Source organism: Quercus lobata, chromosome 5, assembly GCF_001633185.2.
Source record: "Quercus lobata isolate SW786 chromosome 5, ValleyOak3.0 Primary Assembly, whole genome shotgun sequence".
In the NCBI taxonomy this organism is placed as follows: domain Eukaryota; kingdom Viridiplantae; phylum Streptophyta; class Magnoliopsida; order Fagales; family Fagaceae; genus Quercus; species Quercus lobata.
The window spans coordinates 19,020,136-19,150,146 of NC_044908.1; the positions used below are offsets into that span (position 1 = coordinate 19,020,136).

The 130,011-nt window shown below is 33.6% G+C and overlaps 8 protein-coding genes across 38 annotated transcripts; 4 read left to right on the forward strand and 4 right to left on the reverse strand.

The window, feature by feature from the left end:
• Positions 1 to 2,954: 2,954 nt before the first annotated feature.
• Positions 2,955 to 19,528, reverse strand: LOC115989552 (putative disease resistance protein RGA3). 27 transcript variants are annotated; one of them, XM_031113288.1, is made up of 20 exons: positions 16,474 to 19,528; positions 15,924 to 16,063; positions 15,521 to 15,819; positions 14,801 to 15,057; positions 13,991 to 14,145; positions 13,830 to 13,886; positions 13,464 to 13,561; positions 13,274 to 13,372; positions 12,787 to 12,940; positions 11,996 to 12,273; positions 11,836 to 11,909; positions 11,711 to 11,748; positions 11,496 to 11,586; positions 5,384 to 5,448; positions 5,078 to 5,177; positions 4,878 to 4,946; positions 4,662 to 4,769; positions 4,403 to 4,492; positions 4,196 to 4,300; positions 2,955 to 3,470 (listed from the first exon to the last, which is right to left on the reverse strand). In XM_031113288.1, the coding sequence occupies exon 1, from the start codon at positions 19,235 to 19,237 to the stop codon at positions 16,547 to 16,549; it is 2,691 nt and encodes an 896-aa protein (XP_030969148.1). In that variant the 5' UTR covers positions 19,238 to 19,528; the 3' UTR covers positions 2,955 to 3,470; positions 4,196 to 4,300; positions 4,403 to 4,492; positions 4,662 to 4,769; positions 4,878 to 4,946; positions 5,078 to 5,177; positions 5,384 to 5,448; positions 11,496 to 11,586; positions 11,711 to 11,748; positions 11,836 to 11,909; positions 11,996 to 12,273; positions 12,787 to 12,940; positions 13,274 to 13,372; positions 13,464 to 13,561; positions 13,830 to 13,886; positions 13,991 to 14,145; positions 14,801 to 15,057; positions 15,521 to 15,819; positions 15,924 to 16,063; positions 16,474 to 16,546. The 27 variants fall into 27 exon arrangements, with proteins under 27 accessions (XP_030969148.1, XP_030969147.1, XP_030969168.1 ...); XM_031113287.1 differs by having other exon boundaries at positions 5,078 to 5,205; XM_031113308.1 differs by lacking the exons at positions 4,403 to 4,492; positions 4,662 to 4,769; positions 4,878 to 4,946; positions 5,078 to 5,177; positions 5,384 to 5,448 and adding exons at positions 9,251 to 9,340; positions 9,510 to 9,617; positions 9,725 to 9,793; positions 9,925 to 10,024; positions 10,232 to 10,296 and having other exon boundaries at positions 4,196 to 4,276.
• On the reverse strand, positions 19,244 to 20,428 carry LOC115990116 (putative disease resistance protein RGA4). Its single transcript, XM_031113976.1, has 2 exons — positions 20,344 to 20,428; positions 19,244 to 19,834 (listed from the first exon to the last, which is right to left on the reverse strand). Exons 1-2 carry the CDS (start codon positions 20,380 to 20,382, stop codon positions 19,244 to 19,246), a joined length of 630 nt encoding a protein of 209 aa, XP_030969836.1. The 5' UTR covers positions 20,383 to 20,428.
• A 568-nt stretch (positions 20,429 to 20,996) lies between these two features.
• On the reverse strand, positions 20,997 to 23,795 carry LOC115989027. 2 transcript variants are annotated; one of them, XR_004091759.1, is made up of 2 exons: positions 23,618 to 23,795; positions 20,997 to 21,484 (listed from the first exon to the last, which is right to left on the reverse strand). XR_004091759.1 is itself a non-coding variant. In XM_031112674.1 (2 exons), exons 1-2 carry the CDS (start codon positions 23,658 to 23,660, stop codon positions 20,998 to 21,000), a joined length of 573 nt encoding a protein of 190 aa, XP_030968534.1. In that variant the 5' UTR covers positions 23,661 to 23,795; the 3' UTR covers position 20,997. The 2 variants fall into 2 exon arrangements, 1 of the variants encoding a protein (XP_030968534.1); XM_031112674.1 differs by having other exon boundaries at positions 20,997 to 21,527.
• Positions 23,796 to 29,972: 6,177 nt separating this feature from the next.
• Positions 29,973 to 43,230, forward strand: LOC115989473 (DNA repair protein RadA). 2 transcript variants are annotated; one of them, XM_031113158.1, is made up of 15 exons: positions 29,974 to 30,539; positions 30,862 to 30,917; positions 31,694 to 31,752; positions 31,936 to 32,007; positions 32,450 to 32,533; positions 33,025 to 33,132; positions 33,582 to 33,644; positions 37,341 to 37,421; positions 37,984 to 38,049; positions 39,160 to 39,315; positions 39,764 to 39,841; positions 40,666 to 40,704; positions 41,854 to 41,936; positions 42,236 to 42,308; positions 42,862 to 43,230. In XM_031113158.1, the coding sequence occupies exons 1-15, from the start codon at positions 30,037 to 30,039 to the stop codon at positions 43,030 to 43,032; spliced, it is 1,692 nt and encodes a 563-aa protein (XP_030969018.1). In that variant the 5' UTR covers positions 29,974 to 30,036; the 3' UTR covers positions 43,033 to 43,230. The 2 variants fall into 2 exon arrangements, with proteins under 2 accessions (XP_030969019.1, XP_030969018.1); XM_031113159.1 differs by lacking the exons at positions 40,666 to 40,704; positions 41,854 to 41,936; positions 42,236 to 42,308; positions 42,862 to 43,230 and adding an exon at positions 40,592 to 40,632 and having other exon boundaries at positions 29,973 to 30,539; positions 39,764 to 39,851.
• A 1,983-nt stretch (positions 43,231 to 45,213) lies between these two features.
• LOC115989474 (ATP-dependent 6-phosphofructokinase 7-like) lies at positions 45,214 to 53,505 on the reverse strand. Of its 2 annotated transcripts, none has more exons than XM_031113161.1 (13): positions 53,221 to 53,505; positions 51,721 to 51,767; positions 51,569 to 51,608; positions 51,398 to 51,460; positions 51,172 to 51,309; positions 50,720 to 50,878; positions 50,549 to 50,602; positions 50,321 to 50,389; positions 50,078 to 50,207; positions 48,966 to 49,231; positions 48,479 to 48,524; positions 48,300 to 48,383; positions 45,214 to 45,454 (listed from the first exon to the last, which is right to left on the reverse strand). In XM_031113161.1, exons 1-13 carry the CDS (start codon positions 53,434 to 53,436, stop codon positions 45,330 to 45,332), a joined length of 1,437 nt encoding a protein of 478 aa, XP_030969021.1. In that variant the 5' UTR covers positions 53,437 to 53,505; the 3' UTR covers positions 45,214 to 45,329. The 2 variants fall into 2 exon arrangements, with proteins under 2 accessions (XP_030969021.1, XP_030969020.1); XM_031113160.1 differs by lacking the exon at positions 45,214 to 45,454 and adding an exon at positions 47,221 to 47,781 and having other exon boundaries at positions 48,229 to 48,383; positions 53,221 to 53,504.
• Positions 53,506 to 82,144: 28,639 nt separating this feature from the next.
• LOC115991811 (mitochondrial-processing peptidase subunit alpha-like) lies at positions 82,145 to 89,038 on the forward strand. Its single transcript, XM_031115745.1, has 13 exons — positions 82,145 to 82,322; positions 83,229 to 83,468; positions 83,585 to 83,881; positions 84,955 to 85,122; positions 85,295 to 85,462; positions 85,573 to 85,653; positions 85,790 to 85,856; positions 86,224 to 86,321; positions 87,674 to 87,746; positions 87,861 to 87,931; positions 88,018 to 88,067; positions 88,412 to 88,524; positions 88,609 to 89,038. Exons 1-13 carry the CDS (start codon positions 82,284 to 82,286, stop codon positions 88,659 to 88,661), a joined length of 1,518 nt encoding a protein of 505 aa, XP_030971605.1. The 5' UTR covers positions 82,145 to 82,283; the 3' UTR covers positions 88,662 to 89,038.
• A 625-nt stretch (positions 89,039 to 89,663) lies between these two features.
• LOC115992363 (pentatricopeptide repeat-containing protein At1g51965, mitochondrial) lies at positions 89,664 to 93,857 on the forward strand. 2 transcript variants are annotated; one of them, XR_004092490.1, is made up of 3 exons: positions 89,664 to 90,509; positions 91,256 to 93,449; positions 93,576 to 93,856. XR_004092490.1 is itself a non-coding variant. In XM_031116543.1 (2 exons), exons 1-2 carry the CDS (start codon positions 89,724 to 89,726, stop codon positions 92,459 to 92,461), a joined length of 1,992 nt encoding a protein of 663 aa, XP_030972403.1. In that variant the 5' UTR covers positions 89,664 to 89,723; the 3' UTR covers positions 92,462 to 93,857. The 2 variants fall into 2 exon arrangements, 1 of the variants encoding a protein (XP_030972403.1); XM_031116543.1 differs by having other exon boundaries at positions 91,256 to 93,857.
• Positions 93,858 to 108,828: 14,971 nt separating this feature from the next.
• On the forward strand, positions 108,829 to 116,537 carry LOC115988468 (acid phosphatase 1-like). The gene is made up of 5 exons (XM_031112042.1): positions 108,829 to 109,235; positions 109,628 to 109,837; positions 111,005 to 111,414; positions 113,628 to 113,630; positions 116,473 to 116,537. The coding sequence occupies exons 1-3, from the start codon at positions 108,886 to 108,888 to the stop codon at positions 111,183 to 111,185; spliced, it is 741 nt and encodes a 246-aa protein (XP_030967902.1). The 5' UTR covers positions 108,829 to 108,885; the 3' UTR covers positions 111,186 to 111,414; positions 113,628 to 113,630; positions 116,473 to 116,537.
• Positions 116,538 to 130,011: the final 13,474 nt, after the last annotated feature.

Below are 130,011 nucleotides of genomic sequence, written 5' to 3' on the forward strand. Positions count from 1 at the left end.
TTCCTCCTCGGCCGAGAAAGAAGGAGTTGGAATTTTGAGGGGCTATTGTAGGGGTGAAATTCACAAACCAATAGTGGGCTTTGGGCCCTGCGCGGAGTCCAGCCATGACAAGAAGGGAAAACGGGGCCAGAAGATTTCCAGCCTAATCCTGTTGGGCCGGACTTATTTAAGGGGGCGTCTGAGGAGGAGCGCCTCCTCGGACACGCCAGATGGGAGTCCAACGTACACCCTACACACAGTGAGGAACCATCTCGAACAAGAGGAGAATGTTAGGCGTCCAGGAGGCAACCACAGCTGCCGCATTAAATGCAAGGGAGCTACCTTTTCAGCGGCATTAATGTGGAGAAGACAGGCGAATAATGTTACATTGGCCAGTGCAACTCACAAAAGGATAAGGGAGATGTCCGATGGGACAGGCACTCAAGTGAAGGTCCAAATGGCTAACAAGTGTAAGGTCCTTATCAATTCAAGGAGGCTATATAAGAGAAGGAAATCCCCAAGAAGAGGGGATCGGAGAATTAAGAAAAAAGGAGAGAGAGAAAGGTTAAAGAACTCTATAGTCTGTAAACAGAGCAAGAGGTGCACTTATACGTCTCCTCGGACCGATATCTTATTAAACGTAAATGGAATATTCTCACGTTCAACGTATTGCATGGCGTACATCTAACTGACATTCACTTCGTCTAGTCCTAGCTCCATAACCCACTCTCTACAAATTCATTGTCTGGGGACTTTTGGGTCAAAACCACTTACTTGCTGGGCCTGGGCCCCAAAAACCGTCCCTACACTTAATATTTTAAATTACACTTTAATTTAAAATTTAAAAATAAGGGTTTTTAATTTTGAAATTGAAGATAATTTTGGAAACCTACCCTTAAGCACTAGGTTAGTACACAATATTTTAATATTAATTTAATAAAATTTGATCAAACAAATGTAAAGGGAAAAATGTTTTTTCCCTTCAAGTTTGGGGTGAAATGTCATTTCTCCAAACTTCAAGAAAGGAGAATGTAATCACCCCTAAAAAAAACGTGTATATTTGTTAATTTATTAAAGACGTTAAGCTAAAGTTCGACTATTAAATAATTCAAATTCAAATATAATAGTATATTCATGAACAAGTTATTAAATATCAAAATATGAGACTCAATCTAAGTTATATAATATTATATGTTTATATGCGTATATAATAGATTTGAAATTTTAGACTTCTGGCTAATGCCATTACCTTCACATCTATTAAATTATGCCATAAAAGTCATAACATAACGTAGTCCTTTTAAAATAAAAAATAAAAAATCATAAAATAGTCCAGTTAAGTAATCAACATGGTCCAGCAAGCTTACAGTTTGTGGGATCAAAAAAATAAATAGGACTATAATATAATATCGTGTTGACATTTTAACACTATACTATGGTTGTGGCTTTATCTTGGCCATAATTGCCAACTGCCTAATAAGTGAACAAATGAATGGTATAGAGCCTAACACGCTCAAAAGTTAGCCTTCATAAATCTTTATGTACAAATCTATAATTGCATTTGTAGAAACTAAAATGAAGTAATAAAGACATCCTGAAAGTAGGTTCGCTCACTCAATAATACTGGCAAGACAAATCTATAATTGCAAGACTATTTTGTGTTAGTAAGACAGATAGCAAACGTGGAGGATTCTGGCATTTTACCCCTAATTTTGAAAAAAATTAGCAACATGCCCCTGTTTGCAAACTATATAGGAGCGTGCCCCTGTTTCGATACTCGATTATCCTAAAATCGAGTTCAATTAAATACTCGATTTGTAGAAAATCGAGTTATGCCCGATCAAACTTAAAAAAAAATATAAAAAAAAAAAATTTCCATGGAACTCGAGTTTCAGGAAATCGAGTTCCATGCAAAAAAAAATTTTTTAAGTGTGATTGCTCTATATTCAGGGAGCCCTATAGTGGCGTTTTTAAGCCCTATAGTGACGTTTTAAAGCCCAATAGCGGCGTTTTCCTGCAAATATTTTTAAAAGTGTGATGGGTCCATATTCACGGTGCCCTATAGTGGCGTTTTTAAGCCCTATAGTGACGTTTTAAGGCCCTATAGCGGCGTTTTTCTGCAAAATTTTTTATAAGTGTAATCGCTTTGTTCTGGTGCCCTATAGTGATTTTTTTTAGGCCCTATAGTGACGTTTTTAAGCCCTATAGTGACGTTTTGGAGCCCTATAGCGGCGTTTTCCTGCAAAAAAATTTTATAAGTCCCCATACCAAGTTCAAGGCGCCCTATAGTGGCGTTTTTAAGCCCTATAGTGACGTTTTAAAGCCCTATGGCGGCGTTTTGGAACTCGACTTCCTTAAAATCGAGTTCTATGCTTTTTTTTTTTTTTTTTTTTTAGTTTTATTTGAAATAACTCGATTTTCTACGAATCGAGTATTTTAATGAAACTCGATTTTAAAGTAATCGAGTATCGAAACAGGGGCATATCCCTATATAGTTTCGAAAAAGGGGCATATTGCTAATTTTTTTCAAAATTAAGGGCAAAAGGCTAGAATCTCCAGCAAACGTGATTGTTGTGCTCACTCAATAATACTGGCAAGTCACCGCACCTTAAATATCCTACATTGTTCAATGACTTTTTAAGGAAAAAAAAATGACTTATTATTGTAGAAGAAAATGTTACACAGCTTTATTACTTTGAGAAGATAGTTACAGATAGAAGTATATAGCAATCTCACTTCTATAATCTGAAGTATAAGGCACCTAAAACATGCATTGTAGTTGATGGCATCTAAAACATACATTGTAGCTGATAGCATCTAAGGTTTGTGATGTTCCAGTTTTACTTGGAATTGATCGCACACCAAATACCAAAGCTAATTTCATTTGATCTCCTACTTGAATTCCAATCATAGCACGAGGGGCTGAACATCAAATAGTTCACCGCAGTAAAACCACAACCATATCGGACACCATCAACAATCCAGATGAAAGCAAGTTTACAAAAAAATTTCCATGAGTAGCATCACATGCATGTCAAAGGAGGATGATGGAAAATAAATGCATACTCCCGAAAGCTTCATGGCTATACACAAGTCACAGCACACAAAAGGTTCAAAAATCTGGAATTACATGTAAATGTTGGATGCAAATTCTAGGCTCGAAATTGAAAAACTGAGTTCACTGGTCATAAATTTCTTGGTGTGCGCTGTGCCACTGCTTCACGATATTGTTTCTTGAACTCCATGACATGCTACATTAATGCGCCTATGATATGTTAATGGAGCATTGGAGCTTCATCAATCAACACTGTTGTGTCTACAAATCAAGCATAGAGATTTTCCATTTTGCCCGTTGGAGCTCTGTCATTTGACTGTGTAGAGCTTTATCAATCAACTGTACTTGTACCAGAATGTAAGAAGTGGCTTTCTGAGGTACGTCGTTGCTTATTAATTCCCACCAATTTAAAATATGCTTCACCAAATGTTCAAGACTGCACAGCCAAAGATGGAAGGGGAAAAAATTGTTAAAAATACTCATCAGCAAAGCCCATAAACAAAAATCTCCAAACTAAAGGGGTATTTAGACAACTCCATGGAAACCTCACCTTTAATACTAAGATCATTTTATTAATTCACAATAATGGTAAATCCTCTCAATCACCCTTTGATTTGTAGGTTATGGTATTGGTGGATTAACTGACTATAAAATCATTCTTGTGAAAGTGTGAACCAGAAGTGAATTTTGATGAAATTCTCCACTCCAAATTTTGTGAAAGTGTAGAATATGAGAATAATTCCAACGTTTAAGCACTTGTAAACTCAATTGAAGAATCAATCAGGTGCTTTCACAATTAAATGTTTTGAAAACCATATTGAACATCATGATAAATTTTCCCAACATTGGATGTAAGACCATCATTGCTATGAAAATTTTAGTGGATTTGACACCAAAAGAAAATCACAATTATTTAGTGTAAGTATACAAAACGTGCAAGATTCAGAAAATTATGCCATTCCCAATGGCAGAAAAGGAAGAGTTTTAATTTGGCTGGAGTAGAGCATAACCATTGCCTACAATAACATAGTATAATGATATTGAGCAATGTGTTGGTTATAATAAGAAAAATGGAAATTATAATTACAGATTTAATTGTTTAAGTTCTTAGATAATATGAAAAAGGTAAGATGATAAAGAAGAATAAGGATAAGTAGTTACCTACATGTTGAATGAGATACACAATACCATAGCCTGTACTTTATGGCCTTCAATTTCACGTATATGCAAATAAGTGGCTAACTGTAAAATTTGTGGACACTCGGACTGTAAGAGCAAATTAAAAATTTTAAATTTAGTGTATGGTTGTAAAAGATTACAAAAATGACATTGATCAATGAAAAAAGCTTTCAATATATCCCTCACTACCTTGAATTCTCCAGCCGCAAATACACAGGATAACATTGCTTGCAAATTTATATGACAAAATGCCCCATCAAGTCCCTTTCTCAAAATATGCTGAGTTCAAGGTAACAAAAATCAAATTATCAAGGTAAGCCTATTGAATGAGAGAAATCAGACTATGTTAAGGCTACAAAGCACAAGACTGGAAGCCAATCTTTTGGACCATCAATACAAACAGTCATGAACTAGGAACTTCTAGTTATAAGATAAGGGTAAAGCTCACCACTGCAGCGTGCAAATCCTTCTCAATGCTTACAACTTCAAACATGGGCATCAATACAGCATGTTAGGCCTCATCCATGTGAGTGTCAGAACCAAAAGACTTTGTAACCTGAATCAGGATTAATAACCAGCTTGAGACAATTTTGAGATTAAATTATATGCATCAGGAGATAAGATCAGACTCACAATGCACAGGTTAAACAAAGCATATGATTACCGGAGTTCCACTATCAATGTTTTATGGGGGTCCAGCCACAATATCTTTGAATGCACACCTTCTAGTTTCCTACAGAGAAGGATACTCTTTTATGCAAGTTACACATTTGTAGATTATCATTTTCACAGCAACTTATTAATGTTCCATTGCATAGCCCACACCTCTCAAAATAAGGGATCATAAAATGAACCCAATTTTACCTCTGCAACAAGAAAACCAATATTCACGCCAACCCGAATTTCATTACCACGTAGATCATAGAGTACCTCTTCAAGTTCCATTTAATCCAAGTAAGTGCAACTGGTTGGAATGCATAGATCAATAACCACTGAACATATAAACTGGAGTTGTCAAGTTAATGACAAATATGAAAATTAAATTATAAAGTTATTTGTGGCAAACAATATATATTTAGTATATTCCCTGGGCCTGAATGGTTAAACTACTTTGGAGGCATCACTAACCCATGTGATGTCCAGATTATGGTGCTACAAAAAAAATTTAACCTTTTGCATGACATTTCCCTCTTGCACAAGATTTTCTTCCATGAGGAACATTGTTTCAAGTTCACCTTGCATAATAAATAAGACAAAATGAATTATAAATAAAAGAAAAAGAATAACATCATCTTTAAAGATTGCCACATAAATTATTTTGTGTTTATAATTGTGCATTCTAAGCCTTTGAATTGTTCTTGTTAAAAAGATATAAAACCGCTAAAAGCAATAATTAGCTCCTCCTAGGTCATTAAACACCTCCGTCATTAATGAGTCACGTGAGAAGCATACCGCCGCACGGGTGAAGCAAGAATCCACAGTAAATAGTCTAATGTATGTCAAAATCCCACCTTTCCTCCTCGGCCGAGAAAGAAGGAGTCGGAATTTTGAGGGGCTATTGTAGGGGTGAAATTTACAAACCAATAGTGGGCTTTGGGCCCTGCGCGGAGTCCAGCCATGACAAGAAGGGAAAACGGGGCCAGAAGATTTCCAGCCCAATCCTGTTGGGCCGGACTTATTTAAGGTGGCGTTCGAGGAGGAGCGCCTCCTCGGACACGCCAGATGGGAGTCCAACGTATACCCTACACATAGTGAGGAACCATCCCGAACAAGAGGATAATGTTAGGCGTCCAGGAGGCAACCACAGCTGCCGCATTAAATGCAAGGAAGCTACCTTTTCAGTCGCATTAATGTAGAGAAGACAGGCGAACAGTGTTACATTGGCCAGTGCAACTCACAGAAGGATAAGGGAGATGTCCGATAGGACAGACACTCAAGTGAAGGTCCAGATGACTAACAAGTGTAAGGTCCTTATCAATTCAAGGAAGCTATATAAGAGAAGAAAATCCCCAAGAAGAGGGGATCGGAGAATTAAGAAAAGAGAGAGAGAGAAAGGTTAAAGAACTCTATAGTCTGTAAACAGAGCAAGAGGTGCACTTATACGTCTCCTCGGACCGATATCTTATTAAACGTAAATGGAATATTCTCACGTTCAACGTATTGCATGGCGTACATCTAACTGACGTTCACTTCGTCTAGTCTTAGCTCTGTAACCCACTCTCTACAAATTCATTGTCTGGGGACTTTTGAGTCAGAACCACTTACTTGCTGGGCCTGGGCCCCAAAAACCGCCCTTACACTTAATATTTTAAATTACACTTTAATTTAAAATTTAAAAATAAGGTTTTTTAATTTTGAAATTGAGGATAATTTTGGAAACCTACCCTTAAGCACCATATTAGTACACAATTTTTTAATATTAATTTAATAAAATTTGGACAAACAAATGTAAAAGAAAAAATATTTTTTCCCTTCAAGTTTTGGAGTGAAGTGTCATTTTTCCAAACTTCAAAAAATGATAATGTAATTACCCAAAAAAAAGATGTGTATATTTGTTAATTTATTAAAGACGTTAAGCTCAAGTTTAAGTTAATGTTCAACAATTAAATAATTCAAATTCAAACATAATAGTATATTTATGAACAAGTTATTGAATATCAAAATATGAGACTCAATCTAAGTTATATAATATTATATGTTTGTATGCGTGTATAATAGAATTTAAAATTTTAGACTTTGGCTAATGCCATTACCTTCACATCTATTAAATTATGCCATAAAAGTCATAACATTAACATAGTCCTTTTAAAATAAAAAATAAAAAAATCATAAAATAGTCCGGTAAAGTAATCAACATGGTCCAGCAAGCTTACGGTTTGTGGGATAAAAAAAAATGAATAGGACTATAATATAATATCACGTTGACCTTTTAACAAAATAATGTGGTTATGGCTTTTTTCTCAAAAAAAAAAAGAAAAAAAAAAGGTTGTGGCTTTATCATGGCCATAATTGCTAACTGCCTAATAAGTGAACAAATAGATGGTATAGAGCCTAACACGCTCAAAAGTTAGCCTTCATAAATCTTTATGTACAAATTTGTAGGAACTTAAATGAAGTAATAGAGACATTCTTATTATGAAAGTAGGTTCGATGCAAGACTTTTTTGTGTTAGCAAGACAGATATCAAATGTAACTGTTATGCTCACTAATACTAGCAAGTCACCCCACCTTGAATATACAGCATTATTCAATGACTTTTCAAGGAAAAATGACTTATTATTGTAGAAGAAAATGTCACACAGATTTATTACTTTGAGAAGATAGTTACAGATAGAAGTATATAGCAATCTCACTTCTATAATCTCAAGTATAAGGCACCTAAAACATGCATTGTAGTTGATGGCATCTAAGGTTTGTGATGTTCCAGTTTTACTTGGAATTGATCGCCCACCAAATACCAATGCTAATTTCATTTGATCTCCTACTTGATTTCCAATCATAGCACTGGGGACTGAACATCAAATAGTTCACCGCAGTAAAACCACAACCATATTGGACATCAACAATCCAGATGAAAGCAAGTTTACAAAAAAATTTCCATGAGTAGCATCACATGCATGTCAAAGGAGGATGATGGAAAAAAAAATGCATACTCCCGAAAGCTTCATGGCTATACACAAGTCACAGCACAAAAATGGTTCAAAAATCTGGAATTACATGTAAATGTTGGATGCAAATTCTAGGCTCGAAATTGAAAAACTGAGTTCACTGGTCATAAATTTCTTGGTGTGCTGTGTGCCACTGCTTCACAATATTGTTTCTTGAACTCCATGACATGCTACATTGATGCGCCTATGATATGTTAATGGAGTTTCATCAACCAACACAGTTGTGTCTACAAATCAAGCATAGAGATTTTCCATTTTGCCCTTTGGAGCTCTGTCATTTGACTGTGTAGAGATTTATCAATCAACTGTACTTGTACCAGAATGTAAGAAATGGCTTTCTGAGGTACATCGTTGCTTATTAATTCCCACCAATTTAAAATGTGCTTCACCAAATGTTCAAGACTGCACAGCCAAAGATGTAAGGGGAAAAAATTGTTAAAAATACTCATAAGCAAAGCCCATAAACAAAAATCTCCAAACTAAAGGGGTATTTAGACAACTCCATGGAAACCTTAGCTTTAATACCAAGATCATTTTATTAATTCACAATAATGGTAAATCCTCTTATTCACCCTTTGATTTGTAGGTTATGGTATTGGTAGATTAACTGACTATAAAATCATTCTTGTGAAAGTGTGAACCAGAAGTGAATTTTGATGAAATTCTCCGCTCCAAATTTTGTGGAAGTGTAAAGAATATGAGAATAATTCCAACATTTAAGCACTTGTAAACTCAATTGAACAATCAATCAGGTGCTTTCACAATTAAATGTTTTGAAAACGATATTGAACATCATGATAAATTTTCCCAGCATTGGATGTAAGACCATCGTTGCTATGAAAATTTTAGTGGATTTGACACCAAAAGAAAATCACAAGTATTTAGTGTAAGTATACAAAACGTGCAAGATTCAGAAAATTATGCCATTCCCAATGGCAGAAAAGGAAGAGTTTTAATTTGGCTGGAGTTGAGCATAACCATTGGAAAATAAGATATCAACTAGTCCTCTTAATCCCCTACAATAACATAGTATAATGATATTGAGCAATGTGTTGGTTATAATAAGAAAAATGGAAATTATAATTACAGATTTTATTGTTTAAGTTCTTAGATAATATGAAAAAGGTAAGATGATAAAAAAGAACAAGGATAAGTAGTTACCTATATGTTGAATGAGATACACAATACCATAGCCTGTACTATATGGCCTTCAATTTCACGTACATGCAAATAAGTGGCGAACTGTAAAATTTGTGGACACTCGGACTGTAAGAGCAAATTAAAAATTTTAAATTTAGTGTATGGTTGCAAAAGGATTACAAAAATGACATTGATCAATGAAAAAAGCTTTCAATATATCCCTCACTACCTTGAATTCTCTAGCCACAAATACACAGGATAACATTGCTTGCAAATTTATATGACAAAACACCCCATCAAGTCCCTTTCTCAAAATATGCTGAATTCAAGGGAACAAAAATCAAATTATCAAGGTAAGCCTATTGAATGAGAGAAATCAGACAATGTTAAGGCCACAAAGCACAAGACTGGAAGCCAATCTTTTGGACCATCAATACAAACAGTCATGAACTAGGAACTTCTAGTTAAAAGATAAGGGTAAAGCTCACCACTGCAGCGTGCAAATCCTTCTCAATGCTTACAACTTCAAACATGGGCATCAATACAGCATGTTAGGCCTCATCCATGTGAGTGTCAGAACCAAAAGACTTTGTAACCTGAATAAGGATTAATAACCAGCTTGAGACAATTTTGAGATTAAATTATATGCATCGGAGATAAGATCAGACTCACAATGCACAGGTTAAACAAAGCATATGATTACCGGAGTTCCACTATCAATGTTTTATGGGGGTCCAGCCACAATATCTTTGAATGCACACCTTCTAGTTTCCTACAGAGAAGGATACTATTTTATGCAAGTTACACATTTGTAAATTATCATTTTCACAGCAACTTATTAATGTTCCATAGCATAGCCCACGCATCTCAAAATAAGGGATCATAAAATGAATCCAATTTTACCTCTGCAACAAGAAAACCAATATTCACGCCAACCCGAATATCATTACCACGTAGATCATAGAGTCCCTCTTCAAGTTCCATTTACTCCAAGCAAGTGCAACTGGTTGGAATGCATAGATCAACAACCACTGAACATATAAACTGGAGTTGCCAAGTTAATGACGACTATGAAAATGAAATTATAAAGTTATCGGTGGCAAACAATATATATATTTAGTATATTCCCCGGGCCTGAATGGTTAAACTACTTTGGAGGCATCACTAAGCCATGTGATGTCAAGATTATGGTGCTACAAAAAAATTTAACATTTTGCATGACGTTTCCCTCTTGCACAAGATTTTCTTCCATGAGGAACATTGTTTCAAGTTCACCTTGCATAATAAATAAGACAAAATGAATTATAAATAAAAGAAAAATAATAACATCTAGTGATTCTCTCTTGTTGTTCCTTATTAGCTCTCTTTTTCTCTGTAATTAGTTTTTCCTTTATGTTTCTGCTTTTCTTTCCTTTTTTGTAATCTTTCTTTTGCATTGTGCTACTTTGCATAAAGCAGTTTTTTTTTAATAAACATCTTTCTTACTTATCAAAAAAAAAAATCATCTTTAAAGATTGCCACATAAATTATTTTGTATTTATAATTGTGCATTCTAAGCCTTTGAATTGTTTTTGTTTCTGTTGTTGCCATTGTAGTACTAACCGTGCATTCAAGTGCAAATTCTAAAACCATAGCCACCAAAATGGTGTCTAACAAACTATGTATTGTTTTGGTATCTTTATCTTTCCTCATTGCCCCCTTTCTTCTTTAAATTTTATAATACAAAATATTGATGTCCAATTGGCTTTTCAACTAATTTTAATTTTATGTTTAGAAACTAAACAATCTTCCAACTCATTATAATTTATTGAGAAAGGAATCAATATAGGATGGCAGACCAATTTTAAAGAAATTTCTTTTCATTAGTAAAAGATATCAAGGTGAACTAAGTGCTTCAGAATGCTAATCAGATAAAAGCTAAGCAACTAATAGTAGTGAAGCAGACACTGGCCCAAAAGAAAGGTAGCCTTGAACTCTTGTTACGGTGTGGTTTCAGTGTTATTTACAATTACTTTAGTCTTGTACATAAAAAATTCCGATTGTGATAAGATGTTGAAATTTAGTTCTAATCAATGGTGAGAAGATGCAGCAATTATTCAATGCAATGATTTGGGGCAGTCTAATAGGAATAATTGACAACTAGTTAAGAAAAAAAAGTGAATTGAATTTATGAAACATGAGTATCTAGTTCTTGATTGTATTAGAAACCTGAAAACCCTCATAAATGAATGGGATACATCAACACTAGAACAGTATGACAGAGAGGAGCAGAAAGGCACGAAGAGTCATAAGCAATTTTACTTTGCCTCAGCCAAAAGAGGAGGGAGAAAAAGATCATAAAGATTTCCTCTGTGATTTCCATTCAAAAAAGGAAAGTAAAAATCTCCTTCAGCAAAGAAATCGTAATAAGCAACAAGAAACTCTTATTCACTTCCATTAATGTTGGTTTCATAAAAGCAGTATCCGATAGTTACCTCCCATGCCCACACTCTTCCAGTTGGGATGTTTGTAATATCTTCTTCTACCCGGAGGTTGGTTCCCAAGCATGCCACAGAACACTCTAGCCTTGAGACAAGAAACAAGCATATGACATTGATTAAAAAGCCAATATATATATTTTTAATGTAATAGTTACGAGCATTCAAAAATATGGATAAGAGATTCCATAAAGATTTTGCTGGCCAATTACCTCGGTTGCTTTTTCTGTGTCACCAAATAGACTGGCCCCTACAGAACACCAGCATTTGAAGTCAAGATTGTTTTTGCTGCATCTTTGAAATGATAACGGAGCTTTGTAGTTAGAAATTTACTCACAATGTCTGAGGCCCAAGGGAACGCAACATTTTGCATGATGTCTAGCCAGAATGAGGGCTAAGTATTCCTCAACCCTTAATAGGTTGGAAATTATTGTTACTAACTATGGAGCAAAAAGAAAATGCAGCAACATCATGGAAAGAGAAGAATAAAAAGTTACCTGAAGGAAAATTAGAATTGAGGTACCCTTATCAAAGGCAAGAGTTATATGGCTTCAATACCTATATTTTTTGCTCATTCTGATGACAAATTTGGATTTTTTTTTCTTTAATTGGTCCAATCTTCTCGTCCACCTTTTATTAAGCCATTCCAGAATTAGGAAATTATGGATGGTAACAAAAGGTAAGAATTTTTTTTTTTTTTTTTTAAAAAGGAGCATTTACTAGTCTCTCTTGCATGGGATGTCTTATCCAAACACATCACAGTTCCCAACTCACCCTGCATAATGAACAAGAAGAAAGAATGAGAGAATTAAAGGAGAAGATTTTTTTTTTATTGGGTGTTACTAAAGGGGCATTCTAGTTTCACTTCTAGGATAACAGATACCATAATTATGTCGAGCAATATTTTTGACCTAAAAAATCATTGTCATTATCCTTTCTCAACTATACAATTTTTATAACAAAAAAAATAGAAGGGCTAGTTGCTTCTTTACGACTAAAATTCTTCTCTTGCTAGAAACTATAAAATGCTCCAACTCATAATTGCTTAAAAGGAACGGACATAAGAACATGTCCTATTTTTCAAGAAATTTGTTGGAAAGCGAAAGCGAAAACAAAGAACATAAAAACTATTCATTTCACGTGTACCTATTTCTTAACTATAAACAATCATGTAATGTAGTTATATGGCTTTCTGCTAAGAAAATCAATTAACTAACGCATACAAGAAATAAACAAAAATTTATGGAGCATTTTTAACTATTTTGATTGTTTGAAAAGCTATAAGTACCTAGTAAATAAATGTGTGATCAAACAAGAGAGCTATGGCTCCAAAAAGAGGTGAAAAGAGAAAGAGGGAAGAGAAATCACACTTTGCCTCAACCAGAAATGGAGGGAGAGGGAGTAGTTACAAAGTACATTTATCTTCAGCATTCTGTAATCATCTGTATAATTAAGGAAATAAACCAAAATTAATTAGGAAACTCCAGGAGTGAAAGACATGATGGGATTGAGGCAGTAAAGACCAAAAAGTCATAAGAATCTAGTAGAAAACACTGTTCATTCAAGAATCTAGTTGGTCCTCATATGGGAAAATTCATCTACTTTACTAAAGAAACAAAATACAGACCTTCAAAGTAAGGCTGATAAGACGAAGAAATCAGACAATGCTAAGACTACAATGAAGCATTTGGAAAAAGCCAATCTTTTAGATCATTATCACTTTGGAACATTCAAAAACTAGGAACTTCTAGTAAAAAGATGTGTACAAAGCCTACCTGTAATGCACAACACCATTCTCTATGTGTAGAACTTCAAACACAGGCTTAATGAGTCTAGTTTACGGTATGTAAACAGCAAGGACCTTTTTCTGTGGCCTGCATTATGAGTGGCAACCAGATTTCAATTATATGAGATTAAAACATATGATTTCATTAGGAGATAAGGTAGATGTGATCTAAAACTCACCACAAATTATTCAAAGCATCCCAGACTTCCAATATGTCTTTATCAATGGTTTTAGGAAGTCCATCTATAACAACTTTGAGAGCACACCTTCTAGTTTCCTGCAAAGTAGAGTGCTCTTTTACACAAGTTCAAATTTTTACTTATCATTTTGCAGAAGCTTCTTAGTGTTACTTTATATATATATATATATATATATATATATAGTTACAACCTGGATGTTTCCATTGGAAACACTATGAGATGTTGAGCTAAAAGGCTCTTAATATTACACAACCCAGTCCTAACAAAATCAGGGATCCTAAAATAATCCAATTTCACCTCCACAGTACAACAAACCAATATTTGTGTTGAATCAAATTGCATTACCACATATTAATATCACAGAAGTTCTTTCCAAGTCCCATCTACTCCACGAAAGTACAACTGCTAAGATGCAAGAGTTAACAATTACTAAACATATAAATTGGAGCTGTTTACCAAGGCAAAGACTACTACGTAAATTCAAATCTTAAAGTTTAATGTCAAACATTTTGCAACATGCTCTGCTCCTGAATTCTGCAGACAGCTTTGGAGATGCAACTGACCCCTCGAGATGTTCCAATCATGGTGCCAAAGTTTTTTGCATGACCATTCCCTCTTGTGCAAGATGTGCTTTCCCAAATGACACAGTTTGGAGTTCACCCTGCACAATAAAACAAGAAGACGGAATGATAGAATGAAACACAAAGCATGAGCTGAGAAAATTTTTGTCAAGCTTTGCAACTGAGATTATTTTGTGGTACCAAACATGAATTCTAGTGAAACTTCTAGAATTACTACCCCTCAAAAAATGAAAATAAAAGATAAAAACTAAAAAGCATATCTAGCAATGGATTTTTCTTTTTCTTTTTCTTTTTTTATTAGTCATATCTAAGCAATGGATTTTGGACACATACTTTCTTATTGCACTTTTCCTCACAAAATTTGTAATCAGAAAAAAAAATGACAGCCAACTGTCTTTTTACAAAACTAAATTCTCTGCTTTGAAACTACTCAATATTTAAAGTAAAGGCTAATTGCTTATAAGAAAGAATTGACATAAGACCACAACCCATTTGAAAAAAAATGTAACAGTTGGGAAAAATACAAACTTAGAAAAGAAAAAAGGGGGGGGGGGTTGTGAAGCATGATTAAACAGTTCTTGATTTTATTAGAAAGTTGAAAGCCCCCATGTATGAATGTGTGATAAAAGACATAATGACAAGTGAAAGAATAGAGGCAAGAAGTTATAATTTGCCACAGCCGAAAGCAGAGAGAGAGAGAGAGAGTACATCTATGTGTAGTGTTTCTATAATTACCTATATCATGAAGGAAATAAACCATAACCATAGAGGAAACTTGTTGAGTGAGGATAAGATTGAGGCAGCAAAGAAGTTGTAATAGGCTATTAAGAAAATGTTATTCACTTCCACCGTTCCACGAATGTTGCTCCAGAAAAGAGTATCCAACTCTTTCCATCCAACTAACAAAGCCAAGGTATTTGTAATTTTTTCTTCTTGACTGGTGGTCACCTCTTATACTTCACACTCTTCAATGTAAAGAATCACTTCAGCCTCTGAGACAAGAAACAAAACATACGATATTGACATAAAACTTGCAAGCATCTAACCCTTTATCTATAAAACTTGATCATAAGCAAAATCATTTTGGAGCCTAAAGAGCCCTTCTCTTTCATCTTAAGATTAGCATATAGATAAAAGATGCGAATTATCTAATTATCTTTGAATTGATAATGGAGATTTTTACCCAAAAAAAAAAAACCTGTGCTATGTGCTAGGATTTTAAAACTTTTAAAATAATATACTCAATGATATCCATTAAAAAAGTACATGTATCACCAAATCAAATCAGATTGAATGAGGCCCGAGGAGCATGAAACACTTTTGCATTATTTCTGGACTAAATGAGAGTGAAACATACCTAGACCCTTGATAGGTTGGACATTATAGTTGTTAAAAATGTACAAAGAAGCAAATGCAACAATAGCAAAAAGGGGCTGAAAAAATACAAGAAGTTACCTGTAGGAGAACTATAATCAAAGTGCCCATATTAAACAAAAAGTTGAATGGCCTTGATTCCAGAATTTGGGGAATTTTTGAACTGGTCCAGTCTACTACTCTTCACCTTCTACATTGTCATTCCAAAATTATTCAACCATGGATGGCATAAACAGACAAACAAACAACAGACTTCTATCTAGTTATTCCCTCTTATCCCAGTGCTAACATCCAACTCTCTCCCTCTTTATTTGCACGAAACACTTCAATCGAAAGGACAAGAAAACCACATGCACTCCTCTGGATTCAAACTCTTTAAACTGCAATGTTAAAGCTGATGATTATGAGCTAAATGCTCATGCTAAATATTTATTCTAGAAATTTAATAGATAGAAGATTGCATAAGTTGCAAATGATCACATACCTTAATGACCTTTCATTTGTCAGTATGCAATACAAAATGCAAGCCTTTCTTTTGTGGGTGTTTTACAAACATGCATCCATACATGCAAATTTTCTCCAGCACAAAATATGCTTCTCATTTGATTTCTGGTTTAATAAGGCCTACAAAATAAATATTTAGCATGAGGATTTTACCACAGAGAAAACACTTTAACAAAGAAGAGTCTTCTTGTCATTGGTATGAAGAAGAAAAACCATATAAAATAAAAATACAATAAACAAAGGTAACTTTTTTTTTTTTTTTTTTTGATAATCATAAAACAAGACAGCATAATGAAGAACAAGGGATTATGAAAATAATTAAGACGCAGTAGTAAAATCTCCAACACATTTTTGTAATTTTGTGAATAGTATTAGTGGGCAAATGAAATTGAACTATTTGGTCACAAATCTGATGAATTTATCTACGAACATTGTTAATTTAATTTTTTTTTTCCTAGACAAATAGAATATATAATAGATATAAAAACAAAGAAAGTAAAAAATGAAGAAGACAAAGTGAAAGAAGTTACCTTATCTGAATGGATGCGACTTGTAGAGCCCTAATCGAACTGAGATTCAAGTTTGCATTGGACGACCATCTCTTCACACAGTTCCTCCATAAATGCTGATGTTGGGTATGTGAGAAATCTTGGGCCATTGATCTCCTATCTCTGTTTTGCAACATTCACTGAGAATTGGACTATATTCGATATCCAGATTCTTTAAGGGAGTTGTAGGAAGGAAGTCTGGCAGCGATTTCAGCTTGGGGCAATTATGAATTCGCAATTCCTGAAGACGTGGCATAATAGTGATAGTAACACCACTATCTTGTGCTTCTTCTTCTCTCATTGTTCCTCCAATCCCATCCCATTCTTCCCACTCTTTCAACCTCCAAAATGAGAGGGACTTTAAATTAGGGAATAAGACAAGTGAAGATAATGATGATGATGTTGATCCCTTCTCTTCGTCTATCTTGGATTCTTCTATTCCCAAAAATTCAAAGCCCACCTTTTTCACACTTTCCGCATCACATATCGTTAATGATTCGAGGAACAGCGGCTTCCCCAAAGTGGGAAAATGCTCTCCGCTATTCAGATTGTCACATCTAAGTGATTTCAATCCGGGTAAATGGCATGCCAACGTCATCCAATTGGAAATTCGACAATCGATAGTCAATTCCTCTAACGAAGTTTTCTCGAGGAAGTTGGGCAGTGACTTTAGCTTTGGGCACTGGCAAATTGTCAAAACCCGAAGACGTGGCATAATTAGAATTAGAACTGATTCTGAAACACCACTTTCTCCCATCCCATCCCATTCTTCCCACTCAAACATAGACTCAAAAAAGAGAGATTTCAAATTAGGGAATAAGATAAGTGATGATGTTGATGTTGATGCCATCTCCTCATCCTTCTTCCTATTGGATTCTATTCCCAAAAATTCAACATCCACCTTTTTCATACTATCCGAACCCCATATTTCTAATGATTCGAGGAAACGCAGCTTCCCCAGAGGAGGCAATTGCTCTAACTTATTGCAGTAATCAAGCACAAGCTTTTTCAAATTGGTCAAAGACATCACCCAATTAGGATACCCTGTACCCCCGTAGTAATGAATCGATAAACTCTCCAAGTCTGGATGTGGCTCCAACGCATTAAGAACTAATTCATCAGTCTCCCCTCTTCTATTCTCAGCTTCCCCACCAAACACTAATCTCAACTTACGGAGGTGTATCTTATTTTTTAGTTGTGCATTTTCAGCCTCTTGTACATCTGTTACGTTTTCCAGGCCTTCTATCCCAAGAGACCCTTTAAGGTGGACTAGATTCTTCAAATCTCCAAGTTTACATTCTCCAAAATTGTTCAGACCACCTATTATGAATCTGTTTAATGTTCTGAGAGAACTCAATCTTCCAATCCCTTTTGGAAAGGGTTCGGTCAATTCATCACACCAATCAATAAGAAGATGTCTCAATTTAATTAGTTTACCCATTCCTTGGGGTAATTTCATAATTTGACCACAACCACTAATATCCAATGTTTGTAAATTACATAAATTACACATCATTTCAGGTAATTCTGTAATGTTAGAACATGATAAATTGAGCAATCTTAAATGTTTTAATTTTTCCACTTCATTTGGAAGTTTCTCAAAGGAACTATCTTTCAAATTCAATGACCGGAGGCATGTCAAATGCTGGAATAAATCAGATGAGAAGACCATTCTTCCAAAATAAGGAGTTCGTAGAAAAAGAGTCCGTAGATTTTTTGCACTATAGATAGATACAGGAAATTGTGTTTCCTCCTTTAATTCTAATGTCAAATGACGAGCACTTTTACAATCTGTCCCCAACTCTTTGTCACCATCAATTGTGACGCATTCATTTGTTGACATAAATTGGGCGAAGTCATGAACCATATCATGCATGTTGCATCTTATTATCTCATCATCATCATTGTCATCTTTCTTAAAATCTTGGAAGAAGGAGTGCATAACTAATTTTTCAAAGTAACTTTCTCCCATATCCTCCATATTAGATTCCAAGCCCAAATATCCATGTGCCATCCATTGGTAGACCAACTCATTTCTAGAAAAGCGATAATCCTTTGGAAAGTTAGCACAATACAAGAAGCATTGTTTTATTGCTGATGGCAACTCATTATAACTAAATAATAATGGTCCTAAAAAAATGCCCTTTTTAACTTCTTTTAATTCCCATAAATTACTGTCCAAAATGTTCTTCCATTTTTGCCTACTTCTTTGGCTGCCCATGACACTCCCTAGAATCTTTGCAGCTAGTGGCAAGCCCTTACACTTATTTGCTAGTTCTCGACCAAGTTTTCCTAGTTGCTCATCATCTCTGTCAACAGATGCCATTTGACTGCATATCAACCAGCTGTCTTCATTAGACAGTACCTCCAAATTGATGGTATAAGCACTATTTACCATCTTTGCAACTCCCTCCTTACGTGTGGTGATCAAAATTCTACTACCTTGAGCACCAAATTTGAGTGCAAGTTCGAATGGCTCCCAATCATTGGGTTTTTCAGACCACACGTCATCTAAAACAAGAAAAAACTTCTTTCCTCTTATCAAATCACAAATTCTATTTACTAGATTTTGCAATTCAGTAATGTCAGGGGATTTACGATCAATAGATTCAATGATTGCTTTGGCAACCCTAATCTGATCAAAACGATCAGAAACACATACCCATATTAGTGTTTCAAAATGGGCCTGCACATCAACATCATTGTAGGCTAGTTGGGCAAGAGTTGTTTTTCCCATACCTCCCATGCCTATTCAGGAGATGACATGGGGGCTCTTTTCTTCTTGGCTACCCTTGCCCAAGAGGTTGCTCACTAGCTCACTCCATTCCTCATCACGACCACATATTTTAGACACATCAATAAGGGAGGTAGTTTTTGGTCGAGCAACTACTTCAGTATCCCTATTCAAGAAAATCCTAAACCCGAACCTGGCACTCTCTTTGTGAAGCTCATCTAAGTTTTCACTCAGTTCTTTTATTTTGTGAGCAATATCGTGACGCAAACCAAGTTTTTTAAATTGACGAAAAAAACACAAAGAGGAAGGGATGAAAGAGCATACCTTCTTCTTTAGAATAGGGGAGCTTTCAGCTTTTTCTTGTTTTTCAATTTCTGATTTGATCATTGCAGTGTTCCACTCGTCCAGTACATTGTCCATCTCGTAGGATACGTCTTTGAGCCTTTTTAACCAAAGCTTGACAGCTCCATCCATCAGCTGTCTTTTCTCAGCATCGTCAAGCACCGCCTGGATAGTTCGGAGATTGCCTTCAAGCTTTCGAACTTCTTCATCAACACCAATGACCAACCTTATCTCTTGTTTAGCCTCCTGAACAGTGATTGAAGCAAACTGCTCCAAGAGAGAAGAAACTAGAGATTCAGCCATACTTGAAAATGGAAGTTTGATAGATATCAGAAGAAAATGAAAGAAACTTAGATAATGAATTTGCGAAAGTGATTAGAGGTGCTACAGATGTTCTCCTTTCCTGCTTTTATAATTAACAGGAAGAACCAAGGAATCTATCACGGGCACTCAACATTGATAAAAGGCAATTATGTAGGGACAACTTCTTGTTGTATGCTGGCATATAATTGTTACAAGATCTTTGCCACCAAACAAAGAAAAGCATAACCCTTTAGAGAAAAAGCAAAAGAAGGAAGAAAAGAATCAAAGGAAAAGCTAAAGGACCATCTGATGTTTATTACGCTCGCTCAAGCTTTGTTGGATGCTGTTAAAAGATGAACATTTACGCAACGCAAGGGATCCATATATATGCATTGCTTCTTGTCTAGGTGAAATATTTATTCTTCTAGTTTTCTTTTTGTGAACTTGAAACAGAGACTATCTGAACACATTACCTTTTTGCAGTTTGAAAGATTGATGCTTGCTTTATCCATTGAGATGGGTGGTGACCTTAATTAAAACTCTCCTTGTGGGAAATTAAACGTTGCAAAAAATATCAAACTAATTAAACTATTTAATGTTTCTCAAAAAAAAAAAATTGAAGTAATTAATTTGTAGAATCATTTAAGTCGTCATAGAACGAAGGAAATGCTAGCCCTTTTCAATCTATGGTGCTCTGCACCAACAACTTTACCCCAATAAAACAAAGCTACAGTCGTTTTATTAACTAAACAAAGCTACCTGTCGTATTTCCACTGTTATGTGAGATGAGTTGTAAAACACGTGATATGCACGTGGTTAGTTAGTTAATCAAGAATCTTTTAGTTAGTCGTGGAACTGATTGAGCAGTAAGTTAGTTTTTCTCTTGGATTCCATTATCTCCGTTTATTCACATATATAAGCAGAGGACCATATGTAATTATTCAATTTTATTCATTCAATGAAATCTGAGTTTTCCTCTCAGTCTTGATAGATAGGTTTTTTTTTTTTTTTTTGAGTAAGAAAACCATGCCATTACTTTGTATTAAGAGAAACCAAGGTCGTGCAAAAAGAAAGAAACAATGTCCTGTGGAACATGCTCCACCCAGACAGATAAAGGAAAAGAATGTCTAGCTCTCTGGGCTAAAGGCATTTGCAACTGCATTACCTTGCCGTACAATATGAGAGAAAGAAATACTCTGAAAAGAGTTTTTTAACGTAGAGATGTCGTGGATGAGGTGACCCCCCTGCGCGAATTCCCAGCCACCGAGCTGAATTGCTTTGATCACTAAGGCAGAATCTCCTTCAAGCATAGCTCTATAAGTTCTTGTTTCAAGGGAAAAAGTCATCGCTCTCTTTGCAGCCATCAGTTCCAGTACATCCACGGTAGGAGGCTTTTTTATCTTTTCGGAAAGAGCAGCCTTGACTTCACCCCTACAATCTCGAATAATCACACCAATTCCAGCTTCATCGGACTCACCAAACATTGCGCCATCAAAGTTTATCTTCCAAACATCATTTGCAAGTGGACGCCATCCTCGAGGAGCAGTGCGAACTGGTGCAGAAGGCATACTAGTCAGATTTTTAAAATCACGGATGTAGTCACGAGCGAATCTCCTGATATGTCCCAAAAACAAAAAAGAGGAGGTTTTATTTCCTCCTGTCACCCTTTTGACATTAGAATTTAATAACAAAATACAATTTCCAGTATCTATCTATAATGCAAAAAATCTACGGACTCTTTTTCTACGAACTTCTTATTTTGGAAGAAACGTCTTCTCATCTGATTTATTCCAGCATTTGACATGCCTTCGGTCATTGAATTTGAAAGATACTTACTCTGAGAAAGTTCCAAATGAAGTGGAAAAATTAAAACATTTAAGATTGCTCAATTTATCAAATAATTATCAAATTACAGAATTACCTAAAACATTGTGTAATTTATGTAATTTACAAACTTTGGATATTAGTGATTGCGGTCAAATTAAGAAACTACCCCAAGGAATGGGTAAACTAATTAAATTAAGACATCTTCTTATTGATGGGTGTGATGAATTGACCGAACCCTTTCCAAAAGGGATTGGGAGATTGAGACCTCTTAGAACATTTCAAAAAACTATAGAGAAAGAGTTTCGAAGAAAGGGTTAGCCCTGACATGACTGAAGGGATGATAGCTACCACCACATTTAATGCATCCCACCAAACCACCTGGCTGTATTTATGTGTAGAAGACCCCTAAACAATATTGCCTTGACTGCCGCAACTCACAAGGGGTTTACGAAGGTGTCTGATGGGACAAGCACTCAAGTAGTGGCCTGAACAATCAACAAATAGAGGGCCAAGATCATCTAAAGGGAGCTATATAATGTGAGAGACCTTCCAGGGAGAGGGGATCGGGAAATCTATAGAGAAAATACTATAGTAACAAGAGCAAAAATTGTATCAAAGTTTAAAAGAAGTATAATTAAAGACCACTCTCCTTGGATTTTGCCGAGGAAGGTTTTCTTTGCATAAAGTTTGTTTTTCTTTACTCTCTCACTATCTTTAATCCACTATGTGTGTTGTTCGACACATTGAAGCCTAGTTTTTAAGCCTACTCTCAACAAATTCATTGTATTAGGCTCTTTGAGCCTGAATCCTTCTACCTTTTGGGCTCAAATCCAAACCCCACCCCTACACAAACATAGCAAAAATGTAATTTTTGTGGGAGGCTTTTTACTTTTGTTTCTGTTTTGTGATTAAAATGCCAATTTGAAATCATGCTTTTTTACTTTTTAGACAAGTCTCACTTGTAGTTAATTTACGTAGTTTTTGTTACGTTAGTTAATTAAAACTCAATGAAAGTCCATATTACAATATCGTCAAAACTATGGTTTATATATTAATGAACCTTCAAGATTTTAGTTAAACCTAGATTAACTACATTGTAATATGGACTATATTAATCCATTTATAAAAGGATTATGCACATGATCAATGATGCTAGTTTTCACGGTAGTGGCTTAGCATGACCCACAAAATACTGAATTAATACTCAAATTCTATCACATGTTCTTAGTTTTTACAGTATTAATCAAACAAATAACTTTGGAAAAAGTAATGGAGCAGGGAATTGTTCAAAGATGGGGTAATAATTTGTAACAAATACCAACTCAATTCGCTTTATCTTCTTTACTTGCTTTGTTGTGCTCCTTTTTCTTTCTTTCTTTTGTATGGTGGCTTAGTCAGTAGACCATATGGTTGGAATCATTAAACCGAGACACTTAAGGTGGGGAAGCTAAACCTCATGGAGTCCTAAGATTTAAAAAAAAAAACTAACCAAAAGCCATAACTTTAACCCTTGCTCTGCTTTCTTATATTTCTTAGATATCTCTCTCAGGCATTTAATCAAATAGTTGTATAGCATACTCAAAAGTAACAATGCAAAACGCATTCACTAGAGCACTAGCCACATAAACATCAATTGCAAAACAATATAAAGAATATACTCCATTCATCTGATATGTATACTATAATTTCAACCCCAAATTTTAATATTTTTTACATTTGTAAATTCTATTAACTTCTATGAAACAAACAAGCTCACAAAAACCCAACCCCAAAAAATTAAGCCAAACCAAGAAATTCCTCTAGAAATTCACTCATGAAAAAAAAAAAAAAACAGAGGGTTCTTTGTGGATTTAAATACTAATGCCAAAAAAAAAAAAAAAAGAACGAAAGAAAGAAAAAGAAAAAGAAAAAAAAAAGTACCAGGTGGTGGCTGTCGAACAGCGGTGGAAGCACAAGCCGCCATCAAGACACTGGCGGTGATACGACGGGGCTACCTATCACGGTGGCTCTGGTTTTGCTGTGTCTCTCCTCTCTCGGGTGCCACAAACCTAGCTTTCTCTTCTTTCCATCGATTTCATGTTAATAAAGTTGAGTTTGATAATTTTTAAATCTCATGTGTATCTCATATGCTCTAATTCTGTTAGCTTTTTAACACCAAACTAAAGAGCATCCCCATCAGCTTGTGCATAAATGTGCAAAATGAAAAAAGTAACTAATTTTACACAATTTGAGCAAAAAATCACCCACATCAGTGGGTGTAAACTTGTGTATAAATACACAATTGCTACAGTAACCGTGCATATATGCATGGTTACTGTAGCGTGTGTATTTAATATTTTAATAATTTTTTCTCTCTCCTGGTCTCTACTCTCACTCTCTCCTTGTCTCTGCTCTCACCTCACCTCACCTCACCTCACCTCACTCACCCTTTTCCTCATTTGCTTTCACTCTCACCTCTCTCCCTTTTCCTCATGCCTCCATTGCCGCCGATCAAACCATGCCTCCACTGCCGCCAATCATCTAACCCTCACTCTTAACTCTCTCCCTTTTCCTCATGCCTCCGCTACCGCAGATCAAACCATGCCTCCACTGCCCCCGATTAGCAAACCCTCACTCTCCCTTTTCCTCATTTGATCAATTCATTTGATGAAATAGAGAATAAAAGCCATTCAAAAAGAGAACTAAACAAAAAAAGAGAAAGCAAAAATTCATTCTCTTCTCATCTCAGATCTGATTGGGAAAAAAAAAAAGTCTTCTTCATCAAGTTTCAGCGGCGACTTTGTCCCTTTTTTTTTTTTCAAGTATGGAAGCGGCGTACGGAATGGTGAAGAGTGGAGTTGGGGTGCGGCGATGGGTGTGATGAGTCCAGAGCTGGTGATGAAGTCGATCGTGCCGGTTTCGGATTAAGCTAGTGATGAGACCAGAGCGTCGATGGCGTCGATTGACTGGGTTTCAGATTGAGTGAGTTTCGGAGTGTTTGTTTCTCGGATTAAGTAGGTTGATTTTCCTTGATGATGCTGGTTGGGTGGGTGATGATGGTGGCTGGGTGTGGAAAGATCGTTGGTATTGTTGGGTCTGTAAGAGAGAGGGGCAATGAGGGAGAGAATGATAAAAAATTGTAAAAAAATGAATATTTTATTGAATAAATGTGTAGAATAGATAAACTGATGTGGATGTTTTGTAAAATTAGATGTGTAAAATAGAAAAAGTAGGTTTTTTTGTGCAAAATAGAAGGAAAATTTGCACCCACTGATGTGGATGCTCTAAGAGGTATTAATTTGGCAGATGTGTATAGTTTATCGAGCAAATTGGCCAATATAAAAGTTCATGGAGTGTTTTGGCCAGTGGTTGAAAGTTCAGGGGGTGTATGAGCATTTTTCCCTACAATATAACCAAATTTGAAATATTTTGAATGTACAGGGTTTAGTACAGGGATGGAACCATGATTTCAAGTTAGGGGATCAAAGTATAAATAAAAAAATATGGGCTAATGGTTTGCTGTCATTTTTTTTTTGGGAGATAAATTTTACTTTAAACCCTCCAGTTTAGAGGTAATTTAAATTAAACCCTATAATTTCAAAAGTATCAAATTAAACTTTATATATGAAATTTTTTGTCTATATACTTTCTCCAAATTTTAACTCCAGAAAGAAATTTGTTACCTTTCACTAGAATTAAATTGTTTATGCAAAAACAATTAAACTAAGAAAACAATCTTCCCTTTCTCCGATTTTCTTAATATATTTTATTTTTATTTTTTTGGGAGGTGAGTTGGGGGCCAGCATTAATTCAAACAATATATTAAAGCATTTTCTTGCCATAAAACCTTTTATGCCTAATAATGGTGAGACTTATACAAAAGCTCACCAAAAATAAATCCTTCATAAAAACCATAACAACCCTCTAACACCCAATTATTATTAAGTTTCAAAACCCAAACTTTCTCTCATTCCCCACCATACCCATATCACTAAAACAAAACAAGAAGACTATGTAAACAACCCAATTCCTCCTTTGGGTCCCACAAGTGTAGTAGAAGTTTTCGATTTGGGAAAATTCTTACATGCTTCGGGAGCAATGTTCCCTCCTCTCACATGAGAGATAGGACCCATGTGTGGGGCCCTCCCCTCATGTGAGAGGAGGGAGCATTTTTCTTAGAGCACCTAGTATTTCCCTCGATTTAGGTATTGCATAAACCCTATTTACTCAATTGGGTTTATGCAATTTTTTGAGAGCAAGGCTAGTGAGGTTGACTTTGACGATGTGAGGATGGTTTGGGTTGACACTATATTGTGAAGAAGGAAGACGAACAAGCATTCTTTTGTTAAATTTTTTGGGCCGAAGAAGATGAACAAGCCTTTTCTCTTTTTATCTTTATCAAGTTTTTGTTAAAAAATTTTGGGCTAATAATTTTTGGACTGTGGTGATTTGGGCTGATATATTGTTTTTTGGGTTAATTTGTGGAGTTATTTTGGCTAATCTACGTAAAGAGGCCAAGATTTTGGTGGGAGTTGGGAACCGAGTTTTATTTTCCTTGGACCAATTCAAATTAAACCTTAATATATGTACAAAAAATTTTCTTTCATGAAACTCAAGGGGGCAGGCCCTCTTTGGGCCCTGGTGTGGTTCCATCCCTGGTTTAATATCACACAAATAACATCCTAAAAATCAAGATCTTGAAAAGAAAAGAAAAAAGTGTTTATGTAAAGTCTTATTTTAAATAAATAAACAAATAAAAGACGATGCAATAAGATTTATACATTTCAATTAAGAATGAAACAAGATACAAGACTCCAACAATGGAAAGTTTAGGGGCTTTGATGTTTGAGGGAGAAGGAAAGTTATATAACACAAATAAAAGAATGTTTAGAAACAAAATAAATAAATAAATAAAAAGACTTGTTTTCGACATCATTTAACAGATTAGTATTTGCATTCTAGTGACAAGTATGGATTCCACCATTCAATGCAATAAAGTAAAGCTTTCTATCTCCTGAAAGGTTTTATCTATACTATTTAGAAGAGGATCCCCACTTTGGATTGGATTTTTATATGATTCAGAAATACTCCTAAACCTTAAGTTTAACAAGGAAAAAACTTGAGGATAACTAGGTAAAAATATATCTCCAGCACCACTTAAAATGCCTACAAAATAGGATACTCTCTCTATGTCTTCAAAACAAACTTATCCTTTTTTTTTTTTTTAAGGAAAATTATGACACAAGACCAAAAAAAAAAAAAAAAAAAACCTCATCACACGTACGAAACGCATGTGATGAGGCTAGTTTTGATTCTAATTGTTTAGATTTACTTTTAGAAATTAGATTCTTCTTCTAATGCATGTATTTTTTATAAAATATTAACTAACAATACATGCATCTATAGCAAGAAGTTACCAAAATTTAAATTGATAAAATCATATTTAAGATTGACTATGTCACAAAAAAAATTAAGTGGATTAGTGATATTACCAATTGAAATGAAAATTTAGGGAAACTTGAACACAAAAGCATATTATTAGCAATCTTGCATCTCATAAGGTAAGATTTAAAAAAAAATGGAAAATATCAAAACATAAATATTATTTAATTAATATTTAAAAATAAGAGAAGACTCCACTATAAATTGCCACCTTATGTCCAAAACTATGTTGAGGTGGCCATAATTGAGCCCTATTATTGTGGACTGCAAATTTGAGCAAGGTTTGAACGAATCTATTTAAAGCTATATGAGGTATTCGACATAAGCAACACCATTCAAAATTTACAAGTTTTTTAAAATTTTATTTTATATTTAAAATACATTATACATATGCAATATATTTGGGGCCATATTTTGCATGGAATGCATTTAACATGCCAATAACAAACTTAATATTTCATGATTTTGGCATGATCATTCTAGTATTAGTAGAAAGAAATCAATTTAATCGAGGCTTAAGTTATTATAAACACACAAATATCAAAATGATAGTTGAAATACTAGTTGTGAAGAAGTGTTCAACGATTTCCACCATTAGGATATTGGAAGAAACTAATAATTCTTCACAACCAGGCCAATCACTGGGGAAAAAAGCTATGGACTTTATTCTTTTCTCAAGCACATTCATCATCATCGCTTTTTATTTTTTTTCTTTTTTTTTTTGTGGCAGTAATGGTATCCATAATAGTCCAAACACCTGATTCTACTCTCTTTAATAACTGATTCAAAATCTTTCTTAAATGAATCTTTAAATGAGAATTGAAATTTGCAATCTTCTTTCCACAGCAGCAATCCTAGAAAACCCAAGTTTTCCATTCCTTCCCATACTCCATGATCTTTCTTAACAAGGTGCTTTTGTCAATTCAACTGTATTGAAATCTTAATACTCAACAAATGTCTGTTCTCTTGAAATTCATTCTTGCCTCCAAAGCTGTCTCTGCCATCTCTATACATCTGTTTGCTAGTAATTGAAGATTTGGATGAGTCTGGAAAATTGAGTCAACCCCTCTAGGAGTTTCTGAAGGTTGAATGCATTGTAGTCACGTATCTACAAGCTAAATCTCTCTTTGTATGGTTTTTTGATTGGAGATTCTAAGTTGTTGTCAAGATCATTCAAAAAATAGTGGCATTCTTGTAACATAGGTTCAAAGGTCAAACTAATATAGAATTTGGCTAATTCATTGATCAAATCAACATGGAAGAACAAGAGAGAGGAAATATTGGGGACAAAAAATGAACTTTCTTGATGCAAGCAATGGCATTTTGGATAGGAGTAGGACCTTTCATTGTTTTTGAGGGTGAAGCTTCATTTATATAACAAATTATTCATTGTAACAAATTATATATTCATTTATATAATTTGAGGGTGAAGCTTCTGTGTATTGTTGTGTGTGGCTTGAGGGTGATGAAGATGGTGGTGTGGGATTAGGAGTAGGACCTTTCATTGTTTTTGAGAGATGGGATTGAGAAAAAAATAAAGGGAGAGATAAAATGAGGGATTTCTCTGAAATATTAATTGCTTGTTCTTTACTCAAATGGATCAGCCTAACTGATTCTCCCTCTATTATTCCTTTCAAAATTTACTAATAGCTACTAGTTGCAATGAGATACCACGTGACTGTTTTGAGAGAGCACGTGCATTAGTTCCAAAACTCTAACATTTCTTCAAAGTTTTAGGATCTTGTTGTGCTCTTTGTTTCATGGTAACATTCAATTACTCTATTATCTAAACTAACTCCATTACATATATAAGTTAACTTTTTTTTTTTTTTTTTTGCTAGACTACATATATATAAGTTACCTAATTCATAAAAGAAAGCAAAGCAAAATTATGGAGCAGTTCTAACTGGTTTTTTACTTTTCAAAAAAGCTGGATGCACCTAGTAAATAATTATTTGATCAAACAAACTTCTTCTACTTCTTTTGTTTTATTTTTTGGTAAAATTTTATATACTTTCTTTGACACATAGGGATATAACCACACCCAAAAGTTTTGCAAAAATAACAATCCTCTTTGTAATAAACCTAACAATTATAAATAGGGGTAGAATTAGGATTGCGTGAGTTTTAGCCAAATCTCTAGAACAATATAAAGTAATAAATAAGTAAATAATAACCTCTCTCTCCAAATTATAAAATTTCATAATAGGAATTACTATTTTATTATATTTTTAATTGATACGAAAACAATAGACACCTATTATTATTTTGTCAAGTGAGGCAAAAGTGTAGGTGTAAGTGTAACAAGAGTTAACCTAGGTGGTTTGGCTGAGTGGTTTGGCACTCGGTTTTAAAGTGCTTGTCTTAGGTTCGACTGGATGTACTCCCCAGTTTAAGCACCTACACTTTGAAAAAAAAAAACCCTGAGCCAGCGATTTACCCCATTAGGACTCATCCGTTGCAAACAATGATTAGTTTCTGGTTGAAACTTTGAAGATGCATAGTGGGAAACCAAAAAAAAAAAAACAAAGTGTAACAAGAGTTCAAATAAATTACTTGTACTACTACTAACCAAACATTATTAATTAGTGTTCGTTTGATTAAGGTTTTTTTTTTTTTTTTCAAAAACATTTATTTTGTTTATTTTATTATTAAGCATAGGTTTTTATCTTCTATTTAAATCAAATAAATTTATCTTGATCTAAATAAGTAAAGAAAGTATCTTCTAAAAAAAAAAAAATTTAAAGTATCAAAGTACACTAAAAAAAAAAGGGAAAATAAAAAACTCTAATTATTTTTTGAAAAAATAGATTTGAAATTCGCGGGGTTCTGTCATATATTTCAACAAAAAGTCAAAAACCCCTCTCACATAAACCCTAGATAAACCCAGACACACACATTCTCTCTGTCTCTCTCATATGCAAGTCTCAGACATGAGAGCTCTAAGACTCATCTTCTACACCAAAACCCAGAGACTGCAACGCCTCAATCCTTCGATTCCCAATTCACTCTCTTCTTTTCCCCAATTTTCCCGCCACTTCCTTCACTCCACTCCCTCTCTCCACCATTCCAACTCCACCGCCGAAACCGCCCCTCGCGCTTGGTCTATTTACGACCCTGCCCCTGGCACCGACGGAAATGGGAATGCGAAGAAGCCCAATTTGGACATAGTCGGGAACAAGAAGAAAGCGAAGGCGAGATTCTCTTGGGTCTGCGCCGATTGCGGCCACTCCGACGGGCAGTGGTGGGGCACGTGCCGCGAGTGCAATGCCGTTGGTACCTTGAAGCGGTTCTCGGAAGGTGGATCAGCTGAGGTTTCCGAGGGGAAGACGTGGCTCTCGCGCAAGGCCGGAGAGTCGCGGCCGATGCGGTTGACGGACGTCAATCGAGGGATCAATCAGTTGAATTGGCGAATTCCACTGTGAGTTTGGTACTCTCACTCTCTGTTTGGTTGCTAAGAAAATCACTTCATTTCCACCAAGAAAATGTGTCACATAAATTGCTGACTTGGATCATCAATTTGATGACGTGGATCATCTTGTTGTTTGCCACATCATCAACTGGATTGGTACTTGTTTTGTAAAATTTAATTATTGTTTGATTATCCTAAAAAAAAAAAGGTTTTTTTTTTATTATCAAGTTCTTTGAAATTGATGGGGGAGTGTATATTTTGTTTATTTAAGAATTGCATAGTGGTTTTGTTCTTAAAGATATGTGATTTTGTGTTTGTGATTCGTATTTAGGCACGGACCCTTTGGAAATGAGGTTTCTAGGGTGCTTGGTGGTGGTATTGTACCAGGTTTGCCATTTAGTGTTTTTATTTACTTTTTAATATTTTTTGCTTTTGTTTTCTCGACCTTTCTATGACTATGATGAGTATTGTTAGCTAAAAGTTAGTAGAACATAATATTGACATCATGAAATTCAATTAATGTATGTTTGATGGGTATTATTTAATGTCAATTTAGCTTTTGGGAATGATAAGATTATGCTATTTGGCTCTATTTCTCTGTGGCTTGTTGACCGGCTATTGCTATAGTTGCTGCCTCAAAGGAAAAAAAAAATACACACACATTCTTTTAATAAAATTAATTTTTGTTGGATGTTAAATATAAAAATCATAAGTTAAACAAAATTATAATTTCTCTCAGCTATATTTTTGGTTCATACATCAGCAATTCTTTTGGTTTCTGAATTGTGATTTTTGAACACAAACATCCTTTCTTGCAGAGTGACCTTGTTTTGATTTATACAATTAACATCTGATGGCTATTTTTTTTGGAAAAAATTTTAGTGTTGAATTATATAGAAATGGTTTTGAACTATTTTTCACTGAGTTACATTTTACTTAATGTTTAAAAGAACAATTTATATACAAGCCTCTGCCTTGGTTATTAATCTGGCAAATAATCTGGCAAAATGAATCCTGTTCTGCTATTTTTTAGCCTGTGATAAATTTTGTCGTTAATGAATTCTTCTGCTCCCATGACAAACTATTCTATTTGTTGAATGTTTGAGCTTCTAATTCAAAGAGAGTTCAATGCTTATTTTAGCTGTGTCTTTTGGGTTTTGAAGGTTCTTTGGTTTTAGTTGGTGGTGATCCTGGAGTTGGCAAGAGTACGCTGTTGTTGCAGGTATAAATTTGTTAAGGATCAAATTTTCATCTATGTAGCTTTACATTGTGAGCATACAGACGACTTTGTTTCTTAAAGTTGCTCAGAAATACTTGAACTTTTTATACCTGGCTGCACTCGTAATTATTATATTTCTCTACGAATGGTTTTATTCTGATATCAGTTCTTACTTATAATTCGAAGATTGCTGCTATGATAGCTGAAAGGAATGATCTTGGTCAACCAGCACCAGTCGTGTATGTTTCTGGTGAAGAGGTTAGCGTTTGTGAAGCTTCATACTGGCTTGTTGCCTTGATGAAAGCAGAAAACTTTATTTTGTCAATACATTTTTGGTCGTGTTCTGGCTTCCTAATTCTTGGTAGGCATATTATTTTCCTTGTTAGGTAAGAAGCACACGAACATGAAATAAGGGTCAAATTTTTAGTTTTAATTTTTAACTGATGGTTTAATTATACTCAATTAAGTTGGGGAATGTTGCTTCTAATTCCTTTGAAATAGACTCAAGTCCTCTTATTCTTGAAATGGTTTCCATAAGCCTGTGATGTGTTGACTCTAGATGGAGTTAAATCTTCAACTTAGTGTTTCTAAAAATGGAATTTGTGATTTCACCATGTTTGTGTGGATTTTTTTTTTCACTTTCCTTGGACCTTGCTATGCATCTGGAAGTAACTTTAATGCTGTTTCTCCCTTATGGCAGAGTGTTGAGCAAATTGGAAACAGAGCTGACCGTTTGAGTATAGGAGCGGATGAACTTTTCTTATATTCTAATACTGAGATTGAGGTGCATGATTCTGGACTTGACAGTTTTTATTTTTTTATTTTAATGATTATTTTAATTTCAGCCAGTCATGTTGCTCGTACTCAGATCATTCTAAGACTTATGTAATTTTATTTTGATATAAATCACTCTTGTTTTATGAGTTTCAAATCTATGTTGTTGGATTTCTCATTGGGTTACATAGTGTTGATGTAAGATATCAGCATCAAGTGGCAGAAAAAAGATAACTTTCATTAAATCCAATATATAATGTTATAAATGCTAAGTGAATGTTTGAAGAGGACATTAATGCAAAGTGAAAACTCTAGTTGATTTAAGACGAGGTGCAATCTGACTTGAAAAAGATGAGGTGCAATTTGTCCAGTAAGTCATGCTTAGAAACTACTACTTGTAAATATCTATCAAATGCTTCATAAGTATAAAATTGCTGGTCTGCATATCTGGAACATTGGTGAATGTAGCCTAAAATAATTGATGCATTTGCCTGTTTTCAGGACATATTAGGGAAAAGTCAGCCCCTCTCACCTCGGGTTATAATTGTCGATTCAATTCAAACTGTTTATTTAGAAGGTGTGGCTGGAAGTGCTGGAGGGCCTGCACAGGTTAGAATTTTCAATCCTTATACCATACCAGGCAAACAAAAAAAAAAAATCCTGGTTTTAGCTCAAGATGTTTGTCCCATATGGGCGGGCTAGTTCTGTTCTGCTTTTTTCAAGGTGATGCATACAATGGAATAGTCCTAGGCTCCTAGCTCCCTTTTCTGTTTGAATATATTTTTTCTATTTGGTAATGTTTCCAAATCCTCTGATTTTAGTGTATTTCGTGTAGCATTTATATCCACGCTAATTTCTCTTTTAAGTTGTCAACAACTCAAAAGGTTTTCAATTTGAAAATGATTTCTTGTATTCTTACCTTCTCTCAGATTATGAATATAATAATGCACTTTGGACCAGAATATAACTTTTAAAGTGCACATATATGCTGTGATGTTATGTGGTGGTTTCTGGACAGTACATATACTGGGTTCTGAGATTGCCCTGATCCATGACAGGTGAAGGAATGCACATCAGCCTTGCTGCGTTTTGCGAAGAAGACTAACATCCCCATTCTTTTGGTGCGTATACATTGTCTAAGTCTGAAAGGAAGCCAACATTTGACATTTTTGGATGCATATTCATCACATCTAGGTCTGAGTGTTTAAGCACACCACTAATCTTTTATTTATTTTATTTTTAATTTAATAAGACAATTTAATGTTTTATGTTAAATCCTTTAAGTTGCATTTGTCAGCATCTGGGGTTTAAAATTGTTTGGCATGTCTTTACCGAGGAAACACGGACACAAGCACGGGTTCTGATACTGCACGTCAATTTTTTTAAAATTAGGACTCAGCACAGTAGGGATACACATAAACTTAAATATTTTTTAATTTATATTTTTAAATATTGTTAAGAATTTATTTTTTCATATAATGTTAAACATATATCAGTTTAAGAGCAATAATGGATAATAAAGTGAATTCATGACTTAAAAATGATGTTTAGAAATTAGAATACAAACTAAGAATGAGATCCAAAAGTGTAAATAAAAGATAACTAGATAAGCGTTCAAGATTGAAACTAAAAAGAAATAAAAGATAAGTGTCCCTCCTGTGTAACGCAATTTTTCAAAAAAAAATAAAAGTAAAAGGAAACGGCTGGGACACGTGTGTAGAAGTGTCCCAGTCTCCCAGATGTGTTCCGTGTCTGACACAGGTACGGAACCCCAAATGAAGTGTCTATACTTCATAGGTCTTCAACTTCATTAAAAGTTGCCAAATTTATGGTTGTTTTGAATGATAAGCACTTGATGATGGGAGCAGATGATTTGCCAATGAGTTGTAGCTCAAATGGTACATTCTCCTCCCATAATAATGGGAGAGTGGGTGAGGTTATGGGTTCATGATTCACTGGGTGCCTATATATCTTACCAATAAAAATTAATTCCAATAGATGTGTTTTTTCGTTGATAGTCAGTTAATCATTTTTTACTTCATTATTTGGTGGGTTTTCACCTGTGTGTGTTGGTTATATTGTGTTTCTGTTTAAATTTAAAATCTTTATTATATTGCCACTTTAAAAAGAGACTGTGATCAACAATCTGCTCTGCATGAAATTGTTTCATGATTCTCTTGTTCCATGCCATTTTCTTGTCAGTTATTAGTTATTACCACCTATGTCCTCTTGTTTTGAATAAACATGCAAAGCAATAAAATACAAGCAACACAAGATACAAAATTAATATGGTTTAATAAACTCTATGCCTAGATCCATAGGCAACATCAATAAAAAATTACTATCACAAATATGAATTACAACGTCATCCACAAGCTCTCACAAATATAATTATGGTGCAGTTTGGATAGCACTGAAATGGCATTTGCGTTTTAAGTCTGCGTTTTCTCCCTTTTTTTTTTTTGCTTCAGCAGTAGTTGTTGACCAAGTTAGCAGTGAACAGTGCATCTGTACACTGTTCATAGGTCCCACAAACATCAATTTTCAGCAACTTTTTCATTAAAAATGAGTCCCACGGTACTATTTACACATTTAAAAATTATTTTGCTACAGTGTTTTCAGTTTTCAATTTTTAGTTTCAGCAAAATAAGTTCTATCCAAACAAACCCTATATAAACCAACCTAAATCCACTATACGCCCAAAAGTGCTCTCACCCTAACATATCTGACAAATCTATCTTCTAACTCTCTCACACACTACAAAAGCTACACCACCACCCTATTTATTGGGGTTGTTACACCTCTCTATTTCTTTTTTGATATGTGAATAACACTCTATAAGAATTATTGCACCCTCATATTATGCTTCTAATTAATATGGGATTCTAAAACCAACAAGTAAAACTCTAAGCTTATCCCCTCATGGGTTGGACTTAACAATTTCCACTCCAGCCCATGTGATGGCTTCATTAGTATCCCTTTTTGTACTTTCTTTGCTCTCTTTTTTAAATTCACACTCAAACTCAGCTTATAACCATACCAGTTGCATTCTCTACAAATTATCCTCTTTTCTATCCATTAGTATCTTTCCTCTTCGGTTGTTGAACTAAAGGCTTCTCTTTGCTTTTGCTCCTCTATGCACTTCACATATCTCTTCCTTCATTACCATCAAAACAATTCTATTAACTTATATAACATTGCCTCTTATTGAATATTATCCATAGCCAAAATAATCCAAGCAACCTAAAGAAATTATGTTTCTTCTAAGTTTTGGTACATGTCTTACACTACCCAAAATCTTCACGCTCTCATTGAACATCTTAATTTTTATTGTACCTGTTTCTATTACTTTACATTCCACATTTCTAATAACAGAACTTTCATCATAATCTTTTTTTGTCAGACCTACCTCTATTCCTACCCATATACCTATCTTTATTACTACACATACAAAAGGAGCTGGCAGAATCTAAAACCCACAATTTTTTTATGAAATCTGTATTTTTGCTAACTACAAGAACATCGCCACTATGTTCATCCATGATATCTATTGCAGCAATTGTTGTATTTGTGTACTTCTGCTATCTTGACTTTTTCTTGTCAAGTTTTAACTTCTTATGTTGATATTAGTTATGTTGTCTCTGTTGACAATATTAGCACTAGACTTTGATCTTGACTTCTTTATATCAAAATTCTTCTTGCACAACATACTCCTACCCTGGCTTGATTTGGATTTCACCACAAATGTCTCAACTTCCAAATTATTTGTTCACTTTTTAAACTTTTTTGTCTCTAAAAAAAATCGACATCTCGTCTTCAAACTTGAGTGTCTCCTTACCAACAGTGCAGTCACCAGGTATCTACAGTCACCAAGTATCATAGGAAGGTGAAAGTGAGTCTAAAAGCAATAGGGCTTGATCCTCCTCAATCTTGGTATTTATGTTCAAGAATTGAGTAGTTAAATTATAAAAGCATACATATGATTCTTAATTTTAGTAATTTCCTCCACAAGCAGTTGATATAACTCTTTCTTCAAGTACAAACGACTTGTAAATGGCTTTTAACATATTTATCTTCTTTTAAAAATTTCACTGTTCTTAAGGTGAAATCTCATTCAACACACTATACTTCTAGGGAAAGACTTAAACGAATAATACCCACCACCTTCATCTTAAGTTCTTCCCATTATCATTGGAAATAGTGGCCAGCTTTTGAATTTTTACCCAATTCCTTAATCAATCCTTATTGCACTAAAAATACGATATCTTTGATAGTGATTTGCAAAGACTAAATTGTTTTTTTTTCATCAAAGGCTCCATCACCTTTGTTCATCAACGTGGGATCCCAAAACTAACAAGTGAACCTCCAAACTTATCCTCTTTTGGGCTGAACTTATAATAGTATGATTGGTAAGTTGGATATGCAATACTGAGCATCACCTGAACTCATAACAAGTGAACCTCCAAACTTTATCCCCTCATGTGCTGAACTTATAATAATATGACTGATAAGTTGGATATGCAACGCTAAGCTTCACCTTTGTTTAGTATGACTGATAAGTTGGTTATGCAATGCTAAGCATCACCTTTGTCTTGGCACTCGAGTAATTTTCTCAAGTGTTTTGATTTTTTATTTGTCTTCTATACTTTGGACATGCATTTAAGTGTAACCTTTTCTTTTTCAGAGTATGATCAGTTGATAATATGAAATTGTATTAGACTGATCTGTAGGCTTTTCTTCAAATATTGTCTATCAATTGTTAAGTTTTCAACTTTTGTGATAGCTAAGTAATGCTTTTCTGCTCTTTTGTATTTCAGATTGGACATGTGACAAAATCCGGAGATTTAGCAGGACCTCATGTCTTGGAGCACATTGTTGATGTTGTTTTATATATGGAAGTTGGTACCTTGTTACCTTTTCTTTTCCAGCATAGTTGGTAAAGGTGGCACATGGTTGCTTTGTAGTCTTCCTTTTTATATTTTCTTTCACTAGTGCTAGGAGCCTTGTAGCTCAATTGGCACCTCCTGATGTTTCCAACGGAGACATCTAGGACTCAAACCGCCCCCCCCCCCCCCCCCCCCCCCCCCCCATTGTAACTATTGGATTTATCAAATATATATATATATATATATATATATTCTGTTACTAGCATGTAGTCTATTTTTGGATCCTTAATATCCTGTATCAAATTAGAACCACAACCATAAATTATCCTAGACTTTGCCAAGTTAGCCAGTTGGAGATCAGATATTCCTTGCATTGGAAGCCATCAAGATTTTTACTTTATTCTCATCTGAGTGGTTTTATTATATCCTGTTTTGCATGCATATTACTAAAAATAATTTGCTTCTTGCAATGTATGTATTTCATGGTTAGTTGGAGCTTCCAAATGTGATGGATGTGCTAACTATGCCATGATGCCAGAAATAGATAACTGATATTCTCATGTCAATATTTTAGGGGGAGAAATACTCATCCTATCGTTTGCTTAGATCTCTGAAGAATCGTTTCGGATCCACCGATGAGGTATTCCATCAAGAGATGCTGTTGCTTCAATTTTATTTATAATATGTTTCCTACATCATTATGCTGTTTATGCTTCAAATTACATTCCACTTAAAAATTGCATGCAGAACCATTTAGAATTAACTAAATGGGCATATTGCCCTTCAATCCTTATCTTTACATCTTTTGATTGGCAGCGCTGATAGTGATGATTGTCATGACTGTATTAAGTTTTATTTTTGTGTTTGAGGTTGTTGCTTCATGTTTTGGTTGTGCTTGCTTTTCTGTCCATGGCTACACTAGCTGACGCACTCAACAAGTCATCTTGAGCTTATTGATTTTTTTTTTTTTTTTTTTTAAGGGGGTGTTTGGGGGGGTGGGGGGGGAGAGAGAATTGAGCTTGTTGATGTTGATTGAACAAAGTGGTCTGTCTTCAATCTTTTTTGTGTAAGTTTTGTAGTTTATCTCACATGGTCTAGCATCGGAATGAAAAAGAACATGTTGACAAGTTATATAAGTTACTTATCAAAAAGGCACGGTAATCAGTAAATAAAGTTTCATTTTGAATACATTTCTTAAAAAAGTAGTATCCGTGCACAAAACTTCCACTTTTCTTGTGGGGTTTAGGAGAGGTCATGGTTGGGTAGCCTTACCCCAAATTTTTTTGGAGAGGCTGATTCCTGGACTCAAACCTGCGACTTGTCGCTTTTGGTGGAAGGCATTTGCCATCGCACCAAAGCTCAACCTCTAGCAATGAATTGAATGCATTTCTTACAAAGCTCTAAGTTAGTCTAAATGGACAATAGGCTTTCTCCTTGAAGTTTTTATTTTCTAGTGTAGCACTTATATTACTTAGGCAATTATGTATTTTTTGAGCCATGAATTTTTTAGTGGATAGAGGATGCATATGATTTTCATTTTTGTGAAGCACTTATATTACTTAGGCAATTATGTATTTTTTGAGCCATGAATTTTTTAGAGGATAGAGGATGCAGATGATTTTCATTTTTGTGAAGGGTATTCACCTAAAAATTGAATGGTAATGTTTACTTAAGGAGCTTCATCATCCTTCTAAATAATACTAGAGTTTCTTCAGTTTGGGTTGATGATAGGATTAATGCTTGCTGTCAGCTTGGAGTATTTGAAATGTCACAATCCGGGCTGCAAGCTGTTTCGAACCCCAGTGAGATGTTTTTAAGTGATCAGTACTCAGATTCAGAGTATTTAGCTGGACTAGCTGTGGCTGTGATTATGGATGGATCTCGAACTTTCCTAATTGAAGTTCAGGTAGTTTTTTGGTAATTTTGTACTTCATTTTTAATCCTTTGTTGCAGCATACATTTAAATTTGACATGTTTCCACAAACTATATGATTCTATGACACAAAAAGGAATAAAAAAATTAACGCTAGATCTCGTTCTAGCTTGAGCAAATCCTTTAATTCATAAGGGGCTCGGTAAATTAAAAAGAAATAAATTTGGATCCACAAGATGAAAGAAATAAACTGATTGCAATTTTATTGATAATAACTACAATAATTTTCAATTGATTTGCAACATTAACTAGCAATGAATTGAAAGACCAAGTCAAAATTATCTACTTCCAGAAAATCTATAGAGTTTGAGGTATTGCTTTCCAATGAATAAATGGAATCCATAGACTTGACTGTAATAGGCTTGCTATCATATTTGACTTGTCTAGAAACATTTTGACTGACGTTTGAATATCTATGTAGGCATTATGTGCATCTGGGTCAATAGCTTCAAGGCAAGTTAATGGCATTCAAGCAAGCAGAGCTGACATGATTATTTCTGTAAGCAATGGTCTGGAGTTCTTTTAATATACATGCTCATGCAATATCTTCTATACCGATCTCTGTCTATTTGCTATGTTTCACAAAATTTCCTTGGATGGTGAGAAATAATTAAATTAAACATTCTCTTTGTCATGTAATCTGACACCCACCTTACCAAATTGTAGTTTTCAAATGCTCATTGCCATTGTGATGTTTTACTCTCATGCTACTAGTGCTTTGCAGGTTCCAGTTCCACTTTGTTTGTGAGATTACAATGATTCAATTGAACCTAGCATTTGTATTTAGCAATCAGATTAGGCCAACCTTTGATTTGTTTATTAAGTCAATTAGGCCAATGTGGTTGTTCATGCATTGACCTAAGGACAGGGTTCAATCTCAAGACTACATGCTCTAATATCATAACAGATTATTGATTCTGCCAATAGTTTAGGCATTTAGGAAATTGTGAATTTAATCATTTAACTATAATTCTAACAAAGATCTTTCCTCGACTGCAAGACAAACTGTTGGGATTATTTGATTTTTTTTTTTTTAATTTAGAATTCAAAACAGAAAAAAAATGTAGTCTTAAAAAATCTTTTTTTTTTTTTTGGAAATATGTGTTTTATTTTATTTTCAGCAACCAGAGAGTAAGGCCCACTTTGTCACTATGTTATTGCTTTTCAGTTTTTTTTTTTTTTTTTTTAAATAAATAATTCAAATCACTATTCTAGATGATCATCAAGATGACATTGTACTTCTTGGCAGTGAACATAAAAGGTTGCCTTAAATGATGGTCCACACTTGTAAGCTTACCATCTTGAATCTCTTAAATATTGTAGGTTCTGATGAAGCAAACTGGCCTCAAGCTTCAAGAGAATGTAAGTTGATGTTTCCGCAATAGATAAAGTTTTATCTTAAATCAGTTTGGATGAATATTTTTTAACCTAGTATGTGGCAATCAGATGACCATCAACATGCATTTTAATCACACAACTCATTAAGTATTTAAACAAGTCACATGACTAAATAAGTTGTATAATAAAAAATGCACGTGGATAGTCATTTGATAGCCACATATGGATTGGAAGAGAATTTCATCCCTCCAACTTCATAAACCTCCATAATAGTTGTTCCCCAATTTAGTTTTCTTCTCTGTAGTTATGTGGCTTATAATGGGGTTCTGTCATTTAATTTCTTTTGAAGTTTTTCCCGGATTGAGGCTTTCAACTGAAAAAGATTAGTGAAAACTTTATAATGTTTTGAGGACAAGGTAACAAGGGAAAACATAATGACTTATTAAAAAAAGAAGAAGGTGCAGAGCTATTTTTTAAGCTTATGAAGCATGATGAGGGCAACACGTTATGCTTTTAATAACAATAGAATCAGCTTTTTTAATATACAGTCAAACACATGAATATAAGAGAAATATCAGTTGACAATAACATTCAAATTATGTTTGGAAGAATTTGAATATATGCCATTTAAACACAATACTATTATTCCATACACAGCAGATCCTGATAAACCCTACTTATCCTACACTCATACCCAACCTCCATGACATACACGTTTGATCTAGAAGACTAGCATAGTAGGACTGTAAAAATTTTGACACCAGACCATTATTCTAACAAATTCATTGAAAAATCTGCACATCACCTTAAACTGCTAAAAGCTGTAATGCATTTTCATTTTAGAGTACTATAGCTAGTAGAAGTATTCAATCGCATGATTTTTTTTTTTTGGTTTCAATGCAAATCCTCCATGGTGACTTTATTGTTGCCATTGGTATAATTTTTTAAATACCGAGCCCTTTGGTGCCTTTTATTCAGAGATTGATGTATTTCAGAAAAAAGAAGATGCAGTTGATTATTTGATTATGAAATGTGTTCCCTTGTATTTTGCTATCTCTTGAGCTATGTTAAGCACTTGGGCCTTTATTGATCCTTTTTCCTTAAATAGTTAATGTATTTTAACTCAGTGGTACTAGCTAATGTGTTCCCTTGTTTTTGTACTTTTTACTATAGGCAATCTTTTTAAATGTTGTTAGTGGGGTGAAGCTGAGTGAGACTGCTGGGGATCTTGCAGTAGCGGCAGCAATTTGTAGCAGGCATGTGTTTTATGATCCAGTTCACCTCATTACCTTTTCCCTTTTCATGCCTTATTTCTTTAAATTAAATATTGGATTTTACATACTTTATGAGATTTTTCATAGCAAATTTTAAACATCCAACTTGACGCATTTGTTGGTATTTTTCAGCATTTCTACAAGTTTTGCAATGTTGATTGAAATAAAAATAAAAATTGCCTCCCGCAGTACTTTCTTTTTTCACTCTCTTGCCCCTTGGATGTATTTACTGATTACAATTATCTTTTTCCTTTCTTTTTTTTTCTTATTTTTGCCTCCAGTTTTTTGGAGTTTCCTATTCCAAACAATATTGCGTTCATTGGTGAAGTTGGACTTGGCGGTGAGCTTCGCACGGTAAGCAATATAGTTCCATTTTATTGGTATTAATTGTTAACATTGCTCTAATAATTTATTTAAAAAAAGTTACTTTCAGTAACAAAGTTTCAGACGTACAATCTTTGTTGAACTTAGCCAGTCTGGTAGCATCTCCTTCCCTGTTTTCAGTTATGGAATCTTCTTTCTATTCCATTTGTGACAGTTACTTTTGTTGCTTATATTGCATTCAGTTATATATTTCACATGCACAAAGTATATCCTCCAGCATTTCCAGATTTTATTTTTCTGCTAGCCCTTCTGAAAAAAAGAATGTAAAACGGATTTCAGGCAGCCCCACCAGATTTTGCACAAAATTTTGATAAAATTATTGGATATTGTTGATTGGTGTTTAGAATTCATTTCAATAATGCAGTACCAAAGTTTATAAGTGGTCCTTGTCTTAGCAGTTCATATGAGATTTGCTAGCATTGCAGCTAGCACATATATTTGGAATACTTTTTCCTTTGTTTATTTATTTTCCTGCTTAAATGGGACTTATGATTTTTGAAACTGTTTTGTTTCAATATTTTAGGTACCTAGAATGGAGAAAAGGGTAAACACAGTGGCAAAACTGGGCTATAAAATGTGTATTGTTCCCACATCAGCTGAGAAATCTTTAGGATCTCATGGTTTTGAAGGAATGGAAATCATAGGCTGCAGGAATCTGAAAGAGGTTATTAACACCGTGTTCAGGGCACACTGAAATGAAAAAGGAGATCAGGTTTACTCCTTGTGTTACATTAAGATTTGTAGAAATTCTGTAAATCTTAGGTATGAAAATGTTACACATGAAAAATAGTACAATTATTCCAACCGCATAGCAAAATGAATTAATTGTTTATTTTGGCGCCCTTTGCTGATCCCTAATCAATTATATTGTATTTTCCTTTATGTATTTAAATGTGCTGCTGCATTCCACATCAGTCCTTGGTGTATCATTGACAAATATGTAAATGATAAGATGTTTCATGTTCAAAACCTTGTCAGAAGAATGTTAGTGCCAAAACTAATAAAATGTTGCCAGAGAAACTTCACAAGAATGAGCATCTCATGCATTATTCAAGCGAGTGGTGGCAATACAAATTTTAATTGGAAAAGCTTTTCCTGTTGAGAATGATGTGGTTATTTTAGTAGGGAATAATGTTTGCTTGCCAGTTGCATTGGTGTAAGCTCCTAAGCAAACTGACATTGTACATGACAGAAGTATTTGCTTAAAGATTCCTTTTGGCCTTGGTAAACTTAAAATAAAACTTGTTCATAGAGTGATGCAAATGATTGTTATTGAACTCAAGAGTTCCACTTATCCTGTTGCTTCCTTATATATTGGACATATTCTTCCTCCAGCCCATTACATAATCATTGATGATTTATAAAACCTTTTTCATGTAATAAACATTTAAACAAATCACATAACTATTAAGCAAGTCATGTAATAAAAAGTACATGCATATAATCTTTTATTTTTTATTTTATAAATATGATAGTATTTCAAACTTATGGTGTCCATTCCATAATAATTGTTCTTTATCATTAAGCCAAAACACAAATTGGTTTTTAGTGTAGATTAAGGTTAAACTCTAGATTTTTTATTCAACAACAAAAGACTTTACTTGTTAACTGAAACTCATAGTAGATAATCTTTTGAGTTGTCACGTAGTCTATTTTGGAGTAAAATTCTGTCCATGCTAGAAATGGCAAGATTGACTTGTATTTGCTAATCACTAGAGTCTTATAGATGGCCTTGCTGGGTTCGCGTTCAAAGCTACGAACTAGGGTTTTCTCATGGAAACGGTATCTTTGATTTAGGGCATCCTAACAGATGGCCTTTGGTGGTACCAGCCTTCAAAGCAAAGGCCTGTCTTTCTCATGGGTATGCCTGGTTTAGGGAAGTGGGGGGCGGGGGGTGTGAGGAAAAAATTGCCATGACATGTTTCCTCAAGATCTTTGATGTTTATAACTCTCTCTCTCTCTCTCTCCAATCTGATCTACAATGAAGTGGAGAAATGCTCGTAGACACAGAATTTAAGTGCAAATATATCTATTTAGTACTTATGAAATGCTCAGAGATAATTGTATATTCCCATATAATAATGTCATAACCACCGTTTAGAATAATATACAGTGGTTCTTTATGAAAATATTGTAGCCCCATCTATGGTAGGGTAATTTCACACTAAAATTATATGAATCACCACTGGGTATAGGGTTCACTTAGTAGAACTTATATCAGCATGCAACAAAAAAAGAAAAGAAAAGGGGTACCCCCAATGACAGATAACTTAAAATTAGCAGCTGCTCAAATTGAATTGGTGCTGCTAGTCACTTTTAGTTAGCCATTATGGCTTCTAAATGGCTGTTCCCATTTACTAGCAGGATTGGTGGTTCTTCCTCTCTTGTGTCCTCAGTGACATCTTTCGGCTCTCTATGCTTAGTTGCTCTTGCTTCTAAATGGTTCTCCCCATTTATTGATTGGATTTGTGGTACTTCCTCCTTCTCGTCTCCGACGACATCTTTATGGTCCAAAAAGCTTGGCTGATTGGTTGAACACAGCAGCCTTGCCCACATCCTGTCAGTTATCACAACCTTGTTTTGTGTCTCGATCACCCGCTGCACAGAAAATTCGATTTACTTGAGCAAACTAGTCCATATGAATTAAAAAAGAAAGAAAGTTGTAGTTGCTTGTAATAAAACTGATATTGCTCCAACTTTAATTGAAAGAGCTCATCTCTCGTTTAATCCACTAGAATTTTTTTTCTTTCTTTTTTGGATAAGTTGCAAGTTCCCTTCGGCAATATTTAAAGAGGAGAAAATTAGGCTTGATATTATCAAATGTCAATTAAATCTGGTCAATTTACATGACATCGTAAACTGGAACTTTGTTCAATTGGGCTTCCTGGATATGTATAATGTAGCAAGAAGCATAGTTTCAGATTGCTCGCACATGCAGGGGCCATACATATGCAATTCCAGCAGTTACGTGCAAATAGCCCATAGAGACAACTAAATATGATTTAAGGGAAGATAAGAAATTTGTTTGGAATCAAAGAAACTCACCCCGAATGGTATGTAAGTATGTCTTCCATTAACTGGGCCAACTGTGAAGCCTGTATACCCTGCCATTGCACCATGAACTGCACTGTGTGCAAGGAGGGTGCAATAAACATTATCAGATGCATTGCAGCTAGCACAAATAACCTTTCTGATAGTAGTAAGCCTAGAGCTGGGCAAAGCAACTAATTCCATGCACAAAATTTTGATAAAATTATTGGATATTGTTGATTGGTGTTTAGAATTCATTTCAATAATGCAATACCAAAATTTATCAGTGGACCTTGTCTTAGCAGTTCATATGAGATTTGCTAGCATTGCAGCTAGCACATATATTTGGAATGCTTTTTTCCTTTGTTTAATTATTTTCCTGCTTAAATGGGACTTTTGATTTTTGAGACTGTTTTGTTTCAATATTTTGGTACCTAGAATGGAGAAAAGGGTAAACACAGTGGCAAAACTGGGCTATAAAATGTGTATTGTTCCCAAATCAGCTGAGAAATCTTTAGGATCTCATGGTTTTGAAGGAATGGAAATCATAGACTGCAGGAATCTGAAAGAGGTTATTAACACCGTGTTCAGGGCACACTGAAATGAAGATGGAGATCAGGTTTACTCCTTGTGTTACATTAAGATTTGTAGAAATTCTGCAAATCTTAGGTGTGAAAATGTTACACATGAAAAATAGTACAATTATTACAACCGCATAGCAAAATGAATATATTGTTTATTTTGGAGCACTTTGCTGATCCCTAATCAATTATATTGTATTTTCCTTTATGTATTTAAATGTGCTGCTGCATTCCACGTCAGTCCTTGGTGTACCATTGACAAATATGTAAATGATAAGATGCTTCATGTTCAAAACTTTGTCAGAAGAATTGTTAGTGCCAAAGCTAATAAAATGTTGCTGGAGAAACTTCACAAGAATGAGCATCTCATGCATTATTCAAGCGAGTGGTGGCAATAACAATTTTAATTGGAAAAACTTTTCCTGTTGAGAATGATGTGGTTATAAGGAATAATGTTTGCTTGCCGGTTGCTTTTGGCCTTAGTAAACTTAAGATAAAACTTGTTCATAGAGTGATGCAAAGGATTGTTATTGAAATTAAGAGTCCCACTGATCCTGTTGCTTCCTTATATATTGGACATATTCTTCCTCCAGCCCATTACATGATCATTGATGATTTATAAAACCTTTTTCGTGTATTAAACATTTAAACAAATCAAATAATTATTAAGCAAGTCATGTAATAAAAAGTACACCCATATAATCTTTTTATTTTTATTTTATAGATATGATAGTATTTCAAATTTGTAGCGTCAATTTCATAATAATTGTTCTCTATTATTAAGCTAAGACACTGATTGGTTTTTAGTGTAGATCGGGGTTGAATTCCAAATTTTTTATTTAACAACAAAATACTTTACTTATTAAGCTAACTGGAAGTCACAGTGGATAATCTTTTGAGTTGTCACGTGGTATATTTTGGTGTAAAACTCTGTCCATGCTGAAAATGGCAAGATTGACTTGTATTTGCTAGTCTTATAGATGGCCTTGCTGGCTTAGCCTTCAAACCTACGAACTAGGGTTTTCTCATGGACAAGGATCTTTGATTTAGGGCATATAAGATGGCCTTGGTGGTACCAGCCTTCAAAGCGAAGGCCTATCTTTCTCTTGGGTTTGCTTGGTTTAGGGAAGCCGGGGGGAGAGGAAAAAAATTGCCATGACATGTTTCCTCAAGATCTTCGATGTTTATAACTCTCTCTCTCCAATCTGATCTACAATGAAGTGGAGAAATGCACCTAGGCACAGAATTTAAGTGCAAATATATCTATTTAGTACTTATGAAAGGCTCAGATATAATTGTATATTCCCGTATAATATTGTCATAACCACCGTTCAGAATTATATACAGTGGTTCTTTATGAAAGTATTGTAGCCCCTATCTATGGTAGGGTAATTTCACACTAAAATGATATGAATCACCACTGGGTATAGGGTTCACTTGGTAGAACTTATATCAGCATGCAACAAAAAGATAAAGAAAAGGGGTACCCCCAATGACAGATAACTTAAAATTAGCAGCTGTTCAAATTGAATTGGTGCTGCTAGTCACTTTTGGTTAGCCATTATGGCTTCTAAATGGCTGTTCCCATTTACTAGCAGGATTGGTGGTTCTTCCTCTCTTGTGTCCTCAGTGACATCTTTCGGCTCTCTATGCTTAGTTGCTCTTGCTTCTAAATTGTTCTCCCCATTTATTGATTGGATTTGTGGTACTTCCTCCTTCTCGTCTCCGACTACATCTTTATGGTCCAAAAAGCTTGGCTGATTGGTTGAACACAGCAGCCTTGCCCACATCCTGTCAGTTATCACAACCTTGTTTTGTGTCTCGATCACCCGCTGCACAGAAAATTCGATTTACTTGAGCAAACTAGTCCATATGAATTAAAAAAGAAAGAAAGCTGTAGTTGCTTGTAATAAAACTGATATTGCTCCAGCTTTAATTGAAAGAGCTCATCTCTCGTTTAATCCACTAGAATTTTTTTTCTTTCTTTTTTGGATAAGTTGCAAGTTCCCTTCGGCAATATTTAAAGAGGAGAAAATTAGGCTTGATATTATCAAATGTCAATTAAATCTGTTCAATTTGCATGACGTTGTAAACTGGAACTTTGTTCAATTGGGCTTCCTGGATATGTATAATGTAGCAAGAAGCATAGTTTCAGATTGCTCGCACATGCAGGGGCCATACATATGCAATTCCAGCAGTTACATGCAAATAGCCCACAGAGACAACTAAATATGATTTAAGGGAAGACAAGAAATTTGTTTTGAATCAAAGAAACTCACCCGGAATGGTATGTAAGCATGTCTTCCATTAACAGGGCCAACTGTGAAGCCTGTATACCCCGCCATTGCACCATGAACTGCACTGTGTGCAAGGAGGGTGCAATAAACATTATCAGATGCATTGCTCGGAACAGCACGTATCATGTAAGTGGGATCTGCAAGCAAACAAAGTCTTATCATTTTCTAATCATATTGAAGGACAAACTGAAAAAGAAACATATAATAAGAAGAAATTATTTCAATAAACTACCTATATATTTGAGATTTATTGCCATCTTCGGTTTCTTGAAGTGATCCTGAGCAACAAAAAACCTATGATTAACTTGGAAGAACTTTTCATATTTGTAATCTAGTCACTGGTAATTAACAGCATTTCTCTGAAAAGAAATAAAAATTATAAGCCCCCACATGATTTTCTATAAATCATATCAATTGAAGTGAGTGACACTCAATTCACCATGTTGCAGTGCTAATCGCTTACTATTTGTCAAACTGAAAAGGGGCACCTTATACAGTTGAATAACTTGAATTACTTCATAAGTCTCCAGTATCATATCCCAAAGCAAAAAGGAAATTATAGGCAAAGCCTCTAATTAGAACTTAGAAGTCACTACACAAATACTCCTCTTACAGTCCTTTCATTGCTAAATCAAAGCTGATATGTTCACAATTGCAAGGCATGGCAAAAAAATATACATTTAACACCAAAGTGAAATAAAATATCCTAGAATTTATACCTTAATCCTCTGAGATATCCATAGACCCACATCATTGAGTAGCTTATTACCAGAAGCATCCTGTTGGTCATTGGCGCGAATGCTTTCAGAAAGCAGCTCTTGTCCTGCGCCTTCAGCCATTACTATAACCATGTGTCCATGTTCTTTCAATCTTTTCTCAATGAATTCAAATAGCCCACCAGGTCCTTCAAGATAAAAGGGTGACTCGGGAATCAAGCAACAGTCCACATCCCGGCTAGCAAGAGTAGCATACATTGCTATGAATCCTGCATGACAAGAATAAGGTGAAGCTAATTTAAGAAACATCGTTTCTCTTTAAAATGGCTGATTTAATTAAGAAGAGTTTATGAAAGAGAAATGCCTCAAAAAAAGAAAAAGGGGAGGGGGGGGGGGGGGGGACGTTTAATGAGAACACTAATTGACCTGGATGCTTAATTACTAGGCGGACATGCCCCATTCAGCAATCAGCACCCTAGGTTGATCAATGTGATCATTTAAGAATGCTTGAGGCTTGCTCAAGTAGAATTAAAGACGACCAAGTAAAAAGTGAAAGAAGTTAAAACAGAAAGACTTAAATAAGGAGGAGAAATATTAATATTGGTATGGATTAGTAGGAAGTGATTTAGAATTTAAATTTTCTATTCCATAAAATGACAAATGCAAAAAAGATGAATTTTTGCTCAGAATGCTACGATTTGCCACGTGAATCAATGAAAAATCTAAGAATAATTAGCAAATTATAAATATAGCTCAAATAACGAGAAAAAGTTCTAAGTACAGGAAAAAAAATTTGGGGGGGGAGGGGGGTGGAAGAAAGGCAACAAGGAAAGAGAAACTTCTTATAAATTATGAAGCCGTCAACATGCATAGATGTCACGAAATCAATGAAAAAAAGAAAGAAAAAGAAACGGAATAAAGATATATCCTAAATAGTGGCTCTAGTTGTGTAGCCATGAAAATTGAATGTTCATTACTAAGGAAAGTCTTTAGCTCTCTTTTCAATGTAAGCTCATTTCACTGTAACATTAAGCACAGGTTCAAATCAAACCAACAATTTTTCAGGTGTGACTTCTTTGATCTGCTAAAATAGCTACTAAAGGAAAGAAGCTTACCACTGTAGCGGCCCATTAACTTGACAAATCCAATACCATTCTCAAAGCTTTCTGATTCAACATGGGCTGCATTAATAGCTCGTTGAGCCTCCTCAACTGCGGTGTCAAAACCAAAGGACTTGTCTATAACCTGAACCAAAAAGGGCATAATATTCAATATTGAGTCAATTCCAACATCATATCAAAGTTTTGGATCAGAAGATGGGTATAAATAAAACTTCAGATGTTGAGCTTGAGAACTACCGGAATGTCATTATCAATTGTCTTTGGTATTCCTGCCACCACAACTTTAAGGCCACGCCTTCTAATTTCCTGCATTCATAAGTTATTTATAAATAACTAAATACTATGACCAGCAATTATTCTAACTCAATTTTATAATTATCTTTTTAGCAAAACTCACACATAATCCCATCATTGTAAGACTTGTTTATCAAAAAAAATCATTGCTTCCACATTAAACTGAATTACCTCAAAAATCACAGAAGCCCCTTTCTGAGTTCCATCTCCTCCAATTATGTAAACCTGAGATGATATTTAAAAAGAGGAAAAAAATCAAAATATGGGATTAGTTTGCAAAGGTAGATGCAACAATGTAGAATGCGGTCAGATGTATGAATTAAAAAGGGCAGACAAATTAACCTGATTAATTCCCCGGTCCTGAATGCTGTCAACAATTTTAGAGGTATCATGGCCTCCACGTGATGACCCAAGGATGGTGCCACCACGTTTATGGACGTCATTCACCACCTTTGGTGTCAAAGGAATTGTATTTCGAGCATAAAAACCTCGGTAACCTCCCTATATGTACAAAAAGACCCTTTTAGTCAATATTGTATAATTATGCATTCTTTTTTTAACACTATCACAAATAAAGTACTAACCAACACCAGAGTTGAGTCATAAAATCAAAGTGTTGGTCTCCTTTCAGATGTCAAAAACTTCAACAAGAAGGAAAAGAATATAAGAAAGAATGCTATCAACAACATATTCGAGCATTGTCAGCATTCTACCTTCCTTTTCCTTGTACTTCCCAAAAATCCAAACAAGAACCTAGACTGAAGTTTAATGTAATGACAGAAGCGTTTGCTCACCTCAATCCCAAGAACTTTGTGGACACCATACATGTGGTATAATCCACATACTATTTCCCTAATCACTGTATTTAGACCAGGGCATAGACCACCACATGTTACAATACATGCATGCACGTCCTCTGATTCAAAATACACCTGAGAAACATTCAAAACATGTGCCGTTATTCACCATAACATGGACAGAAGAATATCATGAACTCTAAGGGGGAGTAAAAGTCTAGACCTTTTGACGAGGTCCAGCACGACGAAAATGTGTCCCTCTTGGACTATCCTTCGCAACAACAATCTATACAAAGGAACAATATTGGAATTAGAAAACTATACACTTACATTTCAGTAAAGCCATTAAACGACAGAAATTCATCAGAAAGAACAACCAGTACAGATCATTTACCTGTTGAGCAACCGTATCATCTACATTAACAAAATACTGCCTGGTCAAATCAGAAGACAATTTTAAATTAATAATCAAATCTGTTTATAGCATCCGGGCATAAAATTAACCATCAAACAGCTACAGAAAGAAGAATTTATGCATCAACTTACTTAACAACTGAATAGGCAGGATTGTCTTGTAACGGATTTGGATATGTCTGCATGATAACATAATATAAAGAATAAGCTACATCTCATATAAACTCCTTTCCTCTTCAAGTCAAATTTAATGGAAGTAATCACAGTGCTCATAAAACTTCAATTGTTGATTACAGACCGCTCTTTGAAATTTATTTTGTTACATTGTCATGAAAGTGATCACAGTCTATACTTTTCTTCCCAATTATTAAGTTGCTTTCCTTCTTTCTATTTTTTTTCCTCTGTTTTTCTAGTTTATACAAATTAAATACAATAATATATATATATATATATATCTAAAAAGAATATTTTTGAAAAAAAAAAATCATGATTTCTCTTAAAGCTTATTTTTTTCTAGTGCCTTCTTAGAATTTTTTTTTTATATATAAAAAAAAAAAAAAAGTCCCTGTTAAAAAATAAAATAAAATAGTTATCTGACTTTCTTTTCAGTTATATAGTTTCCCCTAGGGAAAAATAAAAAATTAACACTACAAAAATTTAACTATTACATAGTAATAGTATTAAAAAAATTAATACTATTACATAGTATTAATTTCCAAGAACATAAACAAAAGCAATAACAATCAAAAAAGAAAAAAAAAAAGAAGCAATAAACCGAAAAAAAGCTTATTAATTCCTTTTCCTTCTCTTTTAATTTAGTTCTCTCCGCAACCGAACAGGCCGTAAATAAGAGAAAATCATAAATTCAAGAAAGAAAATTTCGTAAATTCCATTTCCATTTCTTTCTTCTGTTTTCTCCGCAACCAAACAGACTCATGCAATATTATCATATAAAGCAACATCGAGAGTCATAAATTGATAAAATTCCTTGCTCTCTCTGTTTTGTTCTCGGAGACCAAACAGACTATCATGCAATTTTATCGTATAAACACAGACCGGAAGTCATAAGATTCGTTTCATTTCCTTGCTCCCTTTCGTCCCCTTTGTTTTTCTCCTCCACCAAACAGACCATCAGAGAGAGAAAGATCAGTTAAAGTTAAAAATTTTAAAAATTAAAATTAAAAAAGTTCAAAAATCACTTTTCCTGTTCTTTCCTTTCATTTTCTCTACAACGAAAACCATAAAATTCATTTCTCAGCAACCAAACAGAGCCTTAGAGAGAAAAAAAAATGACTTTTTTCTCGGCAACCAAACAGACTCTCAAGCAATATCATCGTAAGGCTCCAGACGAAAGTCATAAAATTCCTTTCATTTCCTTTTTCCCTTCCATTCCCTCTGTTTTACTCGGCAACCAAACAGACCATCGGAGAAAGAGAAAGAAAAGCTAAAGTTATCAACTTCAAAAAACAAAAAAAAAGTTCAAAAATCACTTTTTCCTTCTCTTTCCTTTCATTTTCTCTGCAACAAAAGACCGATAGTGATAAAAAAAAAATTTTTTTTTCCTTTTCATTTCTCAGCAACCAAACAAAGCCTTAAAGTGAGAGAGAGAGAGAGAGAGAGAGAGATACGGACAGGGAGGTCAGGAATGTAATCGGTGAAGTGAGGAACGTCCTCAAGAACATAACCAGCTTCGCCGGAGACAATTTTGGGCTCGGAGTTGACGGAAATTGCCAAAGTGCCCTTGTAGTTGTTGCGGTGGCGGGGAATTGGGGTGTGATTGGGTGTGGTGGTGGGGTAGGAGTTGGTGGGGTCGAAGCAGCGGAACCTTGAAATCGGAGAAGAGTCCATTGACTGTTATGGAATGGCGCCAGCACTGAACAGAATATAAAACACTACATGCCCCCTTATTTGTAGGCACCGTTCATCCAACGGTGTGTTTACTTTTTTTGTACTTTTATTGTTTCACACAATTCAATACATGTCTATTTCCAAGGTAGTTTTTTTCTTTTTCTTTTTTTTGGTAAAATAAGTTTAAACTAATAGTACTAATTAAGTATAAACTTTTTTAAAACCGACCAACTTAATCCTTAAAACTAATCTAATCCTTGAATTGTTACTTTTTTTTTTTTTTTTCACAATGATTAAAACCTAGTTGATCGGTTTTGAAAAGTAATAGTTGTCATTAAAATATTATTTTTTTTTTATTTTTTAAATTGCTTCTCTTTCTTCATACACAACAAACTCTATCGATTTTCTTTCTTCATCTTCAAGATATGTAAAGAAAGAATAAACAACTAAATAAAAAATGAATAACATCAATGTAAATTTATTTGGTTATTATAATAAACTTGTAAATTTACACAATTATACACAAACTAATATGAGTTATTTTTAGACAAAACTGTATAAATTCTATACATTTTTCTATTATATATAAACTAATGTAAATGATTTTAGTTAGTATTAGCCCAAACCCCATAATTGTTAATTGTATTTTACCCTTCTTTTAGTGGGATTGGAATCCATTTAAGGGTAAACTCATGGGTAAAATTGAAAGCCCTTGAATCAAAAAACAAAAATTATATTTCAATTTTTTTAACCTTTTTTTTATTTATTTATTTACATATCACAAATTACATTGAAATTATCTAAATCTGAGGTAGGTACATACCAAATATAATTCATATCTCATTTTTTGTTCTATTTTACATTTCACCAATTATGATACGGTGTGTGTCTAATTTTTTTTTCATTTTTCATTTTGTTTATTTTATAAGGAAAGTAAAACAAATATATGCTAAGTAATGATTAAATATATATTGGAACACAAAAAAAAAAAAAATTAATTAATTTTGATTATTTTATAAGGAAAATAAAACAAATATATGCTAAGTTATGATTAAATATATAGTGGAGAAAAAATTAAAACAGTAGGTTTGTGTTTGGTACATACTTACTAGTGGCTGCAGCTATTTGTTTTATTATTATTATTTATTTTTTTTCAATTGAAGATGCATGAACGAGGATGCAAATAAGGATGTAATGGAAGGGAAGGAATCTCATGCAAGATTCTTTCATCTGTCCTGAGTTCTACATCCTTGGAGGTTCATATGTTGAACACATTGTGTGAGAAGTAGAATACATACGTTGTATGCAATAATTTTTCTAAGGTAGGTGAGTTGGAGTTTAACCTCTTTTTCTTTCTTTTTCTTTTTTTTCTTTTTTTCTTTCTCCAAAGGTGGTAATAAAGATATTAACTTAGTTTAGATAGTCAGAGGTTTTTCTATTTTTTTGAGTAAAGATTAATAATTTGCATCTATTAAAATTTAAAAATATATATTCTTATTTTAAAATGAAATTTGTTATTTGCCATTTATGGTATTATTTATAAGAGAAGTTACGATTCATTAATAAGGGTATTTTTAAACTACATAAAAGTTCATTTGAAAGAGAGGAATTCCCTTATATATAGTATATATAGTATAGAAGATATATATATATATATATAGTATAGAAGATATATATATATATATATATTAAATAGAATTCTTTACTGTTTATTTTTCAGTCCTCTAAAAATACTTTTAATATGTAATCGAAAATAATTCAACAATAAAACAAATTCTTTATAAAAAATAAAACAAATTAATGTTAAAAAAAATTATAATTCAAATTCCATAAAAATATAATACACTTTTCATACTAAAAGAATAACAAGATAAATCTTATACTTAAAATATAAATATTCCCTGTTCAAACTAAAATATAATGTTTCTTACTATATATATACATATATATATATATATATATATATATTAATTTTAAAAAGGCCTCTGAACAATAACACCAAGGCTATATAGGTAAATTGATAACTTTAAAAATTCAAAACCCTTAAAATTGGATACACGTAAATATATAGTGTAAGGACACGATTCGTGGCGGACCGTAACAGTGTCGGGTTCGCACGTGAAAAGGCCTAACAATATCATTTGTAGAGCGTGGGTTTGGAAGGCTAGGCCTTGATCGACAGGCGGTGGGTTTTTCGCGGTGTTCATACAAGGTTAAGTTTTCCTTCACCCCTGGAGTCTTTCTCCTGGAGGTGGGCTAGGAGGCTCTGGTTTTTGGCCATTTTTCCCAACCACTTCTCTAGGTTCCTTATCTTTCCTTTTATACTCGCCTGCGTCCACAATCCTTCATCCACGTATAGGGTCAACATTTCCAAGGCTGATACTTGTCCCGTCAGTCCATACCCAAAGTCGTTGGGGATGGTTGTAAAAGCCAAAGAATGCGGCTCTGTCAGGTTCAGAGCATTAAATGGCAGTAACAGCAGCTTTCCCTGGATATTTTAGATCTTTCTTCCAAGTTTCAGTCCTATACCGTTTTTACCCTTCTTTCTGGGGGTACTTTGGGTCTGCCGAGGACTGAACTGCCCTCGGCGGTATTCAAAGGCTATCTTGTCGAGTTTGGGCCATAGCCCTCCTCGGCTTGAGCCTTTAGATTCTCCCCGGGTAGATGGGCCTGGCCCATAAATCATTTGGGCCCCACAATAGCCCCTCAAAACCCGGCTATCCAACCTCTTGGTTGGAAATGGGGGTTTTGGTGATGCCGAACCTCTTCCTACGGCCCAATCAATTTGGCCTATTAATAATGCTGGCGGCTCTTCATCTGTCCAAGAAATGCACCGGTCTATGAGACAGTTTTTTGATTTCGCGCTTGATGCGTTCTTATCGTTTGGGTATCCAAAACGCGCTTTTAATGACCACTATTTACGAGACTACTTTAATTCGGCGGTTTGTTTTGATGGGGTGGAGAAACGGAACCGGCATGTTTGTGTTGGCAGATTCCTTTGGAGATCTGAACCTATTAAATGTCTCCCGCTCCACCCTCTGTATAAGAAGGAAGGGAGGAGGTTATTGTTTTTGTAAAGAATCCTTTTTCATCCTTCTGAGATTTGAAATACTTGGCCTCCCCTAGGGTTCATTTTACCCACTGGTTTATACACTAAATCGTGATACACTTTACCATAACAACGAGTGATGCAGGAGCCAAACCCCTCCCATAAACGCCATGTTCCAATAAAGCTCATTATGGCTCGATCGGGACAGGGATGGCGAAGACTCAAAATCAACCTCACCCTTCTTTCAGTCCAAATCCGAAGCAGGGACTTGTCACGTCAAACTTTCGGCGTGACTGAGTCGAGAACACCCATCATCAGTACCAACCGCTCTCCTATGAGCATACCTAGTATGGCTCCAGTGTGTTGGGAGTCAGGATCGAGGCAGGGACTAAGTGTCTCTACTTCTTCCTCTCTTCCTTCACTGGTGCTATCCTCCGTCTCCCTTTCTTAGTCTTCCCAGCACCAGATCCATCCTGGTGCTTTCACTTCTCCCTCTTTTGCTCCTTTTTCTTTCTTTTCATCTCTTCTCTCTTCTTCTCCTCCTTCTTTACTCATGTCCTCCATCTTCTTCATTCATTTCCTCCATCTTCTTCATTGATTTCTTCCTTACTATTTCCTTCTCCTTCATTTTTTCCCAAAGAAGGTTCTTATCGTAATATGAGCAGTATTGAGGCAGAGATTGGAGAGACTTTGAAGACGAGTTTAAAAGACGTCTGACAGTTTACTTATCTGTACTACGGATGTAATTGTTGCTTAGGCAGTTCACATTTTGTATAGGCTCGTTTGAGCCCCTCTTTGTACGTTGTAATAATTTTTCGTATTAATAAAAATTGTTGTTATTTTATTTCGCATGTTTTGTCTCTATGCCTTTTTTTTAAATTTACAAACGCTGCTCGGCACCGTAATATAGCATCTAAATCAATGACGACTAAGACCAAAATACTTGATAATAAAAAGATGTCGCCATAACTTTAATAGAAATGCTTGGCACAATAAGGCCGACCAGTGAAAAGTAATACTTACCCCATACTAGCCGAGAAGAAAAACGAAGGTTTGATGCCGTGTGAGGAATAACCATTTGAAGATATATCACCCACCAAATGAACAGCCTTCTTATACGACTAAATGCTAGGGCGTTCCACCACCTTCCTTACACCTTTATTAGCCTTAACCTTTTATGGTGTTTAAGCCGTGGATGAAGTGACCTGACATTTTTATCAAGTAACCCATCTTACAAAATTCAAACCTTTTCTTATCCAAGTATTTGGTTTCCCCATTGGCTTGGGTCCGAGGACCATACAAGGCCTTGGTTTTGTCCAAAACTTGTAATAATTATAATTTTTTGTACTTGGTTTCCCCATAGGCTTGAGTCCGAGGACCATGCAAGGCCTTAGTTCTGTCCAAAACTTGTAATTTTTTATGTACTTGGTTTCCCCATAGGCTTGAGTCCGAGGACCATGCAAGGCCTTGGTTCTGTCCCTGGGCTCCTATGCTGAACGGGCTTGGGCCGCGAATTTACTGGGCCCGCAAATTAAGAGGTATTTCCGTAGTCTTTGATCACGCGGTACTTTTTAGCGTCCCAGTGTTCGAGGTGCGCCTTCTCGAGACTCCTTTAGCCTCAGGGTTGCAGACGACGTTGGAAATCGAGCCAGAGACATTTTGTTTGTAGCGTTCCTTGGGACGCCGCGTGAGTAAAATGCCTCCACCTTATCTCTTAAATAAATAGGAGAGAAAGTCGCTTTACTTTCGCACAAATCCTTCAATCTTCTCTCCTAGTACATCATGTTCGAAGCGAGGGTTGGGGCAAAAGGGCTCTCTCCGCCACAAAGGCGCCGTGTCCTCCTGAGACTCCAGATAGTGAGGCACGGGCAAAGGAGGCACAAATTCAAGAGAATACTCGAGTTTGACAGAGGGGAAAGGGTGTTTCTCCCTCTTTTAGTCAAAATCCGAAGCAGGTTCTATTCATGCCAAATTTTTGGTGTGTCAGAAGAAAGATTCTCCGCCCCCAGCACCTCTGCCTTGTTGCAGACAAATTTTTGGTGAAGGCTCCTCAGCTTCCGGCTCCCTGCATCTTTCCCTCAGCGGTGTGAGGCTTAAGTCGGGTTCTTTTGCTGCCTGAGTTATGGGCGTGCAAAAGCATTGAGGAGGAATAAGGTCTCGAGGCAGTAGCCAACTTCTCCTCTGTGCTACCTCCTCGGCTTTATCTTCACTCTCTTGTATTTTTCGTTACTTACGTAGTTAGCATCAATGTAAGCTTTGTTTCAGCTTTTCATTGTACACTGTACTGTTCCTTTGTCTTAATAAAATATGTGTCTATTTCTCTATACATATCTTTCTTCTCCGTAACAACTACTTTATGCATGAATATTAAATATAAGCTTGCCCTTAATGATATTCCAGGCAGAAAAATGCCTTAACACAGATTCGTGGCGGACCGTAACAGTGTCGGGTTCGCACGTGAAAAGGCCCTAACAATATCATTTGTAGAGCGTGGGTTTGGAAGGCTAGGCCTTGATCGACAAGCGGTGGATTTTTCGCGGTGTTCATACAAGGTTAAGTTTTCCTTCACCCCTGGAGTCTTTCTCCTGGAGGTGGGCTGGGAGGCTCTGGTTTTTGGCCATTTTTCCCAACCACTTCTCTAGGTTCCTTATCTTTCCTTTTATACTCGCCTGCGTCCACTATCCTTCATCCACGTATAGGGTCAACCTTTCCAAGGCTGATACTTGTCCCGTCAGTCCATACCCAAAGTCGTTGGGGATGGTTGTAAAAGCCAAAGAATGCGGCTCTGTCAGGTTCAGAACATTAAATGGCAGTAACAGCAGCTTTCCCTGGATATTTTAGATATTTCTTCCAAGTTTCAGTCCTATACCATTTTTACCCTTCTTTCTGGGGGTACTTTGGGTCTGCCGAGGACTGAACTGCCCTCGGCGGTATCCAAAGGCTATCTTGTCGAGTTTGGGCCATAGCCCTCCTCGGCTTGGGCCTTTGGATTCTCCCCGGGTAGATGGGCCTGGCCCATAAATCATTTGGGCCCCACATATAGTTATATACTTTTTTTACTCAAACAGCTCAAACGAAGTTGTGAGTTTCAGTTAGCTCAACTGGTAAACTCTTTGATGGTTGAATAAGAAATCTGGGGTTCAATCTCCGCCTACACCAAAAACCGATTGGCGTCTTAGTTTGATGATAAAAAACTATCATTAGGAGCAGACGTTATAGGTTAAAACAATTGGCAATAGGTGAAAGAAAATAACACTTTAGAAAGTTGGGGCAATAGGTGAAAGAAAAGAACAAAAGAACACTTCAAAAAGTTGGGCTGAGTGCGCATGAAAAGGTTAATGGTTTGATAACTATAATTAAATGTAAGGATTAAATAAAGGTGAAACCTAGATTAATGTCAAAGGAAAAAGAAAAAAATGAGAAGACAATCAACACATGGTAAAGTCTCTTGTCATCAAATAAAATATCTTATTATTATTATTTTTTGTTTATATATAAACAATAGTAACAAGATCTTCTATTCTAAATGTGTGTGTGTATATATATATTATAGAGAAAGAGAGAGAAGAATTATTTATACTCGTTGCATGAATTTTCTCTTTAAATAATTAGTTTTTTAAAGTAAAAAATTTCATTTTCTATATTATAAATCAACTTCTTTTTCCTAAAAATTAAATAAAATATCAATAAAAGTACATAAAAGCTTATGTGATGTATCTAAATATGGGACTCTCTAAAATTTTGAGTGCAATACTTAAACTCTGTGGTATTATTTTATTTGTAAAACTTTAAACATTCATGAAAATAAATTATGAGTTGATCATATGATGAAATATATTCATATTTATGGCACAATTTTCATATAAAATATTATCATATGGACAATTATATTACACTAAAAAAATTTCGAGGTTAAGTGTTACTCTCAAAAATTCGAAGGAGTTTTATGTAAAAAAAAAAAGGGTCTTGTCTTGTGTTCCTCCCACCCAACCCCCCAAAAAATACTATTGTAAAAGTTTAGCATTTGTTTAGCTTATTTATTTATAGCTTATTTGCTTAAATGTGTGACAAAAGCGATTTAAGTAAATAACTTGACTTATTTGGGGAAAAAAAGTTAGTTTATTTACTTAAAACCATGTTTTGTCTCACATTTGTTTGATTAGAAACAAGTTATATATTTTTTTTCCTTTACAATAATAATTTTGCCATTGAGAGGAAGAGATTGAATGTTTAAAATTTTGAAATCAGAAATAGGGTAAGGTTGTCCTATTTGATTTTCTCATTTCCTTTTTATTTTATTTTTTTATTTTATATATATGTTAAGTTTTAACAAATGATAGTTTTTTTAGTTTAAAAAAAAAAAAAAAATGATAGAGGTAGAGGTTATATATAGAAGTAAAAGTTCCAAGTTCACTCTAAAGTCAAGCAATGACGTTTGTCTCACAATGTTCAACATAATTTGCTGATCGATTAGAATAATAATTTTTGCGTAAACATGTATGAAGAGTGCAAGTTTCCAAGGTTAGACTTAGTTTTTTTTTTGAAACCGGGAAGGTTAGACTTAGTTGAAATTCGTATTAATACGAAATATTTTACGTGTGGACAATCAATATGTTATGCGTCTATAAAAGCTGCGGGCAGGTTTTTTTTTTTTTTTTTTTTTGCCATGAACATCTATATTGAAGAAAAATTGTTCAAGATAGTACACTAGTAATAACTCCATATTAATGCAATGTCGCATTCTGCATGGTCTAAATTACCTAAAATTGGAGATAAAAGTAAGCTACATTATGAATGTAAACATTTCCTCCTTTATTGTCCACTTGAAGTATATTTATTATTTTGAAAAAAAAAATTGCATCATTTTAAAATAAATGTCGGGTTTCATATGGATTTAAACTTTAATTTCCTCCTTTATTGACCACTTGAAATAAAATGACATCATTTTAAAATAAAAATCGTGTTTCATATGGATTTAAACTTTAATTTCCTCCTTTATTGACCACTTGAAAAGATATTTATAATTTTGAGAAAAATGGCATCAGTTGAAAAATAGAAGTTGGGTTTCATAGAGTTCAATTTCTTCCTTTGATGAATGAATGGTATACTTTCATTATAGCTAGGGAAAGAACCAAGAAAGAGGTCGTGTCAGCCGTCTCATTGGAACGTCATGAACGTGACACTTTCCTTTTTTTAATAATGTTTAGGTCAAAGATGACAACCATTAAGCATACAGCAAAGAAGGTGAGGCTTTAATATATATATATATATATATATATATATATGAAAAGAAGATCGTAATTAAGCTATAATATTATGTTCTTCTCAACCAAAAAAAAAAAAACCTATAATATTATGCCTATATATATATATATATATATATATTTTTGTTGCAATTATTCGCTAAATTATGGAATATTCGTTCAATGATGTCGTACCTGTCAAGCAACTTGGTTCCATCATTCATTTCCACCTTTTGGTTGAGCTTTTGAGCCAATGTATACACAATAAGAAAAAGTTCAGGATCATATAATTTTTTATATTTTTTTGTCACAATTGTGACGTGGTATTCCACCTTTTGGTTGAGCTTTTGAGCCAATGTATATATAATAAGGAAAAGTTTAGGATGACATAATTTTTTATATTTTATTATCATAATTGTGACGTGGGAAAGTGTGATTGGTAAATAAAAAAGTGTAGATTCATATATAAGTAATAGTTAACCACTCATAATTTGTCACATTAAAATTATAGTAAAAAAATTATAAAATAATTTGTGATCTTAAAATTACTCATATACAATAATACAACAAAATATAGATTATAATTTTATTTTTAATTTTCCTTTCTTATATCAGCAAGAGCAACCACAATTTTTTATTGCAACAATTTTTTTTTTTGGTTCTCGAGAATCATTGCCTCAAATGTATTGCTGAGTCCTATAAATTCAATAATAATTTTTTTCATAACGTTTTTATTAATTACTTAGAAAGTATATATGTATCACAGATTCATAATGAAATACATGTTAATAGTTGATCTATATAAAAGTGAGATTACACCAATCATGATTTATCAATTTATCACATAATAAACTATGATTTCCTTACCATTATTTTACGGATCATCCCAAAAATTAAAAAGAAAAGAAAAAAAAATTATTCTATAAAAAAAATTCACCGTTTATGTATAATATATATATATATATATTTTTTTTTTTTTGAAAATTTTTACGTCGAATTAATAAAAAGCAGCAAGACGTCAAACACTCGAGCCAATTCACGAGAGATACATGACTTTGGTAAAAGTGTGAGACCCGTGGAGAGGTGATCTGATACAGGTCGATTCGATTGTGGGTGAAATCATGAAAAGTATTGAATTGTTGAAAACCACTAATTGCCACCTTTAATCCTAGTACTAGAAAATTCGAAAACAAATGTCGTAAGTATAGAAAATGTGGATAGCTAGAGTCTGTCTAGGATACATGTCCTCCAACATGCAAGTCAAACTTTTCAAGTTTCAGCAAAAAAAAGTCTAACTTTTCAAGTCACACACAAGATATTTATAATATTGTGTTTATCAATCAAGAATTTATTTTAAATGAATAATATTTATTTTAAAATTATTTTTTGAAGGTCGAAATTCCATTTATGAATGGAAAGATTTTTAGTCGTTAGATAACTACAAAGTGCATTTACATAAATTTCTATAGTTTTGGTTAACATAAACTCATAAAATATTCCAATTATAATTATTTAAAACTATATCATGAACATTTATGAACATTTTTTTTTTTTTTAGTAAACAGTAATACTTATTAGAATACACACAAAAATAGTAATATTAGTGTTTTAAACCAGATTTATAATGTATTATTAAATCAGAATATAACTACAAAAAGGCCTAACCTTTATGAACTTAACATAATGAGTTTGACAATAAAATAATATATGGAGTTTCTTATGTTATACTTTTTGTAAGGACATGATTTGCTCCCAAAACCCAAATGGATGATTAATGGCCAAAAGAGCCCAAAACAATAAATCTGTTAGAAAGTGGGCTTGAAAATGAACTTTCAATGAGTTAGGTGAACAGTGATCACAGTACGTTAGTTATTACTGGAAAGAATAAAATAAATAGTTCTGAGCAAGAAAGGTTCTTCTCGATCAAGTCCGAGGATAGTTTGTTCTTATATATTTCTCTTAAACTTATACAAAATTACAGTTCTTGAGTATACAGTGATTTCTTCCTAGAATTTATGTTGATCCCTTCGTAATGGGGTTCTTCTCTTTTATATTTCCTTCCTTTCTTTCATTTCAGCCCTCCACGTGTAGGTCAGATTGCTAATCTCCTTGATACTTGTCCCATTAGCACTTTCCTGAAATCTTTGGGGGTAGCTGTAAACCTGAAAGTTACTGTTCAGGTATCACTTCCACATTAATGCGGTCAAGGGGTTAGATGCAGAGTATTCAATGCGGTGGTAGCAGCTTTTTTCTCAGATATTTACCAACTCTCTTTCGTCTCATCCCTCTCTAGTGTTTATCCTTCCAAGAATGATTGCATGTTGCCCTATTCTTGATGGATGGTCAGACCTTTGACCTCTACTCTGCTTAGCCAAGGAGGTATATTCTTCTCGGACAACATCTCCTGCTCCCTGTGACCAGACTTCTTCCACAGCCCATTAATTTGTATGCCTTCGCTAGTATTTATCTGTCCTTAGATTATTTGACATCTTCGGGCACGACCCATGGCTCAATACCTTTATCTAGCCCTTTCTTCCCTACACTTCCATGCTTGAATATTTATACAAAATTTGGTATGTAGAAAATAAATTATTACCAAAAAAAAAAAAAAATTGAGATATTTTTTTTTTATAACTTTTGAAATGTAACAATAATATGCTTCTATATTTTTTCCTATTCTATTAAATTCTTAATTTTTATATCAAGAAAATGGCCAATTAGCTTTTATTCCACTCCTTTTATATCAAGAAAATGTTAGAACTATTAGTAATATCAAGTAAATTCTTAATAATAATTTTATATCAAGAAAAGCTAACGTCATTTTATTCCACTCCTTGTTCATGAGACACATTGAAAATCTAATTGGCCAATAGCATGGTGGATTGAACTTAAGAACTCTAAGTTTACATCACATCGCAGACCAATAACACCCCCCCCCCCCAAAAAACCCAAGTAAAGGCAGACCTAAGAGGGGGCCCAAAGGGGCCTAGGCCCCTGGGCTTATGAAAAATATATATAATAAGTATATTTTCAGTTAAAAATTAAAATTTTATATTTAGACCCCTCTTCTATGTAGCTTAACCCCTCTCCCCTCTAAAATCATCAGCTCAACCCATTCTAGTCCAACCCAAACTCATGTAAATCATCAGCCCAAAACATATGGATGCTTATTTGTTAATATTTATATTTTTAGAAATGCTATATGTTCATATTATTTTCACTATATTTTCATAATAAATATTAAGTGGTAGGTTGTTAGTGGTTGTTTTTGGTAGGTAAAAATGCAATTTTAGTGGTGAGTTCAAATTAGAAATAGTAACAACTAATCATTTAAAATTTGTTATGAAAATGTTGCAGATATAACATTTTTTTTTTTCCTTATACTTCGGCCCCTTACTTGAAATCTTGGGTCCATCCTCCACCCAAGTATTTGGGTGCTAATGTCAATTTTAGGAATATGGAAGTACATAGTACTACAATTATTATGGAACATGGCATGTAAATCGCAATGCTCATAAATTTTGAGCTAATGTTTACTTCATTATGTTTTTCTTAATTGTGTGTGCAAGGACTCCCCCCCCCCCCCCCCCCCCCCCAAAAAAAAACCATTTCTTTGAAAAAATTAAGTAGTATATTGGTTTTATAGTTGGCCCCCTTTAAATTTTTAGATTGGTCCAAATAGTCCAAAAGAAACTGATCACCTAACCCTTTCTTTGGGCCTGTGGTCCCTCCATAGTCCAAATACAATACAACAAAAAATCCACAAATCACTAATATCTTAATTCAATAATTCATAACCAAAAAATCTCATAGAAAAAAAATATTCCCTTACGGGGGTGACAATAATCTATATGACTTTTTAATTGATTTATAAATTATGGAAAAGTCAATTACAATTTGCAAAATTCTTTTAGAAGCCAATATTGATGATGTAACATTGCCAACTCTTAATATTAATATTCCAATTTTTTAAAATCCTTAAACAAAGTTTTGGAAACTTCATTAGTGTGATTTTCAGTTGTATCCAAAAGTATGGGTTTATCATATTGGTAAGTTGGTCAACGTGATAAAATCAACATATTAATTCCAATTACCCAAAATCTGAAAATCCAAAGTCTTCTTTTTTTATACTTCTTCTTCGAAAATGTTAAAATATCATATTGTAATTTTCAACTTTTTTTTCATATTATTTTTTTCTTGAATTAAATATTTATAGGAATAAAGTGTAATTATTTTGTCTACTATGATTTTTTTTTTTTTTAATAGAACATGTCAAATTTTTTTGGTTCATGCTTCACCTATGTTCAAATCCTGATTCCGTCATCTGTGTGTGGCAACCTCTCAAGCATCTTGCATCATGCTTGGGTCATGTTTCACGCGAAACAGAGAACCTGCTACACATCACATCGCATGCCTTATTACACGAGATCTATATATATGTACCTTTCCCTTTCTAGTTTCTAGTTTCCACTAGATAATTCGTTCCCAATTAATGAACTAATAGATACTGATCTGGCTGCCATAGTTAAAGTCCGCATGCATACTACAAGGTTCAACGTGCACAAGTAAAAAATTAAATAGTAACCATAAAATATTTTTCATTGCATAAACTAAGATATTTGCAAAGCATACCATAACCTATTGCTATAGTTCTCGAATTGTTTAGGATAGAAATTGAACCCTAATAGTTGTCAATCTTACAATTTCCTTTTGACTATGAGTATGTTTGAGATCCGCTAAAATTAGAAATTTTGTGCTGAAAGTACTATAAATAAAAATAAAAGTTAACTGAAATAGTACAATAGGACCCATGAATAATATCAAAAAGTGCAGTGGGGCCCATGAATAGTAACAAAAATAAGTTGAATAATAAAATAAGCTGACTTTTTAATTTGGAGCCAAACGCACGCTATGTTAGCTACCCAAATATGCATTTAAATATTTGATAGATGATAGCTTTTCCAACTTTCCTTGAGCTGATTAGGGTTCGTTTAAGATCTACTTATTTTTTTGAAACTGAAATTTTTTTACTAAAAGTATCGTAAATAAAGATAAAAGTTAACTGAAATAGTACCGTGGAGTCCATGAACAGTACCAAAAAGTGCAGTAAGACCCATGAATAGTAACAAAAATAAGCTAAATAGTAAAATAAGTTAACAAAAATAATCTTTGCCAAACTGACACTAACTTTTCAAATTATCAATACTAAATTTTTGTTTTAATGGGGCAATCTGAAAATCAATTTGAAAAATCCTCATTTTCCTTGTTGTTTCCCATTGACTTGGTTCATGTCAAGAAAGAAAATGTAGAGAAATTAAAAGTTTTAACATTTCTTAAAACAATGGATCCCTTTGTACGTGGGATTCCCTTAAAGTAATAATTATTATTTACTGCATCACTTTCATTTTTATATGAATTTTGAGAAAATGATTTTTTTTCCCATTATAACAAGTGGCGAAGGGAGATATAGCCATATAGGTGATGCAGCATGCAAGTGTCGAAAGAGTTATTGTTACCATGAAGAGTAAGGATATAGTTTTTTTTTTTTTTTTTTTTGAGAGAGAAGGAAACTGATGGACTGTATCCAATTGTAAAATCGAAACAAAATGTGATGGGATATCTTTCATCCGTACTTGAAAATCTGGTATGCATAATGCATTTTTAGCTAGACTATGAGCAACCCTATTGTCATTTCTCTTAATGTCAGAATACAACAATCTTACAAAATTGTTAGCAAACACTTTCACATCTTCAATCAGTAAACCCGTTGGTGATAAGCTACACTCCTCTGACTTCAAAGCTTGAATCAGTCCAAGAGAATCACGTTCAAGGATAGCACTTTGAAATCCCAACTCCAATGCAAAAGACAATGCCTTGAGGGCTGCCAGCGCCTTAATCTCTTCAACCTTGTATGCTTGAGGGATTTTTTGTGAGCAAGAAGCCAAAACAGCCCCATTACTATCCCTTATAACCACTCTAATACCAGACATATTAGATGCACCAAAAACCGCACCATCAAAATTTATTTTCACCAACCTAGCTTCCATACTTGAAAATCTGGTATGCATAATGCATTTTTAGCCAGACTATGAGCAACCCTATTGCCATTTCTCTTAATGTGAGAATACAACAATCTTACAAAATTGTTAGCAAACACTTTCACATCTTCAATCAGTAGACCCGTTGGTGATAAGCTACACTCCTCTGACTTCAAAGTTTGAATCAGTCCAAGAGAATCACCTTCAAGGATAACACTTCGAAATCCCAACTCAAACACAAAAGACAATGCCTTGAGGGCTACCAGCGCTTCAATCTCTTCAGTCTTGTATGCTTGAGGGATTTTTTGTGAGCAAGAAGCCAAAACAGCCCCATTTCTATCCCGTATAACCATTCTAATACTGGACATATTAGATGCACCAAAAACCGCACCATCAAAATTTATTTTCACCAACCCAGTTGGCGGGCATCTCCACCTCGTCCCTCCACTGCCGTTGGTTATTACCTAGACATTTAGGACCTGTAAATTCTCTTGGTACTGTGCCAACACTTCCTTTGCACGTTTTGCCACTTGATGAAGCGAAACAGCTTGTAAGTGCAATTGGGTTTTATTTCTTTGATTCCACACCATCCAAGCTGTGTATGCAAACAGTTTTAGTGACCTCCCTTCTACAATCATCCAAGACAACAGCTCCTTGACATCCATAAATTCCACCTCAGACCTGAAATTCCATATTCCATGATCAGCCCACCTACTTTGAACAAACTCTAGCCTTGCATCATCTGTAAGTGTCTTGACTAAAAACACCACATCGGGATCTTTTGCCCATATGATTTCAACGAGCTCCCTCCTTGTATGCAGGTTCCCAAGCCCGCAACAGTTCCACACTAAACAACTCATTGCTATTGGCGAGGCTGAACAACAGCTCTTAACACTACTGAATGTGATTTTTCGTTCCTGGGGTCAGCCTGGAATCTTTTTGCTGACACTGCAGGTAGGTCTACCTCTATTCTTGTAACTCTCTTTTTTACAGGAGGTTGATAAGTCCCTGTCGTGTTGCCCTTTGTTTTTCTTTCTTTGCGTATCTAGGTAGAAGCTACATGATTAGGTTCTGAATGGAGAGATTTAGCTTCTAGGAAGTCAAGTGATTTTTTAAGTTGAGATAAATCACTTTGATTATCACGAGGTAGGGTTTTTTGTTGCTCTCTTGGCCACCCCCAGAAGTGTAGCCACCCTAAACTCCTTAGCCAAACAAACTTCCTCATTATTTGCTTCCAAATCAGATACGGTCTCATTAATTTTGTTTAATTCCACTGTTATTTCCAAATCAAATACAGTCTCATTAATTTTGTTTAATTCCACTGTTATTTCCTCATTAACTTTGGCTTTTAAACTCAAATCCTCCTTCCTATTTCCAACAAACTTAGCCACACCAAACTCCTTAGCCAAACTTATCTCTTCATTATTGACTTTCAATTCAATTTTGGTTTTAGTAGGAGACTTTATTTCCTCAATAATGATCGCATCTGATTGATTTGGGAATACCGTTTCCTCCCTAATTACTCCACCAAAATCATTACGCATTAATGGGGAAATATTTTCGGCATCACTGCTAGCCGTTACATTTTGTGACTGCTCTGGTGCTTTTCCTTTCCCAAAATTAGATTTTCGGCATGGATTGCGGTCTATCGAGGTGCTTGAGCTCATCTTCTTCTTTGCAGCATCGAACCCAGGGACCTTGATCACACTCTTCCTTGCCGCAACGAATGGGAGTGCTCTCAAGTTGGGTCCAAACTCACATTGTTATGGTGTAAGTGTGCCTTCGCTGTCAAACCAAAGCTCACAATCTCTGTCATTGTGAGTAAGCCGACCACACCAGTAACACAGATTTAGCAACCGCTCATACTTAAAAGAGATCCACACCTGCTTTCCTTCCCCTACAGAGATTAATCTTCCACGGCACAGAGGCAAGGACAAATCAATAGATACCTGAACACATATGAAGTGACCACCATCATAGAGTTTTGGATCAGTTGGCGTGAAGACCTCCCCCACGACACTACAAATTTTCTTCGCCGCCTCAATTGTCATGTATTTAATTGGAATTCCATGAACCTGAACCCATAGCGTTGTCCTATCAAATTTTATATCTTGCAACGGAGACTCATTCTCATATCGACTCATTACCACCAAGTGTTTGTCAAAACTCCATGGTTCGCCTCCCAAGATCCAATCCACATCCTCCCTATTGTCAAAGGTGAAAAGAATTTTTTGGTCTCCAAAATTCTGAATCTTGAAGCCATTTCTAGCTCTCCATAGTGGGGTAAAAGTCTTGGCTATAACCTCCATATTGATGGCACACTTAGTTAAAAACTTTGCAGCAATGGAGAAATCAACAGCTCTATCATCATCAAGCAAACAACAACATGGCCCTTATCTATCTGAAAGAGTAGGCCGATTCCACGATTGAGCCAAGTCATCCATCCTCACACTCCTTCAAACTGTTTCCCAAATCCCCAAAAATAAGCAAACAAGCCGAGGAATAACAGTGTACTCCAAGGATACTAAAGCACCTTCGAAGAAGGGACACCTAATTCTACTGTGCAAGAGAAATTAGAGAGAAATCCAACTTTTGAGCACAGAGAAACTTCTTAGTTCCACCACAATGACATGTGAGAGCAAAACTACATACGTTGTGAAAGACCAGGATATAGGTGATTTGATGAGAAATACTAGAGTTATTTTAAATTTTATATATTAATCTTATAAATTAATGTGTCAAATTTTAAATGTGAAATAAAAATAACTAAACTTATATTCATTTTTTTTAAGAATAATATTCACTATTTTATTGACATGGAGCCAATCACATTGATTTATCATGTCAATTTGTATGTTTTTTTATAATGAAATTAATGATAACTTTAACATTTTCAATAAAATACCAACCATATAAAATAAAAAATGATTAGATCCTATTGGTCAAGGAAAAAACCCTTGAAAAGTTGAAAAGCCAATTTGTCACCCTTTTGCCAACAAAGTTCGGGACAATGCAATGAGAAGTAGAGCACCCAATAAAATGTTGGGGCAAGAAAAGATATCGACCATTAAGTTTGGTAGCCTTTTGACACAACTTAATTACTTTTAAAAAAAAAAAATTGTCACCCTTTTGCCAACAAAGTTTGGGACAATGCAATGAGAAGTAGAGCACCCAATAAAATGTTGGGGCAAGAAAAGATATCGACCATTAAGTTTGGTATTCTTTTGACACAACTTAATTACTTAAAAAAAATGGAAATATAATACAAATATTATATATTTAAAAAGTGAGGTTTTAAAAAACTTAATTTTTTTAGTGGGTTTTAGTTAGTTCAACTGGTTAAATATCTAGTAGTTAAATAAGAGATCTGGAGTTTAATCTCCGCCTACTTCAAAAACTAATTGGTGTCTTGATCTGGTGATAAAAAACTAAGTATAAATGCACTTTTAGTTTCTATATTTTGCATTTTTTCTATTTTGGTCCCTACATTTTCATTTCACCACTTTTAGCCCTAAATTAATTAACGCGTTCCATATTAGTCCTTACCGTTACTCACTTAACAGAAATTGCTGATGTGGCAAACGGAGTGCACTGTTGGCACATTAAATGCTAACGTGGCTAACAAAATAATATTAAAAATGCCATGTCAGCATAAAAATAATGATTAAAAAAGACACATAAGCATCCACATCAACTTTTGATTTTGAAAATTAATTTATTTATTTTAACAAAATAAAATATGAAGAAAACAAAATTAGAACCTAAAATACACATGAATTCAAATCTGGTCTCGTCTTAAACATGAACAAGAAAGAACACAAAACCAAAATATTCAATCACATGAACACAAACCTAGAAAAAACTTCAACCCAAAACTTCCTTATCAAAAACTGGTTCCCCCAACCCTTCTAGTACATTCTCCAAGCTTCCTCTCTCTTCCAAATCTTAAAGCTTTTTTTCTCTCTCTTCCAAAAAACAGAGATCTCTCTCTTCCAAAACACATTCATGGCCAAAAGTTTTGAGCTCTACCTCCTTGCTCATCGCCACCGCCACCACCACAACTGGTTGTGGTGCTTTTTTTTCTTTCTCTGATTGACTCATTCTCTTGATCTCTTGATTTTGCTTAAACCCAAACCCAAATGCCTCAAGCTCCTCGCTCAAATCGGTGCTTTGCTCTCTCTCTCTCTGGCTCAGATCGATGTCTTTCTCTCTCGGTGGGTCTCTCTGTCTCAGATCGGTGTCTCTCCCTCCCCGATTCCCTTTTTTGCTCGCCCCTCCTTGTTTCCTCCCCTCTCCACAACCTTCCATAGTTTTGATCTGGGTTTAGAGAGAGGTTGAGATTGGTGTGGTGGTAGTTGTGAAACAAAAATCGGTGGTGGTGGTCGATGGTTGTAAAGCAATGGTTGGTTGGGTCCGGTGGTGGGTTGAAGGGTGGGTTTGTTGTTGGAGTGGGTTGTGGGGTGGGTTTGTTGATCGTTGATTGCTAAGTTTGAGATGTTTTGGTGTTCTTGTTGGAGATTAGTTTGTGTTTGTGTTTGGTTGACAAGAAAGGGTAAGAAAATCCTAGAAAATCTAAGTTTGTGTTCTTATGTTTAATCTAGGTTTGTGTTCTTATTTTAATTTTAATTTTGCTTTGTGTTAGTATGGTTGAGCTGGGTTTGTGTTGGTATATGTGGATTGATTTTGTTTTGGATAATTTGGTTTATGTATATATACATAAATGGATTGATTTTGTTTGTACAATATTCATTTTTTATTTTTTTGGGTTTGATTTTCTTGTGTTCTTATGTTTTTTCTGGGTTTGTGCTCTTCTGTCTTTATGATGAAGAGGATGGCAGATCTAAATTCATGTATTTTAGGTTTTTATTTTGTTTTTTTCATTTTATTAAAATAGATAAATTAATTTTCAAAATCAAAAGTTGATGTGGATGCTTCTGTGTCTTTTTTAATCATTATTTTATGCTGATGTGGCATTTTTAATATTGTTTTATTGGCCACGGCAGTATTTAATGTGCCAATAGTATACTCCATTTGCCACATTAGCAATTTCTGTTAAGTGAATAATGGTAAAGATCAAAATGGAATGCGTTAATTGATTTTGGGACTAAAAGTGGTGAAATGAAAATGTAGGGACCAAAATAAATAAAAAATGCAAAATGTAGGGACTAAAAATGTATTTACGTCAAAAAACTATTATCCAAAAAAAAATGCCATAAGTTAATATTCTCTAATAAAATAAAATAAGCTAATTTTAAAATTTTGCGGTTCCCAAATGGGTACAAGAGCCAATGCTTGCAGCAAAAACCAAAAGACACCTCCATAAACATGTTGTAGGCTTGTGGCACATGCCTAATATGGTTCTCTTCCTGCAACGTTGAGTTGATTTCAATGTCATCCATTACATTTAATCGTAATAAGTTAATCTTCCTATTTTTTTTTGATTGATTTCATTGTTGTCCTTGCTATCTAAATAGGAATGAAACTTTTTCTCAAAAAAAAAAAAAAGGGAATGAAACTTAACGTGACAAACGTAAATTAGCCACACTGTAATTTTAATCATGGACCATATAACATGGTACCACACCTCACCTAAGTTGGTGCACATCACTACTCAATTTTTTGTTTTTTGTTTTTCCACAGAGAGAGAGAGAGAGAGAGAGAGAGAGTTAGTTTTGATATTCTTGATTGAACCTTGACAGTAAAGTGTGCTCAACTAGCGTCTGGGCAACTTGGGTTATGTGGGTGTAAAAATGTCACATTTAAGTTAGACCTTTTAGATATACACCCTTATAAGTTTCTTTAAAAAAACCTTCTCTCCTTTCCTCATATGTGTGTTAAAATATTTAGTATTCTCAAAAGAAAAAATAGTGGGTTAATCCCACATTGAAAAATGAGTGTGAGTAAAAGAGGTTTAAAACTTATGTTGTATATTCAAGAGTTAAGTCATTTTGGATACTACTATAAGTTTTTTTTTAAAAACCTTCTCCTCTGTGTGTGTGTGTGTTAACATTGGTCAATATTATAGTTTAGGAAGGCCATTGTGAATAGCTCAATAATTAAAGGGAAAAAAGTGATAACTAAGGCCTTGGACCAAGATGGACTACTCCTTTGCTTTGGGCTTTACATGCTCAGCATCATGAATGCATTACTATTGGAATTCATGTACTTTTTGGGATATGCCGTTTGGAAATTTGTAAATAACAGAAAGCAGTTTATAAAATTTGTACACAAAATCTTTGTCTATGTTCATGAGCAGCTCCATTAGCCTCGTGATCAATGTAGTTAAACTTCAAGGTTTCTTCTAAAATTTCCCTGCACAAGTTCTTTAAATACGTCTTCAAATAACAGAACTCACCTCCTATCCTTTTTGTTGTTTGGTCCATTCAGTGTACGCATTGCACCAAATCCTTTAAATCAGATGGAATTCGTAAGCTCAGTAACGCTGAGTTCTTCCATTGATTTAATAAACTTGAGAGCGTATAAATTCAAGAGCTGACTCTTTAAAGATTTACTCTAGCTTGTTTTGGATTGATTATCATATACACATATGATATGAAGGCTTAAGATTATTCAAGTTAGGTTTAGCTACAACAACTTGTAGGTTCTCCTAATATATATGATTGTTATGGATGAATTATTTGTTTGATCTTCGATTATTTGCTGTGCTATACTTATCCCTGTAGAAAAGAAAATGACAGAGTGATCTTCAATTCTATTGTCTTGGCATAACATGAAGCTTCCGGCCACTAACTCATGGAGTACTTTAACTATCCTTCTTTCAAGTTGATTGTTTGATACCTTTATATGACTATTTTTTTTTTCCTGAATTCTTTATCTGCTGTCTTGTTACTATAATTAAACTACCGAAGAAGATTTTCTTAAGTGGTGAGGCAATACCAATCAGTATCAATAGCTCTACCTTATTTTTCCCCCAAAAAAAAACCAATATCAATAGTTAACAGACATCTAAAAGCTAGGACTTTATGTATAAGATAATGCTTATGGTAAAAGAGGGCAAACCGAATTGATATTTACGCAACACAATACTGTACTGTACATAAAGACTTTTTTTTTTGGTTGCTAAACTGTACATAAAGACTTGAAAATGTATAATATATAGAATTATATATAAATATAATGTACATAGTAACATAAGGGAGTATTGATATAGTAATGGGCTTTAAAACAAGTTTGGGCCTTGAAGCCCTATTAGTATTAATAGATCTGACAGCTTCCACATTCAATGGCTAATATTATTCTTCCTTTTTTTTCTTTTTCTTTTTTTCTTTCTTTTTCTTTTTGTGGGGGAAATCCAATGGTTACTGAATCTTTGATAATTAGAGTATGTTCGGAACAATTTATTTTGTTTTTTTTTTTTATTGAAAATATTATAAATAAAAACTAAAAGTCAAATAAAATAAACTTTTTTTTTTTTTTGGTGAATGTACCGTTGAAATATAAAAGGTTGAAGAGAAAGTCACGTAGGACCTATTGGACCCGCAAACCACGGTCAGCATTAGAGGAGTAATAAATTTAGCAATATGACTCTACAAAAAACTAATTTATCTATCTTAGATTTTTACTTTATAAAACATCTAACATAAATAGTTTTATTTTAGTTTTTAATATAATAAAATAATATAAATAACATAATAAAATAATATATTTATTATAATAAAATAATATATTCACTGCAAAGCAGTGTGAACACATAAATAAAATAGTATATTTAATATAAAACAGTATGAACACACAATTTAATAATATTTTTTTTAACCCATCAGCTATTGTGCATAGCCACTTTTGGCTGAACATGGTAGCTGTGGAGCCAAATTATTTGGCTTTAGCTCCATCAATGTAGCCATAAATTTGTGTTTGGTAGTGCTAAAAATAGCAATATAGTTTTTTAGCACCACTAATACTAATGCTCTTATATTTAAAAAAGTAAACCGACTTATTATGTAAAGTAAAATGTGCGTGGGCTTGCAAACAGTAGTAACTAGTCGCTAACTCATGCGATGCATGAATTAATTAAACAAAAGTTTTAAATTTTCACTTTGCTTAAAGATATGATCACTTGAAAAAATAAGTTACAATTTAAGAGGGGAAAAAAAATACTAATACCAATAATGTTAAGCATGTCATGTCTATTATCAATGGCATCCTTTCTTTAATGAAAATTAAGGTGTCAATCATTTTTTTAATATAATATAATCCCTCCATTGCTCAATTTGTTTGCAAAATCCTGGATTTTTTCTTGCCATATAAGATGCAACCAAGATACCCAAAAATAAGAAAATAAAAACTATTGTAGTTTTTACATAGAAAATAGTTTTTTTTTTTTTTTTTAGAATACTAAATATTTTTTTAACACGCACACACGGGGAGAGGAGAGAAGGTTTTAAAGAAAACAATAATTAATTACACTCAGAAATGACATTGACACTTAGAAAAAGAGTCATTAATCTAGAGCAATAGGTTTTTAATCTATATATGTTTACTGGTACCACTTTTTCATTGAGGAATTTTATCAGCCATGTTATAAACAACACCCCCCCCCCCCCTTCTAAAAAAATTCATGAACATTTCTAAAATCAAATTTTGAAGGGAAGATAAATTAAGCCTTGGGAATTATCCCTTTTTTTGGATAAAATAGGGTTCATAAGCTTTTACCTTAGATTGAATACAAAAAAAAGAAAAAGAAAAAAAAAGAAAGCATTTTCTAAAATCTCCTCTAAAATAAATTGGGATGATATACAGGTGATTCAACAAAATAATCGATATAAAGTTTTTCATTATCTGCCAAATGATTACGTCTGAAATTCGAACAACATTCATGTTATGTTGAACCCTTGAGAAGTTGATTCATATCTCATCCTCATTTGAGTTATCAAAAAGCAATTTGCGAAAAAAGAGAGCAACCCATGAACACAACTTTCAAGACAATATTGTTTATCAATATAGATGAAAGAAACGTAAGAAAAACAAATTCTATAATATTTGTTTAGGGAAAAAAACTACTTAGGGTTTGTTTGGATATCGTTTATTTGCTGAAAACTGAAAACTGAAAACTTATTGTTGAAAACACTGTAATAAAATAATTTTTAAATATGAATAATGCCGTGTGGGACCTAACAAAATATATAATTTGCGTTTATCTTAAAGTTGGCTGAAAAGTGCACAATTGCCGTGGGACTCACCTTTCAAACGCCAAACGCAAAACGCCAACTGAAACGTGCAATCCAAACTCATTCTTAGTGTGTGTTTGGAAAAAAAATTAAAAAGTCAACTTATTTTACTATTCGGCTTATTTTTGCTACTATACATGGCCTCACTGCACTTTTTGGTACTATTCATGGGTCCTACTATACTATTTCAGCTAACTTTTATCTCTATCTATAGTCTTTTTAGTAAAAAGTTTTCAGTTTCAGCAAAATAAGTAGATCCCAAACAAACCCTTAGTGTATAAAATATAATATAAGAGAAAAACTCTTAGAAGAATTTACCAAAATAAGGTTGAAACAGGACATAAGTATAGAAGATATGACATCAAGTATAGAAAATATATAAGCTAGAATGTTGTGATTACATAAGTGGCATTATAGAAAATACAAAGGAATCACATAAGAAGAGTTAAGACCTTTTTCTAAAATAACAAAATACAAGTCATTGCCATGATCTACTACCAAAATAAGGTTGGAAAAATATATCATTTACATGTGCCAAACTTAGGCCAAAAATAAGCTACTACCAAAAATTAGGTTGGAATAAGACATCATTTGCATGTGCCGAACCTAGGCAGCCTTTTCGGCTTTTCTACCAATCGGTCTATCGAACTCTATTATGTCATCATCCCCCCCTCCACCCCCCCCCCCCCCGGCGTGTGACTTAATCTATTGAACTTGAAGTTTGAGGTAAGCCTTTTGATCTTTCCATAAGCTTACTCCACTTTGGTTGGTTATTCAACATAAGCCAACAATGTTCAAATTGGAAATTTGTATTGTTGGATGATGCATATTTATATAAAATTTTTTGCCTACTCAAAATATATATATATATATATATTTTATAAATAGAACGTAATTAGTACATTCGAACTATTGCTAAATTAATATTTTGACACAATTGTAATATAATTTATACCTTCATTTGGTCAATCACACCACTTTGATTCTTTGCATCAATTTTTAGCCATGAACCCTTAAAACTTATATGTCTCCTTATTAATCATAGATCATCAACTTGTTAGGGAGGAAGAATTATGTATGGTTTCGAAGATATTGTGTTTGCAAAAGTATTGCCAAACTTTTGCACGAAATGTCTCTTGCTTTTGTTCATTGCCATGCATAGCATCCACGCTAGTGCTAAGCCATGCCTAGAGAAGGAGGTTGCCTTCCTCTACACTGAAGTTGCCACCCCGTTTTGTTGTCTTAGAGGTGACAATTTCAAGTTCTGGTGAAGAATCTTGGATAGGCGTTGGAGTATTTTGAGATACATTCAAAAATTGTGCCCCCAAATTGGAGAAGAGTGACTGAAGAGAGAGAAAGAGGAGACATTTTGATTAAAAAAATATAGTTGGTTTTACCAACACTGTTACGGTAGTTGGTTTTACCAACACTGCTACAGTAGTTGGTATATTTTTGAATTCACTGTTCACAATTACTAAAAAATTTAGCAATAGATACTTGAGTAAAGCTCATTTTAGGTGTGTGTGTTGGTAAAATAGCAATTTGGGGAAGGGGGGGGGGGTTTACACCCCCACAATGCTAATGCTTTTAAAAACACATACACATACTCATACTAAATACTCAATTATGTTTTTCACTTTTAAAAATATATTATTAGAAACATGGTACCAAACACTTTTTTTTTTCTTTTTTTGCATTATGAGTACTTTAAACACATGCTTTTACAACACCTTTTAAACCACAATTTTCACTTTTCACATCATTTAAAAAACCAATACCTAAACTCTCTTACCAAACAACACCTAGACTTGTTGTATGGAGGCTTTATATTGGTTATAAATAAACTTAAGGTGCCAATCATCATGTGGCATGAGAATGAAGAATTGCAAATAACTTAATTAACATTGCTAATACAACAATTACAATAGTAGTATTAAGCAAAAAGAGTACAACTTGTATAAGACGAGTACAATTTGCCTGACTCACATATGGGTTTGGGTTTGGATTGAGATCACTAGCAATAAACTAAGTATTGCACCACTTGCAATAGTTTTTAATGCTTAAGATTGAGAGTTAAGAAAAACAACTTTTAATCTTAATCTGTAAATAGAAAAAGTTAGAAAATGTTAAAGAGTGAAAAGTAAAAAAGTGAAAAAGTATTTTTTGTGTGTGTGTGTGTGTGTGTGTTGGGGGGGGGGGGGAAGTAATTGCATTTAGTGCAATACTTAACCCTGATCTCAATCCGATTTGGGCCTATATAATAAAGAAATTGTTTATCAACAATTCTTCTTCGTAATAGTGGAATTTGCTTTCCCAAAAAGGAGTATAAACAATTCCACATTCGTGATTTGACCAAGTGTGGATATCAACGAGTTACTTGAAAATTTATTTTTATTTTAATTTTTCTTCTTTTTTGGTGTTGGGGGGGGGGGGGGGGGGAGGAGGAGGACACCCCAAACGAACAATCAAATAAAAAACAATGTAATATTCCTAAATTTGAAGACGATTAAGCCAACATAAATCCCGATTAAAATATTCATTTCATCTCAATTTTTTTTCATAATAAATTAACCAATCAAATAAATAATGATGTAATATTCCAAAACTTGAAAACTATGAAGCCAACATAAATTCTGACTAAAATATATTCATTTCATCTCAGGAATTGTTTTTCATAATAAATTAACCAATTGTTAATGAGAATGTGGGAGCATTTTTTGCTTCAAGGAAACTCATGTTTTACCTAGGCAATTAATGAGAATGTGGGAGCATTTTTTGCTTCAAGGAAACTCATGTTTTACTTAGGCAATTTTTGCTTATCCCACATTGGAAAGATCTCATCCCTCTTTCTCCCTTATAAGGGATGAGCCAATGAGAAAGAGTACCATTAGTTTGGTTGGGAGCATTTTTTGCTTAAAGGAAACTCATGTTTTACCTGGGCAATTTTTGCTTGTCCCACATTGGAAAGATCTCATCCCGATCCTTTTATTGTGGGAGCATTTTTTGCTTCAAGGAAACTCATGTTTTACCTAGACAATTTTTACTTGTTCCACATTGGAAAGATCTCATCCCTCTTTCTCCCTTATAAGGGATGAGCCAATGAGAAAGAGTACCACTAGTTTGGTTCTCATTGGCTCATCCCTTATAAGGGAGAAAGAGGGATGAGATCTTTCCAATGTGGGACAAGCAAAAATTGCCTAGGTAAAACATGAGTTTCCTTGAAGCAAAAAATGCTCCCACAAGAACCATTTATTAAGTTGACAAATACCGACATAAAAATATGAGTCAAGGCAATAACTAGATTATAATTCTGTTTATATATAATTTTTTTTTTTTTTGGATAATTGGAAGAAGATGAATTTGAATCATTCCATTGAAAATATTAGGAGGTGCCAATATAAACTATAGGACTCTTGACAACTAGATTATAAATTGTTAACTAGCAAAAAAAAAAAAAAAGTGTTGTATAACACTAAAAGTCTAAAATTATTCTAAGATTTATTGAAGCAATAATTTTGCCTTTGAAATGGCTAGATTTAAGGTGATAGCTAATACATCACAAATTTATTTTACGTAACAATAAAATATGACACTAATTTTACATTTATGTGATCTACATGCGTGAACTCTTATACCGGCTCAACAAAATTGGAGGCCTAAGGCAATATATTTAAATGGAGCATTTTTATTATCACTTAAATGATTTTTTTTGAGGAACCCACTTAAATAATATTTAATTGATGTTTAATATCATAATTTTTATATAACAAAAATCTATTCTTTTTATTTTGTAATACTTTTTTTTTTTGTTGGAAAAATGCTAAAGATATAACAAATTTTACTACAAAAAAACTTGCAAATGATATAACAATGAATGTGATTAGTGACACTTCAAGAAGATAATAAACAAGTATTTGAATAGATGATGTTAGGGATATTATAAATTTTATAGCATGAGTCTTATAAAGATGTATCATTAATCACAAAAAATTAATTAAAAAAATGTATTTAATAAGTTGTTGACGTCCACAAATCATATTAATTGTCACATCAATTTAAAAGACCTATGTATTTAAATTTATAGTATTTCTAGCATTTTTCTATCTGAATTATTTCTTATGATTAGTGACACATATATTTGTAAGACCCATGTATTTAAAGTTGTATTATCTCTAACATTACTTAATTCTTTAAGACTTATTAAATGTAGAAAAAAATGTAAAACTAATTTTTTGTCCAATATCTCAAAAATTTTTTCTTATAAAAAAATATATCAAAATTTGTCCCAATTTTGGGCCCTTTCTCTAGTAGGTAGGGGTGCTCTAATATATTGTATAAAAGTATAAAACCACTATATACCTCTTTACACTAGTGACTAGACAGTAACCAAAAAAAAAAAAAAAACAAAACTCAGAAAGTTAATTTGTTATGAAAAACACACTACCACTCCCTCTCAAAAAGCAAATTTAATAAAAAAAATCCCAGCATGATATTTTTCTGAGTTATTGCTACTTTTCTAAGAGAAACTTGGTCTAGAACTCCAAGTCACTGAGATTTAAAAAATGGCCAACATCATCGGCACAACCATCTGGTCCTTGCCTAATGTAGTTGAATGGCCTTTTGTGATTGCAACATCATCAGCACAACCACCTGGTCTTTGTGATTACAACATCAAACGGACCTGGCCGTTGGCCGATGTGGTTGAATCAAGGCAATTTCAGACTATAAGAGCATCATTGGCATTGTCTCCAACGGTCACTTCTGTGATTTTCACGGTAAAGTTGGGTTTTGATTTATGAAGATTTGGAGGTAAATGTGTGTGTGTGTGTTTTTTTTAACACTTAAGGGTGTGTATTAAAGTTTATTTTTTAGTGGGTAAAAACCTGATGTGGCATCTTACCATTGAATGGTGTGAATAACCCCTTTTACGCCAGGTTGGTTTTAAGAGTACTGCTAGTACTGCTGATATCACCACTTGTGGCATAACTCGTTCATATGACGAGATGTGATTGGTGGAAAGATACCAATCACCATTCCCGTTTTTAATTTAATCTCTATGAAGTTTATGTTGGGCTTGCTTTGATATTGGCAAATTTGTTTGTTTTGTTTTTTTAGCTCGCGAAAGTTGGGCTGATCTGGTAAATACCCAAGTCCCGACCGGCCCAATACTTGTTTCTGTGTTGTGTCGCCATCTCAATAGTTTCTCTTCAGAAACCTCAAAAAATCTAAACCCAAAAAAACACAGAGAGACAGTGCGAGACTGCGAGGTTTTCAACTCTTCTTCTAATCTATTCTAGGGCTTGACTGCAGCCAACCTTAACCGACCACCATGTACCGAACCGCAGCTTCACGTCTCAGGTCTCTCAAGGTCAGTTCTCTGTTCCCCAGTCTAACTAATCCTAACTTTCTGTTTGCTTCCCTAGAAAATGGTAGGTGACACAAAAAAAAAGGGTTTATGAAGTTAAGACATCTTAGCCTAGACTTAAACATCATGAAAGTGTAAAGATTGAGAATTTATTTTTTGTTTCTTAAAAATTTTGATTTTTTGTATGTTAGATCTGATGTTGGTATGTTGGGTTTTGATGATTGTATATTGGTGTTTGATTTTTTTTATGATTTTGTGTTGGGTGGAGAGCTTAATCAGTGATTTGGGTTTGTTTTGTTTAAGCTATATATCTATAGGATTGGATTATCTTAAGGGTTAGGAAGAGAAATGTGTTAGTTTTAGTGTAAACTATGGGTCTAATGTTACCTGCTGACTTTTCGTTTTCAGGAATTTTCCTTAGCAATACCAAAATCAGCTTTAGATTCATCAAAGATTTTTTTTTTCTTCATGTTTGTCTCTGGTTATGCTCAGACATTGGTTTTTGCTGGGTCTTGCTTTGCTTAACTTATTATATTATTTTAGCAACACATGGGTAGTTTTCGTTTTGTACATCACATATATCTGAAGTCTTCTAATTTGTTTCAATGCGTTTTTGGGATGAACTTTTTACTTGCAACTAGTATTGAATGTGTAAATAGTCTGTTTTATTTTCTGGTGGGGGGAAACAGATAGGGTTCTTTATGTTTTTATATGTTTCTGGACAAAAGATAACAAATTTTATTGGATTCTCTGATGGTAGCTTGTTTTGTAGTGACCCGACATTTGCATTTTGTTTTATCATGTATTAAAGTAGGAAAGTTACTGGTAAAATTTCATTGATGATGATTCTACATTGATGCCTTACTAATTGGTAATGTATCATCCTTTGTAACAAAACTGCTTGAGTAGGGTCGTGTGGGCAATCTGGGGGCGACCAGGTTTGCGGCTTCGAGTGCAGTTGCTGCAAAGACATCCTCTGGGGGTTTCTTCAGCTGGTTGACAGGGGAAAAGTCAGCTACTCTACCTTCTCTCGAAATCCCACTTGCAGGCATTACTTTCCCCCCTCCACTACCTGATTATGTTGAACCGAGCAAAACTAAAATCACAACTCTCCCGAATGGTGTCACAATAGCTTCCGAAACATCACCTGTATGGGCAAACCTTTTGTATACTTTGATTTGTTTAACTATTCTCGTTAAATTTCTGCACCATTGTTTTCGTTGTTTTTAATCCTGATTAAGGTTTTGCTGGTTGGTTTTGATCAGAATCCTGCCGCATCAATAGGGTTGTATCTCGATTGTGGTTCCATTTATGAAACACCAGAGACATTTGGGGCTTCACACTTGTTAGAACGAATGGCCTTCAAGAGCACAACAAATCGAAGCCACTTGCGCATTGTGAGGGAAGTGGAAGCAATTGGTGGTAACATTGGAGCCTCAGCCTCTAGGGAGCAAATGGGGTACACTTTTGATGCTCTTAAGACATATGTTCCTCAAATGGTAGAATTGCTAGTTGACGCTGTGAGGAACCCTGCCTTCTTGGATTGGGAAGTCAATGAAGAGGTAATATTTTTTATTTACGTTCTTCTTGTAATATTGAATAGACATAATTATAGAATTCTTAGTGGAAAGAAGCCCTAGTTTGTACTAACCTTTGTGTCATAGTGATATATCTCCTTAAACCTGTGGGAGGGGAGGGATTTGGAGTGTTGGAGCTACATTGGCTTCTCTAAAATAGTATAAGCCCCCCAAAATGCCTATAATAAGCCCAAACAAATACCCACATTGGATAACCAACACATTAGCCAAAATAAAATTTTACTACAGTGCTCTCTAAAAATAGATAACACAGTGAAGTGTGGGTTTTTTGGGTTAAGGAAGAGAGAAGAAATGGGAGGAAATAGTGAAATATGAAAGAAAGAATATTTAAATGAAATAGAGTTTAGAACAGAGAATCGGATGTGGGTAAAGTGGTTAACTAAACTAGAAAAAGTTGGTACTTGTACTATAATGGAGTAGATATTTTGCATAAACCAATGTGAATGCTCTTAGAGAGGGATAAGCCTATTTGTAGCATAATATCTCTAGTGACCATAAATAAGATAAAATAAAAGAGTCTCCATGGATTTCCTTTTCCATTTTTATTTTGTATAGTTGCCTGGCTATTCCTGATCTTTGTATCTTGAGTGGCCGTGGGCTTAATCATTAGCTTTCTTTAATAAACTTGAAAGAGTAGCAAACTACAATTTCCCCTACTTTTCTATGATATATGCTGGACAGTTTTCTTATTTAAGCAAGTGGCATATTGAACCCCTGTTGCTAAATAACTTCCTTTGCCATTGCATGAGCATCAGTTTGGACAATTAAGGAGTTTGATTCTGTTAATTAAAGGATGAGGTGGAGTATAACTACCGAATTGTACTCTTTTTCCCTCAGGAATTCAGTATGAAGCTATTTATTTTTCCCAATTTCTTTTGGTTTCCATGTTATTTTGACATTCACATGTGAGATCAGACAGTTCTAGGAGGCTTTCATGTGTGACACCATACATAGTTTTAAATCTTCCTGTTTATTTTTGTTTGTAGTAGTTGGTTGCATCAAACGTTCTGATCTTAGTACACCCTATTTTTTTTCAGCTGCAAAAGGTGAAAGCAGAAATTGATGAACTTTCCAAGAATCCTCATGCCTTACTATTGGAGGCAATTCACTCTGCTGGTTATTCTGGTGCATTGGCAATTCCTCTTTTGGCTCACGAAGCTGGACTAAACAGATTGGATGGCACCATTTTGAAGGAATTTATTACTGTAAGACCACGAACCATTTTAAATAGAGCATGTGCACTATTACTTTCATAATGGTGTTTGATGTCTGTATTTGACAATTCTTGGTTGACTTCCATAATTTGATTGTTTTTTTTATATCTTTCTTCTTTGTGTGCATGGGCTTTCTAAATGGTGATTGATTTCTGTTTTTTAGGAGAATTATACTGCTCCTCGGATGGTTCTTGCAGCTTCTGGGGTTGAACATGAGGAGCTTCTATCAGTTGCAGAACCGCTTCTCTCCGACTTACCAAGCGTGCACCGTGCTGAAGAGCCTAAATCTGTATATGTTGGAGGGGATTACCGTCGTCACGCTGACATAGGGGTACGTATCTATACTATTTGACTTTTTGTTGGGTCATCTAATTAAGAGTAATATTATTATTACTTTTAATTTGTGCTGTTACTTATCTGATCAACTCCTTGCAAGAACAGTGCACACATGTTGCTCTTGCTTTTGAAGTTCCTGGTGGCTGGCGTAAAGAGAAAGAAGCTGTCCTTTTGACTGTTCTTCAGGTATTGCATTTAAAATAGATATTGTGCATTTGGGACCAGTGTTCTCCTTACATTCCTTTCAACACAGTCCCCCCTTCCCCCACGCCCCAAAATAAGTCGTAAAATGGCTATGAATTAACAAGTGTGAATCCTGCAGATGCTTATGGGAGGAGGTGGTTCATTCTCTGCTGGGGGCCCTGGAAAAGGGATGCACTCACGGCTATGTAAGTTTTAAGTTTTACCTAGGTGTTCTCGAATAGTTTGGCTACATTACTTGGTTTTATTTTGATTATGGTCAGTTGTATTTATTTTGTCCCCTTTCCCTGAAACTTAGTCCCCTTTCTGTGTAATTCTCATTTCTTGTTGAATTTCACCATCTCGTTATGTGAATATGGTGGCAATAGTCTCATAGATATAACTTGGTTTTATTTTGGTTATGGTCACTTGTATTTATTTTGTCATCCCTTTCCTTGAAACTACTTTTCTTTCTGTTTTACTCTCATTTCTTGTTGAATTTCACCAGCTCTTTCTGTGAATATGGTAGCAATTCTTTCTGAGATCTAAATTTATGTTATGTCTGTTTGGATACAGATCTCCGAGTCTTGAATGAATATCAACAAGTCCAATCCTTCTCTGCATTCAACAGCATCTTCAATGAAACTGGATTGTTTGGAATTTATGCTAGCACTGTAAGCAAATATCCTATAACTTCCCATTGTTGTGACTTTTGATCAACACTTTTGGTGGATATACACATTCCTGTAGGGACATGTGCATGTGAGTCTGGTTTTGTATAAATGGCATAATATTTACAAGAATAAAATGATACTGCTGGAGGATGAACTAATATTTTCTAATTAGGTAGGCTTTGATGGCCATCTCATTGTTTATCTTTAATTAAGGCCCTTCACTAGGGTTGTTGGCGTTCTATTTGATGATGACATTATGCTTGTTTACTGGTTGTGCATTTTATTATTTCATCTTGATTCATATGAAAGGTTAGACAAGAAAACTCTGACACATATGAGCTTAATAACTTAAGGAGATAGTAGCTTTGTCTTAGAGGATGGCTTCTGTTGATACGTATTGATAGTACGGAAATTCTTTGGAAATCAATTGGTCCAGTGTAAATTTATAATACTTATAGGCTAAATTGCAAATTATACCCCTAAAGTTTGGGAGTGTTTGGATTTACACCCTAAAATTTCAAAATTTGGATTTTACCTTATTAAGTTTGGGGGTGTTTAGATTTTACACTTTGAAGTTTTAGGATTTCAATTTTACACCCCTAGAGTTTGGGGGTGTTTGGATTTTACACCCAAACACCCCTAAACTTTAGGGGGTAAAATCCAAACACTCCCAAACTTCAGAGTGTAAAATCCAAACAACCCCAAACTTTAAGGGTGTAGTTTGTAATTTAGCCATTCCTATAATTTTTCATTAGTTTATAATTCTGCAAGTCCATTCATAAATATGGATTATATTGACAAAGAAATGAATCAAGTGATAAAGAAATGAATTAGCTGATCAATATGGCGAGTTGTTCTGTGTGTCTTATGTGGTGCCTTTGGCATGAACGTAATGCTCAGTGCTTTGAGGGTCAAGTTAAATATCTATTCCTGAAGTCCTTGTATGAGTGGACTTTGTCGCCTACATCGTTTTTAGTTGAGGGTTTCCTAGATTATTTGGCCTCAAGAGTTTTTCATAGATGCTTTTTTCCCCCTTGTCATAGTTTGCCCCGCCGTTTACAACTAGAGTACTTGGGTAACACTTTTTTTTCCTCTGATTTTAATGGAATTATACACATATTCAAAAAAAGAATGCAAGGCCCTTTTCTATTTTCTTTGGCTAGATAGTGTAATTTCGTGTATATTTATAGAGTATTAGATCTTTAATATTCTGAATTTGCATTTTTCTAAAACAATTTGAATATATGCTAGACTTGCTGACATTATTAATTTATTTTGATTGTGTGTAAAATTTTTATGCCACCATTTAAGCTTTTTTACTAAGCTTGAGGATGTTCGATTTGTGTACTTAGGTCCCTGAATTTGCATCAAAAGTTGTTGATTTAGCAGCAGGAGAATTGATCTCAATTGCAACACGTGGACAAGGTGTGTTTTGCATCCCTTTCATTCTGTGTTTTCTTAGCAAGATTCCTGATACTAAGCCCTCTCTTTTGTTTGTTTGTTTTTTATTTATTTATTTTTTTATGGCTGGTCTCGCAGTTAGTCAGGGTCAGCTTGATCGTGCTAAACAGTCCACCAAATCTGCTGTTCTGATGAATCTGGAATCTAGAGTATGTTCCCACCTCCTAGTTTTTCTTTTTGGTTAATTTGTAATTTGGTGCTTGCTTTTATGGGCTTATAATGGTTGTACTTGCAGACGATAGCATCAGAGGATATTGGGAGACAGATTTTGACATATGGAAAGAGGTATGCCATGAGTAGATGGATTATATTTCTCTTCCTCCTATTCAGCACAGAATTTCTTCCTTCTATAATCTGCTTTTGCATCTTACTCAGTGTATTCTACTGGACACACTAGGATTACATCATATAATTTTTTGGAGGAATGAATGATAATTGTTGTGGTGTAGTGCAAATGCAAATGAAGGAAACAGAAGCAAGTACCTTTGTAGTTAGACTATTAGAATATTTAAATATTTACCATCTCCATTGGAGATAATCATTTCCCTGGGAGTTAAATAGAGCAGTACTCTGCTATATATAGAAGTGAATGTAGAATTGGTCTTTTATATTAATTTTGACCTTTGCAGATTGCCTGTGGAGCATTTCTTAAAGGCTGTAGATGAAATCACTTTGGAGGATATTTATAACATTTCCCAGAAGATTCTTTCTTCACCTCTAACCATGGCATCATATGGGGATGGTAATCTTTTATTCTTTACAGAATTATATGATCTTGTTTTACTTTTTACTGGAACTGGTTAGTAAGTTAAATTCTTTTGTGCAGTTCTCAGTGTCCCCAGCTATGAATCCGTTAGCCGCAAGTTCCAATCTAAGTGAGAGTCCCTCTGCATTTCAACTCGGGCATTTTTGAAATAAAAAATTTGAAGGAAATTTTTTTGGTCAAAGCTGCAAATGCAAAGCTTCAACAAGCTATGTTATTATTGTTTGAATTTTATCTTCACATGTGGCATCATTTATTTGTGTTGTCCATGTTTAAAATGCAAACAACTTTATTTGTAATGTAATAAATATTTTCAATCTAGATCTGTGCCAAATCGAACAAGAGAGAAAAGCCAGAAAAGCCATACTTCAGAGGCAACTTTGTCCAGGTTTTTGGATGATTTTGTATGTGACATTCTGGGATCTGTGAATAATTTGAGAAATTTCAGGAAAATGGTTATGTAATTTTGGAGATTTTTAAGTTTCCAACATTCTTATAATAGCCTTTTACTTCATAAATTGTCCAAATTTTATTCACCAAAAGGAAAATGCTAAAACCACTACCAATTTTATGAAATTAAGTATAAATTATTGTATGAATGTAATTGGCAACAAATATTATCTATTCGTTACAAAAAAGAAAATAAAAACAAAAATTAAACACTTGAACATCCTACCACATGTATGTTCATGTAAGCTTCTCTCTTTTCAACGACCTATAAACTATAAAGGATGCGAGTGATTTTACAATTTCGTTACATGGCCTCGAGGTATACAAGGTTTGTGAGCCCATCTTACAGTGGCCCAAAGTAGGCAAGGCCTAATGGCACATTTTTTCAAGCCAATTTTTAGATTCGTCAAAGAAACGGTGTCGTTTCACGGTCCACACCTGACCTTCAAGTCTGTCCCTCTTCAAGTCCCATGTCCCCTAAAAAAACAAAGTTGTATATCCATTATCCACTATTGTTCTAACCGAAATCTGTCCAAACCCACTAATTATGGACCTGGTAGGCACCAAGCCCAAAATTGGCAAGGCATAATGTCAAAAGTTAAACCAATGTGCCCATCAAACAAACGGTGTCGTTTCATCACACCTGACCCTTCAAGTTTTCAACTTCAAGTCTCAACTTCAAAAAAAAACTCCCGAGCCAAAAACCCCAACAAAAACCCCACACCAGCATGAAACTCCACCACTTGCCGACCACCGTAGTGACCTCCACGCGCCGCCACTATGCTACAAAATACACAGCCAAAGTCACCTCCACCTCCCCAACGGGCCGCTCACTCTCCGCCGAAGTAACCCCTCTCCCATCATCCCCATACCCCACAGACACCCGCGGCTACCCAATCCCCCGCCGCCACGTCATCTGCAAGGCCACACAAATCCTCCTCAACAACAACCACAACAACCAATCACATCCCTCCACGTCGTCATCGTCATCATCACCGTTCCTCGACCTCTCCGACTACCTCCACTCCCTCTCTCTCCCTCTCACCCCAACCGAAGCCTCCGAAATCCTCAAATCCCTAAACCACCCTTCCCTCGCCCTCTCCTTCTTCCGATTCTGCCCCTCCATTTCCCCAAATTTCCAACACGACTCCCTCACCTACACGCGCCTCTTCCTCATACTCTCCAAATCCCCCTCCGTCCCCAATCGCTCCCACCTCGTCCGTTCGATCCTCTCCGAGATGGACCGCTCCGACACGCGCGGCACGATCTCCACCGTCAACATCCTCATTGGGTTCTTCGGAAACTCCGAAGACCTCGACCTTTGCATCTCCTTAATCGGTAAGTGGAAGCTGTCCATGAACCCTTACACTTACAAGTGCTTGCTTCAGGCGTATTTAAGGTCCTACGATTCCGACAAGGCCTTTGGTGTTTACAACGAAATGCGTCGGCGAGGTCATACGTTGGACATTTTCGCTTACAACATGTTGTTGGATGCTCTAGCCAAAGACCAAAAGGTATAACAAGTAACATTTCTCATAATCTCATTGTTTTATGCAACTCTTAGTATTTGATTAGTCTTAAAAGTGTTGCAAGAGTACGCTTAATATATAATATAGTATGGGCCATAATTTATGAGAACATAGTGTTGTTGTTTGGGAATGATTTTTGGTACGCAAGTGTGATGTTGAGGAAAATGTAGTTTGTGAGTGTTATATGTGGACATTGTGTCATGTAAGAATTATCTTTGCTTGGTTTGATTTTTCTGGCAGGCAGAGCTCAAATCAATTAGATGTTTCAATTAATATGTTTGTTTGTTTGTTCAACCTACTTGCTGTATGCAAATTTGGTTGACATCTTGTTGCAATTGGGAAATGACTAATAAGATTTTGCACTGGATGATGAACTCAACTCACTACAAGAAAGTATATGGAGAAGAATGCATGGACAAAGTACTAGTGATGGTCAGAATTTTGGATTTCTATTAGATTGAGGATTATGGAGTAGTAACAGTACTAAGGCACTTGTAAAGTCTTATAAAGGTAGTTTTGCTAGCATAACGCATAGCATGAGCCGTAGAAGTAACTATCATATAAATACAAGATTTTTAAATAAATGAAATGAAAAGATTATAAGCAAATTTCAACAAAATATGAATTAATCAAGGATTACTGCTTGTATTTGAAGTGACCTCTTCATTGACTTTGTGCAATATGTTTTAGTTTCATGGATCCTGATTATCTGATCTGCAGAATTGTGACAGGTTGAACAGGCTTACAAGGTTTTTGAAGACATGAAACGGAAGCACTGTGAACCGGATGAGTTCACTTACACAATTATGATCAGAATGAATGGAAAGATTGGTAAAGCTGATGAGGCACTGGCACTCTTTCAGGAGATGCTAGCAAAGGGCTTCTCACCAAATTTAATTGCTTATAATACTATGATCCAGGCACTTGCAAAGGGTCGGATGGTTGACAAGGCCATATTTCTCTTTTCTAAAATGGTAGAGAATGAATGTCGGCCCAATGAGTTTACATATAGTGTCATTTTGAATGTTCTGGCTGCAGAAGGGCAGCTTGGTAGACTAGACGAGGTTGTGGAAATATCAAAGAAATACATGAATAAGTTGATCTATGCATATCTTGTAAGGGCGCTGAGCAAATTGGGCCATGCAAGTGAAGCTCACAGGCTATTTTGCAACATGTGGAACTTTCATGATAAGGGGGATAAAGATGCTTGCCGGTCCATGTTAGAGAGTTTATGTAATGCAGGTAAGACAACAGAGGCTATGGACCTGCTAGGTAAGATTCATGAAAAAGGAATAACTACTGATACAATCATGTATAATACCGTTTTCTCAGCTCTTGGCAAGTTGAAGCAAATTTCTCATCTTCATGATCTTTTTGAAAAGATGAAACAAGATGGTCCTTCACCAGATATATTTACGTACAATATTCTGATCTCTAGCTTTGGTAGAGCTGGGAAAGTTGATGAGGCTATTAAAATTTTTGAAGAACTTGAGAACAGCAATTGTAAAGCTGACATTGTCTCGTATAATTCATTGATCAATTGCCTTGGGAAGAATGGTGATCTTGATGAAGCTCATATGAGGTTCAAGGAAATGCAAGAGAAAGGATTCACTCCTGATGTTGTCACATACAGCACGCTTATTGAGTGCTTTGGTAAGACAGATAAAGTTGAGATGGCTTGCAGGTTGTTTGATGAGATGCTTGCTGAAGGATGCTATCCTAACATTGTAACATACAATATCTTACTTGACTGTCTTGAGAGGTCTGGGAGAACTGCTGAAGCAGTTGATCTATATGCAAAACTTAAGCAGCAGGGGTTAACACCAGATTCAATTACATATACAGTACTTGAACGGTTGCAAAGTGGTTCACATAGGAAAGTCAGATTTCGCAGGCAAAGTCCGATTACCGGTTGGGTTGTTAGCCCTTTGAGGTAATGGAGGATGAGTTTGGTAAGTTTTGGTAAAGCTTCAGCTAGGCACAGCAAAGCTTCAGCTAGGCTGCTGTGCAGGAAGCATCTGTGGTTCACAGCAGATGTTGGGAAGCAGCTAGAGGTTGCTTTACAAAGCTGCTGTGTTGATAGCAGGCCCTTAGTTTAATAAATTATTTTAATGATCAAAATTTTACCTATGATTTTTTCAAAACTTCCAGGGCATTATTTTCTAAAAATTTCTCCTATCATTTGATGAAATCTATATTGGTTATTTCAAATATTCACAGTACTTTTAAAAAAACATTTACCAAAAACTCAGTAAAGGATTTTAGCTATATATAGCTGCATCCGCAAAACATTTACCAAAAAAGCTATGGCCTGCTTTTGCACAGCAATTCCTTGTAGGAGCAGCTTTTGCAAACTAGAACACTATCAAACTTTCCTGGAGTGAGCTGAAGTTTTGAAGTATTGGTTTGCTGCTAAGTAGGTGACCATGTTTTTGGAGACCTGGGCATACGTTAATGACATCACACATTCACACCAATGAAGAGGGGGATACCCAAGAAAGTACTTAAATATTTTCTGTCACTTCTTTTGAGGGTAAGAAGTGAGCATTCGACTCTGTGGTTGTGCGTTTGAGAATTTTAACCCAGCATGTACACATTTCATGAGTGATGCACCCTTGTTATACACAAAAATGTTGTTTACTTGTATCTTCAAAACATCAAGCTAGTTTTTGCTTCAATTCGAGTTATGGTACTAGTTTTTTGTTTTGTATGTTTGTTTTCCCCTTACTATATGGAAGCAGCGGCGGTGTTTATGATTGCTATTGTGTGGACGTTAAATTAGCCAAGTTGCTTTGAATGACGGTGGCAATCTTAGTTATGCAAATTTTGATGTTGTTGTAACGTGATGTGGTTAAGGTTGCTGATTAAAATGTACATTATTGGTTCACAATTGAGGTGGTTATTACTTGATACAATTGTGCAGCTGTAAGTACTTTTGTTTTTGCCTTATCTGTTTCTCTCCAAATAGTTCATGTGAAATGTATCTATTACTGTTGTTTATGGACTAACAATCTACTCTAGTATAATCTGTGTCCTGATTTCATATTATAGGTCATACTTGCAATGCAAATTGTCTGTCGGGAAAAGAGAAAAAGGAGAACAAAGTAGGAGAAATTGTTACTGCATGGCAGATTCTGAAAGCCAGCTCAAAACTCTAATTTCAGTTTTAAGGTTTGAGAAGCTCGGGATAACATTTCTAGAAATGAAAAACAAGGTTCCAAAACTTACCTTATTGAATATAGTGTGTTGTTAAGCATTGATCTCTAACCTAGTGCAACTAGATAGACAATTATCTTTTGCCCAGTTGGTGTTTGGACCTAATAGTCAATTTGCTTTGAGGTTAACACAGAAAGTTTTTTGTAAATTAATAAATTTTTAAAAGCTCACCTTCAGTAATTATTAGTTATTCTGATGTATTAGATTGCATCTAAATTTATTGTTTCCCTTACAAATATAAAAGGACATTTATTTCTATCAAAGTCAAAATCTTCCTCTTCCTTAAGGTCATGCATGCTTAGAGCTTGTCCCTAAGAAATTTGTAGTTTTAATAGTCAAAACAAAAAGCGCCTTTTCAATTAATTTTCCAGTTCCAAGGATTTCTCTTTTCTTCTCTATTTCCTCATTTATCTCCTTCCATCTAAACCTAAGTCTATCCATCTGCCCCTAGCTACTAAAAAACAAAGCCTAGGCACAAATTTTAAATTTATTTATTTTTTCTGGTTTTAAGTGGGCCGAAAATGTCCTTACATGGTAAATTTTAAAAGACAAACACAAGGCCCATCATTCTCCACCAATGGACTCATCATAAAAAAGTCGTGTTTGGGAAAGGCCAAAATGGCCCATTAGCATTAATTTTTGAAATATTTAGCAACAGAGCACTGTTTCGGAAATAATTAGGGAAATACCACTTTTTCGGGCCCTATAGCGGCGTTTTCCTGCAAATTTTTTTTACAAGTCCCATAACAGGTTCAAGGGGCCCTATAGTGGCGTTTTTAAGCCCTATAGTGACGTTTTTGGGCCCTATAGCGGCGTTTTCCTGCAAAATTTTTTTATAAGTCCCATTACAGGTTCAAGTGGCCCTATAGTGGCGTTTTTAAGCCCTATAGTGACGTTTTTGGGCCCTATAGCGGCGTTTTCCTGCAAAATTTTTTAGAAGTCCCCATAACAGGTTCAAGGGGCCCTATAGTGGCGTTTTTTAAGCCCTATAGTGACGTTTTCGGGCCCTATAGCGGCGTTTTCGGAAAAGTGGTATTTCCCTAATTATTTCCGAAACAGTGCTCTGTTGCTAAATATTTCAAAAATTAATGCTAATGGGCCATTTTGGCCGTTTGGGAAATGTTGAAAAAGAATTTAGCGTTAACACACACCCAAAAAAAAAAAAAAAAAAAAATTTAGGTTATGTTTTGTAACACTTTTCGTTTTATATTTTCAAAAAGTTGTTTTTGAGAATATAAAGAAATTTTTTTTTTCTTTTTGAAATAAAAAACATGTTTGGTTAGTTGAAATTAAAAAAATAATTTTTTTAAAAGAAAAAAATAGAAAATACTAAAATATGTTGCTACTAAAATTTGAACTCTAATACTAACTCATTAAATGAGATAGATTTATTAAATTAAATGTGTGTTTTCATTGACTTTTGAAAATTAGAAAATGAAAATAGTCTTTTGTATGTTTTTAGTTTCCTTCACTAATCGAGTTTTGAGAATAATTTTTGTTTTTTGTCCATTTTGGGTTGCCAAAGAAGTTTTTTAGTTTTAAATATAGAAAATTGTTTTTAAAAACAGAAAATAAGGGGAAAAAACAGTTACCAAACATACCCTTTTGGTTTTTTGTCTCAGTTTTGATTTTGCAAATAATCTAATTTTAAAAATTATTGAAATAAATTAATTTTAACTTTTTTAACACATTTAACATAAAAATTACCAAAAATTATATATTTTTGATATATACAATATAAATAAACTACCAAAAAATAAACAATTTCTAAATTGTGACTGAGTGAGTTGATAATTACTATATGCGTATTTGAAATATTAAGGCATAAATAATTAAATACACGGTTGATTCTTGAGGTTTACCAAGTAAGTACTGTTGGATCCTAAAATTTCAAATGAGCTCTATTAGCCCATAAAGTTTTAAAAAATCAGTTTGTGTGGGAGCCTTTTTTCTTAGCACATAGGCCTAAGGATCCTGGGCCAAATACTTATGGTTTGGTGGATTAGGCTTGGTTCACCGCAACTAAATGAACTGTTTACAAACCAAGTAGTGCACAGGGCAAGGATCCTACAACACATATACACTAGCAAGTAAGAATATATGTATTGAATAGCAAGAAAAAATAGCAAAAGGAAAACAATGTAATAAGGAAAAGCACACAATGACTGTTAAGGATCCTCAAGTCAATATGAAATATTTGATTATTTTCTTAATTATGGATTACAATGTGCTCACTAAGACGTGTTACAAGGTTCAAATAAGTTCAAAAATCACAGACTTAGATGGCTATTTAAGCCTCCAAGACTTGCAAAGTTTGAATTTCTTTGAATCTGAGTATGTTCTACAGTGGTTGTGTTAGGATACTGGTGAGTATATCTCTCTTTTTTTTTTTTTTAAAATTTATTTCTCTAAGTTTTGACTAAGTTTTCTCAATGATTTTGTTATGGTTCACTATTGCCCCCTTTGCCCTTCAATGCTGGCTGCCCTCCCTTTTTATAGTGTCATGGTAAGATTCCGAGATACCACTAATTTCTCTCTTTTGCTCCCCTAGGCACTAGAGCTCGTGCTGTGCCAGTCACTCAGAGGGCTGGTCCTTTCCTTATTTCTCATAATTTTCTTCTTTTGGTGTTGTCTTCCTGAAAGTCCCTTACTGACTTTCTATTCCGAGATGCCCTTAGGTAGTTGACCTCAGCTTTTGGCTTCTTACTTTTTTAGCTTTTGCCAGTAATTTTTCTTGTCATTTTTTCCAAGTGGTCAGAATCCTTTCCTGCTGGGTTGAAGGTTTTTCCAGCCATTTCCCCTTATAGCTCTTCATTCTGGTTTCCCTGAAGTACCACCCCCTTTGTTCACGAACGGTTACTTCATGCCTTCTGACTCCTTGCTGTATCACTGGGTGCTTGAGAAGGACATGTCTGTCCTTCACTCCTTGTGCTTTTTTGACACTTCCTTTGAGCTGTCTCAATCCTATCTCAATTGTGCTGCTGTCCCAAGGATCCCAAGTCTTTGGTAGCCCCTAGGGATCTCAGCCCAGCTCTTTCTGCTAGACTCTCCTCAATCCCTTGATCCTAGCAAGCTAAGCTTTTCCTTCCGTGGATTTTTGGGCTTCAAATCTTTTGGACTTACCATTTTTTTTTTTTTTTTTTTTTTTTTTTTGTGGTGAATTCATCCCTTTTATGATTACTTGTCATGGGGTTGGCCCATTATGTTATTTCTTTGGGCCTTGGTGTCATGATTTTTTTGACCTCAACAGAGTTATATTAGTCATTTTGTAAACTTTTATTAGTTTTTTTATCTATGTGGCTAAGGGAACAATAATATTAACAATGATATTGCATTTTTTGAGTGACGTGGGAATTTGTTTTATGTTAAAAATTACCCATCTTCATTGACATGTCACTCAAGCTAAGACAAGTCTCCCCAAATCCAAAAGGACCAAAACTGAGAACTGAGTCCCAACCCAGTTCCCACCTCTAGCAGCTGCTTACCCCTCATGTGGACCAAAAAAGTTCCAAAGTTCCCCATCCAATCCGAGCAAGAAAAGGTATTGTGAAACTAATTCAATCAACATTTAATTTACAGGTGTTTTTTATGCTTTCAAAACAATTAATAAATATTTTCAAAATCTCTACCTTAAGACGATAATACCAAATCCAAATTCGTTGTATCACTAAAGGAAAAAAAAAGAAAAGAAAAAGAAAAAGAAAGACTAAGCAGATCTATTTTGGCTAGGTTGATATGTCAACGATGATGTGTATTTTTTTTTAATATAAAAAATATTGTTATGTCACTTAAAAAATACTATGTTATTATTCTGTTGCCACATAAATAAAAAATTAACTAACAGAAGGATCAATAAAGTCAATTTGAAATTTCAATGAATAATAGTGCTTGCTTGGAAAATTTCATGTACCAACAATGTATTTTTGCAGATTAAATCAAAATCATCTTTTTTACAAAGGTTAAATGCCAATTATTGCATAATAGTATAATCCATAATTTTCTGTCGGCAAATATGGAATGTACAGACCAATAAAATGACAAAATCTTATCCACGCATAGCACAGTGAGATTTGTACTCGCCGCATATTCTTCATATCTTATGAATATCCAACTTTTGTCATGGATCCAAAAAAAACAAATACAAAAAAAAAAAAAAAGTTGAGCTCAGTAAACTCAGATGGTATTTAAAAGTTAGAAGCTAAGAGTATTACAAAATTTTAATTACTTAAAAATACTATAAATTGACGTATTAATTTTAAAAAAATAATAATTAAAAAATTTATTTAATTGAATGATATTAAAAACATTATAGATTTTAGCTCACAAATTTTGTAATTTGAGGTGTCAATTTTTAAACCCAAAACCAAAAGAAATAATTAAAAATTATTTATTTATTATTATAATATAAATGTGATAGTCACCTCAAATTTATCATATTCTTTTGAGCTATTGAATTATATCACTGGCAACTTTTGATTGGGAGGTCAATTTATAAGATTTATATCAATGCAGCAATTGTAATAACTTTCGCACGTTTTCTATCTATAAAAGAAACAAAGCAAAAGAGTAAAGACCGAATCTCCACGTTTTTTATTTGTGTGGATCACAAAGCAAAAGAGTAAAGACCAAAGAGGTACCTTGTTTCAATCTGAGGAAGAAAAAGAGATAAAAAAGAAAAAGACAAGAGGCCCAGCTAAGACCACTGGACCCCTTTAAATAGGTCCATTAATGTCTAAACATTTTGAGCGTTGCTTCACGTACCCTTTGTATTGTGTGGATAAAGAAGGAAAAAATAATCCTGGCCGTTGGATGAGTTATCTTATCTTCCTTATCCAATTATAAAACGACAATTTTAGCAAAAAAAAAAAAAAAATTATAAAACGACAATGCTAGGGTACAAGGACAATAATTGATAATTCTTTTTTTTTTTTTTTTTTTGAAGAACTGGAAAGATAGGACAATAAATTCTACAAACTTCTTTACTCCCCACGGTTCATTACAATTTTTTTTTTTTTTTTTTTCCAAGAAAGTTTCTTTACAATTTTAGCAACAAATTTTAAGTGAGAAACGCTTATGGGTTTTAATTTAGGCTCATTATTGAAATTAATTTTTTGTCCATTAGAAACTACTTGTCATCTCTCATATAAAATTTGTTTTGAAAATAGACAAAATTTATTGTGTTGTAAATAGGAGTTGAATGAAGGTTTAAAGGTCCAATTATAAGATGCTCATATATGTCTGGACTCTTCTAATTCAATTGGCTGGCAGTTTGATAATTCTGGGTATTTTTAATGGAAACATTTCCTTTACCCTCAATTATTGATATATATATATATATATATATATATATATAAAAAGAAAAACTAATATAAATGATCATAATGTTATAAACAACAAATTTTTAAATTTTTTCACAATTATTAAGGTTTCATATTGTGATTAATTCAATATTAAACTATCAATGACATCATTTTACTGTGCTAATCACAATATGTCAAGTTTTGATTTTTTTTTTTTTTTTTAATTTATTGTAACATTTGACTTATTATACCACGAAGGATAAATATATATCTCTCAAAAAAAAAAAAAAATGAAGGATAAATATATGTATATATATATATATGGTGGCATCATATAATATTAAAAAAGATGGAGCAATATTTCAAAGGTGAATCAAGTGTCCTCCAGGTCTGCATGTCCCTGATAAATAAATAAATAAATATTTATTTAAAAAAGTCTACATGTTCCTTTTCCCAAAAAAAATTAATATATTCTTCATGTTCCTAATGCACGTCAGAACCTTAATGGACAAATTTAAAGTTTTATACTACATGGTAGGAAATGGAAAAGAACATGATATATAGGCACCGATATAGTTTTCAGGGATGTCAAATCATACAAGAGCATTCGACAGCACTAAAGAAGCATTCAACAATATAGAATTCAAGCTAAAATTTGAATGACGAATAACAATACCAACTTAAGAGATTACCTTAATCCTCTAACTCAACTTTTAATGATTGACAAATGACAGCATTGACATGGGTCAAAAATCTTTTCATGTAAGGTTCAAGAACTTGATTATCACCGTTAGATTTTATGAAAATTTAGAGAAAGAGAGTGACAACAAAAGAAAGAAGATGCAAGGTATATGTTGTTTGGCCTAATAATCTACGATCATGGAGGAAAGTCTTAACAACTACATCTTCACTCTAATATAAATTTTCAACTTACATTAAACTCGGATATGGCACATTTATAGGAGACTAAATCTTAAATTAATCATACAATAGACTATGATTAATTGACTTGTAGTAAAAGTAGTATTATTAGCTTGCACATTAAGGATTGAGTTTGGGCCTAAACTATGATTGGACTCTATGCCTCCAATCACCTAGAAAGTTTAAAGATACTTATTATGTTTAATTTTCCAATAATTTGGTTTCATAAATTTAGGACGGAAGGAGGATAAAAAAAATGTTAAAATTAATACTAATTTTACTAAAAAAGAAGTAATGAATTGAAGTAATAATGAAAATGTAATTCATGCTACATAAACATAATAAATATATTTTTGAATTACTTTTTTGTGTGTGTAGAATTTTAACACATTATCTTGTAAGATTTATATAATCTTTTTAATATATAAAAGAACATGAGAAAAATTTTGATCATGAACTTTAATTGGATTTTAATTTTTAATTTTTAATTGCATCTCAATTTTATGTCGACTGTTATTTTAAAGTGAGGTGCTACGCTCACAATATTTTCATAATACTTTCATGACAAATCATATGTGGTAAGTGTTGTTATTAGTTTTAATTTAAACTTACAGTTGAAATTATTTTTTGCCCACCAATAACAACTCGTAACAACTTGCTATGTATGATTTATTGTGAAAATATTTTGGACATATCATTTATCTATTTTAAATGTCCTATTATTGATGCCAAATTTTTTAGATTTTAAATATACTCAAATTTCTTGCCAAATGTCTTTCATTATACTCTAATTTTGTGTCAATTATGTTTACATGCATATTCATATATCTAAACTTATAAAAATATAGAAGACTAAATTCGAATATTTTATACATCTAATTCAAATTCAAAAGCTTGTTCCTTTCCTCATATTCTTCCTTGCGACGAATAGGTGTTTTACTCGTGGGTACCGACACTAGTCACACTGCCTTTTATTGTTCTGCTGTGATGGGTCCTAGGGAGATAGACAGATGGTTTTTTTTTTTTTTTTTCCCTCCTGAATAATACAATTTATTGTAAGAAGAACTACAAAAGAGTTGACGGAAAATTAAATCCAACGTGCAATTGGATTTGTGGCCAAATATATCGAAGCTAGTTTTATTTATGTCCGTTTGAGTCCAAACAAGATGCTTCACTTTGTTGTTATTGTTGTTTTTCCCACCCCCCCCTACTCAAAAGATCTAAAATGTAGCACGAATTATAGGAGAGCCACAGCCCTTTTATCCACAGCAACAGAGAAACCAAGGAGAAAGCCGGAAAAGATGATGGAGGAAAAGAACCCATGCATGCTGTAGTATTAGATACATGTCAACATGTGCTGTATTTCATTTATACTTTGAACTAGACATGGTAAAGAAAAAAGCAACCTTCCCACATGCGTAGGTCAAAAAGAAAATCATAATAATGGGAGATTGAATCCACAGGAAGTTAGAGAGATTGAATCCACAGGAAGTTGATGGGAGTGAAAAGAATACATGAGAGATTCCTCAAGTATGTTGTAGTAAGTATTGTTCCCCAAGTCTGAGAAGGACAGAGCTTCGAAGAAGAGGCTTCCTGTGTAAGGATAGGCACACCTACAGTAGGGGCTTGAAATCTGATCTGAACTACAGGGAACAGGCTCGCAATCAACTTTTTGTGTCGAATATGAGGCATTGGAGAGGGAAACTGTGCAGTAACTATTTAGATTTCCTTTCACCCCATAGATTGGGTTGTCCTCCAGTTTGTAGAAGATAATACAGTGTTACCACAATAATGAGACATAACTATTATAGGCTATAAAACAATGAGTATATTATCTTGGAAATTTAACTTCCAAAAAAACTAGTTGGTCTTTTTAATACTCTAAAATTGAATGGGCCAAAGTTACTAGGAAATTCATCTTACTTCAATGTACCATTGTATGCTTCCTTTCCTTCTAAGTCAGAAATAGAATTGAGCTGCAAATCGATGAGTTTGAGTTGGTTGCTATGGGTGGTGCCAATAACCAAGGAGCCATTGAGTTGGTTTTTCTTTAATACATTGTTACGACATGTCAGAATAATAGCAATGAGTGGAACTACCCTCCTTAGTCTTCATACAAAGGAATTACTAATTTATTTAATTTGGATTTGTCAACATCCATTCCAATGAGTGTAATGATACCCTAGACTAGCTGATACTCACACAGTCTGTAGATGGGGTAAGTTGAATAGGGCAACTGGAATTTGTCCTTAAAGTGTTGTGTTTTCCATTATTCTGTCATGCAAGGTAGACAGGAGGGGTAGAATACAATGTTGTCAAAGACTGTAAGGTTGGGAACCATGGAGGAACATCTGATCCATCAAAGGTATTATTGCTGATATCCCTGCCAAAATCATCTCAGTCAACAAATGAAACTCAAAAGCAAGTGAACTAGATATTGTTAGGCGACTGAGCATCTTCTTTGGTGGGGTATAAAGGCTTAAATGATCATTTTTGTGATAAGTCTAACAAACAATTTACTAAAGCCCACACTAACATTGATATTCATATGTTAGTAATGTGATTATTACTTACACGTAGCTCATGCTAGTAAGGTTGGGCAGAGGACCAGTCAGTTTATTGTTGGACAAGAACCTGAAAAAAAACTATATATCATCAAAAAGCTAGCCTTATAAAGTTTCCACACCAGGTCATAATAATCTTTCTCAAGAAAATATATAGCTTAATTTGGCATGTCTCTTTTTCCTTCTTACATCTGAATAAGATTTGTAAGATTGTTGAAGTTTAAACATTAATTACAGATTTTACCATGTGTCAATTTATAAACGTAAAAAAAAGTAGAAATAAGAAATATATTATCTTGTTGATTTGGCAATTGGCACCGATCACGTTAATTGCTTCTTTTTTTTTTTTTTTTTTTTTTTTTTGTGGTTTCTTTGTTGATAATTAGATAGATTACCATAAGTTAGGGGTGATTTGAATATTAGATGTTTCCATTTCAAATACCAAGGTGTGCCAATCAATTCAGTTACAAGAATTTTGATAATTACATTAATTGTTATGTCATTTTATAATTTGGGGTTAAAAGAAAAAGTAATGCTAGGAAGATAACATTTCTTACAATGAATTGGAATCATTTAGAGTTTTTGTATAACTACTAACTATCACGTAGTTTTTAAATTCTTATTCATTCATTTGAAAATGAAAGGATTGAATTTTGTCACATGCATCGTTATTTTAAGTAGATATCAAAATCTTGAAAATCAATGCTTTTAAATGTTGGTGGTGGTAAAATCTAATTTACCAATTTCAAAATTAATGGATAAAATTTTAGAAACTCTATAGGGAAATTATCTTAATAACTCTAGAAGATTTTAATCATTTTCCAACTTTTTTGCACAATTGTTGACTTTATTTATTATAATTGGAGTAACATTACTTTCACTTAAATTTACTAATAATAATACTAATTTTATTAAGCATCAATCGCAATGGCTAACGGAACAATGATATTGCATTTTTTGAGTGACGTGGGAATGTGTTTTATGTTAAAAATTACCCATCTTCATTGACATGTCACCAAAGCTAAAACAAGTCTCCCCAAATCCAAAAGGACCAAAACTGAGAACTGAGTCCTAACCCAGTTCCCACCTCTAGCAGCTGCTTACCCCTCATGTGGACCAAAAAAGTTCCAAAGTTCCCCATACAATCCGAGCAAGAAAAGGTATTGTGAAACTAATTCAATCAACATTTAATTTACTAGTTTTTTTAATGCTTTCAAAACAATTAATAAATATTTTCAAAATCTCTACCTTAAGACGATAATACCAAATCCAAATTCGTTGTATCACTAAAAAAAAAAAAAAAAAAAAAGACTAAGCAGATCTATTTTGGCTAGGTTGATATGTCAACGATGATGTGTATTTTTTTTAATATAAAAAATATTGTTATGTCACTTAAAAAATACTATGTTATTATTCTGTTGCCACATAAATAAAAAAATAACTAACAGAAGGATCAATAAAGTCAATTTGAAATTTCAATGAATAATAGTGCTTGCTTGGAAAATTTCATGTACCAACAATGTATTTTTGCAGATTAAATCAAAATCATCTTTTTTACAAAGGTTAAATGCCAATTATTGCATAATAGTATAATTCATAATTTTCTGCCGGCAAATATGGAATGTACAGACCAATAAAATGACAAAATCTTATCCACGCATAGCACAGTGAGATTTGTACTCGCCGCATATTCTTCATATCTTATGAATATCCAACTTTTGTCATGGATCCAAAAAAAACAAATACAAAAAAAAAAAAACTCTCAACTTTGGTTGAGCTCGGTAAACTCAGATGGTATTTAAAAGTTAGAAGCTAAGAGTATTACAAAATTTTAATTACTTAAAAATACTATAAATTGACGTATTAATTTAAAAAAAATAATAATTAAAAAATTTATTTAATTGAATGATATTAAAAACATTATAGATTTTAGTACACAAATTTTGTAATTTGAGGTGTCAATTTTTAAACCCAAAACCAAAAGAAATAATTAAAAATTATTTATTTATTATTATAATATAAATGTGATAGTCACCTCAAATTTATCATATTCTTTTGAGCTATTGAATTATATCACTGGCAACTTTTGATTGGGAGGTCAATTTATAAGATTTATATCAATGCAGCAATTGTAACTTTGGCACGTTTTCTATCTATAAAAGAAACAAAGCAAAAGAGTAGAGACCGAATCTCCACGTTTTTTATTTGTGTGGATCACAAAGCAAAAGAGTAAAGACCAAAGAGGTGCCTTGTTTCAATCTGCGGAAGAAAAAGAGATAAAAAAGAAAAAGACAAGAGGCCCAGCTAAGTCCACTGGACCCCTTTAAATAGGTCCATTAATGTCTAAACATTTTGAACGTGGGTTAACGTACCCTTTGTATTGTGTGGATAAAGAAGGAAAAAATAATTGTGGCCGTTGGATGAGTTATCTTATCTTCCTTATCCAATTATAAAACGACAATGCTAGGGTACAAGGACAATAATTGATAATTCTTTTTTTTTTTTTTTTTTGAAGAACTGGAAAGATAGGACAATAAATTCTACAACCTTCTTTACTCACCACGGTTCATTACAATTTTTTTTTTTTGCGAGAAAGTTTGTTTACAATTTTAGCAACAAATTTTAAGTGAGAAACGCTTATGGGTTTTAATTTAGGCTCACTATTGAAATTAATTTTTTGTCCATTAGAAACTACTTGTCATCTCTTAACTAAAATTTGTTTTGAAAATAGACAAAATTTATTGTGTTGTAAATAGGAGTTGAATGAAGGTCTAAAGGTACAATTATAAGATGCTCATATATGTCTAGACTCTTCTAACTCAATTGGCTGGCAGCCTGATACTATTTGGTATTTTTAATGGAAATATTTCCTTTACCCTCAATTATTGATGTATATATAAAAAGAAAAACTAATATGAATGACCATAATGTTATAAACAATAAATTTTAAAATTTTTTTCACAAATTATTAAGGTTTCATATTGTGATTTATTCAATATTAAACTATCAATGACATTATATCACTGTGCTAATCACAATATGTCAAGTTTTGAATTTTCTTAAATTTATTGTAACATTTGACTTATTATACCACGAAGGATAAATATATATCTCTCAAAAAAAATAAAAATGAAGGATAAATATATATATATATATATATATATATATATATGGTGGCATCATATAATATTAAAAAAGATGCAGCAATATGTCAAAGGTGAATCAAGTGTCCTCCAGGTCTGCATGTTCCCTGATAAATAAATAAATATTTATTTATTTAATAAAGTCTTTTTTTTTAGAAGATATTTAAAAAAGTCTACATGTTCCTCTTCCCAAAATAAATTAATATAGTCTTCATGTTCCTAATGCACGTCAGAACCTTAATGGACAAATTTAAAGTTTTTATGCTACATGGTAGGAAATGGGAGAGAACATGATATATAGGCATCGATATAGTTTTCAGGGATGTCAAATCATACAAGAGCATTCGACAGCACTAAAGAAGCATTCAACAATATAGAATTCAAGCTAAAATTTGAATGACGAATAACAATACCAACTTAAGATTTTACCTTAATCCTCTAACTCAACTTTTAATGATTGACAAATGACATCATTGACATGGGTCAAAAATCTTTTTAGATAAGGTTCAAGAACTTGATTATCACTGTTAGATTTTATGAAAATTTAGAGAAAGAGAGTGACAACAAAAGAAAGAAGATGCAAGGTATATGTTGTTCGGCTTAATAATCAATGTTCATGGAGGAAAGTCTTAACGGCTACATCTTCACTATAATATAAATTTTCAACTTAATTACATTAAACTCGGATATGGGGCATTTATAGGAGACTAAACGTTAAACTAATCATACAATAGACTATGATTACTTGACTTTTAGTAAAAGTAGTATTATTAGCTTGCACATTAAGGATTGAGTCTGGGCCTAGACTATGATTGGACCCTATGCCTCTAATCACCTAGAAAGTTTAAAGATGCTTACTATGTTTAATTTTCCAATAATTTGGTTTCATAAATTTAGGATGGAAGGAGGATAAAAAAAAAATGTTAAAATTAATACTAATTTTACTAAAAGAGAGTTAATGAATTGATGTGATAATGAAAATGTAATTCATGCTACATAAACATAATAAATATATTTCTGAATTACTTTTTTGTGTGTAGAATTTTAACTCATTATCTTGTAAGATTTATATAATCTTTTTAATATATAAAAGAAGATGAGAAAAAGTTTGATCAAGAACTTTAATTGGATTTTAATTTTTAATTGCATCTTAATTTTATGTCGAGTGTTATTTTAAAGTGAGGTGTTATGCCCATAATATTTTCACAACACTTTCATGACAAATTATATGTGGTAAGTTATTATTGATTTTAATTTAAACTTACCGCTGAAATTATTTTTGTCCACTTATAATAACTTGTAACAATCTGTTACGTATGATTTATTGTGAAAATATTTTGGACATAACATTTATCTATTTTAAATGTCCTATTATTGATGCCAAATGTTTTTAGATTTTAAATATACTCAAATTTCTTTGCTAAATGTCATTTCATTATACTCTAATTTTGTGTCAATTATGTTTACATGGAAATTCATATATCTAAACTTATAAAAATATAGAAGACTAAATTCGAATTTTTTATACATCTAATTCAAATTCAAAAGCTTGTTCCTTTCCTCATATTCTTCCTTGCGAAGAATAGGTGTTTTACTCGTGGGTACCCACACTAGTCACACTATGGCTTTTATTGTTTTGCTGTGATGGGTCCTAGGGAGATAGTTTTTTTTTTTTTTTTTTTTTTTTTTTTTTTTTTTTTTGAATAATACAATTTATTGTAAGAAGAAGAACTACAAAAGAATTGATGGAAAATTAAATCCAACGTGCAATTGGATTTGTGGCCCAATATATCGAAGCTAGTTTTATTTATGTCCGTTTGAGTCCAATCAAGAATTCAAGATGCTTCACTTTGTTGTTATTGTTGTTTTCTTTCCCCTACTCAAAAGATCAAAAATGTTGCACGGATTATAAGAAAGCTACAGTCCTTTTATCCACAACAACAGAGAAACCAATGAGAAAGCCGGAAAAGACGATGGAGGGAAAGAACCCAAGCTGCAGTATCAGATACATGTCAACATGTGCTGTATTTCAGTCATACTTTTAACTAGAGACATGGTAAAATAAAAAGCAACCTTCCCACATGCGTAGGGCAATAAGTAAATCATAATAATTGAAATGAAAGATATTATTAGAAACATTATTTACAGATTTTTACCATCACATATGTTGTATAAATTAATGTGTCAATTTATATAAAAAAAAAAGTAGAATTAAGAAATATATTATCTTGTTGATTTGGCAATTGGCACCGATCACATTAATTTCCTTTTTGTGTGGTTTGTTTGTTGATAATTAGATAGATTACTATGAGTTAGGAGTGATTTGAACATTAGATGTTTCCATTTGAAATATCAAGATGTGCCAATCAATTTAGTTACAAGAATTTTAATAATCACATTAATTATTATGTCATTTTATAATTTGTGGTTAAAAGAAAAAGAAATCCAAGAGAGATAATATTTCTTACAATGAATTGGAATCATTTAGAGTTTTTAGTGTAACTACTAACTATCACGTGGTTTTTAAAATCTTTTTCATTCATTTGGAAATGAATAGATTGAATTTTACATCGTTATTTTAAATAAATATCTAAATCATGACAATCAATATTTTTAAAATGTTGGTAGTGGTAAAATCTGATTCACAATGTCAAAATGAATGCACAAAATTTTAGAAACTCTATAATGAAATTATCTTAAGAATTCTAGAGGATTTTAATCATTTTTCAAATTTTTAAAACAATTGTTAGCTTTATTTGTTATAATTGGAGTAACATCACTTGGACTTGAATTCACTACTAATACTAGTTTTATTATGCATCAATTAAAATAGACCATTTTAAATTTTAAATAGATCTAAAACAAAAATTATTTTCTTAGACTCATTGAAAGGGAAAAAAATGTTAAAATTATTGACATTTTTACTATAAAACAGTTTACAAATTGCACTGATAATAAACAAGATTTGTTTTGTATTTTAAAATTGATAATAACTCTACTAAAACATCTTTTTATAAAGTTAATAGGGTTCGTTTACCAAGTGTGTCTCAGTGAATTTCCATTTGAAATGATATTTATTGGACCAGTGGTGTTTGAGTAAATTACATCCCTAAGTAAGGTCCCTTTGCAAAGTTAGAACCTATATATAGAGGCACCATGCAGTGAAGTCTCTCAACTTCTACAAACTACTCTCTAGCTCTTTCCCTTACAAATAACCATGAAGGTTTTATCGTTATTCTTCTTCCTTGCCACAATTATAGCAACATGCCAAGGAGCCCCCCACCACCACAATCCCGGCTTTGACTGCCTCAGTTGGCGTCTAGCCGTCGAAACTAACAACATGCGTCATTGGTCTGTGGTTCCACAAGCTTGTGTAAGCTACGTTGGGCACTACATGCTCGGCTACCAATATCGTAAGGATGTTCAAGCTGTGGCTGATCTTGCTTACAACTTTGCCAAGACCGCCCCACTCCCCAGGGACCTCAGGACAAATCTTTGGATCTTTGACGTTGCTGATACTGTGCTCTCTAACTTGCCTTATTATGCTCAACCTGATGTTGCTTTTGGGTAAGTAATTAAATTTTAATAACAAACATTTACCCCGAGATAACCTAAAGAGTAATAATGCATGGTAACAATCACTGTGAAATTTGATGCTCATTATTTATGTACTGCTTGAGTTTGATTCTTGCTAAATGCATATTTCTTCCTTTTACATGAATAGAGTCCTATTAATTAAATTTATGGTGGGACCCATCATTTATGTGAGAGGAAGGAATATACATTTATAATATTCTAGAAGTACCTAATAATTTTCTTGCTTAATATATAGCAATATTGTAGTAAATATCTGTTTACTAATTTAGTTTGTTTCCACCTTAATAATAGCATTGTTTTAAATATATCTGCATCTGATGGGTTATCTTTTTTCTCATCACTATTATCAATATTTATTTCAGGGGAACGCCATATAACTCGACAAAATTCGCAATATGGGAACAGAAAGGCATATCACCAGCAGTGCCTGGGATTCTTGACCTATACAAGAAAGTGCAAAGTCTTGGGTTTAAGATTGTCTTTATTTCAGGAAGGTCTGAGAGCTTGAGAGAAGTTACAACAAAGAACCTGAAGAATCTAGGTTTCACCACTTGGGAGAAGCTCATACTAAAGTAAGCACCAAGCATTTTAGAGTTATAAAAAACTGCACCATACAGTTCCTAAATGCAATCACAACCTTGAGTCTTAGACCAATGTCTTATAGTATATTTATATATGATACGGTAGTTTTTTTTTTTTTTTTTCGGGGGTAGAAAATTATGCAGTATTTATAGCTTTGGTTTTTGAGATACTTTGTGTTAAATAATAGCAACGAGATGTGTTATACCATGTTATGTATGCTAGAGTAGATGCGGAAGGGGAAGCATAGCAGAGGAACACTGAGAACACGAGGGTTACGTGGTTCAGCCTTGACGGCCTACATCCACGGAGGAATCCCTTAAGGGCTACATCTTTATTATATGAGAGTGTAGTACAATAACTTCCTATGTTACAATGAACCTTAACATGAGTATATATAGGCGACTAAACCCTAGACTACTAGTACAAGCAGGAATGGGCTTGGGCCTATTACATTGGGCTAATATGTCTAATATATATCTCTAACACTTTGGAGTGAATACAAATCTCATGTCTTATACTGAGTATTACACTTTACACTCTTTCAATTAAAAGTTTGTCGTGCATCTTCGCCCACTTTTCAGTTCTCTTTATAATACCATAAAAATGATTAAGTAATATCACTCAACAATTAAGTTCTCGACAAAATGTCATTTTGATTATAATTAAATATATATGAAAATATTTGTATTCTCTACAATTTATTTATTTTTATTATTATGAAAGGAAGGTACTTAGGAGGAGGATGATCAAAGTTGGCTCTTCTAATCTGAACATAATCATAGTAGCATTTTATTCGTTAGATTTAGTGAGCTATATATAGCTGCTCTAGTCCTACCACAACATCGACGTACAAGAAACCGATGTTTCACTAATAATTTATACATGCGTCCAATTGTGGGAGTCAAACCAAGACCTAGTGTCCACAAAATTACTTCAGAATTGAGAGTAAGCCTATGACCAATGAACCACCACTAGCCTTGGTGGTTGTATCTCTCTCCTTTTTAAACTCTCTTTCTTGACTTCTTGTATCTGTTCTTAAGTTCTTTGATAGTTGGTACAAGGATCTCGTAAGAATCCTTAGTGTAAACAAAAAAAAAAAGAAAAAAAAAAGACCATCCTTACAGTTTTTGGTCACTCATAATTATTTTTTGTGACAGGCAAACCTCTGATGCGGGTACCTCATCACAAATTTACAAAGAAAAGAAAAGAAGCGAGCTTCTAGCTAAGGGTTTTTACAGAATCGTTGGGAATGTGGGAGATCAATGGAGTGATCTAGTGGGAGAACATGTTGGCATCCGGACATTTAAGGTGCCTAACCCAATGTACTACATTAGTTGAACAATTCAACTTTTGTAAGTCTGAGAGCTGATGGGATATGTTTGAAAATAAGGTAGATGAGCTTCAGCGCTGTGTTCTACCACTTGTGTCCTGCCAAGTTCGGTGTTATGAGTTGTGTTGTGTTATTAATTGTGAAAGAGTCAGTCTTTCTTTTTTTCTTCTGTTTCCCTGTGTCCTTGTTTAGTGTGAAATAAATTGTCTATGGTTAAGAGTTTGTGCTGTGAGGAGTGTAGGGAATTTAACCAAAAATTCCTAACCTGTGAGAAACAAAACAAATAGAGAAAACACACGTCAAAGAAAAAATAATCACACGCACAAGACAATATTTACGTGGTTCGGCAATTTGCCTACGTCCACGGAGTTGCAGGGATTTTACTATTATCAGGGAAAATACAATAGTGCACAAGAATACTCTCAAGAAACCCAAATCCCAATTACACCCTAGTACTCTCTCACATAAAAAATAAAAATAGAAGCTGACTGCCTCTCTTTTCTCTATTTTCTCTCATGCGGCTTGCACACTAGGTTAATTGGAATTTTTCTATATGCTCACACGGCTGCACACCTTACTTCACAAAACCTAATATATATATATATATATATATATATTTCAAAAAAGTCGGCTGAAGTAAAAATCCTATTACAAATAGGATTCTATTTACGTTGGAATGGGCTTGGCAATTAAAGTCATACACACGGCCCATTTCAACAAATCTCCACCTTGACTTGAATTGATCAAGCTACATGAGCAAACTTCTCCATCAGCTCCACCTTAGCCCTTAAGGGCTCACAAGCTGCAAACATCAGCCACAATCCTCCATAACACAATCCCTCATCCCTGCAACTCATCCTCCTGTCCTCAAGCTAGAAGACCAATTGAAGCTGCGCACAGCTTCAACTTCTCAATAGTGACACCCTTAGTCAACATGTCTGCCGGATTCTTAGATCCACAAATCTTCTCAAGCATTACCAGCTTATCTTCAACAAGGTAACGGATAAAGTGGTATTTTGTCTGTATGTGCTTCGACTTTGAATGAAAAGCCGAATTCTTGGCAAGAAAGATTGCACTCTGACTGTCACTGTGTAGAATGCCCATCTCCTGCTTCTTACCCAATTCATCTAAGAAACCATGTAGCCAAATCATCTCCTTTCCAGCTTCAGTTGCTGCAACATACTCAGCTTCTGTACTAGACAAAGTAACAATTTTCTGTAGATTTGAAGCCCATGATATAGCTGTACCACCCAGAGTAAAAACAAACCCAGTAGTACTCTTTCTACTATCAATATCACCAGCAAAATCAGCATCTACATAACCCTGCAGTTTCAAACTTGCACCTGTGAAGCAAAGACATGTATCTGATGAACCCTTCAGATATCTCAGAATCCACTTGACTGCCTCCCAATGCTGCTTTCCAGGCCTACTCATGAATCTGCTCACAACTCCCACTGCATGTGCAATGTCTGGCCTTGTACATACCATAGCATACATCAAGCTGCCAATAGCTGAGGCATAGGGCACCTTGCTCATATGATCCCTTTCTACTTCTGTCTTCGGTGACTGTTCTTTGCTTAGTTTGAAATGACTACCCAAGGGTGTGCTCACTGGTTTAGCTTCATTCATGTTGAACCTGCTGAGAACTTTCTTCACATACTCTGACTGTGAAAGCTTCAATGTACCATTAGCCTTGTCTCTAATGATTCTCATACCAAGGATTTGCTTTGCAGCTCCCAAATCCTTCATTGCAAACTGTTTGGACAATTGCTTCTTCAGATTATTAATCTCCTCAATGCTAGACCCTGCAATAAGCATATCATCCACATACAACAGTAATATGATGTAAGAATTGTCAAAAAACTTAACATAGCAACAGTGATCAGCTTCACATCTCTTGAACCCAATTCTATGCATAAAACTGTCAAATTTCTTGTACCACTGTCTTGGAGCTTGTTTTAGGCCATACAAGCTCTTTTTCAGTTTGCAGACTAAATTCTCTTGTCCTTGAGCAATGAACCCTTCTGGCTGAATCATGTAAAGGTCTTCCTCCAAGTCACCATGAAGGAATGCTGTCTTCACATCTAACTGCTCAAGATGTAGGTTTTCTGCAGCCACCATTCCCAGTACTAGTCTGATTGTTGACATCTTCACAACTGGAGAAAATATTTCTGTGTAGTCAATGCCTTCCTTCTGCTGGAACCCTTTAACAACTAATCTGGCCTTGTAACGTTTGCTACCATCATGCTCAATTTTTATTCTGTATACCCACTTGTTGTGCAAAGCCTTCTTTCCTACTGGCAATTCAGTCAGTTCCCATGTCTGATTCCCCAACAAGGAATCCATCTCATCCTTCATGGCTAACTCCCACTTGCTTGAATTTTCATCTTGCAAGGCTTCATCATAGCACTCTGGCTCACCACCATCAGTCAACAGGAGATAATTTAAAGTGGGTGAATAACGTTGTGGAGGTCTAATGTTCCTGGAAGATCTGCGGACTTCAGCTACAGGTGTACTCAGATCTACCTGTGAATTTACATTCTCCTTATCTTCTTCACCCCTTTTCTGGACAGTACCTTCAGTCAATTCATCTAAGTTGACAAACTCAGATTTCTTTTGATCTATCCCTGTAACATCTGACACTACAGTTGACCTGTCCTTGTACATAACCTGTTCATTAAATATCACATTTCTACTTCTGATGATTTTCCTGTTTTGTTCATCCCAAAACCTATAGCCAAATTTCTCATCACCATAGCCAATGAAAAAACATATTTTAGACTTTGCATCAAGTTTACTACGAGCATCAGAATCAATATGAACATAAGAAACACAACCAAAAACTTTTAAGTGTGAAAACTTTACCTCTTTACCGCTCCAAACCTCCTCAGGAAGTCTGAACTCCATGGGAACTGAAGGTCCTCGGTTTATCAGGTAAGCTGCAGTGCTAACAGCATCAGCCCAAAAAGTTTTTGGTAGTCCAGCATGCAACCTCATACTCCTAGCACGCTCATTGAGAGTTCTATTCATGCGCTCAGCCACACCATTCTGCTATGGTGTCCCAGGAATGGTCTTCTCCATCCTAATTCCCTGTGCAGCACAATACTCACTAAACCCTCCATCTATGTACTCTCCTCCATTATCTGACCTCAAACATTTTACTTTTAAACCTGTTTCTGTCTCAACCATGGCTTTCCACTTCTTAAAGGTTTCAAATACATCAGATTTATTTTTCAGAAAATAAACCCATACCTTTCTGCTTGAGTCATCAATAAAAGTGATGTAGTACCTTGAACCTCCAAGGGATGCAACCGGAGAAGGCCCCCACAAATCAGTGTGTACTAACTCCAATTTTTCAGTCTTCGGTGTCCTGCCAGTTTTCAAGAAACTCACCTTTTTCTGCTTTCCTAAGATGCAACTTTCACACATGTCAAAATCAATGGACTTCAATTCTGGTAATTTTCCTTTTGACAGCAGCATCTTCATCCCTTTCTCACTCATGTGACCAAGTCTTCGGTGCCATAGACTTGTATCAGTACTTGCATCAGCAACTGCAATTGTGTCTCTTGGACTTGAGGTCATGTACAGAGTACCAGTCTTCTTTCCACGAGCCAATACCCTAGCTCCCTTTGTAACCTTCCAAGTACCACCAACAAATAGTATTGCATGTCCTTCATCATCAAGTTGTCCAACAGAAATCAGATTCCTCCTCAGGTCAGGAATATGTCGAATCTTCTCCAGTAACCAAACAGACCCATTGGGCAACAATATTCGAACATCTCCCATACCCACAACATCCAAGGCTGAACCATCAGCCAAATACACCTTACCAAAATCACCTGCAACATAATTCTGTATGATTTCTCGGTGTGGAGTGGTATGAAACGAAGCTCCTGAATCCAAAACCCAATCATCAAGTGGACTGTCTACTGCAAGAAGTAATGCATCCTGTACCTCTTCTGTTACAGCATTAGCAGAATCATCTTCATTCTTCTTCTTAGGACTTTTGCATTGATTCCTAAAGTGACCTGTTTTCCCACAATTCCAGCATTGTACTTGTTGGCCTGATCTAGATTTACTTCTGTTCCGATTAGAATTTCTGGATTTTGATCTGCCCCGATTTGAATTTCTGTTATTACCTCTGCCTCTTGTCTCAAGGTTTAGGGCAGAACCAGATCCTGAGGATTCACCTGCATCTCTTCTGCGAATCTCCTCAGCCAGAATTAAATCTCGTATATCATTGTACTTGAGTTTTTCCTTTCCTGTAGAATTGCTTACTGCCATCCTCATTGCCTCCCAACTGTTTGGCAAAGAAGCCAAGACGATTAGAGCACGAATCTCATCATCAAAATCAATTTCTACGGACGACAATTGATTTGTGATAGTATTAAATTCATTCAGATGTTGTGCTACTGATGCATTCTCTGCCATCTTCAGATTGAACAGTTTCTTCATCAAGTGCACTTTATTGTTTGCTGACGGCTTTTCATACATACCAGACAAAGCCTTCATCAGATCTGCTGTGGTTTTCTCCTTTACAACATTGTGTGCAACAGACCTAGACAGAGTTAACCTGATAACTCCTAGTACCTGTCTGTCAAGAAGAGCCCATTCATCAGCCTTCATAGCCTCAGGTTTTGTCCCCAAAAGAGGCAGATGCAATTTCCTCCCATAGAGATAATCTTCAATCTGCATCCTCCAATACGCGAAGTCTGTGCCATCAAACTTTTCTATTCCAGACGCCTTTCCTGCTTCCTCTGCCATTGCTCCCACTCAAACCTAACCCTAGGCTCTGATACCAGTTGTAGGGAATTTAACCAAAAATTCCTAACCTGTGAGAAACAAAACAAATAGAGAAAACACACGTCAAAGAAAAAATAATCACACGCACAAGACAATATTTACGTGGTTCGGCAATTTGCCTACGTCCACGGAGTTGCAGGGATTTTACTATTATCAGGGAAAATACAATAGTGCACAAGAATACTCTCAAGAAACCCAAATCCCAATTACACCCTAGTACTCTCTCACATAAAAAATAAAAATAGAAGCTGACTGCCTCTCTTTTCTCTATTTTCTCTCATGCGGCTTGCACACTAGGTTAATTGGAATTTTTCTATATGCTCACACGGCTGCACACCTTACTTCACAAAACCTAATATATATATATATATATATATATATTTCAAAAAAGTCGGCTGAAGTAAAAATCCTATTACAAATAGGATTCTATTTACGTTGGAATGGGCTTGGCAATTAAAGTCATACACACGGCCCATTTCAACAAGGAGTTAGTCCTAAGTCCTCTAACTCCCAAGTAAAATGTAGTTTTAATTTTTTATAAGAATTGAAATTATCTACCTTTTGTTGTGTATCCTTATTTTATTTTAAATTAAGTTTTTTTTTGGTCTGTCTTGTCCCAACAAGTTAAATGACATAAATTTTTATATTTTTAGTTCTAAAATTATTGAGAAAAACATATTAATTAAATTTAATGTTGATCATAGGTTTATGTCCAATTTTTGCATTGAACAAAGATTTCCTATAAACCAGTTGGAGGAATTTCTTTCAAATCTCATTTAACCACTGTGTGACGATTTATAAAACTAGCCACATGACTAAAAGTACATGTATATCATATTTTAACTATCATAGAGTGGATTGAAGCAAGTTTCCTCTAAACCAATTAAAAGGTAAATTTTTTCTCTGAAACTTATCTTATTAAATCATAGTGTTATCCAGCATTGGCAGAGATTCTAATGAAACTGAACCAGAGAACCTATTATCTTTAGCACAAATGGTGCTTTGACATGATAGTCAATTTACTTTGTGGTTAACGCAAAAAGGATTCATAAGATTAAATGTCAATTGGGACGTCAAGAACTTTATATCTCGATAATATTACTTGGTTTTATTTATAAGAAAAATTAAGATTCGAATGTCCTTCCCATTTATTATTACAATGAAATTATTGAAAAATAAATAGATAATCATCTAATAGGGAAGAATATCTTTCTCACTCTCATCGAAGGAGGTGACTCAAAATCAAACACCTAAGCCAATCTATATATATATATATATATATATATATTTTGGTACGCCAAAATAAACTAAAGGGTATGTCATTTTAGAATTTGTATGAAGATATTTTGGTACGCCAAAAATTAAAGACGAAACATGAGAATCCTGTTATTAGTAGTATATATATATATATATATATATATATATATATAATTTAAAATTTAATTAGATTTAGCATAAACCACCTAAATTTTAAAAACATTAATTCATAGAGATAAACTCCATGTTTAAAACAATATCACCACAATTGGGTATGATTAATTTTTAAAAATAAAACTCACACATCCATCACTCTCAATTCTCTCTACGTCTGTATCAAAAAAAAAAAAAAAAACTCTCTTTTTCTACCTCGATATTGAATTATTTTTGCTTCATCATAATTTCAAAAATAAACACTAATGATTTTTTTTTATAATTCTCTGTCTCTAACATTGTTGAATTTTCAGGTGTTTGTGATGGTTTAAGATCTAAGAATATTGGGGGAAATTGTGGGGTTAAAGAGTACCTGTGCAGGTCTTTGTAGTCGACCTTGGTATTTAATTATTGTTGATTCATCAAAATTTTGAAAATAAATACTAATTATTTTTTTATTCTCAATCTCTATCATTTTTGAATTTTCGGGTGTTTGTGATGGTTTGAGACCTGACAACTTTGGGGGAAATTGTGGAGTTAAGGGATTACCTGTGTGTGTCTGGACTCGTGTTGAAGGGTAAGTTTTATTAGTCTAAAGAAACTACTGGTAGCCACTTCCTTTAAATCAATTTCACATAATTTTTTAGATCTTTCATTGTCACTAGTTTTGGTTGTTTTAGTCTCATGTTGTCAATTTAAAAATGCTATATTTATTAAATAAACCTTATTAAAAAATTTATATGATTGAGCTGTTTCCCTTCTAATGTCTTTTTTTGGATAGACTACAACAATTAGATCTAGAGACTCAACAGACTGGTGGAGATACTTGCCATGAATATTATGTTGGGGAGATAAACACCTTGGAGAGCTTCCTTGAGTAATTAATATAACATATAGAGACACACTTTAACCCAAAAGGCCTAAGCCCAATGGGTATGTGCTCAATTATGTTATATTAACCACTCATTCTTCTCATCTTTATTCAATGTGGGACTTCACTCACACGTGTAACCCAACAATCTCCCCCTCACGTGTGAGTCTCTGCCTCTCTGTGGGTTTCAAGACCTCTCTATGGGTCATGAACAAGTCCTACTCACTCCCCCTTGCCTAATGGGCTTTTCACTTCATCAATGCATCATCCATGAGTCTCTCGTACGCCATCCATGGGAACCACGTGTCAATCCCGCACGCACATCCATGGAAACCCCGCACGTCCATGTCCATGGGAACCTTGCATCACACCATTATTTAGCACCATTAGCAATATTCATTTGTTGGGCTTTTTTTTTTCTTCTTCTCCAGGATCTTTATGTGTGGGCTATTTAGGCTTTCTCTGTCCCCGCTGGATAGGGACCATGAACACCTCACCACCTTCGCCGCACACCACCATGGGCTCTGATACCACTTGTCGGGGAGATAAACACCTTGGGGAGCTTCCTTGAGTAATTAATATAACATATAGAGACACACTTTAACCCAAAAGGCCTAAGCCCAATAGGTATGTGCTCAATTATGTTATATTAACCACTCATTCTTCTCATCTTTATTCAATGTGGGACTTCACTCACACGTGTAACCCAACATATTACACACTCAATAGAGCTCACAAATCTCCTTAGCATTTAGTATTCAATTTGAAGCCTTACGTATTGCACTTAAGGTTCTAAAAATTAAGTTTTACTCATTTGCGTATAAGTTAAGAGGATTATTTTTTTTGATTATTTTTTTCTCAAAAAAAGAGGTTTTTTTTTTTTTTTTTAAAAAGGAAATAATATGTGATTAGTCCCCTTCGCAATAATTTGTTTCTAATTTTTAATATCTTCATTTTTTTTTTGGTAAACTACGTATTTGGTCCCTATTCTATACACTATATTTCAATTTGGTCCATGCATAACTTTTCAATTATGTCAATTTGGTCTCTAACCTTTCAGTACCGTGTCAATTGGGTCTTTACTATTATTTTGTGGATGAAAATTGATAATGCGTTTAATGGTCAAAATAAAATATTAGCTTTCATTGATGTAACAATGCGCTATAATTTTATTTTAACCGTTTGACATTTCATCAATTTTCATCCAAAATATAACAATAAGGACTAAATTAACACAACACTAAAAAACTAGGGACTAAATTGACATAATTGAAAGGTTATAGACCAAATTGACATATGCTATAAAGGATAGGAACCAAATATGTAGTTTACTTTTTTTTATTTTTTATTTTTTTTATTTTTTTTTTCTAATTGGATCATAGTACTAAAAAAAAATTCTTCAGAATTTTGATTTGAATTTATGCTATTTTGGGTCGTTGAGAATCATGGAAAAGGAAGCCAAATTTATAATATTCAGGAATAAATAGTTATATATATATATATATATATATATACACATTTTTTTTACTAAGGTGATCCACTTTTTGACTTATATGCAGGTTGATCAGATGGATTAAGAAGAAGGGCTTGGGTTTTCCTACATGACATGACATCTTCTTATTTTTCTTTTCTTTTTTTAAATTTTTATTCTTTTTTTCCCCTTGATGGATTGTTGTTATATATGTACTAATGTCGAAAGCAAGATAAAAGAATAAATATGAAAATGAAAAGCCTTCGATCACTTGCGAAGCTGTAAATTTGTAATGAAATAATGAATAGGGAGAATGAATGATTCAGAGCTGAATACCCCCAGAAATTTTGGTGATTGAAAAATGCATCAACCTCAAATTATAATCAATAAAATTTTTGCAATTATCAAAAAAAATAGAAAAACTTTTGAACACATGCATAATGCAATGCGTGTACAAGGATGCTAGTATATATATAAAAATAAAATGAGAAATCATTACATATTTTAGGAATGTATAGTTTTAAAAAAGTGAAAGTTAATACTATATTTAATTTGAATTATTTCTTAAAAACATGTATAATTATGATAATTTTTAATTGTATTTATGCATATGTACGAGACTACACATAATAACTACAGCCCTTTGTATTTTTTTTTATAACTTTATTGCAGTTTTATGTCATATTTTTGCAACTTTTAAATTGTGGGAGCAGCTTTATAAAGAGAAAAAAAATTGAAATAAATTATAGTGTCAATTTTATGTCTTTTTTTTTTTTCGTTGTTGTTGTTGTTGTCGTTGTCGTCGTCGTCGTCATCTAATAAAACCCATTTTAGTGCAACATTAACCAGCACCGTGCATGTTGTTGTTGTTGTTGTTGTTGTTGTTGTTGTTGTTGTCATCAAATAAAACCCATTTTAGTGCAACATTAACCAGCACCGTGCATGTTAACATTTTCGATAAACAAAATGACAAATTGTTCTATCCGGAAATAGGGACAATGACATGACAATATGACATCTCGTTCGCAGCATATTCGTCGCATCTTATCTATATTCGTCTCCTATCATTATCAACAGGGAAAAACAATAACTCTCAATGACTTTTTAATATATATATATATATATATATATATATATATGTATATACCCTTAAAAGCATTCTCATCAAGAATATTAAATATTTTATCATTTACTACTTCAAAATCCTAATTTATCAATTTTAACATACTAGTTTACAATCCACAATCCACAATCCACCAAACATCAAATATTCTATTTTTTTTTTTTACAACTTCATTTAAATAATATTATTTTTATTTTACCACTTTCTCTCTCTTTCCACCACTTTCTTCTCAACGGTTGGCCACTGTCAGCCCCACCACCATAAACCATCAACATTCCACAGCAAACCCAGACCCATGGCCAACCCATTGCCACCACAATCAGCATCCATCCAAAAATCAACCCCATAGCCAAAAAAAGAAAAAAGAAAAAAGAAAAAAGAAAAAAGAAAAAAGAAAACAACAACAACAGAAACTAAATTAAACTTGAGAGAGAAAAGCCTCACCATGAGAGGAAGAGAGGGAGGCGGAGGATAGAGAAACCCATCAAACCCAAGACCCACGCCCCAGCCACAACAATGCACCTCCACCTCTACCCACCCACCTCGTTCTCAATCCCAGCCAAAACCCACCTCCCCGATCTCAACCCCAGCCAAAACCGTCGCCGAGCACCACCGATACCCACCAAACATTATAGCCACAGCTTCAATCACAACAAGAAACCACCACCACAAGAACCACAAAAAACCGCCACAAGAACCACAAAACACTGGCCACAACAACCACAAGAAAACACATAACATGCCGATCTCCACATTGGTCTCCACGTCGATCTCCTCCACGCCGATCTCATGCCATCACGCTGTTCTCCTCACCACCAAGCCGATCTCAAATGTACAATCTTGTTGTGAGGGAATGAGGGAGGGAGTGTGAGGAAATGAGAGATGTAGGAGACGAAGAGAGAACCAGAGAAAGAGAGAGATGAGGGAGACAGAGAGCTAGAAAGATAGAATAAATAAATTAATAAAATATTATACAATACTACTACAGTGCGCTCTCAAAAATGAGAGTACACTGTAGCAGTATTGCAAATTTTATAACATTTACTGGGTTTGATGGAGTGGATTTTTGGGTTTAAGATGCTAAAAAATAGCATTTATAGCATATGCAAGGCTTGATAAGAATGCTCTAAGGGCATATATTGGTAAACAATTTTAAGAAACTTTATAGAAAAATGTAATAGTAATTGACTGTTTTAACAACATTTTCAATTTTCTATAAAATATTTCTTAAAATAAATGATTAATATGTGCCCTAAGGGCATACATTAGCCCGACCCATATATATATATATATATATATATATTAGTTGAGTTCAAGTTACACCATTTCTTAAAAAAAAAAAAAAAAGATTCAGGTTACACTTAGTGTAATTTTAAATAATTTTACACCACCTAATAATTTGTTATAGAATTAATATTTTGAAAATCTTACTATTGAATTATATGTTTTACATGTTTTTAACATTCAAGTAAATTTTCATGTTAATTGAATGTTATTTATCATTCGATCCATAAACTCATTTTTTATGTATTATTTTAAACTTCAAAAACTTGAATTTAAACAATTAATTGATAAACTGACTATTAATTTTTTATCACCTTGAAATTTTACAAGCATGGAGAACATATGAAGATAATGTAATCTAAATGTGGATTTGTTAAAATTTACATCCAATTAAAAAATATTGAGTGGTGTAACTTAAACCCAACATCTATATTTCTTGGTAAAAAAAATTAATTTTTAGGTTGACTAAATTTTCAGCCCAAACCAAACACTTCTTATCATGTGAAATATTTTCCCAATTTTCCATTATGGCTGAAACAAACACAACCTAAGATTATTACAAAAATTAAATTACTTAAAAATACTATAAATTGATGTGTTAATTTTAAAAAATAATAATTAAAAACATTTATTTAATAGAATGATGTTAAAAACAACTATAAATTTTACCACACAAATTTTATAATTTGAAGTGTCAATTTTTAAACCCAAAACCAAAAGAAATAATTAAAAAATTTTATTTATTATTATGTTATAAATATGATAGTCACCAAAAATTTATAAATTTTTATAATACGATTAATTATAATTTTATAATTTTCTTTTGAGCTATTGAATTATCACTGGCCACATTTGATTGAGAGGTAAATTTATAAGATTTATATAAATCCAATTGTAACTTTCACACGTTTTTCTATGTATAAAAGAAACAAATAATAGACCGACACCGACTCTCCACGTTTTTTATTTTTTGTGTGGATCACAAAGCAAAGAGGTACGTTGTTTCAATCTGAAGAAGAATAATCCTCAAAAAAATATCTGAAGACAAGAGGCCCAGCTAGAACCACTGGACCCCTTTAAATAGGTCCATTGTCTAAACATTTCGAACGTGGGTTCACGTACACTTTGTATTGTGTGGCTACAAATTCTCAAAATCATTACCCATAAAGAAGGAAAATTAATTGTGGGCGACAAAAAAGTAAAGCCAGTGAATGGTGACCGTTGGATGAGTTATTTTATCTTCCTTATCCAATTAGAAACGACAATACGTAATACAGTACAAGGACTATATTTCTACAACCTTCTTTGCATGCATATTTCATTACAATTTTACGACAAATTGATGAGAATGTTTTAGAGCATTCACCATAGTATGTGCATAATAAAAAAATACGTGATTCTCAAAAAAATAAAAAAAAACATAAAATTTATATAATTAAAAAAAATTATAATAGTATAAATTTACAAATTTGCTATAGTAATCTCATAAATTTACATCAAAACTATTTATTTTGCATTTAGTTGTTTATTCATTTTTTTTATATATTTCGAGGACAAAAGAAGAGAATGGATCGTGGTTGTTGTACGTGAAGAAAGATAAACAATTAAAAAAAAAAAGAAAATATGATATTTTAATGAAATATAGTATAAAATAGATAATTTAATGTATGCTATTTTGAAAAAAGTGAATATGTAAAATATAAAATGTAAGTTCTTATATTAAAATAAATAAATTTTTACACTAGCTGATGCAAATGCTTTTATTGGTTTTAACATAAATTCACTACTAAAATTACTAGTCGTGAACCCGTGCGTTGCGCGTGATAATTATTTTTATGATGGTTTTATTAATTTTTTTTTTTTACAATTTAAACTAATCTAATAATGAGTAATGTATTTTGTAATTATATTTTATTTATTATAGGAACAATCCAAAACACCAAAAAAATGCAAACTAAAAAAATTAATAAAACTTAACAATGATTAATTGAACCAATATTAGGATAAAATTTTGTTTTTGATAATCTATTAAGGTTATTTTCTTTGTAGAAATTATAATTTTGGTCGCCCAAAACATGTTATCAAATAAAAAATTATTAGCAAAATCTAATAATTAAATTTCTATACATGCATTGTTATAAAATAATAATAAAAATAAAATTGCAGAAGTTAAAATTTTGTCACCTATCCGATTATTTTCGTTTGGTTAACCTTTGTTTTTTTTTTTTTTTAAAATAAATGGCATTATAGAGTACTTCTAATATAACTATTAAGAGTACTTTTTCCACCACAAGGATTAGAAAATAAACAAAAATTAGTAAAGTCTCATAGTTTAATATTTAAATTGAGCACTATAAAAAAATCATGCTATGTAATAGAATAAATACCAAATTATCCAAATTATGCTATGTAATAGAATAATATTATATTTTTATATGCTATATTTAATTCTATAGAACGCAATAGGATAACATTTAACAATCAAAGAGAATTAAAAAAAAAAAAAACAACAATTTAAAAAAAAAAAACAAAATCACAATTTAAAAAACAAAACTAAATCGCATTAACCCAAAATAGAGTTTTAAAGAATATAAAAAATTATCAACCAAAAGTAGAGATGCAAGAAAAATAAAAAAAATCCACCAAAAAATTTAGAGAGAGAGAGAGGAAACCTTTTTTTTTTTTTTTTTTTTTGTGAGGGAAAACTATGCATAGAATAGAAGAGATAGTGACAAATTTATAGTAAGAGAATGTGAATAAGAAGAGATAAAAATAAAGGAAAATGAAGGAAAAGAGGAAGAATGATATTAATGTAGAGGGTAGTGGGGAGATGAAAAAGTAACGGAGAGAGAAAGATTGAAGAAGTAGTGGGGAGATGAAATGGTAAGAGAGAGAGAAATGTTGGAGAAGTGTAAATATTAAAAAAAATAAATGTTAAAAGCAATTATAAGAAAATTGGAAAGGAAAAAAAAAATCCTAAAGCTTGAAAGGCTTCAACGTTTTGTTTTTTGTTTTTTATTTTTTATTTCTTCCTTTAAATTGAAAAAGCTCACACAAAACCCTAAAATTGAATTGAAAAGGTTTTGGGTTGGGTTTGATAGTGGAACTAAATAATAAGAGGAGGACTGGATTAATTATACAGATTTATTATAGAGTGATAGTGGAAGTAAATAAATAAGTAGTGGGCTGGATTTATTATAAGGTGATAGTGGAAGTAAATAAATAAGTAGTGGACTGCATTTATAGGGTTGAAAATTGTAAAAACCATGCTATGTAACAAAATAAATACCTAATTATCCAAATTATGCTATGTAATAGAATAATATTATATTTTTATATGCTATATTTAATTCTTTAGAACACAATAGGATAACATTTAACAATCAAAGAGAATAAAAAAAAAAAAAAAAAACAACAACAACAATTTAAAAAACAAAACTAAATCGCATTAACCCAAAATAGAGTTTTAAAGAATACAAAAAATTATCAACCTAAAGTAGAGATGCAAGAAAAAAAAATCCACCAATATTTTTTTTTTTGTGAGGGAAAACTATGCATAGAATAGAAGAGATAGTGACAAATTTATAGTAAAAGGATGTGAATAAAAAGAGACAAAAATAAAGGAAGATGAAGGGAAAGAGGAAGAATGATATTAATGTAGAGGGTAGTGGGGAGATGAAAAGGTAAGGGAGGGAGAAAGATTGAAGAAGTAGTGGGGAGATGAAATGGTAAGGGAGAGAGAAAGATTGGAGAAGTGTAAATATTAAATAAAAAAAAAGTTAAAAACAATTATAAGAAAATTGGAAAGAAAAAAAAAAAACCTAAAGCTTGAAAGGCTTCAATGTTTTGTTTTGTTTTTTGTTTTTTTTTTTTTCCCCTCTAAACTGAAAAGGCTCACACAAAACCCTTAAACTGAACTGAAAAGGATTTGGGTTGGGCTTGATAGTGGAGCTAAATAAATAAGAGGTGGACTGGATTAATTATACAGATTTATTATAGGGTGATAGTGAAAGTAAATAAATAAGTAGTGGGTTGGATTTATTATAAGGTGATAGTCGAAGTAAATAAATAAGTAGTGGGCTGCATTTATAGGGCTGAAAATTATAAAAACCATTTTAAAATTGTAGAACAAATTATATTTTAAAAAAGAAAAGAAAAAAAAGAATGACTTGGCAGTTGATGTGGTGCAACGTGAGAGCAGCAACATTAAACGATACGCTTCAGCTTTTAGTAATATATAGATAAAGTAGAGATGCAAGAAAAATAAAAAAAATCTCCAAAAAAATTTAGAGAGAGAGGGGAAACATTTTTTTTTTTTTTTTTTTGTAAGGGAAAAATATGCATAGAATAGAAGAGATAGTGACAAATTTATAGTAAGAGGATGTGAATAAAAAGAGACAAAAATAAAGGAAGATGAAGGGAAAGAGGAAGAATAATATTAATGTAGAGGGTAGTGAAGAGATAAAAAGCTAAGAGAAGGAGAAAGATTGAAGAAGTAGAAAGATTGAAGAAGTAGTGGGGAGATAAAATGGTAAGGGAGAGAGAAGGTTGGAGAAGTGTAAATATTAAAAAAATAAATGTTAAAAACAATTATAAGAATTGGAAAAAAAAAAAATAACGCTAAAGCTTGAAAAGTTTCAACGTTTTGTTTTGTTTTTTTTTTCTTCCTTTAAACTGGAAAGGCTCACAGAAAACCCTAAAGCTGAACTGGAAAGGCTCACAAAAAACCCTAAAGCTGAACTGAAAAGGTTTTGGGTTGGACTTGGTAGTGGAACTAAATAAATAAGAGGTAAGCTGGATTAATTATACAGATTTATTATAGGGTGATAGTGGAAGTAAATAAGTAAGTAGTGGGCTGGATTTATTATAGGGTGATAGTGAAAGTAAATAAATAAGTAGTAGGCTACATTTATAGGCTGAAAATTTGAAAAACCATGCTATGTAACAAAATAAATACCAAATTATCCAAATTATGCTAAATAATAGAATAATATTATATTTTTATATGCCATATTTATTTTTTTAGAACGCAATAGGATAACATTTAACAATCAAAGAAAATAAAAAATAAAAAACAACAACAACAACAATAATTTAAAAAACAAAACTAAATTGCATTAACCCAAAATAGAGTTTTAAAGAATATAAAAAATTATCAACCTAAAGTAGAGATGCAAGAAAAAAAAAATCCACCAAAAAATTTAGAGAGAGAGAGAGAGAGAGAGAGAGAGAGAGAGAGAGGAAACCTTTTTTTTTTTTTTTGGTGTGTGAGGGAAAACTATGCATAGAATAGAAGAGATAGTGACAAATTTATAGTAAGGGGATGTGAATAAGAAGAGATAAAAATAAAGGAAGATAAAGGGAAAGAGGAAGAATGATATTAATGTAGAGGATGAGGAGATGAAAAGGTAAGGGAGGAAGAAAGATTGAAAAAGTAGTGGGGAGATGAAATGGTAAGGGAGAGAGAAATGTTGGAGAAGCGTAAATATTAAAAAATATAAATGTTAGAAACAATTATAAGAAAATTGGAAAGAAAAAAAAAAACCCTAAAGCTTGAAAGGTTTCAACGTTTTGTTTTGTTTTATTTTTATTTATTTTTTTTAAAATTTTTTCTTCTTTTAAGCTGACAAGACTCACACAAAACCCTAAAACTAAATTGAAAAAGCTTTGGGTTGGGCTTGATGGTGGAACTAAATAAATAAGAAGTGGGCTAAATTAATTATACAGATTTATTATAGGGTGGTAGTGGAAGTAAATAAATAAATAGTGGGTTGGATTTATTATAGAGTGATAGTGGAAGTAAATAAATAAGTAGTGGGCTGCATTTATAGGGCTGAAAATTGTAAAAACCATTTTAAAATTGTAGAACAAATTATATTTTAAAAAAGAAAAGAAAAAAAAGAATGACATGGCAGCTGATATGGCGTAACGTGCGTAACGTGAGAGCAGTAGCATTAAACGATACGCTTTAACTTTTAATAATATATAGATAAAGTAGAGATGCAAGAAAAAATAAAAAAATCCACCAAAAAATTTAGAGAGAGAGAGAGAGGGAACATTTTTTTGTGAGGGAAAACTATGCATAAAATAGAAGAGATAGTGACAAATTTATAGTAAGAGGATGTGAATAAGAAGAGACAAAAATAAAGAAAGATAAAGGGAAAGAAGAAGAATGATATTAATGGAGAGGGTAGTGGGGAGACGAAAAGGTAAGAGAGGGAAAAAGATTGAAGAAGTAGTGGGGAGATGAAATAGTAAAGGAGAGAGAAAGGTTGGAGAAGTGTAAATATTAAAAAAATAAATGTTAAAAACCATTATAAGAAAATTAGAAAGAAGAAAAAAAAAAAAACCCTAAAGCTTGAAAGGCTTCAACGTTTTGTTTTTTATTTTATTTTATTTTCTTCCTTTAAACTGAAAAGGCTCACACAAAACTCTAAAACTGAACTGAAAAAGTTTTGGGTTGGGCTTAATAGTGGAACTAAATAAGTAAAAGGTGGGCTGGATTAATTATACAGATTTATTATGGGGTGACAGTGGAAGTACATAAATAAGTAGTGGGTTGAATTTGTTATAGGATGAGAGTGGAAGTAAATAAATAAGTAGTGGGCTGCATTTATAGGGCTGAAAATTGTAAAAACCATTTTAAAATTGTAGGACAAATTATATTTTATAAAAGAAAAGAAAAAAAAAAAGAATGATGTGACAGCTGATGTGGCCCAACGTGAGAGTAGCAGCATTAAACGATACGCTTCAACTTTTAGTAATATATAGATTTGTTTACCCACTGTGAAAAAAGACGAAAGTTATTGTATCGTAAAGGGGAGATGATTGAAGGTCCAAAGGTCCTATTATATGTTATAAGACAACAAATTTTATAATTTTTTTTCAACTTATTATAATTGAATATTGTGATTTTTTTTTTTTTTTGAGAATCAATTGAATATTGTGATTAATTTAACATTACTTACAAATGTAATTATCAATGACATCATTTTACTGCAATAATCACAATATGTGAAGTTATGAAATTTTTTTGAATTTATTGAAACATTTTCTTTTTTGCTGAGAATTTTATTGTAACATTTGACTTCTTGTACTGCGAAGGAGATATATATATATATATATATGTGTGTGTGGCGTGGTGGCATCATATAATATTCAAAAAGATGGACCAATATGTCAAAGGTGAATCAAGGGTCCTCCAAATCTACATGTTCCTTTCCATAAAAAATTAAAATAAAAAGTCTTCATGTTCCTAATGCACGCCAGAACCTTACTGGAAATTTTTTTAAGTATTTTCTACTACATGGTAGGAAATTTAAAGATACTTACTATGTTTAATTTTCCAATAATTTGGTTTTATAAATTTAAGGTGGAAGGAGGACAAAATAATGTTGAAATTACTATTAATTTTTCTAAAAAAAGAAGTAATGAATTGATGTGATAATGAAAATGTAATTCATGCTACATAAACATAATATATATATATATATATATATATATATATATATATATATATTGTGTGTGTGTGTAAAATTTTAACATATTATCTTGTAAGATTTATATAATCTTATATAATATATAAAAGCAGATGAGAAAAAGTTTGATCAAAAACTTTAATTAGATTTTAATTGCATCACAATATTATGTTAAATGTTTTTTTTTTTTTTTGAGAGATAATTACAATATGTTGCTAACTCCGCAGCTCGAACCCTTTCTTCCTAGACCCCCAAGCACTTTGTGCATGGGGAGATGCACTTTGTTATTTCAAAGAGAGGCGTTACGTCCACAACATTTTTACAACAAACCATAGGTAATAAATTGTTATTGGTTTTAATTAAACCTATTGCTGAAATTACTTCTTTGCCCCTA

What these genes read in the sequence shown, in the direction of transcription:
- LOC115989552 (XM_031113299.1), bottom strand. Translation starts at nt 19,237, where the DNA reads ATGGGAGGTATGGGAAAAACAACTCTTGCCCAACTAGCCTACAATGAT.
- LOC115989027 (XM_031112674.1), bottom strand. Translation starts at nt 23,660, where the DNA reads ATGGCGGCTTGTGCTTCCACCGCTGTTCGACAGCCACCACCTG. An exon ending in TGTTCGACAGCCACCACCTG is followed by an intron (nt 21,528 to 23,617) that starts GTACTTTTTTTT and finishes AAAGGGTGACAG; the next exon opens with GAGGAAATAAAACCTCCTCT.
- LOC115990116 (XM_031113976.1), bottom strand. Translation starts at nt 20,382, where the DNA reads ATGGATAAAGCAAGCATCAATCTTTCAAACTGCAAAAAG. An exon ending in ATCTTTCAAACTGCAAAAAG is followed by an intron (nt 19,835 to 20,343) that starts GTAATGTGTTCA and finishes CTCTTGGAGCAG; the next exon opens with TTTGCTTCAATCACTGTTCA.
- LOC115988468 (XM_031112042.1), top strand. Translation starts at nt 108,886, where the DNA reads ATGAAGGTTTTATCGTTATTCTTCTTCCTTGCCACAATTATAGCAACA. An exon ending in CAACCTGATGTTGCTTTTGG is followed by an intron (nt 109,236 to 109,627) that starts GTAAGTAATTAA and finishes TATTTATTTCAG; the next exon opens with GGGAACGCCATATAACTCGA. An exon ending in TGGGAGAAGCTCATACTAAA is followed by an intron (nt 109,838 to 111,004) that starts GTAAGCACCAAG and finishes TTTTTGTGACAG; the next exon opens with GCAAACCTCTGATGCGGGTA.
- LOC115989473 (XM_031113158.1), top strand. Translation starts at nt 30,037, where the DNA reads ATGCAAGTCTCAGACATGAGAGCTCTAAGACTCATCTTCTACACCAAA. An exon ending in TGTATGTTTCTGGTGAAGAG is followed by an intron (nt 32,008 to 32,449) that starts GTTAGCGTTTGT and finishes CCCTTATGGCAG; the next exon opens with AGTGTTGAGCAAATTGGAAA. An exon ending in ATGTTGTTTTATATATGGAA is followed by an intron (nt 37,422 to 37,983) that starts GTTGGTACCTTG and finishes TCAATATTTTAG; the next exon opens with GGGGAGAAATACTCATCCTA.
- LOC115992363 (XM_031116543.1), top strand. Translation starts at nt 89,724, where the DNA reads ATGAAACTCCACCACTTGCCGACCACCGTAGTGACCTCCACGCGCCGC. An exon ending in CTCTAGCCAAAGACCAAAAG is followed by an intron (nt 90,510 to 91,255) that starts GTATAACAAGTA and finishes GAATTGTGACAG; the next exon opens with GTTGAACAGGCTTACAAGGT.
- LOC115991811 (XM_031115745.1), top strand. Translation starts at nt 82,284, where the DNA reads ATGTACCGAACCGCAGCTTCACGTCTCAGGTCTCTCAAG. An exon ending in ATTGGGAAGTCAATGAAGAG is followed by an intron (nt 83,882 to 84,954) that starts GTAATATTTTTT and finishes ATTTTTTTTCAG; the next exon opens with CTGCAAAAGGTGAAAGCAGA. An exon ending in CATGGCATCATATGGGGATG is followed by an intron (nt 88,525 to 88,608) that starts GTAATCTTTTAT and finishes TCTTTTGTGCAG; the next exon opens with TTCTCAGTGTCCCCAGCTAT.
- LOC115989474 (XM_031113160.1), bottom strand. Translation starts at nt 53,436, where the DNA reads ATGGACTCTTCTCCGATTTCAAGGTTCCGCTGCTTCGACCCCACCAAC. An exon ending in ATTACATTCCTGACCTCCCT is followed by an intron (nt 51,768 to 53,220) that starts GTCCGTATCTCT and finishes GTTATCATGCAG; the next exon opens with ACATATCCAAATCCGTTACA. An exon ending in ATGATACGGTTGCTCAACAG is followed by an intron (nt 51,461 to 51,568) that starts GTAAATGATCTG and finishes TCCTTTGTATAG; the next exon opens with ATTGTTGTTGCGAAGGATAG.